Consider the following 120,553-nt stretch of genomic DNA (forward strand, 5'->3'; position numbering starts at 1 on the left):
ACGTATGTGTGGTGGTATATTGTGTACGATATTTGCTATGGCTTTGTACTTACTAAGTGTTCAACTTTCAGGTAAGAATTAACTGATTAACCCATAGAGAAATTTTTTAATTTTTTAATGCGGTGCTCTGTCATAAAGTAAGAAACATTTCCTTCTCATTAAAGATAAGTGAAACACTAAAACCAGTCATAATTCATTAACAAAGGTGCCTATTTGATATCCGGGCTGGAGTTGGGACAGACTGTCCTCAGTATACCCTTGTTATTAAACAAACAATTTAAAAGATGCACGACCTTTCTCACTTCTTTTGCATTTCTTTAGTGTATTTTGTGTAATTTTTCTTTCTGCATGTGTCAGTGCCCTTAATTTTCCTTTGTAGCCCAGAAGTAAAATGAGCAAATGTATATAACACTGTCTGTAAAATACTTTTTAAAAGAAAACATTTATATTTATATTACAGCTTGAACTGACCACCTTGTGTACATAGATCATCTCAAAGTATTATTTCACATTGAAAAGAAGACAAATATATTGATAACTGTAGAAGTTACGGAAGAGCTTCTAGTTTTGTATTAAGAGTTGATTGCATGAATTAAGTCCAAGAATATGACACGGTAGCAGCAGTTTTAGTTTTTACTGTTTATATATTTGAAAGCTGCTGCTTTGGTTGATTATCATTCTTCACACATTTTCAACTAAACTTGGTTGCCTAGAATAGACTGTTAACTTTAATAACAAATTTGATTTTAAAAATAGTGATGTTTTTCTAGTGAACTGAGAGGAAATTAATATTTGTAAGTGCTAGGTTCCTAATTCAAGGTGAAGAGAGTTACGAACAACCTAAGAAAAGAACTTGCTGGCTGTATAAGAAAATGCTACAGAATCACATTGTGTATATACTTCAGAAAGAAGCAAGTTTAAGTTTCCTCTGAGCACTATACAACATAGTGAAACTTCTGGTCCTGTACTGTATTTTATATGAAACATATATGCTTTAATATTTTTATTGAATGTGTGCATTAATATTTTCACCTTGCATTTAACCATTTTGCTGCTAAAATGTTTTCACCTTTTGCTTTCCTCTTTGAAGGCTTGATCCATCTAAAGAGGGTTACTGAACTGATGTACGTTCACTTTTTCTTCTTGTGCTTGAAAGTATCAGCCAGCATGCCCTGTTTGAGAGCAACTAAAAGAGCTGCAAAGATACATGGTTACATAAGGTTGGCTTTAGCAGGATGCACATGTACTTTTTCTTCTGGGGTTAGGGATCTTACCCGCTGTTGCAGTTAGGAGATGTGTAGTGGAATGTTGGACATACAGCAAACCCATTCCAGAACAGGCTGTTACATCCATGCATCTTTTGGGTTTGACAGCACGTAACATTTATTCTATCTCTTTTGAAACATTTTCTTAAGCATTTGGGAAAAGAGCAATTTCTTCCCCGATCCTTACTCCTCCCCTTGAGCTTAACATCAGAACTGTAGTTTGTTAGGCATGTAGTTGCAGAGCTTTGTGTTGCTGGGAGGGGAGACTGGAGCCTTGGGAAACCGTCACTGGATATGAAGTCACTCACCTGTTGAAAGCCTCAGTTACCGTGAAAATTAAGTATTTCCCCTTGAAAGTGGGATAAAAGTGAAATGACAGCAGCACTCCTGCACCATCTACTGGGGGAAAAACATTCAGCTGCGTTCGGGCACAATATTTGATTATGTAATAATTTAACTGTCTGTCGGTGCACTACTTAAGCTGCAAAAAAATATGTTAAGCTTTAGTTATGAATTTACAAAACAGTAATTTGGACTTTTACTATGATTCTTGATCTCATCATGCTTCTTAAGTTTCATTATTAATATTGATTGAAAGTAAAAATGCTTTAACTATATATTTTGTTAGGTTTAAAATAGCCACAATGGCTTATTACACAGAGGCATAAAAACTAGGAATGAAATGAAAATTCTTTTGATTCTGCCAAATTAATTAATTTTATTTTTGCTCTTGAAATTCTTTCCCACAGCAAAGTGATGGAGTTTTGATGTTCATGTGGATGGAATCTGGCCTTTTGGTTTGTGATACTAGTCAAATTTTGAGTATGCACAGGTGGGTCTGTGCGCTTGCACGTGTGAATCAGTAGCAAGGGGTGTACCTACAGCTGTGTGCAAGATTAAAGCAATATTCTGATAGGAATCTACAATTACTATGGTAACTGTTCAGTAGATAGTAAATGATGGTGTAAAACTGGGATGCCTTTCCAGAGTTTAGGAAAGGGATGTTCCAGTCTTGACCAATCCAGTTCCCTGTAGAGAAACAAAGTTATTTTGAAGAATGTCTTAATTTTGCATGGTGGAATATAACATTCCCACTTCAGATGTGTTCTCTTCAGAATGATCTCTTCCCGTGTACCTGGAGGATAATGTTTGAATTCCTGTGTAAATAATGCACAGGTTTAAATTAGACTTTAAATCTTTTCAGAGCTTATGGCACAGTATGCAGCCAGTACAGTGATCCATTCGTGCTACTAAAATGAAGATCAAGGGTGGTGGCTGGCACAAAAGAGTTAACTTTAAGAAGATGGTTTATGGTGCTGTTAGCCCAGCAGCTGGGTGGATAAAACTTCCATTTCCTTTGGTGCAATGATAAATACAAGGAGGGGTTGGAGGGGTTTTGGGGGGGTCGGTTTTGGTGTATTTTGTCCCTGAAAGCTTCTCTTTCATAACTGTGAAAGTTGTGGTTCATTTAAGAAGTCAAAGCATTTGGTGAAGAAGAAGCCTTCATGTTCAAAGCTGCAGTAATAAGCTGTACATAGTTTTCCTTCTTTCACGTGGTGCCGTTTGCTTTCCACCTAATGACCTCAAAGTGCCTCATGTGTATATTGTTTCCATTAAACCCGAACTGCTATTTCTTTCTACTGAATGATGTATGATTTAGTTAACTCATCCGATAGCTGTTTCCTCTGTGTATATGACTATAGCTTGTTACTTTGAGTGTACAATGTAAATATGCCTTTAAGTTTGTAACTGGTTTGTTACATCATATCCTTGTAAGTTGACGTATAACACCATTAAAATTGTTTAAATGTTTTTTCCTGTAATTACCTGATTAAAACTATCTTGAAATGAAACAACTGACATGTTTTTGCATTCTGTGTTGGTATTACTTAGAACTATGTGTGAAATTAAATATTGCAGCTCAAGAACAGAATAAAAAGGTGTAAATACAGGTAATCATTTTGCCAAAGTATTCTGCTTACTAGTTAAACAAAATGTTAATCAGATCATTTTATGGTTTTAGGACTGGTCAAATAAACATTGTATTAGCTTCAGCTCCAGCATCATAAGAACCATTTTTAAGAGTTGCTATGATGTTTTAAACAAACATGTGCCTGTACCAGCTTGCTTTGTATCTACAGCAGTACTTGTCCTTGACATCATTTGACATCATGTGATGGAGGTCAAGATTCCTTCATATAAATCATGTTTGAGTTTCTACTCAACCCCACCACAAAAGTGTCTTATCTGACTATAATTCTAAGCTTTGTGCAAGTTAAAGAACAAGATACACACCAGAAAAGGAAGGAAAATGCATCAGTCCATGAAGAAAAATGGAGATGAACACAAATCTGTGAGTCTATCATTTGAAAGCTCAGTCGTCAGGGTTTAGGATGGATTATTGTAAACTGAGTTGTATTTGCCGCTAGCTTTTGCAATGTTTCTTACTGGTTACAACCAATAGAGTAATTTTGTTCATCTGATCAGTTTCTAATGAATTTTATTGCTGGTGTAATCATTACATGGACTATTAACTGTTGATACTTGAGCTTTTAACTGAGGATTTGAAAATGCAGCTCTACCAGAGAAATTCAGTGGCTAACAAGGTGAGGGGTTAATAAAGCATATTATAGGATTGTGTGAAGACCGCGTATGAGAAAGTGACTTAGCATTTAAACAAGGTTTCATAAAGATTAAAAACCTAGTATTGGATCTTGGACAAATGCACCTTAACATCATGGGTAATGCACGATCTTCTGGTTTTGAACAAGGAAAAAAAAAAAAAAGGATAGGTAGGGGCCTCTTCTTTTTTGGGAGTTGTTTTGGGGTGGGTTTTTTGGGGGTTAAGTCAAACTCAGTTGCTGGGGGTTACAAATTAAAAACTGAATTTAATCCAGAGACTATAGTCTGTAGACCACAGACCTATGGCCAATTTCTAAAGAGAGTTCACAAAAATATCCCAATTATTACCTAGTATTTTGTATCGCTGTTTCTTGAACTTTTTGGCTTCTTGTCACGGATCACTGTGCACTCCTGTACCGGAACAGAAAGACTTTAGTCTGTAGGATTATATCATCACTTCCATCATTTGGGAGCACTGAGCTATGTAATGTAATTGAATAGCTTGGCAACAGACATAGCAAGTAAATGGATGAGAATAAAAGCTAATCCCAGATTTCATACCTTTAACTTCAGGTTGGAAAGTGTGTGCATGCACACACAATGGCATCTGACTAAATTATGCTTCAAGTACTGCGTGATGTGAATGACTAGCAATATTTGTTTCTACCTACAAGGAAAAGAAAGAGGTAAGTTGGTTCTTCAAGAAGCTTGTAGCTCTAGATATCCATGCCTTGACTTGAGAAATTTGGGAATACTTGTAAAGATAATGACTTTGACTGACAGAATGAGCTTCTCAGATGAATTGTGATTTCAGCTAAGTGGTGATTTGGCAGACTCCAGGCACATCTCAGTACCCACCAAATTATATCTGATGTGGTTTTAGCAACGTACAGTTATTTATGTCAGTTTGAAGTAATGCACAGGAACAATTATTTCATATTTGGCATTTACTGCTCTTATTTTTATTTTTTTAAAAAACCAACAACAAAAAACCTCTTCTGCATTCTAATTTTGAGCAATACATATCAGGGTAAGATAAGCTGACCAAAAAGCCCGGTGTTTGGTGGGAGGATGGGTGGAGAGGAAAAAAAAAAACCCAAACATGACCAGTAAAGCTCTCTTTAGGTCTTACCTAGGCCTACATGGTGGGCAATGAAAGAACTCTTAAATGAAAGCTGTTGGAGTATGACCTGCTGTTTAAAAGTGGAGACTTTGTAGAAAGATTTAGCTGCTTTCTGCAATAATGATCAACCTTGCTAAGAGATGGTTCTGATCTCACCACGTGCAGATGTTAATGAGCTTGCGAACAATGGAAAATACTGGGGGTTTTGTGATAGTAGAACCATATTTAGTGGGATCAACAATAAATGTTTCAAAGAGGAGGAATTATCCTTTTAAACATAGATCCAGTATTGATTGACCAACTCTTGTTTCTCCAGTCAATGCTACAATTAGCTCTAAGAAAGCCTGTTGAGATGATTAAACTTCCTGTTGCATGCAAAACTGGCCTTGAATTATGGGGCTAATCTCACCTGTTCCAATACTGCAACCTGCCAAACCACTGCTGTGTGAGCTCTCACCTTCCACTACCACATTTGTAGAAAACAAATCTCTTTACATGTGCTAACGACCACCTAGCCCCCAGTGTAGGTAACTTGCCATTTTGTACCCACATGAACAGCAAGTAGTGTAGTGAACTGTTTCTTTCAAGCTGAGGTTATGAGACCATTTTCATTATTTCTGAAGTAAAGGTGGATGTGAAACCATATTCCTGCTGTTAGCAGCTGTCACTGTCCCTTCGCCAGAGCTGACTGTCCCTGCGTACTTGCCTTTCTGTTGTTGCTGTATATTGCCTACGAGAGAAGTGTTGCAGTGACTTGATCTTGCCTGTCTTTTCCTTAACCAGTTCCTTTTCATGTTGTCTGAAGTCCTCTTCAGCTTTCTGTGCCAGCATATGGAGTTTTTACAGTCTGTGTGTGCATCTGATAAGTATAGCTGCTGATTACTGGATGCCCATTATAAATAGTATTTAGAAGTTGTATTGCAAGGGCCAGAAGAGTATGAAATACTGCCCTTCTGCTCAATATGGTAATGCTGAGAAGGTTTCTGTTGTGTGGGCATCCAGCCACAGGCTGACCGATCCAAAGAATTTGTTTCCAAGTCTGGTATTGTTTTACCTAAATTTTAATTTCTCTCTTGCCTATTTGCATGTAGCTGCCTGTAAGGTAGGTAGTGGGATGAACTCTCCTGTACGTTATTGGACAACTCTAAGGGAAGGGGGGACACGACCAAACCCTGAAGGTGTAAACAACTCTTAGTTTGCTCTCTTGCCCTAACAATCACATTTATAAATACAGTTAAATAATTTTAACAGTTGTTGAAACGAACATGGTAGGACAGATTAGTTTGGGAGGGTTGTCACTATGGGCCTTCAACAGTACTAGAAATGCTGCTGAGTCACCAGCTGTGCAGGATCTACTGTTCTGGTTTTCCGTGATGTTAAAATGCTGCTCCTGGAGGAGAGAGCTCTTTCTCTTTCAGGGCTACTTCTTTCATGAGAATGATGACTGTTCCTTCTTCCTTGGGCTTGGTGGTCTTCAGTGAGTTTTTAGAAGCCTGGAAATCAGTGGAGGCATGAAATGCAAGAATGCTGATCCCTAAGCTGAAGAGGTATAGTGTGGGAGAGAGGTTAAATTTTGTGTGTGTGTGTAATAATGGGAGTGGAGAGGGGAGAGCAAAGGAAGAGCATTATCTGGGCCCTGTTCACCAAATTAACTTCTTCAGGGAGAGTTGACAAGTGATGCAGTATTCGCAAGAGATTTCAAACTTTCTGAATACAGCTGTGCAGCTTCTGACTTCCCCAGAGCCTTTGAGCCTCATTGTGTACCTGAATAAATATGTAAAGTCTGTTAAGTCCAGGTCCTGGCCCTTCCGTAAGAGGCACTGTCCCTGAAATCCACCAAGTCACAGTACAGAACGCTTCTCTTCATAAACACTGTTTGTCGTCTGGGATTTGCACAAAGGAACGGCTAAGTGATTGGTGTTGAAGGCTGACTGATCTCCAGACATTTCAGTTAACACCCTCTTCTAGTGTGGCGGTTTTACTCAGACTAATGAATAATTTTGGCTTGTGGAAGACTTGCATAGACATCTCTGCGTTAGCTATGTTAGTAAACTTTAGAAATATAAGTCCTGGTTGTGAAGGAGTATTCCCAAGGCTTTACTGCATTTGGAGCTGGTTGCCCGGAGAGGTAGACAAGTCTCCATACTTGGAGACATTCAGAACTCACCTAGACATGTCCCTGAGTAACCTGCTCAAACTGACCCTGCTTTGCAGGGTGGGGTTGGGCTAGGTGATCTCCAGAAGTCACTTACGGCATCAGCAATACTGTGGCTTGTTTTTCAAGAAAATGAAGATTCTGGAGAAGCAAGAGAGCAGTCTCAGAAAAGTGATGTGATTTTTTGTGCAGCTAAATCTGGTCTCTAGTTTGGAGGCAAATCCCCCTGTTAATGCTTGGATGTTTCAAGTGCCATAGGACTGTCATTTCAGTTGTGTCATCATTATGCCTCAATATTTTTCACTGACAGAATTATTAAAATACGAATATGTTTCAGAATAAAGTCTTCAATGTAAGTTATAAGTATTAGCATAGTATTGAGGTGAGGGGGAAAGCTATTCCAACTGTTAGTAAGCTTAAAAATATGCGCAGGTGTTTGCATAAGTACTGAACAGCTGCTTCACATGCTCTTTTGGCAAAGAAAATGTTTTCCTAGATTTGCTAACTAAATTTAAGATAGTTTAATAATAAATAAATAAATATGACTCTCCAAACTTTTTCCAGATTACCAATCTAACTTAAAAGCATCTCTCAAACCTGGCTGGAATCTGAGGCAAGTTTCGTGAGCAAAGCCAGGCAAAAGTGCCCGAGCAGTGTGTACTTGGAGGGCACATGCACATGCTCAGACTGAAGCATCAGCGGCAGGGTGAGACTAGACGTGGGTGTCCTAACGCACGCAGAGCTATCAGCTAGTAATAATAACCAGCCCAGGCTGTGGCTGTGGGACTCTGTACCTACTACAAAATTTATACTGTGCTTGGTAGCTAGAGCCAAAGAATGGGTGGGGAGCTGAGAAGATTTGAGTCATACCCCTTCGTGCCTCTCCTAAGAAAAAACATCAAAGTAATGTTACTGCACACAAACATCCATCCCATTTTTAGATAATGTTTGTTTCAAGCAGTTACTAGAATAGATTTTTAACTGTATAATTGCCAGTTCACATTTCTTAGTCTTGTTTCTCTCTTACAAGCTTGAAATAATGAAATATTCTAAAAACTTTGGCCATTTTTGTGCTTCTAGAATATGTGAAAGTACCTGCACTACGCTGTTTGCTTGTCAGGTATCTTATGGTCTATGGATGCCTGCTAGCTTACCTTCAGTTGGTTCTGAAGTGGTAACTCATTCATCAGCTTACTTGGTAACATGCTGATCATGACTCAAGTCCTTTCTGCACTATCCTTGATGACTTCATGCTCTCTGTAGCTTTTCTCTCCATTGATCTACCAGCATTTCCAAAAAATGCTTATTTCCTGAAGTCTCTCTTCCCTTTGGACCTGTCACCTCTTTGCTTTCCTCTCTGTCCTCATTTGTTCAGTCTGACACCTCTGAACTGACTCAAACGGCCATGAGTGTGGTACAGTTCTGACCACGGACAGTATTGTCTTCCTGTATTTATTACTTGCAGGTCTCGTTTCCTGGTAAACACTGCCTTGAGGCCTTACAGTAGTGTAAGTAAAGTAGAAGGTTTTTGCCCCCAAGATAAAAAAAAAAAAAAAAAAACAAAAAAACGAAAAACAAAACCACTGCAAAACATAAAGCAACTCTGTGACTCTCCTTCCAGCAAGGTGGGAAGTAAGCTGAGGGGAGGCGGGAGTGGGTATGTTGGTTGTACTTTTCCATGACATCCCTCCCCGGTCTTGCAGGAACGTACCCTTGGACAGGGGGAAAGGTCACACAGACAGGCACTGTCAGGATTGTCAGCTGCTGGAGCTGCAAGACTCGCTCTGACTTCACAGCCTGAACATGTGGCCCATGTATATCTACTGAAACTCCTTCACTGCAACAGTTATCTCCATTCTCTCTTCAGCTTCTCTGGTTCTACTTTTTGATTTCTTTAATGTATATGTTTACATTTAGAGGGAAAAGCAGGGTGAGAATGCTAGCAGGTTTGTATTGTAACAGTTTGTTAGGACAGTTACTATTATTTAAAAGGCTTTAGAGAACAGGCTCAACCAGTTGAGCTTTATATTTCTAGATCACTTGAGTAGTTTCAGATCTTCGAAACTAACTTTTGTGCTGTGTTTTGTCCAGTGCAGATATTTCTAATCGGCTATATTGAAGCATGACCTAGAAGCTACCTTTAACGTACCCCTAGGGTTTAGGCTTCAGTTACATCTCAAGTGCAAAGCTACCTGCGCTTGGCAACTGCTTTTTTTCAAGTCCCTGATCCCTTGATTTGTATTTTTTCCACTCTCTTCCTAAGCCACCTGCACTTGAAAGTCTACTTTTAATCTCCTGAGGATGATACAGAAGCCTTCCTCTTCATGGAGCAGGGAAATGTTAGGTAGTATAGTGGAGTTTTTTTGTAGACCAGGACAGAACACTGTATGGGCTTGCTCTTCAATTCACAAGTAGCATGTACTGAATCAGTAATGGTTTGCGTTACCATCATTTATCCACAAATGAACTTTTAACAAATGTAGGTGCCCTTATCAGGCTGTTGGTTATCAAGTTATCAAAGTGATACAGATTTGTAAATGGTCAAACTAGATTCTGCTATGTGTGTGGACTTCTGGGATTACATGCCTTCTGAAAACTGCATGTCTCGCTGTGTAATTAATTATTATATTGTAGAAAAGATCTTTAAGCATGCTCAGTTCAAAACAGTGTGTGTGGTAACTGGACGTAAGAACATTTAAATGAAACTGCTCCCATGTGTTGCAATGGTTATTTAGGAAAGGTTGACATCATGAGTGATTCACGTCTGCAAAAACAGAGCGACTGACATACTATCACAACATCACTTGAGATGAAAGTCTTGGCTGTCAGAGCATTTGGTGAACATGCTGCCAGGACTTGGCGGAACTTTGACATCTGTGGTGCAAGCCCAGTTTGCATATTTACGTGGATGATCAGATGGCACCTCATCAGTCGCAGTCTATCTTGAAATGATTTTTTTTTCTATTTCCACTACATGGTGTAGTTAGGGCTTAACCTCTGACTTGAAAGACCAATTCTACTTGCAGTAATCTCACCAGCTGCTGACATGTTTGGATACTCACTTACCTGACTTTAAACAGCTTCTGAAATGTGGCCGGTAAAGACATGCTAATATAATTTTGCAGTGAGTTCTTTGCATCCCTTTTTTGGACAGTAAGTAGCTTATCAATAACACATCTACGGTGACAGTTTAGAGAAGATCATGAAAGATTGCCAGTTCAATCTTATCTTGTTTTGTTACAAAAGAGGAGCACGCTAGTCAAGAGGAGGGTAGGTATCAACAGGTGCTTCTTATGTCACTGCACATAGCTAGAATGCAGAAGCATTCAGAAGCATGCCATGTCATCACGTGTCATCACAATATCTGAAGAAATAGTGTCTTGCCCTTCTCTTCATGATACTGACCGTTAGATGACAGTTGACAGTAATTTGTGATGTCAAATCAGGACTGAAGCAAAGATTCTTCCCAAATGGTGGGGTTTTTTGGTAGCATCTTCAAAGTGAATCATATGGTGGAATATAGAAACTTATAGTGGCCATAGATATTCAGCATTCAGGATGTAAATTGCGAAGAATTGCTGAGTGCACAGTCTTGGTTTCTTCCAAAAATTTAAGCTTGCTGAAGACTTCTACAACCTGTAGGTATGTCAGTGAGCAAGCAGTGGTTTATCAGGCAGCTAGATAATGCTGTAGACAATGTCTTAAAACAGCTTATTGAAAGTCATCTTCAGGTGAAATAGCTCCTGATGAGTAATTGAGGGCTGATAATAAACATCAGCTGTACAAGGTAGCTGCCATTTTTTTTCAAGGCATTACTGGTCTAGAATGGGATTTACCTCGGCAGCTTGGTATTCAACCTTCCTCGGCCCCGAATTAGTTCTGTTCTTGTGTCCAACTCTTCTACCAATGCAAATATCTCATGCAGCACTTTGCAGAGACATGGCATGAAAAGTTTCTTTTCAGTGGGGCAGAGCTTAGTGAACCACGGCATGTCCCCAGGAATGGCAAAAACATCCACTCCCTTGTTGAAATAGAATGTGGTATCTCAAGCAAAATCTCCACAGCGAGGTGATTCTGCTCCTCTCCTGTCACCAAATACATCCTAGAAAAGTGGGGGTTAGGTTTTTTTCTTGTTCTTAGTCATTTGTTTGCTTGCATGGTGTTCCCTGTGCAGCAAATGTATATAGTTAGGCTCTTATGGTATTTACCAACTGTAGCATTAGGAGGACAGCAACTTTGGGGATGCTTGTAGAAGTGTCTCCTCCATATACATGCTGCTTTAGAGTCCTTTTGAAAGGGTCATGGCCAGCTCTTTAGGAGATCTGTTATGAGCTTGCTATGACAGCAAACATCAGACAAGAACATGGTGAATATCACTTGCAGTCTCACAGGTTCCTGTGGTGTGACTTGAAGCCTCCTGATGCTTTTTGTTAGTCTGGCAGTGAGTGTTACATTTCATCAGACACCCCAACAATGACATTGTAATCTTGTGCTAATATGTACAGACCATGACAGAGTTTTCTACTGATCATCCCCTAGGAACAGAGAGAAAAAACTTGCAAAAAAAAAGCATCTCCTAAACAACACTTCCAGAAAGAGAAAGCATGTATCAGAGTTTCTAACGAAATAATTTTGCAATATTATTGTTATTAGGTTAGAAGGCAGTGTACCTTCAGTTTGAGGTCCCAGCAGAGGAACACTCCTTTTGAAATTAGGAGGTCTGATTCGATGGGTTCCCTCATCTCATATTCTTTTTTTTCACACCAGCTTTTCTTCTTGCCTCAGAACTTCAATTGTGACCCCACTCGCCATTTAGTGTTTTCATTAAAGGACATTATTAAGCACTACCTGCACAGCTTCAAATGTTGCAAGGCTAATCTAGCCATCTACAACTGCCCCTACATGTCCTGATAGGCCAGGTGGGAATCCCTCGCTTCCTATGCCACCAAAGCTCCCAGATACCTAGTTTAATTTTTATATATTGAATCACTACATAACCCGGAATGCAGCACTGCCAGTGTGTGACCCTCCTGCATGTCGTGTTCCGATGGCCTTGTTCTGCTTGATTTTTAGCTCACTTTCAGACTGTGATTGTTCCAGTTCCACTCTCCCTCTTTGTTCGGTCCAGTACATCCATTCCAGCTGGTAACAGGCCTCTGAATTTGTCATTGCTCAGTGAATGAACTACATGGATAATGTTTTTGTAAGTTGCATGGAGAAACCCTGTTGTGCTTTTCCCTCTTCACTCCCTCTGCTGTAAGGAGCTTGCACTTAGTCACACATGAATAAGACTCTTTCAGTGTCGTGAAAAAAATTGTCATTGAAAGGCCAGTTATAAAAACAACTGTAAATTCCCTTAAATCCAGTAGAAGCCATATATACTCACTTTATCTCTGGATCAGCCCTTTAGCTAGTAAAACTTCTTGTTTAGGTCTGTTATTATGCTATATGTTTTGAGTGACTACTTTTTTCAAGCAAAACGGCATAACTGCATGGATTTCAATATATGGATTGAGGAATGTCAACAGACAAACACATAGAATACTTCCAAAATTGTTTTAACCCATAAGTGGTTAATGTTAACACTTGTCTAGTGCCAATAAAGTTAAATTTATGTGGCTCATAATTTAGGAAATTGAGTAGGCAGAGAGCTGGTGGATGCCTTCGTAGCTAAAAAAAATGTTCACTTTCCGTTAAACACTCACTCACATTTGTCATAGCAACCTTGAAGGTGGCCATAATGCTAAGCAAAATAAACAGTGCTAGCATAATGTTCACTGTAATAACATGTCTCATGAGCTAGTTCAGTACTCCTTTTTATTACTTTATTTTCATTGCTCATTCACTGTGTTGGAGTTCTGTTTTGTGGTTTAATCATTATTACATCATTTTCCTTTCTTAATTTAAAGCTGCTGCCCTTTTCCTGTCATTCCATGCCACCTCTTTACTGTGTGCACATATCCCTCTTTACTTGCTTTATTTCTTACTGGTGAGTTCTCTACTCTATTTGTTCCCAATAAAGGCTAATAGTTGGATAAATTTTGTGTAAATCTAACTAAATAATGCTTTGTCATTAGGAAGAAAATAGAAAGATTAACAGGAAAAGCCAAAGCCATTAACAAAGTATGACAACACAAAATGCATAGAAAAGTTAATCCAATTCCATCATAGTCACATCTGTGCAAAAAAGAATTTTGAATTTTATAGCTACTGTTCATTGCATTTCGCAAATCATGATCAAAGCACCCAATATTTTGTAATATCCTTAGTGTAAAGTAGAAAAACCGTTCTTAATTCCAGTCTTCTTCTATCCTCCTCTTCCTTTTGTAGATGAAGAAACCTAGATAAAATCAAGCATGTTTACAGAACAACGTATCGGAGATTTCCGGCAGATGGACAATCGCTACTTTATGTGCCTTCCCAGTCATTCCTAATATATATGGCAAAATCCCCGCTGACTCTCCCTGGGAAAGGCCACCTGCCAGGTCAGGACTGAAGAGGGACAAGGATTCAGGGCTGGCGCACTCTATTTTGCTCCTTTAACCCTTTAATAACTGAGCTGCTTATTCTTAAGCAGCATAGATGTACTGTATGAAGAAAAATTGAAAGTACTCTATTACCCTTTGCCTTAGGAAAAACATGCTAGTTCATCGTACTGGTAGCTATTTTTATCTGGTAGTCCTCCTCATCTGAGAGATGAAACTCTGTTCACCTCAGATGGCTCATGCAGAAGAAAAGAAATACTTTTCAAAAACCCTTCTGAGTCCCTTTCACTCAATTCTATGTAAATTTGGGAAAATAGGCAGTTTTAAAAAGGTTTTGTATTGTCCAGCCTCTGATATTCTGTCCAGGTCTCTGTGTATAGATGTATAAAGAAATGACCCTTGTCACATCCAAAGTACCTCTCATAACGTTTATCCACAGTGCCATATTCACGGAAGGGCTATCTACAAGTGACGTAGCGTCCTCCAGGTTTTAAAGAACAGCAGAAGGAACCCACAAGATGACAAGAAATCGAATTTAATGATACATTATGTGTATTTGCTTGTAAAACCCCAAAGAAAACGTCACAACTCCTTCCACCCAATCAAAAATATAATCCACAGAAAACCTACTTGTTTTAAGGAGCGTTTCCCAGGTGCTGATGCTTCAGTGATTGCTGATGCAAATGCTGAAGTGCAGCAAAAGCAGCAAAGTTGCTCTCATTTAACTGTCTGCACTGAATATGATAGGATTATTATTGCAATGGTTGCATGGTTTCTCTCATTTCTCACTAATCCCCCTCTCCCTGCCCAATGCCCATCTACCAGAATAATGAGGAGGAAATGCCATTAGGCAAAACTCATTTCCAAAGGTCTAGCTGCATGGGTAAGCACTTGCTTGCAAGGGTGCAGATTGGAAGTCTGGGTCAAATTTGTCAAAAGTATGATAGCTTTCTTTAAAACCAAACCAACCAAACAAACAAAAAATCCCAACCCCTTTCTTATGCCAAGTGAAAAGGAAATCCATATAAGCAACATCATATAAATGGAAAAAATGGCCTTTACTAATACTTTTTCAGCACTACAATGTGACAATTCAGTTATGGAATTGGGTTTATTTGAGTACATATGCCCTAACCTTTTCACGCGATGGTATTCTGAAGAAAGTAATAGGTTAGCCAAGAGCTGGTGGGCTAAGCTGTTTGTCTTTATTTTATGATGTTAATTAGGTTTACTTGATTGTCTGCCATTTACCTCAGACCACAGGATTAACTGAGTGCCCTTCATATTAACTCTCTCATCAGTTAATTATCATTGCTTTTTCCATGCAGTATTATTACATACAACATTTACTTTCATTTCCTCCAAATAGTGAATAAAAAGTGTATTCATTATATAATGTATTTACTTTTAGAGTCATGAAGCCATGAACTCATTTTAAGGACTGAGGAAAAGAAGCAAATACAAAATTACTATGGGCAAGACATGCTGTCTGCCTCAGCAGTCAGTTTAATGTCTATCATGGAGAAATGTATTTTCCAAGGCCAATTGTGGCACAAGTATTTTTAACTTGCCCTTGCTTATGCTGGTTTAAATCTGGAGTAACTCACTAAAGTTAGAGTAGAAGCCTGGATGAATTCCACAAAGTGAGAAAAGAATTTGGCTGCTAGTATATAAAGCTAAAGCTGTTAATCTTCCTTTTGATTCTAGAGTTGGTCATTTCTTTATAAATGTTTACTACATCGTAGTATCTAGGAAGTAGTATCTAGGAAGAGACCTATTGAACATTTTTGGCTTAAAATGTATTTTCTCCTCCTGAAATCTGTATTGCAAGGAAATGTCTTACTCTATCAAATACATTAATCTCCCTCCCTTTCTGTACAGCTGTACTGCCTCTACACTTCTGAATCTTACCAAGTGGTTTCCTTTACAATATTTCCAGGAAGTAAGAATGTGATAGTGTTCCCATTTCATGGTGAGCCGACGGAGTCTCATAAGGATTGTGGGCTAAATTCAGGAAAAGGATTTTTTCCTTAAGCGTCATTGTAGGCCTTACAGACATATTCAGTTGCCTTATCTACTTCACACGGAAAGGCATCTGAAGTCACTCAATACCTAGTCTGTCATGAGTGAAGCTATACTGTCTGTTGGACAGACATACAGATAAATCAAGTTGCAACCATATCAAACAGCTAGCTGCTGGGCAGCTCCGGAGCTCTGCCAGGATTCACAAAACAGAGGTTCCTCATCCTTTTTTACCCATGATTCTTGATTTACGACCTAAATCTGGAGTAGAAATTCTCCAGTAAAACGGGCATATGAGGTGGTTCCAATAGTTTGGCCTGCCAGAGTAACCCCTTGGGCTGTGGGTCCCAGGCTTGGTCCCCATCAGTGCTGCTAGCCGATTGCTGCATCCACCAGGTACTCTGATAAATTTCTTTAGTGGAGTTTGCTTTCTACAAAACACATATTGGCTGTGCCAAAAAGGTGTGTTTTCAAGGCATGCAGCTGGGCAGAGGAGAACTGGGTTCTAGAAATTTCTCTGTGAAACCAGTTTATTTATAACTGATGATCTCCAGGAATAGGGCTTGCCTGAGAAAGCCTCAGCCTATCAGCTACACAGTAGAGTCTTGAATTTGGATCTCCCAAAATACACAAAATGCTGGAATAGTGAGTTGAAATGTGCCACATCCAACCCTCCTTTCTTAGCTATTAAAAACCCAATTTGACTGTTGCTTAGAGAAGAACAGTGACACTTAAACCCTTGCCCGCCCCTTGATATCTTTTACTGGATAACCAAGCTATCTCCTGCTCAGATCACTCCATTTTATGAACCTCACCCTTTGACATCTAAGTCTTTTCATGCTTTATGGAGTATAGGCTGGGAATTTACATCAGGGCATTCATTACAGCTGGTAGCATGCAGAAGCTGAAGATTTGAGCACCTCCATTAACTTGACTGCAAGAAGACTGACCTGGAAACTCTGCTCCAGCATGTTGCCTTCGTTCCTCTCTTCTGTCTGCCGTATTTTTCTTCCTGAAATACATTTCAGTGGAATCACGAACTAAACCTTTTTTTTTTTTTCATCTAGAAATACTTTCTTACTACCTTTATTTTATCTTTATGTCTAGAAAGAGAGCAAGGAGCACCAACCCTGTGTGAGAAAGGAGTGGTTAAAAGATCCTCCGGTGCCCACATGATATACTCAATTTGTCTTAGATTAAAGGAGCTTTTCTGCTGACACTGTGGGACTAGAGGGGGCCATTGCCAACTTGTATACTTTATACATGCTGTGATCTGTAAACTGCTCCCAAACAAAGAGCTTCCTGTTTTGCAAGATGCTGAACTCTTCATCTTAGTAAAGCCAGTAGGAAGCAGCATGCCTCAAGGTTCAGTCATGTCTCAACACTACTCTTTTTAATTTGTATTTATGATTGGAAATTTTCTAGGTAGTCCGGTGTCTGAATGGATGTCTGTATTGTAAAAAATAAAACAAGGATGAGCAAAAGTTCCTACAAGAGAACTCTTAAATAGTACTAACATATGTATAGATGTCACCTAATGATGGGAACAAATAAGGGGAATGATAATTTGTGAAGATCGGCATCAAGAGCTAACATAAAATGTATTAAAAGTAAGTTTATTGCTAAAATGGGGGGCTTGAAAGACTATTAAGGAATATCGTTCTCGGATAAGCACCTAAATGTATCTACTACATGAGGAGCTACGTGTAGCTGTGTGTATGGGGGTTACGATGAAAAACAGTTAAGTTGTGAAGACAAAAAAGACAAACTTACTTGTCTGTTTTTATTTATTATCTTACATGTTGATGCAGAAGCTAGAAGACCTACTGAAGCAAAAACCTAAGAACACACCTAAAGAGAAAGAGGAGTTAGAAAGAAAATAAGGTCAAAAAGTATATTTTTAAGTTAATATAACTAAAGTTATAAATAACTTCAATTGAATACACTTTTTCTCCCCAGAAGTCCTTTCCATTTCACTAAGGCAAGGCTACATAATAATCATCGTCTATAAAACTACTCTGTGCATAAATGTTGTGTATATAGACAGTATACAGAGCACCATCTACTGACATACGAAGAGCATGAAATATTCTTCCTTCCTAAATCACCTTCACTGCAGCTCATAACTATTAGTGACTTTAGTTTCGTTACATGCCACAATCTGTCCTTCATTTAGCTATGTCTTCCAACTCTAATCCACACTGTATCTATGAGGCAAATAAAAATATGTTGGGAAGTAATCAGGCTAAGGACTTGCTCTTTCTGTGTCTACAGCCAGCATATGTCCTGAATGCAATGATTTCTGTGATCAATCACATCATGTATATAGTAATAAGAATGTGAATTAAAATTAAAACAAGTCATCTTGATATGGCAGAGTAAAGCATACCTTTGCATAATCTCTCATTCATGTGCTCATTCTGCATTATTTACACCAAAACCCAGCTTGGATGAATTAATCTTTCATGACAGTACTCTTAACTTTGCTTGCTTGTGGGAAGAAAGGGTAGAAAGTAATATATTACAGGTATCACCGTATCAGCCTCTCCTGTTAAGCAGAGTTTAAAAATTTTAGTAGATTTGAGAGCTGTTGATTAAGTACAACTGTCCTTACTTCCCTCAAACAAGAGGAAGTGGTGTATGTTGCTCTTCCTACTCCTCTGGCTTCCACCAGACGCACTGAAGTTCAAATTTCAAGACTGCCCATAGCAGTTTTACTGCTGTCACCCTCCAGATATGAGCCTGTGTCCCTGAAGCTCAGGTAACACAGTTTGCTGATACAAGACAGTGCAGCAATGTGAGAGCTGTATAGGGCTCTGCGGGCTAAATGTTTCTAATGTAATTTCCCCCCCCCCCCCCTCAGTTTTATAGAAATGAAATGCAGCTCCACAGAAAGAAGATATGAATGACAAAAGGTGTCTTAGAAATAAAAAGAAAGTTGAGTCTTCCTTACTTCTCTGTTCCATAGCATATTAATTTTTTTTAAAGTATATAAAAAGCCAATAAAGTAAGCAAGAAATCCAGATACTTTTCCCTGTGTAGTTTAGCCACTAGTTACTTGGTGTATGGATTAGCAATGCAAATAGTGAGAGGGAGAAGAGTATTTACAGAGTAGCTGGAGGATTTGTGGAAGCCGTCATGCACGCATGATGACAGTGTCTTGGTTTCACCCACATTACTCCTTCTCAGTTACAGAGCCCCCAGTTCTTTGAGGAGCTACCATATGGTTAGGGAGAGGGGAACTGATGCTGCACAGACATGATCTGGGTTTTTTTACCGTGCTCTCAGACAGAGATCTCCTTAGGGACAAGCTGGGCTTCGCTGGTTGCATAATTTTCCTCTATTTCCTAAGATTTTTTTTGCAAAATCCTTTTCAAAGGCTTGCACAATTCTGCTTTTCGTAGTTTATAATCTTATCTTAGTTTATAATCTTATCTTTTGGTTTCTGTCTTAATAACTCATGTGGCGCTATGCTATTGGCAAAAATCTGTCATTTAACAAAGGCAGTCCTTCACAGCATAGCAAATATTTTAAATAAAGGACTACACTAATATTCAGAGGATGCACAAAAATCCTGCCAGATTCTTTCTGAAAGAATTGAAAAAATTCTCAGCTTCCTGAGTATTCCCCAAAGGTTTTTTTTTTAAAAAGTCATTTGTGGATGACCCTTCTGATTTCATCTTAGCAAGAGTATGTTGAGGTCATCTGAGATTTGTGCAATGCAGACATCTGGGGAAAGGGATACAATTCTTAAAGAGCTTCAAGGGTGCTAACAATTATTGTCGTTATATGTTACCAGTAAGGTCAGAAATGTATTAGAAGCCTTCTAAGAGCATCAGCCATGATGTTATCATTTGAAATTGGACCCCCCAAAAGGAAAGCATAAGCAATAAATATGCTGGAAGGTCAGAGGAAGAATTTGGCACTGCCAGAATGGACTGGGTCTAAGCGTTTTTCCTGATGGGGAAAAATAGCCATTAGAAAAATGATTGTTGCTATTTATGAACATCAGGTTGCTAAGTGACATCATGTGATGTTCACTGCTTCATTTGGCCACCCACAGTTCTCAAGGAATAGAAACAGAGGGGGTGAAAGGGGTGAAAGAAAGCCAAAAGGCTGAGTTACTATTAAAAAAAAAGCCTACAGTTCAAGGCAAAGCTAAATAAGCTTTCTAAAAATGTCTTCTTTCTTTTTCTTGGAGAATGTAATAGAATTAGGTTAAGAACTTTTCACAAAAGCAGTACATAGGTGAATCATTTGAAAGAGAGAGCCTAAGAACCAAAACCTACCCCCGACCTCAAATATAAGTTAGTCACCTGGCTTTATATATACATATGTATATGTATGTATGTGTGCACGTATGCATGTTTGTATTAAATTTTCCATGAAAGACTGTACACATTAAAGGCCACGTCATAGATTTTTTAATTGCTTCTAATGTTGTCAGACTTCAATCATTTGCACTCAAATGCTTCTTGCTCCTTTAATTTACTCAATTTTTTATTACTTTATCCATGTCGGCTCAGCTGCTTCATGTAGATTAGACTATTTGAGCAACCATTTCACTGAAGCTTTAGCACTTCCTGTGCTTTGCAATCTCTTGAAATTAGGAGGAGGAGGAGGAGAACAGGGATAAGGACAAGAGTGAGATGGAGAGGAGAAAAAGCCTGGATCAAATACCCCAGGAAAGAATGCATGAGCAACTGATGAGCTTGGATGTAGAAACAGAGAAGATGGAAAAGAGACAACAGACTGGACAATATTTTTTTCTTTTCCTGTAGTCTTATAAGAAAACCTCTAACGGTATGGGTTGGAGGCCAGCATCCAAATCCTTACCACTTCCTATTTTGGATACTCCGCACACTCAGGACTTGAGAGGCACGAGGCATAAAGCAAGCATGCTCAGCCTTTCTAGCCAGTGTATCTTTTTAGCTGTTAATAATTAGTAACTTTCTTAATCACCTCTCCCATTATGATTTCTTTTTGATGGCTTTTTGAATACTTTACTCTGGACCACAAGCATTCATATTTACTTTATTGATGCTTTGCTTTAACCTTTAATACAAATATATAAAATGATCAAAAATATACACACGCACCCTAGATGTCCCTTCTCCTACCCTCTCACAACCTCTTGTTGCCTCTCTCCAGATTCTTTCAGTCGTGTTATCCACAGACTCTGGCAGTTTTCATTTTTAATGACCATTAAGTACAACAGGTTATTAATTTGATGTCTGTTGTCCAGAGAAAACCGTTTAGAATATTGAATTAATTTTCTCTATTCACACACACAGTGATTAGAAAGGAAAGGCAATTTGGCATTAGTGAGTGCTGGGATAAATGTGTTAGCCAGGTGAGTTAGGAGGAATGCTTGTTGTTTTTTCCCTCACAATGTGATTATCAGTAAGTACCCATTATTGATACATCATTATTAACTCTCTCAGTTAGAACACACAGAGGTGAGTAGCTTGTTTAAAGTTCCAGAATCACAAATTTATGGGATTTACATTCAGGTCACACTTTGATTTGGAGTTTAATTCCCTACCTAGAAGGCAATTTCTGTCAGAGAATGCAAAATGTCGGGTTCTAATCTTGCTTCTTGAAGCCTTTCTATTGCCAGGCTTCCTGAAAACTGCTTGTGTAGCACTACTGAAGACTTCAAATTAGAAGTGTGTCCTCTTTTAGAGAAGGAAAAGCAAGAATTTCATTTTATGCACACTTCTTTGTTGACATTTTCATTTGTGCTTTAAAAAAACCAACCAACCAACCAACAAAAAGACCAATGTGCCCTCAGTTAATTTTCCCATGCTAACAAAGTAGCTCTTTTTCCTGTGGCAAACACACCTTCCAGACAGGGAGTTGCTTTCGGACTTTAGTGGTTCACTCCCTTCCTGTTTGAGACCAATTAAGTCTCATTTGCAAAACCATTAGTCAAGGAAGTGGCTATCCTGAGGTCACTTCTCAGCCCACCCTTCCTAAATGGCACTGGTATGCCTTTCTTCCAAGCCACCAGGCCGTGAGGTTGGGCCCTCTTTGTGGTGTAGGCTTCTCCAAACGTACAAGCAATGTAAACCTTTCAGGACTGGCCACAGCTAGTGCAAGTTGAAATCCTCCAAGCTAATTTGAAAGCTGTGGTTTGAAAAATGATGCTGGCTGTTTATTAAAACAGCAAGCATGATCAGACCAAGCCAACTTGCTGGTTTAACAGATGGAAGCTTGTTAAAAATCTTTATTCCAATATGTTAAGAATCCAGTTTTGCTACAAATTGTGAAGTATGACTTGTGAGTCAAGCCCCAGTGGAATGGATGTCTCATACTTTGAAAGTCTCAGCTTTACATTCAAGACCCAACATTTGCCACTTTATGATGTTTTGATTCAGGGTTGGGTTTTTTTCAGAAGTAAACTATTCCCATCATTTAATAATATTCCATGTTTCCCGTCTTTTATTTTAACTAGGACAGATATTCCGATACTTTACATTTTATTAGTTGAGGAGAGTATGATGATGATTATTATTTATTAAATATATGAAGTTCTGGTCTACCATCTTTACTACCCGGATAACATTGGTTTTTACACCTGAAGCACATAGAGTTCTAAGTAATTTCCCAAGGTCACACTGTGTACATGACTAGCAGAGAAATAATTTTCTTACTCTTTGCAAAAGATCTTCCTTTCTCCAGTTTTGTTCTCCTCCTCAGAAAGAATCTAATGGGGGAAACAAACCACAGAAAATTCACTTAACTGTGGCAAATCCATGGAATAAAGAAACAGGTGGTGATAAAAAAAAAAAAAAAAAAAAAAAAAGAGTTGTAAGCTGAGAGAGCTTTGCAAATCTATATGCCTGGCTTCCCTATGCAGGCAGCACAGCACCTGTGGTGCCCTCGTGCACACACTTTTCTGGAGAACTCCTCTGCAGCCTTTCAGTGTTGCTGACATAGGTTATGGGCACTCAGCAGCAGGTTTCTGACCTCAGGGAATCCCTCTCAGGTAACTTACACACCTGGTCACTTACCTTCTTCACTATTTAAATACTCAGCATATCTTAATTAAATTGGTATTTGCATAAGAACTATCATAAGGCTTTTCTCTGTTGGACTTTCTTAAAATGTAAACAAGTTTCAAACAGGCACCTATGACTACATCATACATGAGTATAAAAGAGTAAAATTAAAGTTTTTGTTCATTTATGAGGACATTAATTTTCAACCAGAAAACCTAAAAGCAGGAACAGTTTCTGCTTGGTTTTTTAGTCCTGTAACTCTAGTTTTGAGCCGAGATGAATAAGGTTACCTTTCAGTGAAAGAAGTGAAAGAAGTGAAAGAAGTGAAAGAAGTGAAAGAAGTGAAAGAGAACAGAGGATGGCTGTAATACATGAAGCTACTCACAGTGAAGCCCCAACACTTAACTTCTAAGAAATAATGTCAGTGTAAATCATGATGTGATGAATGCTTCACTGAAATGATTCATGCCATATGGTCTGAAGAGCAAAACGGGCACAGTTTATTTTTAAAAGAATGAGAAATATGAACTTGGAATATTCATTGCTTTGTCCTGCCAGGCTGAACATTTGCTGTAGCAGGGGCCAGACTTACTGCAGGTCTGTCTTTTTTTGCTCACTTAATATGTTGCACTAGTTTGAGGCTTCAGTCTCATTCATAATGGAATCATGTCTGCAAAATTATGACCAGTACTTAGCAGCCTCTTCTGCAAGCTAAATGTTCACTGGGGACCTACAGACTAAATCGTCTTCTCACTTTCTCTTTTAAAAAATCCATGAAAAATTTCAGAAACAAATAGTCCTCACAGTGCAATGGCTATCTTGGTCATGAGAAGACAATCAAATTGAGTCCCCTTGACAGAGGTGAAAGGTGCTGGCAATTCCATGAGTCACTCAGCTTTTCCTTTTATAAAGCTGCTTGTGGTCAGCACCTTTCTTGCTACATTGCTGTGTATTAATATATTCAACGTGAGACTCCACTTAAGCAGAAAGAAATCTAGGCTCTTTCAATAGTCATAACGTTTCTCTTGTAATGCACTAATAGAAAGAAACAGAAGCAAATAAATGTAGATGCCTGATCTGCAAGGAATTATTTATTTTTATTAGTGATGCTAAAAGGTGTGAGCACATCTCACTGAAATATTTAGGCCCCACACCTACTCCTTCTAAAATAAATGACAAAAATGTTAGTGTCTTCAACTACGTGCAGTTAAGTCTATAACATTACAAAGCCAGACTGTGCCTTACTCATTTTATTCCAACTCAAGGACAATGAAGAGCCACTGTCTCCTTAGACCAGTACTAGAAAAAGAGGACTAGTCAGTATGCTGCAGTCATTGTGCAAGGTGTTGATGACTACCTGGTTCTGACCTCTCCCCCACCATCTGTGCAGAGACATGTGCCCCAAGAAAGCAGTTTGAGAGCAGTCCGTTTTCAAGAAACTGAAATTTTCATTGCCCTGAATTTATCACTGTCCATAATTTCTAGAAAGAATTCTTTTTGGATTGAAAACTTTGATGTCATTACTTCAGGTGGCTTGGTTTAGTCCGGGAGATGTTAGAAGGGTAATTTCTAAAACAAATGTTTATGATGGGAGGTCAGCTTCAGTTTCAGTAAGCTGCTCTTTAAATTGGTGGGCAGGAATCTTGTAGCTAGTGTAAATCCATTCAGGTTCAGTGAAGTTAGTATACCCATCATTCACATTTACTTTATTTGCAAGACTGATGTAATTTATATATAGATCAATTTTAACTTGCAGCTCCGTTCCACAATGTGTAATTAATTTGATACTGCCTGGGGTGTGTACCCAAATCATCCTTAAAGATAAGAAGGAGTTTATCGAAAGATTAAAAGCAATTTAACATTAATTTTTAAACAAGCATGATACACTTGTTTAAATGTCAGCAAGTCTGAAGAACAGTACTTATTATTTTAATAGGTTAAAAGAATAGCTAGTAAGTTTTTTTACAGATGGAAGTTGAACAGGTTTAAGATCTATTAGTTTGATGAAAAAGATATGTGCAAAGAAGTTACCTCATTTTAACAATTAAACCTGTTATTGATCTGTTTTAAACTCAATTGATAAAAATTTCTTACATTGCGTAAGCATGCAAGAAGTGCTGTCTTTTCTCGTTTTTAAACTATGCACATACAGTACAACATCGCATGCAGGCAAGCTTGTGTTAGAAGAAAGCATTTGTTATGCAGTGTATTCCATTCCTTCTCCACTCCTATGATCCCCTCTAGTGGTCAGTAATTGTCTGCTAAATGTTTCTTAGTATTCTAAATTATTTGTACCTCTTCTGCATTAAAACAGAGTGTCTCCTGCTCACTTGAATTCAAGCGATCTGTTGTTTATTCCTGTGCTGCACATGAGAAGCACAAAGCAAACGAATCTTTTGAAATGTGCAGCTAGCTTGTCTGCAGGCGGTTTTACTTTCCCTACTAGAAGCAGACAGATTGTACACAGCACATACAACTAAAACCCTGCTTTGTGGGCAGTGTAGACCAGGAGGGGACCACTCTGTTGCAGCGGTAAGCAGGACCCTTCCATCTCACCCTTGCCAGTAAGCAGTATTAGAATGCCCAGTGCCCATTTGCAAGCCTGGCAGTAGGAACACTTCCTGAGCAGTTTTGAACAGCGTAACATGTAACTTGTTATATTCATAGTAGTTTGGTAAGTGGTTGAGATTTACCTTCGTTTAACATCTATAGAAAACTGAGTTACGTATTTTGGTTTTTTAGTAAGATTACAGGGAACTTGTAATTGTGGATATTTGGTATGAATTGGCAGAAGACCTGTCCCCCAAGTTCCTATCTTCACCTGGCTTTCAACTCAGGGTACTTCCCAATATATTTAAGAGAGATGTAGACAGCTGCAGCTGCATGCTCAGTTAAGATGCCATTTCATATCAATTCAAGTTGACCCAAGTCAGTGATCCAGTGCTATCTTCATTTTCTAACCTTGGCTGTGCATTTCTACTCAGTCCTTGTGCTAACACCAGGACTTATCTGACTGCTGAGGGAGATGACTAACTGGTAGATTAGTGAAAAAGAAATCCTGACAAAACCCAAAAAGCTCTAGGGTGCTGGTGGCCTAGTTGAAGCCACATACACCTTTCATGTGAAAGTAATAGCTGTATGCTGAGACCTCTTCCTTTGGTGGTGGTGTTTGTGTATTACAAATGCCATGAGGCAAAGGCAAAGTCCAGTCCCATGGGAGCAGGCTGCTACAAAATATTTTTTAGCCGCTTTATCATGATATTTTTTCCTCCCTCAGGGAAGAGAAACTCAGGAATGGACATGGAGAAAGTTGTGGACTGAATGAATGACAAAGTTGTGAGAAGGTGTTAGGCAACCTAAGTAGATGATCACAACCAAAAATGTGTTTCACTTGTGGGTCTCAAGACACAATTTGTGAAATTCAAACTTGTATGTCCTCATATACATAAATATCTCTGCTATACAGAAAAGTTGGGATTTTTTTAAAAAATCTTGTGGAATTAAAACACTGATTGATGCATGTGCTTGTCTATCATATATGTGCAACATTATCAAAAGACAGTAGGAGAAATTACTAGTTTATGAATTGTCCTATAACATAAATTAGCAAAATACATTTATGGCATGTAGGAAAATTTACAGGAAGACCCAGGAAATGATGCTGCCACCTATTTATACCACACAGTACCTCTTAAATTACCGGATTACTTTTTAGTTTTGATAGATTATGTTGTGCTTGTTTCACTTCCAGTTGTTCCCAGTTATGGGAACATTCAGTGTTGGGCGGTATGAAAACTACTTGGTTTCTCAGAACGACCATACAGTGGTGATTCATGGCAGGTAGCATAAAGATACAACTTTAGAAAAGAAAGGGAAAGAAAACTGGCTGTTTCTGTCTGCATATCTTGTTCTCTCTCTCTATTAATTGGACATTAATGTTGTTTAAACAGGAGTAAAGAGTTCTTATTTTCAGAATCTCTGCTCTCAGATGTATGCACCTTCATTTAGAGAAATTGTGTTAACCCATTTGAAACAAAAGTCCTTTTAAAGCTCAGTCACATGCAGTGAGACACAGTTGAGAGTTGTGAAAGAGACCGCTGAGCTACTGGCACCAATGTACATCATACAGTCAACATAAGCCTATCAAACTTTAATATGCTCATCTTTCCACTGACTGCCATGACTAATGTTTTTAATTTCTAGATTTCTGTCTGTGTTTGTGGGAGGATGTCATGGCTATCCTCATCCCCATTTTTAAAAAAGCTTAGTACTAAATAAAACCACACCTAAATGGAAATAATTCAAAATAGTTGCTTCAAAAACTGTGGAGATTTCACTCATTAAGAATATCTATGTTGTAATTACTTCAGTCTGATTGCACATCTTTATAGGTCTTCATCACAGATTCAGCCGCTGGATTTTCTGAAGGTCCACATGAGGCAACACTGGTAAAAAAATTAAAAAAGGAAGCAGAATATTCCTGCTAGTTAATAGGAAAGATAGGAGTCTACGATGAGCTAGACGAAATCAAAAACTCTGAGAAGCTAATGTTGCAATATTGTTTTAGAGGGAATTTGGGGGATGCTTCACCAGAAGCGGCTGTGCGTGAGGGATAAAACAGGGATAGTTTGGGACCAAACAGACAAAAAATGCTAATAATAGTTTATGCTTCTCTCTCAAAATTGCTGTCACTGAGGAAAGTTTGGAAATGAGAACCCAGACCTCTTAAAATAGAAGACAAAAGAACATCAAAGAAAGTCACATGTTTTGGGAGACCTGCCTTCTACTTTTCCAAGAAATAGGTCTAATGGTACTGGATCTGGAAATCCCTGCAGGTCACAGGACTGAAGGGTGATGTGCTCAGAGAGACACAGCAGGTCACACAGAGACACCCACACAGACACAGACACACACTACATGCAGTACGCAGTCCCACTCAGGCTACACAGCTTCCACGGCAATGGCCACATCCAGTGGGAAACTGCATTCCTGGGCAGCTGCTGGTCATGCTCATAGCGGGCACCAGTCAGCACAACACAACCCACCTATTCCACATTCCCTTTGTAATTTATTAAAAATACCATGAACAGCCTGGATTTTTGGCTCAACCAGGCTCCGGGAGCAGGTACCCTCCAGGCGCACACCCCTGGGGCAGGGCTGAGGGCGACCACTGTGCAAAATGAGGGCGACGGAGCCCTGCAGTCATGGCCTACGCCACCTCAGGCGGATTTTCACAGTCTGGAATACAGTGAGATCCCAGAAACACTGCAGAGGTCCAGGCCTAAAAACCTGCTTTTTTAAACCGTCTCGCAGAGGAGGCGTGAGGCAGGCCGCAAGGGCGGGCGGTGGGGCTGGCTCCCCAGGCACAAGCTGTGTCTGGAGCCCCAGGGGCGGCCATGGGCTCTCCCGGCCCTGTATTTCTCCAGGCGGCCGGTACCTGACGGCGGGTGAGCCGCCTGCAGCGGACTGTGGTCTGGGGCCAAACGCGGGGCAGGGCAGCAGGGCCAGCCGCAGCGCCGGCACTCGAGCCCCGCCAGGGAGGGGTGAGGCAGCCTGGCCACCCCTGGCAAAGGGAGGAAAGCTGCCGGCCTGTGTGGCAGGTCACGGGTGGCGCAGGGCGGCCCCACAGCCCCTCCGAGCGGCGGAGGCAGCTGCCGGGAGTGGGCGGGGGCAGCCCGGGGCCTCCCGCGGGGCGCGGAGCCGGCGGCGGCGGAACGTAGCGGCGGGCGCAGGTTGCGGCGGGCCGGTTTGAGCAGGGCACAGCGCGGCGCGGCGGGCCGCGGTGCCAGCATGAGGGAGCTGGCGCCCGGCGCGAAGATGGAGTGCGACATCTTGGACGCGCTGGAGGCCTTGGGGTAATCGGGGAGCTGCACTGGCTCCCCCTTGGCGGGGCGAGGGGCCGAGGGAAGCCCGCCGCCGCGCCACCCGGCCGTGCGCCGACAGGGGCCCCTTCGCTGCGGGCGTGAGGCCGGGCCGGAGGCGGCGGGGGGACGGGCCTCGCGTTCCGGCGGGTGCTGGGGGAGGCCCGGCGGCGGCCCTGGCTGGGCCTTCTGCCTCGCCCGGGAGGCCGGGTCGCCCGGGCTGTGATGGAGGGAGGCAAAGGACGCGCGGCTTGGGGTCCGCAGGGTGTGAGAGCGCTGGGGCGAGCGCTGGGGCCGGGGCTGCCACCGGCCGGACTGCCCGCCCCCTCCGTTCGTGCCTGCCTGCCTCCCGTGAGGGCGCTTCAGCTGCAACAGAGCAGAAAAAATGTAAAATTTGGGTTAATTTTCAGTTATCTTATTGCTAGTACTCTAGGGCAGTGAGTTGTTAATGTTGGAAGGAAATCTCTTTGACTAAACACTTGAATTAATACTTTAATTCTTGCTTGTTTGACACCTATTGAGGCGTGAAACTGTTTTCCTGTACATGTGATATGTGAAAATGCCAGCCTCCTATTTGCTGACAAATAATTTTGCTTGTAAATTACCACTTTTTTTTTGTTGTTGCGTTTAAAAAAGATCTGAATTATTTCTCGACAAAAGTAACTTACAAAGATTAATTTCTTTCAGAGTAGTTGCTTACCAGCTTATAGTAAAATTATTTTTAAAATGGGTATGTTTTATGTTAAACTTGCTTCTTATCACGATGTTTTTCTCTGCGCAGGTACACGGGTCCACTGTTGGAGGAGGAAGCCCTGAACAAAGCAGCAGAAAATGGATTATCTTCCCCAGAATTTTTTGAGCTTTGTGTTTGGTTAGGTTCCCAAATAAAGTCACTTTGTAATATGGAAGAAAGCATCACTTCAACAGATGGTATATGAATGTTAATTTATTAAAGCAATTTAGTGTATGTTCAAGTGGATTTAGACCCATACTGTTCAACACTGTAGTCTCACTATTAGCTGAAATTTAGAAGATAGCTGGAAGATAGCCAAACTGAGACTGATAATATTTCTGTGCATGTGGCTCTTAGATTAAAGTCTTGTCCTTAAAGACAAGAAAGAAAAGAGAGAAAAAAAAAGATGCTTTTGAGTTGGTTTTCTATCTACATAAATATAAAAAGTACATTCATACATCCCCTGAGTGGTAGTTATATATAATCATATTTTGATGGCTTAAATTGCAGTGTCTGGTATTTTCAGCTAGTTGATCCAGTGCAGTGTGCCATTCAGCACTGTGTGTAGATACGCAAGTTGCTTGTTAGTGCTACCTGATTTTTTCTGTTGAGTGTTGGAACTTCAGTGAGATGTTATATTGCTTGTGTTTTCACAAAAAAAGTAGTAAAACTAAAAATGACCATTGAAAATAATGGGCTCATGACTCCTGTAACTTGTTCATCAGAAAATTAATTACATTGATATGCTGTTTTGTGACATAAGCTGTTGAGTTCCTAGTGATGTTCGTTTGCATTCATGTCTTCAAAGACTGCTGTAGCATCGCCTTCTTGTTCAAAGTATGGGTGCAGTATTGCTGTAGCTATTAAAAGGCTTGTCTGCTTGTATGTAGGACTTCCTTAAGCATAAGAAAATATTACTAGGGTGGTAAGTGGGAAATCTTTCTCTGGGCTATTGAAACATGCAATTGAATTGTATAAATTAAGAAAATTAGATTCAGATTTTATGTTTCTGTAAAAAGCCATTAGCTTTGCGTTTATTTATTCCCATAGGTGATAAAGATATAGAGAGCTTCCAGCTTGAGATTAGTGGCTTTCTGAGAGAAATGGCTTGTCCATATATGTCACTTACATCTGGAGACATCAAGGACAGATTAAGAGAGAAAGAAGATTGTCTTAAACTCCTTTGTAAGTTATAATTTACATTTTTCCCGTTTATAATACAGGTTTTTTATATACATCCTCCACTGTTACTGTATAATTTACATTGAATAGGTCTTTATGTATATTTGAGTGTATATGTACAACCATTACAACCTAGCTGAGCATGCATCAGCTGCTCAGGGGTGCAGAAATGGAAAATAGAAAACTATTTTAGTAGAAACTAAAACTTCTTTGTGAAGTATGGGTCAGCCTCCTGAGGCCTCCTGATCGCTTTCTTGATCCACTTCCAGCTCAGCTGAAACTGAGACCTTGCTTGCCATGTTTCTGAGAGATTTCTGGGCACCTTAAAAGAAAATGCTACATGTTTTGAAGGTGCTGAAAGCAGGATTGAGAGAAGCAAAATCTACGCTTAAGCTGGACTTGGTCGAAGGTGTAGCAGCAGGAACCAGTGTGATAATATGAAACTAGCCAAAGAACTAGGGGTCTGGTGGCAGAAGTGGGTTAAGCAGTTAAATATGATGTGTAGGCTAAAGGTAGGAAGTCAGGTGAGAATTAGTTCAGAGTGGGAAACTGATACTAACCTGTCCAGGAGAGAACTGAGAAAGAGTCTCCCTTTTATCATTGTTGTCTTATAAATGTGTATATTGTATTTGTATATAAGAAGGGATGCAGAAAGATTTGAGTGTCTCTAAATCTGCCATTATTACACTTTTCTCTCTAGTATTTCTAAGTACAGAACTTCAGGCTTTAAAGATACTGCACAGCAAGAAAATTAAAGGCTCTCATTTGGAAAAGCACAATGAAATTCATCAGGAAGTGCAAGCTATTTGCGATGCACTGGGCCTGCCAAACTCCTCGACTTCTGATATTCCTCCCTTGTTAACCAATGTGGAACAAAAGGTATGGGCTTTTATGTGTTCTCTCTGTTGTTAAACTGTAAGCATAATCTCTTTAAGCATATATCTTAGAGTTAAGGGGCCAACAGCCTGATCTATAAAAGCCCTATCTGACAAGTGCACAGAATTTTTTATTCTGAAAGCCAGCTTAGTGTTTGAATTGTTTCAGTTATGAGGTGAAGTATTTCAAGTACGTCGCATCCGCAGGGAGATGCTGATGAGGCATACTTTGCCATGCAAAAGGTATGAGTTGAAGTAAGTTAGTTTTCCTGTTACCCATTCAGGTGTGCTGCAGCAAGGAGAAGACTTTGGGTAATAACTGATTGAGTGTTTATGTACCTGTAGTCATTTCTGGCATGTATTTAAATTTAATAGCCAGAACCTAAATTTTTGCTTTTCAGTTTATGAATTTCTAAATTGCAAGTATTGATTTGTTAGTGCCATTTCCTTAGTTGTAGAAGAGGATGAAAATGTCTGAATTACCAGTGAATAAGCCAATTTAAACCATACTCAACAGGATAGCTCTTTCAGTTGTGTCCCACCGGTTTCTAACTGATGTGATCTTTAGTCTGGCTTCCTCACTGCAGAATGTAAATAGGCTCTTGGGGTGGAATTTATCTTCTGTCAGGCAGCTAGAAGTTCTGCTCTTTATTTCTCCCTAGTATTTGGAGAAAGAGTGGGCGACCAATCTCTAAGAATTACAGGAGATACGTGGAATGAATCTGTCTGCTGCTGAGTCTTTGAGTTTAGTAATTTTACGTGATTATGCTTCTTTATTTTTCTTCCTCCTCTTCTCATCAACAGCAGGCAGTTGAACATTCAGTGGTTTCGGGGAGAGGGCTTGTTACTTGCATGGTTTTCTTACATTTGTATAACTTCAGCGTGACAAGATGAAACCTTTCAATACATTCATTTATAAAAAGCAGCATCCAGGTGGCTGAAGGCCTATTCCTGCACCATTAACTGTGCTTGATCTATTTAATTCTAATGAAATCTTTATATCCAGTCTTTCCGTTAAATATTTTTGAAAGGATAAAGATACAATCCTAGCACTGTGTTCTCTGGATTAAAAAGTCAGTTTTACAAGTAATAACTAATTGATTGAAACTTGCCTAGTACTGTTGCTCTCCCTCTGGGTGTTAGCTGTGTTTATATTCATGGGGGTTTGTGGGCTGCAGCCATGGGTAGTGGCCTTCCTTGCTCACTTCCTTGCTTCAGTTGAGTACAGCTTAAGTTTCATCCCATGTTAAAGGGGTAGGACTCTAGTTCTGCAACTGCAAGACAGCAAAACCAGATCTGATGGGCCAGTTCCTTCACACACACATAGAGAGTCTAGAAAGTTTTCTTTGAGTTACTAGACTCCTGCCACCTTTTGCAAAGTCCAGGATTTCTTTTCATAAGGGATCAGTGTCTTGAGTTGGTGTGTAGGGTGTTACTGTTACAGTTTATGTAAACTGTTCCAGTTTTGTAAGTACTAAAATGAGCTGAATCTTTAAAGCATGTTATCTTTTTTTTTTCCCCCCAAATAATACTGTCTGCGCTGTTTTGCAATTGTTTTCAGGTCTGTCGGTTCCACAGTAGTTATACGACTTGTACTCACTTCATACTGTAGAAAGGCGGCAAGACTAGTTTGTTCCTCTTCTGCGACTCCAGATTAGTAGTGTAATTTGTTCTCTGCATGTTTCATCCCTTACAAACAAAGGATTTATTTTTTTCCTACTTCTCAGGAGATTTTTGTAGAATTTCTACCATATGTTTCCTTGGCCTTCATCCCTCCCTTTAATATCGGACAGGCTCAGAGTTACTCTGATACAGTACAGAGTTAGACACATTCGTAGCTGTAGCTGTGTTAGATCAGTGATACCACCAATCGGAATTCCTTTGCTTTGTACACTTTTTTCAGTGCTATTTGTTGCTCTTTTTAGATTCTCACAAAAATTCACTTGAAATTATTGATTTCCTTTTCTAAATATTTTGTTGCTTTTGATTTAATTAGGTTCCATTGAAATTGCACTGTGGGTTTTTAGTATTATACTATATCATTTGTAATAGACACTTACATACCTATCTAGTATTTTTGTTGAATTTGCAAATGTATCTGCAGCATTTCAACATGTCTACTCTTTGTCTCTGTCTAGCATCTTCAACATTGTCAGTAGCTGTGGGAATAGTTCTGAGAATAGTTGGGCTGTGCAGCAGCAGTCTACCAAAGGGACAGATCACACATTGTATTTTGGTATGGAACATTAGCACGTTGATTGTTTTTAATAATTTGTCAGTTTATTTAAAAGACTAGTATAAAATCAGGATTTCTTTCTTCATTCAGACTATGAGTTTTATAGTAGCAGTCACGGGAAGTACCTTTGGAATTTGCATCTCCTGTAATAAACTGGGGGGGTGGTTGTCAACATACTTAAGAAAATGTGAGAGATGAAATGACAGTGTTACAGCCTCCTATCGCTAAATATATTTTATTCTATAGCATTGAAAAACTAATAGTAATTTTGTAGTTATTTGGGGTTTTTTTTTTAATGTTGTTCCCTTGTAAAGTATGTTTACAAAGGGTAACTCTGGGAGGCATTCTGGAATTCAGTACCAAAATCCCCGTAAATTCTAAATGACCATTCATCAGAGATTCAGAAAGGTTTATGCCGGTATTGTGCTTTGTAACTCATGCTCACATCTGGCTTTTTTCCTGTCAAGGTAGTGTGCATTTCACACCTAATTACAAAGTGACATTCTAATAGTGTTTATTTGAAAGACTTCTTAATATATTTTTCAAAAGACCAACAAAAGGTGCATATTATTTGTTTTCTAGAACATTTTTAATTTGTAGAGAATGAAAAGAAACTATAAAGGGCTAGCAAAGAAACTAAATCAGAACTAAGCTAAAAGAACATTTAAGTGAAATACTTTAAAAATATTTGGGAATACTTCCTAGAATTTATTCATATTTGGTGTGTGCTTTTAACTGTTGGTGTTTAAAAATTTTGCAGACATAATTAGGCCTGTATGTGAAATATCAATGGAGTTACAGGGAGCAAGATGAAAGAGTTGTTCTGTTCACCAGGCGTAAAGGTCAAACAGAAATGTCTTTGAAGTTAGTTAAATATTGAAATTAAAATGATCTGCAGGTAAATGGAAGACAGGTAGAGGGTGGCTTAAAAATATTTTGTGCTTAAGATTTTAGGTGATCTTTCTGCAGTTGTGCAGTATGCCTCATGACTAATCAAGACAGTGTTCCTTCCTTAAAGCGTTGCTAGTTTAACTTAAATTAATAACATGCCACCTCTCTCCAGGTAAGGTTTTTTCAAAATCTTGGAAACCCTGGAGGTGCGTGCGTGTATGATGTTTATCTGTGCAAATGGTGTTAAGCATAAAATTACTACTCGCTTTTGACAGAGGGTAAAGATAATAAATATATGGAACGCAATAGTGAAACATGAGCTATAATTTTTTTAAGTAGTATAGACTTATAAAACAGATGAGAAATTTCATGTTCAATACATAAAGATATGCTGTATTTGGTAACAACAGAATAACTATATTTTTATACAGCAGATTTTGAAGTCAATGTTTTTGTCTCAAACAAATCCAGTAACTGATTCATTCTCAAACTGTTTTTAGAGGGTGTGTGAACTTCCAAAGCAGTCCTTTAAATATTTAATGTTACCAAGGTCAGTGACACAGTATGTCCAGTAGTGAAGTATATTTATCTCCATCTAGCTTTTAATTAGTTGGTTTGCTTTTTACAGCTGAGGGTGTGAGAACTTTGTGATGATTTGGCTGTTGCAGTTTGTTTTACATTTCTATGAGTATGTTTTCACTGCTCTTTCTATCTGGGCACTGCTTTTAGTGTTGTTCCCACTTACACATACGGACTTCTTTCTGGGTTTTGGTTGTAGTGGTGATTTTTCTTAAAACTCCTGCTTATCCTTTTTAACGTAGGGCAACTGTTACATTTAAGAATGTGGGTTATAGCATAGATTCTTGCATCAGTTATTTTCTTGTCTTCTGGTGGAAGATGCTTATGTCAAAGCTCTTGTGCTCCTAGTTCTGTCATCAGTCAAGGCTGGACAATGTGTTCTGCAGCGGTAAGGCGGCTCAGCTCATGTCACCATTATAGCTGCAGGATATGCACTCGGAGCCCGGCTGATGGCAGTGAGGGAGTAAAGTGGAGATGCAGTCGTTTGGGCATGACTACAGTATGTCACAAACATGAACGTAGACCAGTTCTTCAGTGACAAGATTCTTCCTTAAGTGTTAACTTGATTAATAAACCTGTCACTGGATAAAATTACATAGGTATTCTCTAACCTGGAAATAAAAGGTTGCAGAAATTTGGGAGCAGTTTCCCAGTCAGTAAAGGATTGTTTCATTTAGCTGCTCTTGTTTCATCTAGTTCTGATTTTCACTGATTCTCTTAATTGTTCTCTCTAAACTTCCTTTCATTTTTCAGTTTATGGAAATCAGGAATATGTAGTGCTGGGTTAGGTCTTTTAATTGTGATTGACTTGTGGCAGAATGTGTGGCTTTTGTATGTGAAGCCCAGTGTTGTATTAACCACTTAGCTGCCCTTGCAGCTGCAAACTTGCTGTAATTCTAATCTCTAGATAGTATTTAGCATCACTGGTTTCCAGATTTTCTTCCACTCTGTAGCTATGAATGACATTGAGAATTTGTTTTGGTTTTCTTGTGTTTCAGCAGCCAGTCTCTTTTGATAGATTCTCTTCCTTTCAACTTGTTAGAACCTTTGAGGTTGTATTTCTGACCTTAGTGGTATACAGATAGACACCTCTTACCTAACAGAATTTTTAATTCATCTGCTGTTTATTCTTTCTTCTATACTAATTAGTGATTTCTCCATCTCTTGCTGTCATGCTGATTTTATTATATTTTTCATTGTTACCTTTATTTTTTCATTCTTCAGACATTTGTTTAAATTCAAGCGTACTTTGTGCTTAGGTACATCTGAATTGTGGAGTAGATTATGAGAAGCATTGTGTACATGCTTCACTAAAATCAGCACAAGTTGGCTATGTTTAGAAGACAGACAAATTGGACAGCCCTGGAGGGCTTTTTGGAAAGAAAATAAAGGTTCTAAAGAAGCAAGAACTAGCAAAGAGGAGCATAGAGATCAGTAGGCTACATGGAACTGAACTTCACCTCTTATTGTAAACTTTTTTTTTTTATATGGATGGAGTATAACAGCAGGGAAACTAGATGGCCACTTTTCAGAAACTACTAGGCTGTCTTTTCTGCTGGAGTCAAAATACTGGTTTTGCGTAATTTGCTTACTGCACAGTAATTTTTTTACTTCAGACTTTTCCTGGGGGTATTGCATTTTTAACTTGCCACAGTGCTGTCCAAAGGTGATGTAAAAAGAACAAAATATCCACCCTGGCTTTCACACAAAATTTGAGATCAGATTTTTTTCCTTAGTATATGCAAAAAAGGGAAAAAGAGATAACTATGAAATCCCCGAAACACGAGAGTTGATTTATCAAGTATTCCTTTTCAAGTAGCTTTCTTTAATCAATTAACTAAGTGCTCTAGAATTTTATTTCTGTCTGAGTTGGTTTTTTTCATAGCGATCACAGAAAATGATACTTCTATAATACATGGAACTCAAAACTCTGACAAGATGAACTAAGATAATACTGGAAGAGTGAGCTTTGAACCATATCTTTATGATAAATTTATTGTAAACACCTGTGTGACTAATGAAATCTTATAATCCTTGCAGATGTATCTAATGGCTGTCCTCAGCTACAGGTTGTAATGTAGATTGTGCACTACCTTAATCCTTCTTTGTGATATCTAAAAGAAAATTAACTCTTGGTTTTAGTCGTTTGACTTGGTTCCCCATAATTATTTATAAAAGTTAATGAAGATTTAGGTCAGGGGTCCTCAAACTTTTTAAACAGGGGCCGGTGTGCGGATGAAGTGGCAGGCAGCCATCTGCGGCTGCTTGGTTTCCACCCCCAACCCCCGGTGGGGGTTGGGGGGGGCAGGGGTGTGTGTCTGTAAATACCGGGGGCTGGATTGAGGACCCGGGGGGGGCCGTATCCAGCCTGCAGGCCATAGTTTGAGGACCCCTGATTTAGGTCTTCTGTGCATCAGAGTGTGTGCAAAGCTTGCAGGATCAGTGATACGCATGCATTCTACTCCAGCTGAAAAATCAGTTGGCTGGAAAGTTATGTACAGGTGTTGTGGGTATTCATGAGTTTTAGAAGAACTGTGCCAAAGGAGGTTCCTTCAAGAGGAGGAGGTGGAGGTTTCTTGTAGTGAGAGAAGAGAATGCAGTGGAGTCTGGAAAGCAGAGAGAGACCATAATGATCAGGGATGAAATTAGGACAAAAACTAATGGAAGAAGTATAAGCAAGGCAGCTTTGGAGTGAATGCAAGTGTTAGACATAATGTTAAATGCCAGCAATTACAGGAATAGAAGACAATTAGTGAAAGTGGTTGCATACCCATCATACCTCCTGCCTTTCTTACTAGCACCCATCACCAGATTTTTGTAGCCAAGTCTAGCATTTGGGAACAGAACTCATAGTAGCTTCCAATTTTTACACTTCCTTAGTTGTAGTTACAGCACTTAGTAATAAATAAAATGAGTAATTTAACTAGTCCTACTCCCTCTATGCACTTGATAAATTTGCTACATAGATACTGTTCTGTTATAATTGGGAGGAGAAGTGGTGTACCATAAAATATTTTTGTGTAGAGGTTGGTCACATAGTGAAAGTATTCAGGAAATCTTTGTAATGGATAAGTCAGATGTGTATCTGTGCTATACTTGTAAGATCAAATAGCAAATTGTGATTGCAGAAAATTGTGCTGAAATAAATGTAAATATAATTTGTATTCTGAGAAGTATGTGTTTCGTTTCAGATAAAGGAAATTCTCTCAAAAGTTCAAAATAACCACGTGGGGAAATCACTGCTAACAAAACCTCTGAATTCCGACCAAGTGGTAAAAAAAGTCTCTCCTTTTCTTTTCTGCACTTAACAGGATGGTCAAAATTAATGCATACAGCTTCATCTAACTTTGTCCATTTCACAGTCACTGTTCTATTGCTACATATTAATACTAAAATTTAGTTGCTAAATATTAACAATGCTAATCAGATGCTTCCAGAATTAATGTTATAAAACAGACTTTGGGTTGATTCATCCACTTACTAATTTCCCAAATATTTTGTATATACATACTACTGTAGCATTACACAGATGCACCCCTAATTCTATACAGTTTATAGTGGTGACCTGGGGATAGACATCTTATTTGCTGAATGGGGTTAGCTTTAAATTGACTTCTATAACTCTATAGATGTGAACATTTGGACTTTTTATTGTAACACTGCAGGAAAGATTGGAAAAAATCAATGATGCGCTTCGCAGTGAGTATGAATGCCGCCGACGTATGTTAATGAAGAGGCTAGATGTGACAGTACAGTCTTTTGGCTGGTCTGATAGAGCAAAGGTAAGCTTGATGCTTTTTTTTTTGCTTCCTGTAGCGGGAATCTGCTACAGTTCCATGGGTCTTGCTACCAAACATACATACTATGTAAATACACTTCAGTTTTGTTTATAACTTCTTCAAGAAGGTTTTGGGGATTGAAAATGTTTTGGCATTTATATAATTTAGATGATTTTTTTTTTTTTAAGCCAAGAGGCAAATTGTTGTCTTTTTTTAATTTATTTGTTAGCTTGCCTTTTTTCCCCACTGTTGAATAGGTTTAGATACCTTTCTCTACTTCAGTTGCTGTGGCATTTTTTTGTGTTTTTTTTTAACGTGTTCAGTCCCCAAGACAGGTAAGTGTGCAGACTGAAATGGATCCATAAATGGTGTAGTAACTGCCTAGCAAAACAGTCATGTAAAGAAACAATACCTGTTGTCTGGTCCATCCAAGATCAATTTTTTTTTTTTTTTTCTCTGAATGGCGATCATTCTTGATGTTCCCAGAAAGTGTACTTGTTTTTCTTTTTTGTTAAAAAAATGAAACATCAAGGTGTGTTTGGAAAAAATCTTTTCTCTCCCTTTCACGGCTTGCAGAAGTGTTTTGCTCCATTGATACATTTAAATTTTTTTCCACAAATTTACTGTACTTTGAAGCTGCTCTGTTTTAATTACATTTAGAAGTAATTTGTTAAATACGGCTATGTAAAGTTTCTGAGAGAGCAGGCTGGACTCCTAAATTTAGATCTTTAAATATGCTGGAAAACCTCAAAGAATCTGTTTGATGCCAGTGGATAGGAGAATTTCTTTTGTAATGGTGCTAAGTTTCAACATCCGTTAAAACATAATCAACATTTTTGTATAGTAGCTCCTCAGCATGAAGAGAATTGGTAACAGCTGGCATTGTATTTTGTAAGGTAACTTAAATTTTCAGACAGTGTGTGTTCAAATTGAAACTTACAGAGACCAATGCATGGCTTATGGTAAGTGTGTTTCTGTGTTTTATGCCTAGCAAGTAAGTTGCGTTTGATTTTTATCATTTAGGTAAAAACAGATGACATAGCACGAATCTATCAGCCCAAGCGCTACGCGTTATCTCCAAAGTCAACTATTACATTAGCTCACCTTCTTGCTGCTCGAGAAGATTTATCAAAGATCATAAGAACAAGTAGTGGATCAACACGGGAAAATACAGTCTGTGCAATCAACAAGGTATACTTTTTCTTTCTGGGATGCAATAAAAGGACATGGGGATTTACAGACCTATCAAAAGTAATTCTGGAATTATACTCCTTGCTTAATACTTTCATTTCTTTTTGCAAGATACCTGGTGCTTCAAGAAAGGAAGGTTTGCAGCATTCCAGTAGGCATTGCAGCAGCTTCTTTTTTTATCTTATTACACAGTCATTCTTGCAACAGGATGAAACAGTAGTGGGGGCTGTATGTGTGCACATGCATGTGTGTATATGACCTCTTGAGTTCAGTGGAACTGCACGCCTCAAGTTGAGTCTTTCTGGTATCATTTCCTGGGCTACCTGTTTGCAGGATTATGTTGTTCAGTTTGTAAACGAGTGTCTTTAGTTAATCAGTATATTTGAAATTTATGTTTAAAAATTATAAAAGTTTCTGTGGATTTGTTGTTTTGCTGCAAAGTAGATTTATTTGGTTTGGCTAGAGTAATTAATCAACATTGTACTGCTTTCTTGATGATAAAAGCTGGAGTTACTAGTTTCACCACTGTAATGGTGACTAAGCCCATTTTATTTACAGATTTTTCTAAAGTTTTGTGCTTCATTTAGATACACTTTAATATGTTCTGATCCCAAAGATTCTGAAATTTCTTAATTATTGTAGGATCTCAGAGAAAAGTTTTTTTCTTTCTTGAGAGGACTTTTAATTGGAGTGCCTGGGACTGACCAGAGTATGTTAACATTCATCACACAGTGAGTTTAGGAAATTCAAAAGCAGTAGCAAAAAGACCTACTACATTTTTTTTAAACTCAAAACAACCTATTTTTCCATACAGGTTCTGATGGGGAGAGTACCTGACCGTGGAGGCAGGCCAACAGAGATTGAACCACCTCCTCCCGAAATGCCTCCTTGGCAAAAAAGACAAGAAGGTGGTGGAAGGGGTGGCTGGGGAGGTGGTGGTGGTGGAAGGGGTGGCTGGGGGGGTGGAGGGGGTAGAGGAGGAGGAGGAGGAGGAGGTGGTGGTGGTGGGTTTGGAGGTGGGGGTTTCAGAGGTGGTGGAAGAGGTGGAGGTGGCTTCCAGGGGGGCAGGGGAGGTTATGGGGGCAGGGGAGGTTATGGTGATAGGGGAGGTTATGGTGATCCATATGGTGGAAGAGGAGGGGGAGGATACCGAAGATACTAAAACACTGTAAATATTAAGAGAGTAATTGGCAAAATATAGTGGTGGTGTTTACTGGTATGAGAAATTTAGATATGTTAACTCGGGTTTAGGTTAGAATTAAGTATGACCGTATGAATCATTGCATTAGACCAACTGATGTTGTCATTGAATTCTTTTAGTTAACTGAACAGAACTTTTATACTAAAATGTGATGACTAAAGTCCTTGTTTTTCGTACTGCTCATAGGGTGGTTTTTATGTCATTTTATTTAAAATAAGCCTCAGAAAAATGAATAAAACCCTTTCTAAACAAACAAAAAATACATTATGTAACGTTCAAGCCTCTCCAATTATTGCATGTTGCATGTCCACTCCTCTGCTCCAAAATGCTGTGTAGAAAACAAAATAGGCCTAAGAACCAGATGGAAACACTTGCAGGAGACTCTAAAGTGCTGCTTTCAGGCTTTTTCTCTTCCACCTAGTTTTCATATGGGACGTGTAAACAAATTTTCATGTCAAATGTTAAAATCCTTAAGGTTTTCATCAAAATTATTCAATTGAATTTCTTATTCTTCCAGAATTTCACATAAAAGTAGCATTCTGAACTAATACTCTACAGAAACTAATAAAATTAAGGTTGTTTTGTGTGTTCGTAAATGTATCGTAGACTACTTGAAAGTCAGAGCATATACCGTAAACTCACAATCATGGTGAGTTTTGATAGCGTCTATTTTCATTTTACCTGTTCTCCATTTTATTTGTGTTTCATAGAAATATTTTAAGTAAGATCAGATTGGGCAGGAAACTTATGCAGCCATCGTGTCTCATAAGAGTTCATTTATATATTTCTTCTGAGTCAGGCTTGAGACATAAAGGTTGAATAAGCTGAGCTTCTTGAGAAAGAACATACCAGTTCTTTCCCCCTGCGTGCCACCCTCCCTCCCTTTTTTTTTTTTTGTCCCCGCCTGCTCTGTGTTCAAGAATGGCCAGCTGCCCACATAGTAAGGTGTCTCACACAGCAGTTGTCCTTCCTCCGTGACTTTTCTCTCTCTTACTCTGCTAACCCATTGGTCTGGTAACCTGAAAGCAACCATCTTGTTACGGTGTGGGTGCCTTCTCCTTCATAAACAGTATTACTCTAGATGAAGGAGTTAGCTTTCGTACAATTATGGCTCTAAATACATGTAGACAAGAATTTAATTTTAGAGCTGTCAATTAAAGACGGCAGTTTCTGTTGTCCAGCATCTTTTAGATCTCCCCTGTTGTGAGGCCGCTCGTGAGTACAGAGGTGGAACAGAAAGATGATGCCCCAGTATATACTCATGACAGTATTTATCAGGGTCAGGTTACTGCAGAGAGACTTGGCGGTGTCTGTTGATTGCATAGCACAGAAGCCATGAAGCATTTTAATTGAGCATGTAACTGCAGGCTTAACTGCGTGTTGAACTTTAGGATTTGATTTTGGGTTTCTGTTCCACAGTTAACGAGTTCTTTCTGCACAGATTTTCTATTGGTGTCCATGTTTGGTATGCTTTAAAGGTGTTACTTTACCTTCAGGAACACATGCATCATGTGTTTCATAGGCAGCTTTATGCATGAATGTAAAGCTGTTCGAAATCAGTTATTATCTCTTCCAAAAGCCTATGGCAGATTTTAATAAGCCATCACCAGCCTTCCTTCTCATTTGAAATTTTAATCCAGATAAACTTCAGAAGTTTCTCTTCTGTTGTTTCCTCTCTGATCATAGGGTGCTTGAGAATGCTGCTTGTGATGCGGTAGATACAGCATTATGCAAACTTGAAGGTCCCAGCAGCTGCCTAACAAAAAGGGGCAGAAGTTTTCCTTGCTTGAACGTGTTAGCTTGGATGTGAACTCTTGAAATAACGGCTTAACTTCACCCAGCTGCTAGCAGTACAGTTCCTTTGCCAATTTTTTTTCTACATTCCATGCTGGCCTAAGCTGTTGCCAGCTTCTGCATTCAGTATGGAGAGACCCTCATGGATCCTGTGGGAGCACAGTACTGGGTTTCTTGCTGTTGAGCTTGGGTTTTGCCTAATGCTCTGGAATAGCTTGCAAATTGATGACGTAGCAAGTGAGACTGCTGGCCTTGGAGGTGAAGTGTTGGTCAGCAAAGCAATGGAGAGAGCAGTTTTTGACAACCAAAGCCTTGATATAAAATTCTGCTTGCTCATCCCAGTGTTGTGTTTTGGTAGAAGCAATTTACAAACAGCAGGCAAGGATTTAGCTTTACCAAGGAAATATGCTAGGAAAATCAAATGGCTTATCTATACTTAAAGATTTCATCAGTCTTAAGGTGTGCAGTTGTACTGGTTTAGTTGAACTGTTGTAACTGTGGACGTGCCTTGGTGCGTTTACACTCGTCAATTTATCCTGTGTGTAGCAGGCAGGATGGTTCTGAATGAAGTAAACCCTGACGTGAACTAGCTGTGTTGCCCACATGTAATTCTGACAGTTACATTATTTCAGTACCATACTTAAATTATATTTATGTAGACCATGTAAAAGATGAGACATTCAAATAGGTTGGAGGTTTGTTTTTTTTAATCTGGCCATTTCACTTTTTCTTGAATAATTCCAAAATGTGAAGCCAGTAGTGGAAAACTAAAGTAAGCACCACCACGTTTCAGAGGTATCCTTTTCTGTCCTGTTGTCATAATGTATGCTTTTAATTTATCAAAAGATGCAATAATACCATAGAAATAATTGATTTAAACCTTTTCTCAAAATTTGTATGTTCGTCTTGAAAAAGTATTTTCAAAAATTCTGTTGCAAGTAAAATATTTTCATATACATGTTTGTGAGATTTTTATGTTTATTCACACATAGTGAACATCTACCTGAATATTGTTTTGTTTGATTAAGAATTGGAAAGATAGGTTGGGTTTTTCTTTTTTCAGGATTTGAGAGTCACTTTTGTTAACAGCTGTAAACACTGAGGAATAAAGTACTGTATTTGAAGTTATTTGCATCACTTGTGTAGTGTGATTTGGCTCCACTATCACATGTTCCTCCTATGTTTGTAAGGAATAATTCCTGCTGGTGACTTACAATAGTGATGGAACTTAACTTTTTATGATAAGGAAAAAGAACAGATATATTTATACCAGCATTGAGAAGGCTGGAGATAACAATATAGGAAAAATTCAACAGGCAGGACATGTCACAAATACATCCCTATTACATTGTCTGTGATTACTAAGGAATCTCAGTTAAATTTTTCTTAGTAAAAAAACCCAATGTTATAGATCTGTACAATAATTACTTTTGTCTCTCCATAAAGGAAATATCCTCTAATTACTTCTGAAGTTTCCTTTTCTTAATTTCTGTAATTATGATGTAAAACACAACTTCTTTTGTGTGTGCAAGACTGTAGAGTAGATCTGCCCATATAAATAGGAATTCTGGTTTTGGTGGTTAGTCAGCACTCTACGTCTTCATCCCTTGCCTCCCTCAGATGATTGAAGATAACTGAGTAAATGTTCATTAGTCCATGTAAGAACACATTTGAGGTGAGGTATTCTGAGGTTTACTACACGGACAAGAATAGCAAGTCTTTAGGGTTATATAGTGCTGCCTGTATAATAGCCAGCAGTGGCAGATGCTTACAGAAGCCCTGTTGAAACTTGGCTGGCGGGCTGTGAAATCTTTTCAGAATTAGAATTTTTAACAAAAGTGAGAGATTCTGCTAATGAAGAGTTGTGCTTTCTGCTAATGAAGAACTGTGCTTTGTAATACTTGGAATAGTGAGTAGCAAAACAGTGTACTGTGTCAACCATTAAAATACCAAAAGAATAATGCGCAAATACCTAGCTTCCCGAGTTTTCTCAAAGCAATGTTCCAAGGATTTCAGAAGGTGGAGCTAGACTGGGGACTCGGGTAACTAGGTTAATTCTGCAGCAGTGTCTCATATGACTGAGTCAAGGAAGATGAATACAGGTGGTTTAGATTTCTTTGAGATACAAACTCTGAGGCATGAACTGTGATTTTATTTTTTTTCTATTATAAATAGTTAACAGTAATCTTACAATTTATATAAAATCTTTACAATCTGTACACTTTTTCAATCTTCTCAAAAAGCATCAGACCAAAAATTTTTCAAGTTGCCACAGAGATCAGTTACAACAAAATAACAGATTGCTACTGTAACAAAAATGTATTTCCAAAAACATATAAGCTGTTTAAAGGTAGTTGTGTTTAATCTGAATATGAACAGTAGCCCTGCCTTAATTAATTGTGATTGTTAATTGTGATTATGACTCCATCTATTTTTATCTTAAATTTAGAAATTAAAAAGAATTAAATATCTAATTATCAGAATTCACACTTGAAAATAAACTGTACTTGGTAGGGGGTAGGCACTTGGTTTTTCTTCCTTCCTGTATGTACATGAAACACAGCTGAGCCTGGAGAAGGAATACAGGTGAGTGCTTTTCATTTAAATTAGCCATGACGATAAAATTTCAGTATCAGTGTTTGCTAACATTACTTTTAAACAGCACTTAGTACTTTAATTGTATTTTTTTTCCTAGCATGAAGCAGCTTGGGAGATTAATACAGATATAATTTTTGTTCAGTAGCTCTGTCAGTATCCCTGTAGTCAGTTTCTGCTATTAGTCTCTCATGTAGCAAAAAGGAAGTCCCCAAAGAAAGAAGGGGCTCCCATCATAAACAAGCAAACAAAACCCCAACTGTAAGGAGCTTTGGGCAAACAGAGAACCTGAAGGTACTTTGAGAGCTCAGAGATTCTCCAGGTACCAACTGACTTCGAAGAAGGAAGTTTTCAGCTTATGTCAAGCACCACATACTTATTCTGTAAGGCATTCCTGCAAACAGATCCCTTCTAAGGCATTCAGATTGTAGGAGCAAGAAGAAAACACAGAGAAATGTTAAGTTAGCAGTTAAGGCTGTACAAATCTTTGATTGTAACTCAATTTTGAGTATTAAGTACTCAACCTAGTAACACAGTAGCCTATAGGCCAGCTGTTGATGTTAGGGAATTTTCTTAAGTAACAGCTTTTGTTCATGATCTCCACCCCCCAGCACAAAGTGTATGCATACACACAAATTCTGTCAGAATCCAGAGTTTAGACCACAAGCAAACAGTTATCTTGGCTGCACAAGATTCGTAAGTCTTCGCTGCTCTTTTTGGGGTATTTTCGAAGTACATAAAACATTCAACTTTTATCTTGTTTATTCCAATTGTTGCAGAAACAGACTTACTTGCTAAATGCCTATTAGGAATATGCCTTGCTGTAGTTCCTTGAGTAGAGGACAAAATCGAGAAGCTTGCAGAAAATGGGCAAAGCAGGTTTGCAGTCATGACCTGAAAGCCATTCTGACTGCTTCATTGATCAAAGTGCAATTCCATGTTAATTGTTAGTAATTCAGGTTTAGTGTATGAGGAAAAAAAGCTGCACAATCTTCACAGCTGCTGGTTTTTGTCCTATGCGTTTCAGTTATTTACAGTAAGGTAACAAAATCTATTATTACTACAGTTTCCCTCCATTTGTTTTTACTTATACATGGGGATGCAAGCACAAACAAAATTCAAACCAAGAATTTAGAATCACTTAAAATTAGCTTCAAATGGACTTTTTTTATAAATAAAGCATTCATATACTTGATAATGACTGTAAATTGCAGATGGAACATACACTTATACCACTTTCAACAAAGCACGCATGCTATTGTAATGGGTTGACTAAATTTCAGCCTATAACGGACTTGGAACTTACAAGTTTTGAAAAGCATTGAATGGACTTTGTAGATAAACATATCAAAGTCATAAGGTTCTGATGTTTAAATGTGTGATGATGAATCCCTCTGAGAAATGCAAGCAAGTTTTATGCAGCTGTCAGTGTACAGACTAAAATTGCATTTGCATTCCAAGACAAAGTTGGCTATTCTGATGAGCAGATTTACCAGGAACTTGAAAGATTGTTTTGTCGTCTTTTACAATATGTACACTTTGTAGCTTTAAGAGAATTAAGTTACCTGCCTAGGACCTTTTACTATACAAAATTTACACACATAAGAGCACACTCATCTTGACTCTTTACCTAAAGTGCATGTGAAATATAGAAGACAAACCCATGGAGAAACCCTAGTAGTTAGAATCATAAGTTAGGAGCTCTGGAATACAGTAACTGTGACACTGGGATTACTGTACAGATTCCCTCATCACATGGCCCTTGAGGTTCTACTCAACAACGCCATCCACTCTGACATGACAGAAAAATAATCAGCCTTGTCCTGTATCTACGGTATGTGGACAACAAGTTATCCCTTAAGCCAAATAAGTAGGGCTAAGTGTTCCAAGCTGTGGCGTGGAACACAAAAACAGGAGCAGTATTCAATGTAAACTCTCTCTAGTTTCATCTGTTTTACCTCAACAAAGGTAAGTGTTTGAGCAGCAGGATTTCTAAAGCTCTGAAAGAGGTTTAAAAAAATTGTCAGTTTATCTTAAAGTCTAAGAATCAAGTATCATTAGCTTAACCACTTATTTTAATATTCTTGCTAAACTTTGGAAAGATGACAGTTCCCTTCATAATTTTAATTGGTTTCAGCCACAATAAAGAACCGTTCCTCTTAATGGAATATTTCTACAGTTTTACTTAAATACTCTGATTTTTTGAACATTTGTTTCTACAAACCTGAATTTGGGGAAAATCTGAGACGACAGTGTCTTACGAATACCTACTTTCTAAGAACACTTGTAGAGTAAGGTGTGCTGCTGCCAGACAAGTCACTGGGGAATCCACATGGTCTTCATCATTAACAGAAACTTAAGCAACAATGTCACTCCTTTTAAAAGCAATCCCAGAAGATAGCATTTTCATTGCACAGATAATGCTAAATGACCTTTAAAAGTCAAAGGAATGGATTTATACATTTGGGAGTGTATGTTTAATCTGGAAATGTGTTGAGTAAAGAGTATTTCTGTTTAACATCCTTCAGACTCTCTCTCGTTCACTTGATAAATGTGCCTTACCACAGCTCCGCCTTCAGTCTTACGTTCTTCCATAGGAGATTTCCTCTCTTGTCTGCTAGGAGCAGTCTCTGTATTGTAGGTTATTGACTACATGGTTTCTTCTCTGGATCGTGAGAGACTCAATTGTTTTATGTGCCTGTTCCAGCTGGATCTTTAAACCTTCATTGTCTGCCTTTAGAATATTTCTTTCCTAAACAAAACCAAACCACACATGCAAAAAAAAGAGAATGGTATTATATTTTGAATTTGCTTCAGGACTGTCTGATTGTATGTTTAGGTTGACTGGCATAAACGTTAAGTTGGTGTAGCTCTTATCAGAACAGAACCAGTAACTTGCTTGAATGTTTCCGTAGTCACTGGTCTGTCCTTTGTGTATACTCCCCAGCAGCTGGCGTCTGACACCCTGTCCACAACCTGCCTTTATCCACCCTCCACTGTTCCTCTCGTAACAGCAGCAGTCTAGGGGAAACAAGAACACAGCTCACACTTTACTGCTCTACTAATGCAAAATTTGTTGTCCAATAATCTGAGACATTAACTTACAACATCAGCTGCTGTTCAGTAATTGAGGTCAGGATCTGCTGAGGAAGCAAGGTAAACTGTGGGACTCAGATGAATGGGACATTTTAAAGAACCAGTTCTTACTAGTACATCCATGCTTCACACCCTTGTCTACATCGAATGCATTGTGTTGACTGAAAGTGGTCTACACTGAAGATTCTTGCTAATTGTCTTAATCTCTGTCTTAATAAGCCAACCATCTTTCATTAACTATCAGCAGCAAAGGATACTTTGAAAGTTATACTGATCATTCAAAGATCAGGCTGTGGCCTTGTTGTTGGACTGTTTCCATGTTCTGTCTCAGAATAGTGACAGTAATTAAGTATGAAAGTAAGTTTGCCTTTGCTCCTCATAATCACATCTGGATCTACCCATCAGTTGCATTGTTGATACTATGATTGTCTCTTTAATCTGTCTCAAAAGGTGGTGTTTCTACAAACCCGAATGTGGGCCAAATCTGGGGTGACACTGTCTTATGAATAGCTTATTGTCAAAACATTCACAGAGTAAGGTGAGCCACAGTGGGGCTGATGCAGGTGAAATCTAGCAAGAGGTGTCATGTCTGTTCACAAAACAAAACTTCTTGGTGACTTAAAGTTATCCAGAAAAGAAAAAGGGACTGTCAGTTGAACAAAAGCAGAGCTCCCCACTCTGTGTGTTCTGTCACTTGGGGGAACAGAAGCCACCTGAAGAGTCCTGAATTTCTTCCTATGTTGCTTGTTTTATGGAGTAACATCCTGTCCTAAGATCATAACAAGGGCTTCAAAATTTGTGCCCTACACTAGTATTAAAATTTCTACTTAAAGCAAAGCATTGCTGGAGTTAAAGTGGCTAAGAATTTATGATGTCACTCATGGATTGTTCTGGCAATTAATGATACAGGAGTAAGGTGACACCTTCCCACCCAGCCACTCCTCCATACCCTACAACCACTTCATGGTACTGTTGTGTCAAACAGAAGTTGTGTCACCACGTATATACCTGCTCAAGTTCCTGATATGAGGGTTTACAGCTGTGATGCTCCTCCTTCGTTTTCTGGCCGGAGTCCTTGTTTTCCCATTTAACATACGCCTTTTTGCGGCCTAGAATTGGGCTTGGACGTAGGGGTGGTGCAGCTGCCTGGAGATAAGGATTTTCTGGCATCCTGTGTTCTTTCTTCTCTGTCTGCCTACGAGATGCATCACCAGCCGGCGTGGCAGAATCAGTCTGTGTACCTTTATGAACCACAGCTGGTTTCAGTCTCACTGAGATTTTCTGAGCTGAGGAACCCATGAGCATAATGGTTCGGTCCTTGCTGTCTTCACTGTGTTCCACTAATTCTCCATTAGGAAACGTGAACAGTCCTTCCTCTTGTCCTGGAGAATATATGCAGTAAATTGACTCAAGATCTTATCCCAGGAAAGGAGAAACAGGAGGCAAGTGGAGGCAAGTGCAGGGTCCTGCACCTGGGGAGGAACAACCCCACACATCAGTACGGGCTGGGGGGGACCTGCTGGGGGGCAGCTCTGTGGAGAAGGACCTGGGAGTTCTGGTGGGCAGCAAGTTGCCCACGAGCCGGCAGTCAGTGTGGCCTGGTGGCCAAGGTGGCCAGTGGGACCCTGGGGGGCATTAGGGGCAGCGTGGCCAGCAGGTCGAGGGAGGTGATCCTGCCCCTCTGCTCTGCCCTGGGGAGGCCACATCTGGAGTGCTGGGCCCAGTGCTGGGAGGGTCCCAAGAGGGACAGGGAACTGCTGGGGAGGGTCCAGCAGAGGCTACAAAGATGCTGAGGGGACTGGAGCATCTCCCTGATGAGGGAAGGCTGGGAGAGCTGGGCCTGTACAGCCTGGAGAAGACTGAGAGGGGATCTTATCGATGGCTACAAATATCTTATGGGCAGGCGTCAAGAGGATGGGGCCAGGCTCTTTTCGGTGGTGCCCAGTGACAGGACAAGGGGCAACGGGCACAAACTGTCATACAGGAACTTCTGCCACACAGGGATGTGAGGAAAAACTTCTTTACTTTGAGGGTGACAGAGCGCTGGGACAGGCTGCCCAGAGAGGCTGTGGGGTCTCCTACTCTGGGGACATTCAAAACCCTCCTGGACATGACTCTGTCAACCTGCTGTAGGTGACCCCGCTTTAGCAGGGGCTTGGACTAGATGATGTCCAGAGGTCCCTTCCAATCCTGACCAGCCTGTGAGTCTTTGAGAAAGTTAATGGAACCTGTCAACTGTTCAGTTCATGGCAACTAGTTCTCAAGACAGTCTGGCAGATTTAGACAGGTTTTGAGGAATTTGTACACCGTACATTGTGTACTGTGCCGAGTCCTCCCAGAAAGGGCGTCCTTACTTATTCAAACTAGAACCGGAACAGTGTTACTTGGTACAGGCTCACTTACACCTGGTTCTAGTTTATTTGTGGATAAAACACTGCAGTTAACTAACAAAACCTAAAACAATGCTGTACAACTCGGCTTTAGAAGAAAAAGGAGCAAATGAAAGATTAACAAGATCAAAAGATCTAAATAATGTAATCTTTTCTCACCATGGAATTGCTCTTTGACTCCTACTGGGCAGAGGCTGGAAGCAAGAGCAGATGTTGGGCTGCTGTCTGCAACTGAAGTTTTGGGTCTTCTCTTGCACTCTATCACAACCAGATCTTTGCATTGCTTGTGACAGTTCATTCCGCAGTCTGTAAACAAAACAAAGTTTACATGATTCAGTGGCTCTGTTATAGCATCTCAAATCAGCTCTAACACTGCACCTATAACAACATACATCTGGTAAACAGACCAACAACATCCCTTTGCTATATAGGTCTAAAAATCCTTTTCATTGTGAAAATGCAAAATAGCAACATGGCAACAGTGTTCTGATGGTAGGAGTTACAGAGAAAGACACCTGTACAAGCAAGAAAATTCTGTTAACATACATGTTGTGAATGTGCTGCACAGTTTTCACAGTGTTGGTGTTTGCACCCACTGGACTAGAAGGGTCTGTTCCCAAACACTCTGAATTCAGTGACGTTTTGCAGAGGGTTACAGCTGTCAGTTACGAGTTCCTTCATTGCATTTCTTCTGGACCATCTACCTGTCACACTATTCTGGCATCAGTCTTCTCCTCCCTGACAGGTCAGATTAATTAGGTCCATAGACACAGCAATGGATCTTAGGACGATCAGGGGTTTTTTGTCATTCACCATCAATTACAGAGTAAAATTAACGGTACCTTTGCATCTGTATCCTTGTTTAATGACTCCCCATAGCTGAAATTCAAACAAACAGAAAGACTATATATTAATACATTTCCCTGTACATGTGATGCCTCCAGATATAAAAATCCATTAACAGCTCCACTCATTTCTAAGATCTGAGAACCTGAAGAACATCTTGGTTTTCTACCCTTTTAATTGAAAGGTCAAAATATGAACTATTTACCTCTTTAGCATACGGTAAACAGAACATTTTGTGTGTGACCTTCAATCACAAACAAAATACCTTAGAGCAGTCTCCAATGAATAATACATCACCAGATCTGACAGCCCCCAGAGCAGCTATGGAGCTGGAGTAGACTGAGAACTCCATCTCAGCATCCTTGTTTGATCTCAGGTAAACTGGGGACTGGTAGGACAGTCAGTTTTACTAAATCTTTCGATAACACAGGCAGGGGGCATCTTATGTCTGTACCAGAACATGAGTTCTAACAGCCTCACAGAGTGGAAGGCTCTGGATTTGGAAGTCTTTCCTGTGAGATTGTGTTTGGTGACACAGCCAAACACCACAAGAAAGGAGCCATGTTTAAACAGGTAATAGTACTTCCCAGAGGGGTGTAAAGGCTACCTTAAATAGCTACACAGGCAGAAGCCTGATGTTCTGTATAGCTTCACTGCTGTTGTATATAGATCCATTTCTGTATATGACACATGGTGATTATGAGATAAAACCCAGTGTTATTAAAAACAACATTAACATAATCTACTAAAAAGTAAGCTTACAAATCCAGCACAGTTGTCGCAGAAAGTAGGCCTTAAGTAAGTGGTCTCTTGGAAGTTGTGAGCAAAGCCAAGTCCTAATTTGGAATAGATTGAGCTAGCCCTCATAAAGTAAGCTGTTATTTCATCCCTGCTAATCAGACCTTCCCTGAAAATAAACAAGAAAGTTGTTTGTGAGGCACACATTTTCTTAAAAGCCTAAGAATTAAATATATCTTTCTTCCAGTTTATAACGGCAATAGTTTCATAGGCCAAAAACTACAGCGATCTCAGTAATCTTGTCAACTGCTCCCAAAGTCTACAGAAGCTTATCTAAACATTTAAAATGCAGCCTGTAAGGATAAATGAAGTATCTACCTATGTGATGCAACTTCAAAACTACTTCACATAACACCTCTGAATAACCACTACTGTATTTTTCCATACTTTTAATAGGTTAAGAAAAAATGTTCTTAATTTGACTACAGTACACAATTGCCAATTTTCTATTTTTGAAGGACAAGTTCATCGTAGGGAAGTTCTTTAGTAGTATATACTGAATATAATTTGAAAAAATATTTTTCTTTTATCTGTTCTTCCTCCTACATCAGCCTGGTTACCAATGATATAAGCTCATGAAGACGTCATTCACAACAAATTTAGAAGATGCTTTTGTCTGTTATGTTTTCACTTCTATTTGTGGGTGAAAAAGATGATTTTACCACCCTCATGATAGAAATAAAATCTAAACACAAAAAACCCAGACCCCCTCCCAAACAGATGCTATGAAGTTGATAAGCAGAATTAGGTACTCACCAGTCCTTAGCCATTACACAAAATGAGAATGGAAAACTGGCAGCTATCTTTTCAAATTCTTCCTGGGAAATGTATCCATCCTGATCATGGTCATAATTTTTGAAGACAGACTGTTCAAGGTAATAGTAGAGTAGTTTACAGTGAGGATGGGCTGAATTATCACTTAAAAATTCTCCACAATATTTATGGATTTCCCCTCTCACTTTCTCCCAGTATCTATTACACAACAGTCTAACTGCTTCTTTTGCTTGAGACCAAAGAAGCATTATGATTTCTCGATTTGTGGCAAAGCGCGGATAAGTCAACATAGACTGGACTAAATACTTCACTACACAATGACAGCTCTTTTTTAGTTTCGTTTTAAGACCATCATGTCTGGGCATACATATACAACTTGTACTAATGCTCTCAATTAGTGCTCTCAGTGATTACCTCGGTAGCTAAATCAGTGTAGCTGCCTGGCTTGTTTCATCAGGTCAATGTTATGTGAAAAGTAGTTATGTGACAGAATTGTCATGTAGACACCTGTTTCCAGTTGTGGAATGACATTACTCTTTGTCTCTGGCCCTAAGGCAAGGAGCACATCTAGGCCAAATTTAGAAATATATTCCAAAACAGCATGTATCAAATGATACCTAGCAATAATAGAAGTGTTTAGAAGGAAAAGAGATGAAGCAGAGATGCAAAGACAAACTCTTTATCTCTCTCTCTGTCAGTTCTGGAACCAATCAACTGATTACTTGGCGATTTCAAGTAAAGTGGATGACCCAAAAGAGAGAGAAAAAGCAATGGCTGCTAGTAACAAAGCTGCTGAGAGGTCCACCTTCAGACTCCACCAATACCATGATGTTGGAGGCGCTGGTAGAAACGGGCTGCCTGGCTCCTTGGAAGAATGACTCTGGAAGCATACCGCCCAGCGTTCACACTCCCCACTGCCTCCATAGCCATTTACGGCACTTCCTTCCACACCTCACGGGCTGCTGCTGCTATTTACAGCTAGGCAGAAGTATATTTGTGAGGACAGAAGTGCTTATAAACTCAGCACAGCTTTGAACGTGTTCAGTGTCTTTCCCTTTCTTTTTATCTTCTCACACCTAGAGACTAAGAGACTGATGCACAAAGTAAATGGGCTTAACCATACTTACATCTACCATCCTCTGAACATGTTTGCTAATGGTTTTTGGATCAGGTTTTGGGGCAACTCCTGAGGCCCAGTCTGCAACTACCGGTGGTCTGGAAGGTGTCAAAGGCTAGAATAAATTGAATGGAACTTTATTTTAATAAATTAGTACCACACGGAGATTTTCAGTATTACATTTCTTTCATTTGTGACAATGGGCTACGTGATACAGGACTGCAGAAACGGGCCGGTTGGACCCAACATCATACTTCTGATAATTACATGATACTTCAGGGAAGTTCTTCCCTGAACTGTCCAAAACAGTGGTTGTTCCTTAAATTGCCACCGTTCACTGACAGCCCTGTAAATTCACTGTCTTTTCCATATTTGTAAAACAGGAGCAAAAACTATAATGTAATACTCATGGGTTTCATCATTTGAATCACATAAGAATTATTCTTTTAAAAGAATCAGTATCAATTGTCAAGATTGAGCCTGATGTCCTGTCTCTACACAAATAACTTTGCTTGTGTTCATATTATAAAACCTGATATGGTGTCGACTCTCCTATATATTCCAGCTTAGGCTTCATCATCAACCAATGTATGCTTCAACAGATTTTGCTCAGTGTATAAAGGTAAATGTTTTCAATTAAGCATAAAATAAAATACAATGAATGCAAGGGATAAAAGTTACGTTACTAAAAAAATCCTTTTGTTAAGAATCTGTAAAGGCCCTTACAGCAGCTCGGTGACTTCGTGGCTCTCGTGCATATGAAAGCTCATAAATTTCATCTTCAGTGTAGTAAAGATCAAGGGAGAGCTGAAAACAAACACAACTTTAGTTTAATCTTGAAACAGCCTGTTTGATAAACTTGCTTCTGGTGTGCATTAGTATTTTTTCATGGATTAATTTTCAATTTAGGTTGCAGCTATAAAAATGCACTGGAGCTGCATAGGGATTCAGTGATTTGAAAGAGGTACATTTCTAAATTCCAGACTGTTATTGCCATTATCTGAAAATCTGTAACATTACACAGCTACAGTCATTAGCACAGCAAGTGACTGTAGGGATAATTAGCAGTCAATTAATAAGTAACCTGAAAAAAACTGTTACTCCCATAATATTAAAAAAAGTCTATCGTGCAACTAAGCATAAAACCACTCCAATGAAACTGTCCAACAACTCAAATTCTCAGAAAATTCTTGTTTAAACATGTCATATTTATCCTATCCAGCTGTGACCATGATGAACTAAGAACTATATGATGAGGATAGAAGATGGACTTGCAGGTATTTATTGAGAACATTTAGCTGCCAACAGCAGTTATGTAAAGCAAGAAACTTTACGCCTGGGTAAATAAAGGAATTTGAAAAAACAATCAGATTTATACCTTTGCTTTTGCATGTGTCCATGAAAATAGTACAGCAAATATTTTAATCACTGGAAAGAAATTTCAAGCTAAGATTGAAGACTGATAACATGAAACTTCTTGAATATTTATATGAAAATATTCACACTAGACATGCAAATGAATAGAAAAGCCAGGCTTAAATGTGTTATAAGCCTCAATCTATTGCAAGTCCAAAGAAAATATAAACTTGTTAGAGAGTCAAGATTGCTGCAGTCATATGCATATAAACTAGAAAACCAAAATACGCTATTTTATTCAATGAAAAATTTACTCAAATTGCAGATACGCATCAATTTTCTTGTGAACAACTGCAAGAATTACTGTTGTAGTCTTAATAGTGAATAATGTTAGATTCTTGGCAAAATTTTAAAGGAGCTTCTGACACTCAAAAAAAAGTGCAAATGTTATGATACTTCCATGAATTATTGAGTTATGTATGTAATTACAAATACCTCTTCAAACTGATTTGCCTGCTACTGGAAAAGTAAATGACTAAAGGAAACAGAAGGAGAAAGACTGTTGGAAAAATTGGGGAATAAACAGGAAAATTTATGTGCCCTGGAATATTAACAGATTAGAAGCTGCTGCTTTGAAATGAAGTACTTCTTTTAATTTATGTCTTGTCATATATAACGGCATGAAATTGTAGCCAAAGTTATATATATTTGTGATAGCCATTTTTATAAAACATTATTATTTGAAAAACAGGGAAAAAAGGAACTTACAATAATTTGAGACAAAACATTTAAAACGTTTAGCAGAAAGAAATTCACCACCTCATGTATCTCTATTCCAGGCCCTGGAATATGTGCTTAATTTCACACATGAGTGCTCCCAGACAGAATAAATAACCTCAAGCACATAAGCACTTTTATCTATTAGCTTTTTGCTGAAACAGGGCTTGTAACCAGAAACTGGAAGCAGGCTATCTATTTTTTCCAAGATGAGGTACTTGTTAAGGCTAAACAAAACTGAGAAAAGGTAGTTTTACAGTTTTAAGAAAAGGTAGTATTTTAACTTACTAGAAGCTAAAATCATTGTCGTGACATATGTCCTAGGTAGTATTAATCTAGTTAGTAACATGGCACTAACTAGATATGACTGGAAGAGTAATACTACAACTATATTTGATTAATGTTTGTGTCAAGACAGTTTTTTCAGTACCAGAAGAAACTTGGCTAGAAACATGGTATGTTTAACCCTACACATCTTGAGGGACTAACTTCTACGTGAAAGTTTGTGTGTTCAACACAAAGAAGTTTTTTAAGCAATCTGCCTCCAAGGTGCATCTAAGGAAGCTTTGTACCTTTCTGCCTATTTAAGCAGAAGATTCAGAGTGCTTCCTTAGTGAAAGTACAGAAAGAATGCATACTACTATAGTGAAGCAGAAATAAACATTTCCTTCCCTTGTAGAAATAACTGGAAGCATACTGCTGAACTGGCACCTCTACCCTTGCTGCCAGATAAATCAGTATCACTAACTTTTTGTCTTCTTCTGTTATTGTATGTTTCCTTAAGGAAAAAAAATCTTACGATATTATGTATTTATAATTAATGGAATCCTCTACTTAATTTCATATACCTTTTGAACAACTATTTTTTAAATGGAGGTATTTATCTCATCTAACGGACTTACTGTAAGCAAATGAACAAGGTCCATATTAGCCTCCAGGGGAAGTGGCATTTCCTGGAGTTGTACCAGCTCATTTATGTGGTTATACAGAGAGTACAGTTTGTATATGTTAATTTTTTTGTCCTCTAAGTAGTCCGGCATGCCCTCATAAAGTGATATCAAGTCTTTCAAGTGGACCCCAAGGATTGGGATCTTAAAGTTACTGCACTCGTTATAGGCACGTCGGTAACTATCATAATTTCTGTAAGATGAAAGCAGTTCTGTCATTTCATTAAACACCTAAAAATAAAAAGAGAACAAAAATCAAAATTGGTTACTGCTTTTGTTCTGGTCATCCAGCACATCAACTTCCCACATTATTGTTAAGGAGTTTACTCACAATGACTCTTGAAAAGGATTTCAAAACTTTAGGCTTCAAATGAAATCTAGGTATTCACTTCACCTAATTTAACTATCTATAATACATAATTCTAGACAGTTAACCTATAGTCTAAACTACAATGCTGGTATTCCTACATTCCTATTTAGTCAATGACAAGAAATAGCATCCTCTCAAATCAAGGAGTTGTGCATGCAATTAATGCATAAGCACAGCACAAGCTGTCTGGCCTTCATAAAACCAACCACCTCCACCTTAAAATGTGTAAGGCACTTATCTGGCTTCCAGGTCACCAGCTGGAATTGCTGGAACTGGAAAGTCCTGGCAGAGAAACCCTAGACTGTGCTACAGTCCCGTCACAGTGTGACCAGAACTCCTACTATAGTTGAAGGTGGCACATCTGTGTCTTTAAGAAAACTTCTGTTCCACAGAAATGAAGAAGAAACAATATATTGGACTTGTAAAGGCCACATGAATCTCAAGTCTAGCAGTATAAGTATTTCCCTTGTTTAAAACAACACAGGTACAAAGTTGACTCAGTGTTACAAGATCAATGGACCAATGTTTTCATGTGGAAGTTCCTGTCTAACTCCTTGATTTTTAACCCTCACAAACTTGATGCAAAAAGTTATTCATATGATTGACACATATGCAGTTCACTTTTCATAATGACAAAATTTTTCAAAACTCCATGCTTATTCTAAAATAAGCTTGCTAACTGGTTTTGCAGATCATGAAAGCTGCAGCCATTGTCAGTGGGAGGTCATACTCCAGGTACGTACAGTTCATTCAAGCTGATCACACTGTGATCAAAACAGGTCCATTAGATACCTACATGAAATATTTATGGTCCCAAATAAGATAAAACAACAAAGCATATTAGTCTCTTAAGAAGCCATTTCACTGCTGAAAAGTATGCAGCTACTAAATCTGTGAAGAAACGCAATCTCAGCAATATGAGCATCTGTATTTCACAAGAATTTAATCGGAAATTTTAACTGATTCCTAAACGTTCCACTGTATTCTAATGTGTGTGTATTATGGCTCAGTTTGTTCAAGACTGAACGAGACAAAATCTGTCATAAGGAAAGATCAGATGAACAAAACCAGTCCTTTCAGTTTTAAACTCAAAGTACAGAGCTCTGTGCTAGCATTTCATAAATTCAGGTTGGTCAGTGTTGCTATGGATGACAACAGCTTTGCTTTCAAATGTTCTAGGATCCCATTCTCTGCCACCATGTTTGAATGCTATTCTGTACTACTGCATGTAAATGAAAATGCAGCTTGTCACATCTGAATATTAAAGAGAAACTTTAGAGAAGCTATACAAATCTTGAAGAAAGGTGGGGTTGGAAGTGTAGGAGTTACTGGTGACGTAGAGATGAAATGACAAAGAAAACCCCTCCAAAACAAACGGAAGTCTTAGTTTTTCTCCCCCACCCCCACATCCCGTCTTTCTCTCCATCTTATCCAATGAAGTAAGCTTCTTTTTTGTGGGGGCAATTACAAAAAAGTTAAAGGTTATCTTACTTGTAAAACTTAGGGGAGAAATACCAACCTTAATTACATCATGAGGAACACATGAGCTTGTTTCCTTGAGTCTGGAAATGGAACTGTGACAGAGACCTCCTATCACTGCCATTAATGTATTGAAATTCTGCAGCTGGTGGAGCTTCTGTGTTGGCATACAAAAAAAAAAAAATCAGTATTTATTATTTAAAGGTTCAAATTCTGTATTTCCTCTAAAGTCTTAGAGGTTTTGTGCCACTATCCACTGGACTTCATTAATTTTGGTAATGAATTGTGATTTTACTGGGTGTAACACGTACTTATTCTGCTGTTATTATATCAGATAACAATTCTGCAGATTCAGTAAATCTTCAAAGGACTTCCTCAGTCCTTCTCCCCCTTCCTACAGTCTGCCACAACTAGGAAATGCTGCCTATTATGTTGGTTACGACTGCAGTTGAATTAGCATGCAAAGAATACCAACAGGACCATAGCTCTGCTTCTATCCAGTAAGGTCTATCTGGTAGAAATGCTTTTAATTAGAGCCAAAGGCAGGACAGTGGTTCAAGCTTTGGAAAGGTATGAGGTCACAGCTTGGAATCTCACCAGCTGCTTCAAAAGCAAGTCTAGTTTTTCAGTGAAAACAGTTTCTTCAGAACGGATAGGAGAAAGTCATGGTGCCATGACACAGTAGTATCTAAATACTTGGTATGAAGCCAGAGCATACACAAATATGCATGCTGTATGTACGAACCAGGAGGCCAGTGCCACCACTCCCAGCTGACCCTACAGTAGTAGCGTGGGAATAGCAATTAAGGGGCTCTATCAGAGAAAGACAAAATAAACAGAACACATGTCAAAATTTAACTGACCTGTGCAACATGAATAAACTTGATGAACACTTCAGCCCGAAGCTGTGGCGTTGGTCTGCTGAGAACCATTAGCTGCACCCACTGAGAGATACCATTGCAAAGAGCAATTGATCGTTCCATTGTTGGATTCTCCTTCACACAACTATTCACAATGTAGTTCTGATAATCTGAGAACTTTAAAAAAAGTTAATTGTAAATGAAAACTCATCTACAGTTTTATATACCTCGTGATCTGTGTGCAGATACAGCTCTGCTGTTTAAATGAAATATACAAGATATATTTTACACCTTAAATATCTGTAAGACTGAAATCTCTCCTTTGTCAAAGCAGAAGGCTTTAACTAATTGGATCAACTGAAAGTATCTTTTTACTTTAATTTGTATCACATCATTTGCATCATGTGTATCTCAGTAGCCTTGGCTCTTATAAACCCTAGGACAAGTAGAACTGGGGCTTTCCTCCCAGCCTCAGTGGCTCCATCGATTCATTGAATGTAGGCTTCTACAGGGAAGGTTAAATGGAATTTAAAGTAACTAAGTAATCTACTAACTAAGTGATAGTTTAAGGAAGTATAAGGAATTTCAGTGTTCGGATTACATAGTTAGGGCACACTTCTGAATTATACTATGCTAATACAGAAAGCAAGTTCAATAAAATTAATATACCTGAGGCAAGACCTTCAAGAACGAGGGCTACAGATTCCTTAATATTTTTAATACAGCTTGTGAGATTCTCTTATTTAACCAAAGCAATCTAAAATTGTTCAGTTGACACCTGTACATGATAATGGGAAGAATGGCTTAAAAAAATCTGTTTAAGATCAAAAAGAAGTAATCATTTGTTTTTGTTGATGCAATGTTTATCCATTCTTCTGATTTATCCATTAACAAGAACACACAATAATTTGAATCATCAGAAAATGTGACATGGGATTTATACACCCATTTTTACTATGACCATCTATGAGCATCTTACCAAAAACATTCACTGCTCTATTAGACACCTAATCCTTTCTTAAGGCCACAGGAATATGCTGAATGGCATTGAAACTTAAGAAAAAGTTATAAATTGTGAGCTGCTGTTTGTTTCTTGCTCTCCCTCTCTAATTTTCTCTCCACTTTTCAACCTTTTCCAATCCACGTAGTAACTACTGAAACTTTAAAAACAAGACATGACAGCAGACATCTCTGGATTTGTCCTCTTATTAAATAAAAAATGGAAGAAACATAAACATTAATAAGTAAAGCTGCCTCTGAGTTTACATAGTACTCACAATTACTCTTTGAATTTTGAACCCCAGCCAGATTTGGCAGGATCTTGACATTTAAGCAACTAGTCTAATACAAAGAGATAAGTTTTCAATTCTATATTTTGTTCTCAGCAGCTCTCTTCTTCAGATTTTTTTTTTAAATGCTGAACAAATTTATATCTAACATACTACTGAAATTTTCAAAATAATTTTGGTAGAAGAATTTATTAACGAGGTTAGCTGTAACAGGATTGTTAGTTGCAGATAAGGTAAAGAAATCCAGGTACTTCAATAATGCAACAGTCTGATATTGCAATGACTAACATGAGCCTCAACAGAAAAGCAGAATCCAGATTCTTACAAAACAGTGTAGCCTCCATGTTTTTTATAACCATAAATTAAAATGGTTTCCAAACACCAGCATACCTGCAGTCATTACCCTGTGAACACCACTCTGCACTTCTCTTTGCTGTAAGATACATGGTATCTTGTGGAAGATTTTGCTAGTGCTCTATGTGTTCAGGGGATCAACTGTTCCTTTCTGACTTTCAAATGACTGAACCTATGAATAGTTATTCTAGTGACTAATAACACTGCAGGTCATTTGCAGCCTTCTCCCAGTATATTTTAACATGTTAGAATAACAAAAGGAATCTGTGGCTTAGCATATCATGAACGCATTCTGCAAAGAGTTAACGAATATAGCTATTTATTAACATTATTTTCTGGCCTGAGTTCTCAGTAAACTCAATTTATCCCAAAACATATGCAGGGGACCCTGCATAAAAAAATGTATACAAGTATGTAACTGTTGGAATTCTATGACACATCTGATACTGTGACTGCAATCATCCTTGTTATGTTCATTAGTCATTAATTACTTTATGTCTGCACAGAGCTTGAAAATGTTAACTTATATAAGCTTTGCATGTTATTACTGCCTACAGACAGCAATCTGTGCATGACTTTGGTTCTATGGCTTTTTGAATTTAACCCAAAACACGAAGAGTCATGTATCGTCAGCTCAAGATAAACTACACTAACACATGACTCTGAAACCTTCCACAATCTATTGAGAGCCTCTTTCCTTACAAGACTTCATCTGCAAATTGTAGTGTTTCAAAAAAACCCACTAAAATACCAAAACAAACAAAAAACCCTAAAAAAACCCACTTTGCTTTCACTGTTATCATCACACTGACTTCGCAACCATCTTAGATTTTAGCCTCTAATATTCGCTTTTCTTTTCCGTGTGTGAACTGCATCAGGTTTGAATAAAAGTAATGTTGTAGCACATAAGGATGCAAGTGAAGCCAAGGTGCACAGGGAAGTTAGCATCTTATTGGTTACCAACATAGCTAAGAAAACAAATCAAATGAAAGAAAACATAAATGAGAGAAATCCTTAAGAGCTGTTTGTGTACTTGAAAGCTTGCCTGTTAACATATTTTAAACCCTTTTTACATTAAAAAAGGCATTTTCTCAAGTGCTTTCCCACCCCTAGTCTTTGTTATGCACACTCAAAAATGGCAAGCGGAGTCCAGTGGACATCTTCTACACAGACAGTCCATTAGTCACTGCATAAGAATGTTGCAGTTTCCTACAATCACAGGAGGTTAGCACTCTAAGAGAATATTCCAAGTATCCTTCATCCCATTTCAGCCTGATTACTGATTTCAAAGACAGCTGTTTGTTCCTGTGCCCAATGACACCATTTGTTCTAACAAAAAGATTACTTGGAAGAAGATCAAATGGTTTACTCCTCTTCCTTCCAACTGACCTTTCCCCAACTCTGTTCTACAGTTGCTTAAAAGGTTCACTCTCCCTCAAATGACTGCAGGAAAAGGGTAATGTATTCAGAATTTTTAAGTACCACTGGCCACCTTCAACACTAATAAAACAAAGTGTCTGGACACAGACTCAGCTTGGCCAATGGCTTCCATTGCAAGGTTGATCTTTTAATAATATCCTTCTCCCATCTTTTCTACATCCTTTCCATCTTTGTTTAAGATAAATAAATAAATAAATGTCACTTACTGATATTCTTCTGAAAGACTTAAATTCAAGGTATGTAAGGTGGTCTGACAGCTCCTCTGGCTCAAGATGATCAAAAAGAAGCGAGACTTTCCGTTTCTTACTGGTGTTGACCTTCACACGCTGTGTCAGCTTTCTAGACCAATCCCTAGAATTTCTTTTTGACAAATTTTAGAAGAGAGTTACCTTGAGTTATCTTCCAAAAAGCAAACTTTTCCTCTGTCCCTAATACAAAAGTAACAGTTTTCATGCCTTACTGCAATAGAAAGTGAATTATTCTAATTTCTAAACAAGCTCCTTTCATGCATTAGGGATTATAAAACAAAAACATTACTTTTAATCTTTATTATATTGATGTAGCACATAAGTACAATACAGCTATATTACTAAACAGCATGAGATTATATATCACACTTCCAGAATCACTGTTAACTTTGTCTTCATTGAACACACCCAGTGCTCCTCCATTTAATAATTCTTACAGATTTCCTTGACCAGCCTCTGAGTATGAACAGTCCCCCTATGCTATTTGCCCATGGAGTAATGAAATTTAATTCTGGATGTGAAAAACTAAATACCCTCTTTCATAATCAGATATAAAATGTACGCAAAATTCTGCTCTGCTTTTACCTGTACATTTCCAACCAAAGTACGATTTGACACTATTACAGAGTTCCACAGAACTATCATACTCTCATAGAACAAGGAAGGTTCTCTTCCCAAAAAAGAACTATGTGATGTACAGCTGTAGGATTTATTCTTGACAGGACAAGTAATTTTATAACTAAAATCACATAAAATAGTATCAAGAGTTTGACAACGTAATAAACTGTATCTTCTCACTTAACTTAGGTGTTAAAAATACAAACACACTTTTTGTACCTCATCTGTTACCCAGTCAAAATGTATTCTCCTTTCTCATTGACTTCAAGTGATCTTTCAAAATCATTAGACCTTTACAGATTTTCCAAGTTCCCTGGATGGAGTAAGTTATCTAGCATAGAAAATCAGCACAAAGCCTACACAGCAGTTAATTTCAACCTAAGCCATTCTTGAAAGGCATTCTGTTCCTCTACATAATTTTAATCTATAACGATGTATAAACTCTTCTAAGGATAGGTAACATGACTTATTAAAGCTAACACACTATAGGACCATTATCCTGCTACACTGGAGAGACATTATATTTGAATAAAGGAAATTCAGAGCACAGGTTTGTTTTCCGAGACTTTGGCACTCACATTTGAGTTGTGTCGATCAGACGACAGTGTAACTCCTCACCATTAGCTTTAACCAGTTCCTGAAATTCCTCCATAGTTGTGGACAGTTTAGAGTCCATTTTGAACATAACCCAGAACTCTGTAATCCAATACCTATTGCACATTGAAAATACAGAAACACAAAAAATAAAGGTTTTGCTCTAACATCAGCAAGGTTGAAATTTATGCTCCTTTTTATGAGTTGTATTTCCTCTTGACCAGCTTCAGGGAATAAATCTTGCTTTTAGATGCTTTTGCTAGGCTACCTTGATTTTATCAGCAATCAGAATTTCAAGATTAAAAACAAATTAGGAACTACCTGGCTTAATGCCATATAGAACTATACTACATATATGTCTGCAATAAATTCAATATTAAAATATTTAGTTTCACATTAAGTCTGGAAAAAAATGCATGCTGGTTTTCTCTTCATGAGCTTCCAGATAATTTTATATATTCCTTTAAAACTTGAACTTATTTGGTCTGGACATAAAAAAGAAACCAACAAAAAACCCCACAAACAATGCACTGTGCTAGTCAGAATTTTATCTATAAACTGAAAAAAGATTACTAATTAAATATATTTAATAGTTTACAGTGATTCAGTCTCACATGCACAAAATATTTTCAGAAGAGTGTATTTCGCCACACATTTTGTATTTTAATTCCTCTACGTGACTTGTCACCCACTGTGGTGGGTTGACCCTGGCCAACAACTGAGTACCCACCCAGGTGCTTGCTCACTCCTCCCCCCTGCAGTGGGATGGGGGAGCAAATAGGAACGGCAAAAGTGGTAAAAATACATGGGCCAAGATAAAGACAGTTTAATAACTGAATGAAAGAAAAAAGCCAATCAAACAAGTGATACAAAGGCAATCACCATCTCTCGCAAGATGCTCAGCCAGTATCCAAGCAACAGCTGCTTTGGAATGACGAGCCCCCAAGTTTTTATTGCTAAGCATGATGCTGTATGGCATGGAACACCCCTTGGGTCAATTCAGGTCAGCTGTCCTGCCTGTGTCCCTTCCCAACCGCAAGCTCACCCCCAGCCTACAAGCTGGGGGTGGGGGGGGGTGGGGCAGTGTAATCACTTTTCATCAACAGCTAAAACATTAATGTGTTTTACTCACAGATGCAAAGCGCAGCATCACAGGGGCTGCCCTGAAGAAAGTTAACTCCTCCTCAGCCAGACCCAGTACACCCATGCATGTAAAAGTCTGTGCTTGTTGGAAAAACGGAAATGCACATTCTCTTGGATGCATGTATATATGAATTTGCCAAGAAGCAAAATGTTCCCAGACCACATATAATACCAAAGCATTCTGACCTAACCAATAATTTGCTTCGAGATAATAAAATCATCATTTAAAATAAATTTTACTTTCCTAACTGTTACTACTTACATCCCACTTTGTGTAAAAAAGAGATATTATATGCTAATCTATTACCAGAGTTGCATCTTTATTCCCCCTCTTCTGTTTTCTCTAAAGTGAGATATCAAACTTTACTAACCTTAATTAAAAAAAAAAAAAAAAAAAGCGCGCAATCCAGGATCATTGCAAGTGACTAAGTAGAATTACTAAGAATTACCTACCAAATACAACAGTTTTGCTTAATATTAGCTGCACCATCCCACTTCATTTTCTTAACAGACCAATATAATAAGAGACACAATGCTATCAATTCCTGAGCACTGTCAATTTTCACTGATGTTTAAGATACAGATTCATACAGACTGCTGTCCAAAATTGTGACGTGCGCTGACTTCAACGGATCTGTACAAAGCCGTTGGGCCTTTTTTTGTGTAAAGCTGCTAAAGTGAACTTAGAAAAGCTGAAACAGTATAGCTGTTTCTCTTTTTAATGTCAGCTTAAGATGTAAAAGTGTTCTTATGTATGATACATGGATAGCTGCAGACTAATAGCTACCAAGAATATTCTTACCTCACAAAATAGCATATCTTTACACACAGCATTGAAGACTTATTTTCTAAAGCATTAAGATAGGTAGAAAACTGTTAAGGAAAACCACATCCATTCACATGATATGTAACATAACATGCTTGACACTTCCGTACCTGTAAGCAACAGGAATCATTCTAGTGATGGCATATAAGACAAGACCAGGGTTTTACACAAGTGTATACAAAGTATATCCCAAGATCGTTAGCAAAAGTTTATTGTAAATATGACTACTATGAGTAATACTGATGTGGCCGCCTAAGTGCTGAGTAGTGTTGAGTAGCAAAATGATTCTGCTTTCTGCATGTGTTTCTTTGCAACATACCTCACAGTTTCTAATAAAACTCATGCACTTGCACATCTCACTAAAATTTGAAACAGTAATAGCAAATTTATCAACTACTACTTCTATGAAAAACTCCCATTCAGTTAATTATGATTCACTGGAGTTTTTTTAAAAAAGATGCTATTTTCTTTTAAACATAACTAGTGGCATACAAGGGTAGAAAAAAAATGTGAAATGCCTCTCCTTGCTAACCTCACCTTTCTAACTACACAACAGTTTTCACTTGACTTGCTGTGACAACTGAAAAGAAACACACATATTTTTAGTCTCTTAGCTCTATAAAACATGTTTTGATATTGTAGCCATTGTCTTTTAAAGACATGTAAAATCAATTTGGGAAACGTATTATGCATATCTTGATTCTTCTGCTGTAGATTACGTACGTATTATCAGTACTAAAAAATATAACTTAATGAAAAACCTTGTGGATCCTCCTACAATCTGACTGAAATTAACTGCAGCCTAAATCTACTGCAACTGACAGGACACACCATCCACAATTTAAGCACTCACATTACAGTCAGCCTAATTTAAGCACTTAGAACTAACGAGGTCTGAGTTAAGTTCCCAAATCCTTTGAAGGGTCCTGAACTGAATGTCTGAAGTTAGATGGCTTACAAATCATCCATAACCATCTAAAATCATTCACATAATTTAGGGCATGGAAACTAGTGAAACTGGGACATTTGCAAGGATTTTGAAAATACAAGAGCCCAGACTACCTGAAACATTCAAAACTATCTTCACCTTTCAGTGTCTTTACAGGGAGCTATACACAGACTCAAAAACCAACCTTGCAAAATATGCAAATTTGATAAAAGTTTGAATCACTTCTCTGACTGTAGAAAACACTACTTCTCAGAAACACGCAATTACTTTCTTCCATTTTCGAACAGCATATAAGCCAAAGTTAAACGCAACGCTACAGCATAGTTGTAGCTTAGCACGCTTGGCTAACACTTGTGGTTAGATAAGGAGCAGGACAGTCAAAATACAACACTAGAGTAAAGCTCTGTTGTAAATGATGCTGCTTTTAAAAGCCAGTAAGATACAGAGTTTGGGAGAAGAAAGGAAAGGATTATCTAAATTAAATTTCACCAAAATTGGCTGGACATTCTTAGCATGTCAGGTCTGCTTCCTGTACTGCTCTCATCTAATTAGGAGTAAACATTCCATAAAGCTAAGAACTCAGGTAACATATTCCACAATCGAAAATTCCTAAGAAAGGCTGATATTGCCAATATGACCTAGTAGCTTTGTAGTGAAAAATCTAATGAGCCGGAAACACACATGTATGAGTCCAGGCAGTCACCTCGAAACAGGAACAAATAGGAAGGAAAAGCTTATGATTTATTTCAGTGCATTGGAATGTTGAGTATGTGAGTTAGAAATCATATCTGCTGAAAATTTCCTTTCTAGATGATACAATCAGAATATTTTCAAAAATTGCACTTTTGTTCTTTGCTCTGCTGCTTGTACGGAGGACAGAAAGAAAGAAATCTGAAATGTAGGCCCAGGTTCCCAGTACCTAACTGAGGAAATACATTTATCTAACACCTGCTAGATATTCCCTCCACAGCCAATGGAGGGTCATTTAATCTTACGTTAAATTGGAGTTTCATCACTTTCTCTGTGGATGATAAGCTAAACCAAAAAAACAAAAAACCTCAACCCTAAACCAAACAAAACCGCACGATACAACCAAAAACTGTATAGAACAAGTATATTGTTTAATCAGTGGAACAGTAATACACCCATAGATTAAATATTCTCTACTTACCCATTTCAAAGTTGTAAAGCTATCTAATATTACCTTAACAGCAGCTGAATATTACAAAGGATATAGATCAATGAGTTTCTGGAGCATGTCTGCAGAAGAGATGATAAGTTGATGCATGGCCAGAATTATCTTTAGCAGCTGGTTGTTCTGACATGCATTTCCTTCTAAATCTGAAAAAAAGGAGTACTCGTATTGAAATCTTGGTATACCTTGGTAAACAACTTGCAAGAGGCTTTTTCAGAATACTAATCAGGCCTGCTCACTTACGCTATTTCAAAGACAGCAGTAACTTACTAACTTAGGAGCGCATCATTTTTCTTATGAGAGCTATATAAGAACTGTATTTTACTACCAGGATTTTGAAGACTCTTACCCACCCCACCTCCCAAAACAAAACCCACAAAAAGGCAAGCAAAACAGTAGCTGTCTCAAAAGTATTCAAAATATGCAGGCAATTATACATGATACAGCAATGCACTTAAATGCTTAGCTTTAGGCAGATAAGCATAACCTTTGAAACAAATTAACGAATTGCAGAGAAAAAGAATTCAGTTACTGACCCATAGAGTCAGTCAGTGGCATGACTGAACTTATCAAACAGAATGGCAATATTCTTAAGTGTTCGAGAGGCTTTTTGTACTGCTGACACGCATAACACCAAAGTACATGCACAGATTAGGATCTACACCTAGATGTGCATGGAAGGAGCTACAATGTCTGCAGAAGTCCTGAGATTAATCTGTGCAGACTCCCAGTGGCGGACCTAAATGTCCTAACACATTTTCTTGAACTACGCATTACAAGGATTTCACTTGAAGACTGTTCTTAGACTACATCTATCTTCTGGGTCTTGTGAGGTTTTTTTCCATATTCAGAAAAGATCAAGGACATCAAATGTAGCAGAACGTTTCAAAGTTTCCATTTCTGTAACACAGTAGTGAAAGTGTGTCTAAGTATTAACAGATTATGTTTTTCTACAGCATGCTGCGAGAACCTAAGTAGCTTGAATTGGAATTAGACACCCTTTCAAACACAAAAGAAAATTCACCTTTTTGAATAATTTTAAATACACTGTCCTCTCTGAGGATAAATATAGTTATCACTTAAAATAGTAGTAACTAGAACAATATACAGAAGCAATGTGCAATAAGGAAAAAATGGAAGAGGTAGGTGAAACAGCAGGTTTGCAGCGTATGAAATGGCATCTATTACTAGAGGGAAAAAAAAACCCCATTTTTAAATTGCACAAAGCCAAAAACGTACATTAAACTTAGATGACTTACAAAACAAGATAATTGATGTTAGCCATTGAGCAAAAGTTTCCATGCTTTTCTACAGCAAGGTACCAAATGTGAAGAAAGAAACCCAGAGCCTAGGTGGTTCCTTTTGAACAATACATTGGATCTTTGGTAGAATGAGTAAAACTTGATTTCCTCTAGATCTATCTTCTGTATTCTTCACCCCCATGATAGTCCTATTCATGCCCTTAATTACTATACTCTCCCCTGAAAGTCTTTTCTTTCTCTTCCCAACAACAATGCCACAACTCCTTACTGACGCTTAAAGCGATCAGCTACGCAAAGCAATACATGCTGTGGCTGAATGCAGGCTGACTGGCCAGACAGCAGATCAAACCAAACCAATGCTGGGCTCACACAGCTGCCCCTACACCAATGTGAGCACTGATCTGGACGTCACTCTTCTACACAAGCAATTCTTTGAGATTCCTATCTTTCCATCGAATTTAGTTTAAGCTGACAGCCTGCAGAGTAGATGTCATTTAGTAGGAAGGTGACTCAGAATGGCCTAGATCTGTAGTTTACAAGTGAAGCTATTGTTTCAGCTGACTGTTTGAAGCCCTGAAAGCAGAGTATGTGCAGGGTATCATATATCTGGTGTGGGTAACTTCATTCTTCTAGCAAAAGCACAGTCAGTTTGGAGGAAACTCAATACAATAAATAGTATTGAAATATCCTACTACAGCCAGCCTCTCAGGCAAGGCAAGCAGAGAAGTCCTGATCAGTAAATTCTGCCAGACCTATCTGAACATGCAGCAAGCCACTCAGCACTGTCAAACCCAGAATAAGAACTTTCTGCATCTGGCAATCTTCAACACGGAACATGAGGGACCATTTTCCGTACCTACAATTTAAGTTTAACTACAGAAGGTAAGTAGTAATTCTACCTACAGCAATATGGGCAGGGGGAAAGTCTGCCCATTCTACAGCCCCATAAATGGGAGCAGTATAGACCCCATGTAACTAAAAGTTCTTGATCTGCCTTTTGACTTACTACAGGTTCTCAGTTTTATAGCATGAATCAAAGTTTATGCATTCCTTGTTCATGTTCTCACATAATTTCATTCGTTACCTAAATAATCTTTCTGGGATGTAAACTGCCTAGGTATCACAGCAGGTGCACTGAGGGCAAAACAGCAAAGCATCCAGCCAGAGAAGTGGGAAATTTGCAGAGAAAAGCTGGGCCAACAGGGATCAATACTTATTCGTGCCTTTAGTATTTGGCATTTTGTACTCTTCCGTGTCTTCAGGAAGAGTAAAACTGTTTTAGGCCTTGCATACAGACACCTGTATCAATTCTCATCCATTTTACAACACTTGGCTTTCTGCCAGAGCCTCCATCCAACAGCTCTTGTTTAACCAGAAAAGTTCAACATATGCTTAACTTGGAAGCCAAATGGTTACATGCACACATACTATTAAGTATATATAGCTGTAATTAAATCACCAGCTTTTCAGAAGTGCTCAGTATAGATATCTCCAGCTGTCAAAGACAGCAAATAACTCTCCTAGCAGTTTCTCCTCTGTACATTCCAAACTCCTCTGCGATGACACACCACAGGTACCATTTGGCACCAGGTTCCAGATTGAATACCTGTCCTCTAGAAAGTCTCTTTTCCATTTTACAAAGTTGTAGAGAAAAACAGTATGCTCTCCTTACTATTAGTGATTAGGTCAACACATTTATGGTATTTTTTTGCATAATAAAAGTGCATTTATGCTTCACAACATCCAGACCTCATTATCCCACAACAGAGACAGATAGACTTCATTACGATGACATGCAATTATTTTGCACGCATCAAAGTAGTACTCAGTTTTGTGCTATCCATTATCTTGCCCAACTAAAAGGCTCATATCCACAAAAAAAGCATTGTATTTGTGATAGCTTAAAGACCAAAATAAACCCTCTGCAGCAAAAACACCTTAAGGTCCCCAGTACACTTCAGCACTGCGCAGCAAGCCTGCATGGAATTGCAGCAGCACACAATTTTACAAACACATGCAGTATCAAACATTTAATGTCGTCTTCCTGCCCAGTTTTAAAATGAAGTACTTTTCAAGTGCATACACCATGATACAGCAAACGTTACTAAAAAGAAAAATACTGATTCTGACCCCTCGTCTATTTGTATTTCACAAATTTGCAATTCATAAAAAATCCATGGCGTTAAACAGGTAAAAAGGGGCCTTAGGTGAGAAGAGACTCCAGCTCAGGTTTGGTTTCAGAACTGTCATTGGGTCTTTCACATCTCTGACCACCAGGTCACATCTTTTCAGAAAGCTGACCTGCCAAACGTAGTCATGTATAAGGAAGTAACAAAAGTTATGGTAAACTATCTTTGTGCAAACGGCGGAGCCAGTAAGAGGGCTTTCCTGACAGTGTTGCAAGAGTGTCTCTGAATGCCTCTGCAGCATTCTCTTGAACCTCCAGCAGCTTGTTTTAAAACTTTGAGACTCATTTTCATTTCCGTTCATATACCTGTTTCTAACCACACACTCTGCTGAGCAAAAACCACTAAGTGAATACTAAATAAAGTGGAAAGGGTGTGTTTCAGTTAGTCAATTTAAAGCAAGCTGCAAAAAAATGCATAAGCCTTTGCTTTGTTTCACTGCAGCAAAATACAAATAACCCACAGGTTATGGTTACAAGCTTATCCTCCTGTATATGCTCTTATTGTACTAAGATGTTTTAATATATATTCTCTGAAACAAACAAGGAAGCAGGAGTTGAATATACTTTTCCAGTATTTAGAAATGCAGACATTTAGGGATAAATATTTTATTATCTAGATAGTTACACTAAAAACTACAATTACAAAAGTTCCATTGCATATGTGACCCTCAACACACAGGGGAAAGAACATCCTAACCTAGGCCCATCAGTCACTCTATTGCTCAATCCAATTTGTGGCACCCTGTAATTCGTAATGTAGAAACAACTGAAGTATCACTTGTTCCTAGAATAGTTGAAAGAATCAAACTACTCAAAAGCCAATAAGCAAGGCTTCAAGAGCAAACTGCCTGCTTTTCACCAGGTACTGATGGCCATGAAGCCTGTGGTAAATATACTTAGCAGAAAGAGTACATTCAATAGACAAGATTGTTGTACTGAGACTTTCCTACTCGGGTGCATTGGTAAGGCAACTGGAAGAATACCAAAGATGTCTTAACTGATCTGAATTTTGCAAGAATGAAAAGTTAGCTTTTCTAGGTCTAAAAGGCCTTTATTTTATAAGCATTGTTTTTATTTCATAAGCAGGTTCCAACTCTATCACCTAGTGCACAACTTGAAATGAATCAGAAGTGAATCACAGAGCACGGACATCACGTGATCAGTGACTAAGCTACTAAGAACATCTTGTAAACTCCCTGAAGTGTTCCAGTGGTTATCAAAAAGAAGCACAAAAAAACAATGCAATGCAAGGAAGCATCAGAAATTGGCAGGTGGTCTTACTAAGTACAAAGCTGAAACTTGTGGGTTGCTATACTGATAAGCTACATAGAATTCTTCAAGATTTCTACAAAGTTTCTTTCTGGTGGCTTAAAGAGGATGGTGTGGGGATGGTGTTATAAATCTCGGCAAAGATCACTAAAGCAGCATGGGATTTGAAAATCAGGGTAACTGATATTCTTGAGATCTCAAAGACTTTCATAAAACACAGATACATGTATGAAATATGGAGGTACATGTGGGAGTACACGGTAGGGTTTAGTGACTGAACAGAAACAGCCATAAGTCAATGTCTCTGCCCCACGTGCGAAGTGCAGTACTAACAATAACTGTAGAATGGCCAGAAGCAATCAAAATTGAATGAAATATTTCATGAGTATTTCACAGATACTTCCTGGAACATACTTTCACAAACAGGAAACACTCTGTTCCCCTTCAGCTTAAAACTTATGCAACACATAGTAGTCTTCCTACTATAGGCTTATTATTGCCGCATTGGAATTTGGTACCCTGTAACAGAGAGGTAGTCATTTAACTCTCTTCATTAAATTGATCACACTTGGTCAGAATCAGATTCATAAATTATGACACCTGCTCATCAGTTATGACACCATCATTGAGGGTCAGCAATCAAATTCAACTTAAACTAGGGCGTTCACTTACTGAGTTGGAAATAGCCTTTATTTTTTAATGACACCTGAAAGCTCAGTTGATGGCAGAAATCAGGGCTAGGAGCTAGTGGACTCTATTGCCTTGCCCCAGAGCAGAATCAGCTTTCTCAAAGCAGGTATGCTTCAGAGCCAGTATGCTTCACAGCCAGTTTAATTTGTTGTTAAAATTCTACAGTGATGAGGATTTCACAGCCTCTGTAGGTGACTTGTTCTAGTACTTGAGCATCTCTGTCATTACAGCGTTCTCCTTACTGTCTAATCAAAGACTTCAGGCAACTTGGACAGCTTAAGCCTGTTTTGCCTGGCCCCCAGCAGACAGAAAAAACATTCTCTTATCAATATGTTTCTAGATCTCTGGTCAACACTGAATCCTTTTCTGAACCCTTTGCAGCTTCCACATTTATGAAGCAAACCTGAATGTAGTACTCCAGAGGAGGTCTTAGCATCAGAGTTAGATTATTTTTAATACCCTGTACATAATACCTTTATATACATATGCATTTTTATACATGCAAGTGTACTTAAATAATATGTATATATACTTAAAAAAAGACACACACACACATGCATGCATATACTCATCTCCTTGAAGTTTCTGCAGTGCTACATCAAACCATTTGCCATTTTAAAATCCATCTTCACATTAAGATTCTTCTCTGTGGAAATGCTGTGTATCAAGGACTTTACCATACTGGTTTTACAACCTGTTACCCTAAGCGTAGAACTTTGTACGTTTCCTTAATGAGCATTTCTGTTTCAGATCATTACTTTAAGTGCTTAATATCTTTCAGAAGTAACACCATTCAACATCCTTACAAAGATGATGTACTAATTAGGTAAAAGAATGATTGTTTTAATTTAGCTGCAGCAGAAAGCAGGTGGAGTCTTGAGCTCTCCCCCTTACCTTTAATTCTAGACAGGATGGTGGTGTTCCCCCTCATGCAACAAGAATGTTTAGCAGACAGCACCAAAACACTTAGGGAATTGAGCTAAAGCTTTTCTTTCTGTCTTTTTTTTTTTTTTTTTTTAATTGGCTTATTGTCCATACATGCTTGCTTGCAACCATTGAGTCATACAGAAATTCATTTATACAAGTAATTGGTCTTAGGAGGAAAATCTCCAAAATTAAAATGAGAACAAATCAGTATTTTTCCAGAGAGGAAAGCATCATGCTATGTGATCAATCCTGCACCAACACAACTCTAAAGAAGCCAAGTAAATACAGAAGTTGGAAGAAACCCTATAAACTTGACGTTTCTTCAAGTCTACTTCTCCCTTCAAACTCTCTACAGGAGTAGGGGCAGGGGGGCACTGCTGCTTCTCCAAATACTCATTAACAATACAAATATATCCAAGACACAAGTGAGTCAAATATGCTTCCAAAAAGGATAATAAGACTGTTCTTTGTGAGGGTAAGGAACATTAGGGGTAAAAAACCTCAAGGGAAAGCCATTACCCTTTCTCAGAAACAGCTTTTGGAAAGCTACATCTTGCAAAAAGAGCTCTGGGTGGGTAATTCTTTGAAATGAAAACAAGATAAAAGCTCTTGTCAAGGGGAAATGGGATGATTTTGAGAAATTAAAATGTACTTTGAGAGAAACCAAATGAAATGTGGGTGGAAAGCATTCCATTAGCCTTGGAAATTCAGATCAAGTACACAGAACAAGTTAACATATACCCCATACATTATTCTACAGCATATTTAAAATACTGATTTTAGCAAATTTAGATGAGAACTTTTTAACCAAATAGTCTTTTTCTCTAAAGCCTGCAAAACATAATTTGTGCGTTCAAGACTTCTTTCAAAGGTCTAAACCATGATACCAGAGCCACATGCAGCTTCTGAGCTGCAGGCAGCTCTTGAATAATTCAGGTGTAATGCCTGACAACACAACTGTCCTGGCATAAGCACTGATGGTCAGGACAACGGAGACTCCCAGAACAAAATCAAGAACTTCTGAAGCCAGTATCATTATTTGACCACTGAACCCAGATGCATGCTTAGCACTTACCCATCCCACAACTGCAGTGTGCTATAATAAGCTTCTAACTGCATGATTGATCCTGGGGCAGCCAGTCGCCAGTCCATGGAAGCACAAAGGTTCAAATTTTAACAGACTAGCACAGACCAAGCTGCTTTCCTCCCAGGGACTTGAAGATGTTGCAGATCACTTAGATCCCAGTTCTGAGCCTTGATTTTCATTACTGATGCACACTCCAGCTCTACTCCTGCTCTAGTATATCTGACTGTTTCAGGTTTCCCTCCCTTATATACCTAAGCTTCCTAGTCTTTTCTCTAACTTGCAGGTATGTTTCTGGAACCAGTGTTTACAGACTCTCCGGAAAACTAGTTTCTAACCCAGCAGCTGGGGCATGCCTTCTCACACAGCCCCACCAGTGAGTAGGCTACAGGTGGACAAGAAGCTAGGAGGCGATACAGGCAGGGCAGCTGACTCCAACTGACCAAAGGGATATTCCATACCGCTCCATACTGGGCTCAGCAACTGGGTGGAAGTTTGCCAGGGCTGCCTTTGCTCAGGGACTGGATGGCCATCAGTTGACTTGTGATGGGTGATTAGAGTTTTTCACATCACATGTTTTTCTTGGTTTTGTTTGGGTTTTTTTGGTTGTTGGGTTTGTGGGTTTTTTTAAACTTATTAAACTGTCTTCAACTCAACTCACATATTTTCTCACTTTTACCCTTCCAGTTCTCTCCCCCATTCCACTGAGGGGGCGGGTGGAGGGGTGTGTGTAAACAAGCAGCTGTGTGATGGCTGATGGCTGGGGGTTAAACCACAACAGATCACCCTTAAACTGAAACATCTCTTGTTCACCATGGACCAAAAGAACCAGTTAAAAAAAAAAAAACAACCCGCAGCTTCACTCTAAATTTAAAACATACCTAATCCCAGGTAGCACTATCAAATACCTGCATACAGAAGAAACTGCCCAATTGCTGATTCAAGCTAGGGGCAGTATGGCAAATTTTCATCTGAGAAACATTTTTACATGTGTTTAAATGTAAGCTTTGTTGGCCCCACTGTATCACTTGGTCTAGCACTGAACAAGAGTATTATGCCTCCTAAGTATTGCTGCAGGGCATTTCTTAACATCACTAACAAAGGTATCTGATCATTTTCTATGATATTCAACCTAAACAAGTACTCTTTTTTTTTTTTAAAGTATACTTTTAAAAGAGTAACACTACATAGTGGAGATTGTCTTCTTTCCTCCAGGAGAACCAGTTATGTTTAACGTCAATCTCACTCATACCCAATGTGAGTATTCTTTTAAAAAAATGTAAAGGTTAAAAAAGAAGCTTTTGACATCTCACACTGGTTCTCTGTCAGAGAGGTTCCATATTTTGTATTTTGAAAGAAGAATATTATGGCATACCTCTAAATGATCTTTCATCACAACATAGGTGGCACAAGGCACTGAATTTTGTTTAACATGACCTCTATATACATTTGAGTATTAAAACTGCAGTGTCCCTAAAGTCATCTCCAATGCAAGTGTAATCTTAATATGTCCCAACTGTAGCTCTCTCTTATCTTTGCCTTTTGCCAGTTGCATTTGCACCTTCTTACCTCGGTAATATGGGGAAAAAAAGTGGTATCATGTTTAAAAAGATATTTGAGCTTTTAATCTCCAGACTGTCCTGCATAAAAGAAAGATGTACTGAACTATGTAACAGCCTAAGGGAAGCCCTTTCTTTTTCAGACTTTTAAAAAAGCAATGCAAAAGTACGTCTTCACACTTGGTGATAATGCAGCAAAACACTGAAAGACTTCACACTAAAGCACACACAAACCAAACCAAATAACAAAGTAAAATGCGGAAGCCTGAAGAACAAGTGACTGACTGCTTGCTTTAACTTCATACACAGATTGAGGAGAAGAAAGAATTAAAGTCATACTACATTCTCAGAAGAATGAATTATTTTCTATTGCTGTGTAAGTTTTTTTGCATTGCTAAACAATAGTTTGGGGTTTTTTTTTTCTGAAGTCATATTTAGAGGCATGAAGGTAGAATTTTCTGTCATATCCCTTTAGTAACTATAAGTAAATGGGAGATTGCTTTATAAAGCAAGAAGCCTGAGTTCTGTTCTTTTTAAAAAAAAAAAACAAAAACAAAACTTGTTTCTTGACTTTGGAAAATTATATTGAAAAGACTGGAGTCAAATTAGCTAAATAGAACTTTTAGTGTATATATATATAAAGATATCTAAAGTTTCTTTTCTTTGGGAAAACTTTTTCCACAGACATCAAGTTACAAAAGAAATCTATTTTCGTTTTGGCACAATCACAATTAACTTTAATAGTTAGCTGAACAGCACTTAGTATTCTCCAGAGCAGTAACTACTCTTCTGTTCCCACAATGTCATGCATTCTACAGAGCGGTAATGACTCTTCTGTTCCCACAATGTCATTAATTAATCATTAACATAGTTTCTGTTGCCAAGCAATACTAAAGTTTCTGCACTGTATTTGACCAAGTTGTACCCAGATTACTTAACACACAATGATCAACAACATTTTAACACAGAACAATACCATGAACAAATTTTTAACTACTTTGGGGGGACTGGAGACCTCAACATTCAGCCTAGGCTTCAGTGGTGCGGGGTGGAACCCTGCAAGTTTGTGGAGCATGAGATTAAAACAAATGACTGCTCAGGCAAACCTAACAGAAAAACGTAAATGACCAAAGCTGCCTTCTGTGCGTATGCATACGCCTTGAAAACTGTAACTGCTTTTGAGTCAGTATTCTATGTTAGAATTTGGTATATGGTAAATGGTAAAAGGACAGAGATAAACTCGAAACTTGAACTGTGGTTCTTTTACTAGTTATTGTATGCTTTAACTAGACTGGAAGAATGTACTTTTGTTAAGAGTAGAGTGGGTTTTTCTTGATAACTGAAAAGTGAAAAACTGGATAAAACTTCCAAATTTTCTGTACTTTGGAGAAGATGGCTATGGTTCTCCTAATGACTGAACTCTAATTTGCCTGTTTCATTGCTTGTAAACTGGATGCAATACTTCCCCAGCTCTCAAAGAATTCCTAAGACTCAATATATTTTTGCATGATGTTTATACAAAAGCAAAATATACAAGTATTATCAATTCACAGAACTGTACAGTTCTGCTAATGCAGTTATTCTTTGTTCTACAAAATGTTAACTACAATTAACTTGTACAGTTTTAGGCAGCTAGCACCTAAGAGGCAACCAGCACCTTTGCCAGATTTCTGATTTCTATCAAAACAATTCCACGGCATCTTTCATTCAGATCAGTCTGGAAGTGGTTTCCAGAATTTCTAGTGTTTGTTTGATCTGAGGTTTGTTTGATCCCACTTGATCATACATTGGTGCAACAAGCTAGTTTACCACTGATCAGACACTGCAGAGCAATTTACATCAGAACCTACTCTTAGGCCTAGCTGTCTATGAGTATTATGACCATTAGAAGCTGCAAATTACACTAGGTTCACATAATTCTATTAAGAATATTGCTAATCCTTAAGATTATGATTTTAAACTTCTTTGGAAAATAGTAGCCATGGTTTAAATCTTTTTAATTTTTCATACTGAAGATCGACATAGCAGTAAAAACAACTAACTCCACTGCAAACAATTTACCAAAGCTGAGCTTCCACGTAAAATTATGCTACATGCTCTAGGAAATACTTCAGTTGCTTTCCTGAAGACCACTACTTACATTTCCCAAGAAACCAGACACAGGGACATTGCATGGTGACACGCATTCAAAGATGATGTTTTGTGATTTCTTTTTTCCATTGACACACTCATTGTGTCTAGCAGTAAATGGAGTGCCTGAATTGCAGGATAAGCCTATCTTTTGTGTGATACATTTTTAAGTACTAGAAGCAGGTTTAGTGTAAGAGACAAATGAGTTTGATCTCACACTCAAAGGTTAAGGAGACAAATACCTTCATAATACTAAAATTTTGAGATCTTAGGGATTTCTCATCTCTTAAATGACCCTCAGATGCTTCTAGGAAGACACGAGTGTTTGTCTAAGTTATGACTTTCAAGCACTCCTGGAATTGTTTCTTAGCTAGTACTGCAGACAAAGCAGGGGGATAGGAAATTGACACTATGCTGAAGATACATTTTGTCCCAGCTGCAACACAGTTTTTGAACACTTGCAAAAACAATGTAAACAAAAGTTTTGTGAAGGCAAGGAAAAGGCCTTCTGACCCTACATGGTCTATAAGCTTGAATGCGTGTTAAAATATTTCATTGACTCTTTGAAAGGTGTATTTGTTTTAGAAAATAAGGACATTTAAACCTTACTCAAAATTTTTTTTTAAAAAAAAGTAAATTTATAAAGATAGATGCTTACAGTCAAAGGAAAGAAACAGGGACCTCTTACCATGCACAAACATATAGTGAAGATACAAATAGGAAAAAAAAAATAATCTTCCAGAACAGAAGCTGACTTGATAACACATAGTCAGAACATTGAACTCACAGTAGCATGAAGATAGCCTAGAGTGAAAATTATTATGAACAATTATTATTTCATTTCTATAGTTAGCAGATATACAGTTAACAAATTAATCCAGTGAAGTGAACACTGCTGATATATTTCCTCTCTGACCTGTAACACTTTCTGGACTAAAAATATGTTAACGTGCATTTACACAGTCTCACAGAATTACTATAAGAACTAGCAAAAAGTAGGGCTGTGCTACTAAACATATGCTTCCTGTGTTCTACTGAACTGTCAGCACGAAATAGTCAATATGGCCGTGGACCAGCAAACTAGACCCTACTCTGTCAGTTTCAACAACAAAGCTGATAGCGTAAGTGTCTTTACAACTAGCAATGAAGTAGGAGACAAAGCCATACTGGGTTTCAGAGAACTGTCTGCCAGTCAGAAGTACATTCTTTTCCAGGAGTTTTATATACTACGTAATGGAAAAACATGGATGCAGGGGGTTAAAGTCACTGTTCTACTTACAATTCCACTCCAGAATCACAGTCACTAATGAAGATTTCCTCCAGAATAAATTATCTCCCTCCTGAAGCTGTCATATCCAAGCCAAGATCTATTAATTCTTTCTTTGCTTCCCTGAACTCACAGCCTCAGCCATCTTATTGCCAGCTGAACATCTACCTTTAATTTTCTCTTTATGACCTTTCTATCCAGAATTAACCTCTCTGATGGAGAGCTTTCACTGAGTCTAACCTTTCTACAGCCTCTGTGTTTTCTCGCCTTTTCAATAATCTTACCCTACCTCCTGCTCCTCCTCTTCATGCACTCTCCTCCCTTCTTCGACTTCTCTTTTCCTCCACTTCCCTATTATGACTTTTCTTTCTTTCCACACAATCACTTTTTAATCTCTAAAAGATACTGTGAGTTCCAGTTATACACCACACCGCCTTCTTTTCTAAGGCAATCACGTGTGATGCATTCACCTGAGCTCTACAGCTTTTCTTGTCAATCCAGATCGTAGCAGTAACAGCACCTTGTAGCTACTTATAATGTTGAGAGACCTTCCAAGTCATATAGAACATGTTTTAAATCACTGTCTTGTACAACCACATCTCTTATTTTTAAACTGATGACAGCCAGTTTCAAGTCTCTACAAACCTCCTAATCTCAGGATCAATATTCCTTTCTAAGTCACTTCCTGCCTTCAATCTCTTATCATGCTATTTTTCCTGAACTCTTGCCCTAACTTACAACCTGGCTTTTCTGCCTTTACTTTTCACAATTCATTTGCAGGATGATTCATCTTACTTATTCTGATGCAACCTTTGATGAGACTTGAAGAAACCTCTACTTTCAGCATCTCCTACTCATCATGTTATTGAATAAACACTGATGTAATGCTGATCTCTCAAATGTAGTGATCACCTACATGACTTCACCCTACCTCATATGGTCCTCACTGTTTCTGTCTCTAAAGCATATGTCTATCATTCATCAGTTCAAGCTAAAGATGACAAAATTTGAGAGGTGAAAGAGCACACACTAATTATCCCAAAGAAGGTATTGAAGTTAATTACACTGAATATGCTTTTGGTCTTTCCTGAAAGATGAAAAGCCTCCCACCTCTTTACTTTTTGAAATTAGCAAGTACACCACCACCATTGTAATTTACCCTATTCTGCCCACATTCTAGCATCACCTTCTGCCCAGCACTGTTGTAGACCCAGAGATAATATCACTAATGCCAAGATCCAATCTTTGCTCCTCGCCTCCTTTGCGTAAGTTTTGGATTAAGTTGGCTCTCTGGACAAAACCTGTCTTTCTACAAAACATCCTGGAATCAGTTTACAACACGGTGGCAAAGCTTCGCCTTTTCACCCCAACTTTAACTTTGCATACCCACCTTTCTCATTTTTTCCCCCTTATCCATAATTACGATAAGTAACTTACACTAGTGTTCTTCACAGCTGTGTGTATTAATTCTTAATACCTTCTTGTGATATTCAACTGCATATATGGCAAAAGGCTGCTAACTTCCCCTTATGCACCATTGTTGACAGCAGCCTCTCTTACACATTATTTGCTTTTTCCAAACTTACATATTGAGTCCAGGAACATAAGTTCAGCTGCATACTTTATATAGGAATTGTATTTGTAATTGTATACATAATATTAAACTGCTATTTGCTAATACTAACATGATACAGTATCTATTCTGAAATGTGACACACCATCATCTCTGTCTACTACCTATTGTTCTCCTTAACTCTAGACAGCAAATTAATCAAGAGGGTTTTTTTCCAGAAAGCAAACTTAGAATATACAAAGGAAATCTGTGCTTATGTCTTGAGGGTTTCTGTATTTTTAGTATTGAAATAAAACTTGCTCAGATCACATTAATGAATTCCTAGAATAATATACAAAATATTATAGGTCAGCATATCTGAGACTGAAGAGATAACCTCCGTCTGAATAGAACTATTAGAGTACAGGGTGATAGCTTTACTTTAGTACTGCGCACAGGAACAAACACATTCAGTCACTCAATTTACTTGTAATCATTCAGCAACTACACTCTTTTTCCACCATTTTTCTCTCTACCTCCACCCCTTCTCAAACTCCCTGATAAACACTTTGCTAGACCTACGCACCACTTGTCAAAGTTCAAGAAAACCCTATTTAGCAGACTATGGTGTATTTTCTAACTGAAGTATGAAACCTTTTGCAAAGATTCACATGCATGTACAGCTGAACTGGACAGGTACACTTGCTTTTATTGTCACCTTAGTCCTTACAACATATGGATGCCCAGGAATCTGAGAACATGTGTATGCTGTTATATGCATGAAGTATTAAAATAATCAAGCCAACAATAATCCCCCATTCAGGGCTTCACCTATACTACTTGAAATTAATCACCATAATTTTTTCATGAAAATGTGGACACATTAATATTGGTCAAGCAGTCACAATATTAAAACTGTATGAAGGTCTTACACATGCTTTAGATGTCTTATTTCATTCACAATGAACCAAAACTTATAAAAATATGAATCACCATTTGTTTAGGAATTAGGGCTTTATAGCTGTTCAGTGGATATGTTCTTCACAACAATTAAATGAAGGAGAAAAGAAACCAAAAAGAAACAAAGCATTACTGACACGTTTCATCAACTTTACTCAGACATGCATTTCACTGCATGTTCTGATTATAAAGCATTTCCAGTGAATGTGAAAGATTCCACTGTTTATACAGTATCTCCTGCGTTAACTAGATCAGCACTATGTGTTACTATTTAACTATACAGATTAATTATTAGTGGGTGTTCAAGTACATTTATTTTCTAAGGACTACTCTGCAACTAAGACTTTACCACATAAGCTTTGGGAATATCTCATAACACTGGAAGACACAGCATTAACAAACAGATGCACTACTTACAAGCAAAGTATTCAGAATCATTTTGAGTGCCTTCAGTACCAATGTATTTTAAAAATATAAAAAATAAACATGTTTACTAAAGAAAAAGTTGGAAAAGGAAACTACGGATGTAGGGCTTGGGCAACGGTCATGCTTGTCTGTATATTACAGTTCTTATTGTAAAAAGACAAATGGATAACTGACAGGCTCAAAAAGGTATACGGTTGTGATTTTTATTTGGATTCTTTCTCTTTTGTAGAGAAGCAACTTTAAGTCTATACTGATGATGCAAGAAGCAATCTAATGTTATTTCACTTAATTTAAAAATAGCCCTACTCGTTTCAAAATGTTTAATATAAACACAATGTTTACACACATTATATGAATATTCTGCAATATGCAAAATATAATGATTATTTGCTAAAGTTTACCAAACCAGTACTTGAAGGAATGACAAAAACCACACATAGTATAAATGATTGGCATTTGTCTTACTCTCAAGAAAAAGCAGCAGTCACACTAATATCTTGGAATGTATTACATACATACGCATAAACAGATCCACAAACCTATAAATATGCAGTCCCCTACAGCACAGAAAATTCTCAGTTACATCTTTCTACTCCACTGATAATTCAATGTCATTCACTAGTAAGTGACCTAAACAAAGCCAGGATAGAAATAAATTAGTATGATTATAAAAACCTCCAGACACTCACCAAAAGACTGAATGCAGGTTTCAAGAAGATCTTCCAAAGTGGCCCCTTTGGCTAAATGCCCCAATGGCACCATCGTGACCTGGGTAAGATTTGAGAGGCTGGGACAATGACTGATCTGCTTCAGCTCAAGTGCTGATTGAGGGGCAGTGCTGCATGCTTGGGCAGGTTGCCTAAAAGAAAGCACAATAGTGAAGTAAATACAAGAAGATCGAGTGGCAAATTCTACGCTGCATGGAAAAGGAGGAGAGATTTAAAAGGCAATTAATTCCTTGTAGCTACGGTGCCGAAAGACATAACCCTCCCACTTAATACGTACACCAGAGACTGCTCAGAAGTGACTTCTCTTTTTTCTGCTAAATGTGGATTGTAGAGCACACTGTTATAAAGCTCCTTGAACGATCTGTCAAAATTACCAGAAGCCTCGTTTCTTTTTTGGGGAGTTACGCTTACATCACTATTTCAGCACAAGCATTAAACCCCCTCGAACTACATAACAGTAACCAGCAGTAATCTACCACCACACATTTGTGTGCTCATCAAAAGTAAAGGAGAAAAAAAAAATATAACTATAATCAAATATTATGCACACTGAAAAATGCAAGACTAGCTTTATTAACTTAATTTGGAAAAACACTATTAAGTAAACAAAATATCAGTGCAAGCTTACAGCGGAGTATTTCACAATTTAAAAAACAGGCTAATATGCATCTGTTCTATACTATTATTTCCTACTAAGTTGTTTTAAAATTGCATACATGACTAAATTAATGTCTTTGATAATAAAGGTAAAAGAGCCCCAAATAAAGCACGTATCTAGTTTTAGGCTTGTGTTTTGATCATATAATATCTCAGATTTCAAGAACATGTTTGTTTACAAATAACATTAAAGGCAGCTCATTGTTTTCATACAAATTCATAATTCTGTATAAAATTGTAAACAGGCACATTATTATATCCATGAGAAGTGCTGAAACATTACTCCCTACAAATAACAAGGATCTCTTCAGACTCTGACTTGAGAGTATAACCACACAGTTCACAAAAGGGCAACAACCACTCCTGTATCCATAAAACTTGGGTTTATTTCAGGGACAATTTACACTCCACAGTCTTCCTAAAGAAGTGACTCCAGCATCTTTAAGGTACTATCTTAAGCTTTCGTGCAACTTTTCTTGGAACACCATGCAAGACTTTATCAATAAACTGACAGTCCTGGGAAGAAAAGGCATAGAAATGTATCCAGTGTGTATATTACATACAGGTGGGAAAGTAAAGACACAAACATCCTCGTATGGGCACTCCTGGATGAAGCTGGAGGTATGCACACCTTATGAGGACAGACTAGACCCTACATAATCCCAATGAATGTCAAGCCTTACATTAAATCTGCCTCATTTGAAGGCTGGGATAGCCACAAAACTGCACATGATGTCACTCACAGCCCAACGCTGACCCCAGGCCTCCCCGGTTCCCACGCTGACCCCAGGCCTCCCCGGTTCCCAGGTCAGGAGAGTGCAGGGCTGACCCCGCCGGGGCGGCCACCGCTCAGCCCCCCGCTCAGCCCCCGGCCGCTGTGCTGACAGTGGCTAGGCCAAGAATGTTTTCTTCCCTTCCCCCTTTCTCTAAATTTCCCTCTCAGCTTTGTGATCTGACTTCCTGTTCCCATACAAAAAGAGCAAGGGCCTGATCAGCTTTCAGGGGTTTCTTTCCACAAGCTTAAACCCCTCTCCTAACTTCATGCCAGAGCCCCTCCAGCACAAGGCTGAGGAGCCGCAACAATGCAGTAGCAACTAAGTAGAAGTTACGGCAGAAGACGTTTTTGGTCTTCATAACCGAGCATAGAGAACCTTCAGTGTCCGTACCCCAAAAAAAGTCTACAGTAACGCTGTGGCCGACTAGGCAACGCTGGAGAGGCAACGCGCCGCCGCCGCCACGTCTGAAACTGTTCTTCGAACCAAGCCCGCTGCAGCAGCTACTTGAGGCGAAAATCGGACTGAAGCTGTGCCGGGGCGGCGGCGAGGGGGACGCGCACCCCACGCTGCCAGGCACGCTGCGGGCCCGCGGGGAAGCAACCGCGAACCAACGCGAGCCGACAACCCCAGCGGGGGGGCCAGGCTGGCGCCCCGGCCCGGCGCCCCCCCGGCACCCCGCTGCCGCGGGTAACCGGAGCCCGGCAGGGGCCGGGCCGCTCCCCCCCGGGCCGTAACGCGGGGCTCTTCCCAGCCCGTGCGGGCCGGCCCGGCGCCCACCTCCGCTCCCCAGGGTGACACGAAATCCTACCCCCTGCGCCCCCCGCCCCGCGCTCCTGGGCCCAGTTCTTTCCCACCGGGAGGGCCTCGGCCGGCCCCCGCGGAGCCCGTCCGCCCGCACTGCCGCCCCCGCGCCCCCCGGGAGCCCTCGCCAGCCCCAGCGCCCCGGGGGCGCGCCTCACGCTCTCGGGCGCGGCGCCGTGCGACCCACCGCAGCCTGTCCCGCGGCTGAGCCCCGGCCCGCCGCGGCGGGAGAACACGACGGCAACGGCGGACTCACCGGTCCTCTCTCCGTTTCCCTAGAGTTCCCATGTCGGCGCCCGCAGCGGCTCCGCCGCCCGGCCGGCTCCGCCAGCAGCGCAGGGAGCGGGGCTGCGCGGGGCGGGGGAGGCAGGGGGAGCGGCGCGGCCCCGCGCATCGCCTCCTCCCGCCTGGCCGCGCTCCCGCTCCCCGTCTCGCCTCGGGAGGAGCCTGAAACCTGCTCAAGTGGGGCAGCGGCAGCCGCCACCCGTGACGAGCGCAGGCGAAGATCTTATCGGCAGAAGGAAGTTCTGAGCAGCTGGGCTGCTCTTCTCTGAAGCCACCGGATTTACCAGGTACCGACACGCGCTCTCCCGCGCGCGCCGCCGGGCTCCAAAGCCGCCGAAACTTTTTTTTTTCACGGCACAACTGCAGCGCCACAGGGCCGGCCCTCCCCTCCGGGCAGGCCCCCCGCGGCGGGCTGCGCTGCGGGGCTCGGCACGCCGCCGGGGCTCGCTACGCCGCCGGGGCTCGGCCCCGCTGGCCAGGGACGGCCGCTGCGAGGGCACCTGGGAAGGCTGTGCCGGGGCGGGGCGGGGGTACGTGCGCAGCAGAGCCGCGGCCGCGCTGGCCTGTAACGGCACCGGCCGCTGCCGGACACCTGTGTGTCCCCCTCCGGGGTGACGATGTGACTGCCGGTGGGGTGGCCCCACGCGCGCGCTGACTGGCCGGCTGGCCAACGGCCGGCGCGGGGGGGGCGGGCGCGGCCCCTCCCACCGTACCTGCCGGCGGCTGCGGCGCGGGGCACGAGGGGCGGCGCGGGGCCCGAGGGGCGGCGCGGGGCCCGGGCACCGCAGCGTCCGCGCCGGGCTGGGCCGGGGCACAGAGTCGGGGCGGTCGCACCGACGGGTGTTGTTTGAAAGCCTCTGGCCTTGTTGGGCACCTTACGTTGTCCCTCCGGGTTGATCGCGGGGCAAGGCATGCGGACCGCGCCGTTTCATGGTCCCGGTATCATAATTAGGAGTCTCAGAGAGCTGGCAGCTCCTCCGCTCCGGAGAAGTGACCAGGCAGAAAATCTGAAAGGGCAAACTCACCCCACATCCTGCAACTTTCAGTTTAACCAAACGGCCCTTTGCGGAGAGGTACGCTCAAGGGGCCAGGAGAAGAGCGGTGCGTCACGGGGCGCCGCTGCTGCGGTGTCAACAGCTTGTTTTGAGAGCTCAGTTTATGTTCTTAAAAATGACTTCGGCATCATAAAGCCATTGTGCCCCACACCAAGATCCAGGCAGTTTTGATAAACTGCTTTTTTGATATTAAGACTAGCTGGTAACGTTCAGGTACTCTGAGTAATTCTCTGCCAAGCGCCAGGGCACGTTTCTCTTCAGGTCTCCAAAATGATCCAAGGACAGACACGGCTCACTGGCAGTTTCTCCAAGGCAGTGGAAACTACCATTATCACAACAGGAGCTGTTCAGACCTGGCTTTTGCTTTGCCAAAGACCTCCAGGTAAAAGGAAAAACCCCACATACTTCTGGAAATCACATTGGTGATTCAGCAGGTCACATTCTTATGAGTAAGTTTAAAGCTTATTCCTAGCATAGAGCTTGAAGGTCACAGATACACAAATACATTAATATGTATCCAAGACCACAGGTCACACGGTCTGTGATATTGATCTGTAGCTATTATGTTAAGCCAGTCTCCTGGCTGAATTCTACTTCAGAGAAGTTCATCCCAGCTATCTTTGCTTTTTCTTTAACACATTTTCCTTGAGAAGTTCATGTGCATACATATAAACACAAATAACTCAAGGGTTGCCAGGAAGAATACTCTCTTAACTTTGTGGTCAGAAGGTAATCCGTATGTAAATCTTACAGTACGCAGTCTCATAAAAAAACTTACATGCCTACACAGCAATCTGACATACTGATCCTTGAATGTGATATTCTTCAGATGAAATGGTCTCCTACTGCAAAGTAGATTCATGCCTGTTTTGTGTCCACAGAGGATCAGAGATTTGCTCTGTGGAAAGGCAAGATATTTCTACTGTTCTCAGAGCTTCAGTCAGTAGATGATTACTTTAAAATATAACTTATGATTCAAAGGAGCCACGCTATCAAAGTTGCAAGATGATGAAGGCGAGGATGGGCCATATTGCTCTTGAGGGAACATGACCAGCCAGATGTTTTTATACTGCTGTGCTCAGATTCCTGGAAGATCTTGCAACAATAGTAACTTATAAAATAGATTTTACTATAGGAACCAAGTGAAGACACCAGCTGCCTCAGTGCAAGCCGGATCTGTGAAGTTCTGTTGTACTTCAGGATATGCCTTTCTCCCTACAAATTAGTGCAAGTCCACAAATGTAGCTTGGCCTTGAAGAGAGTGAAAATAATTTCTGTGCTTTTGTATCTACTTTAAGTTCATGTAATTTGCCATCTTTCCTGGGTCCATATTCGTGCCCCTTACAATGGGCCAACTAGAGGAGCTTGTACAACCACAGAGTGAATTGCATACAAAGATTAATCAAGGCAAAAGACTCCACCCAACTAAAAATTATACATGTTCTGCCATACAGTTTTAATTATTTATTTCACCACCCAATCATATAATCTCAACTGCTGCCACAATCAAACAATGGCAAGAGTGTAAGACCACACATTATTCCAGTAGCTTTCACTTAGATCTATTTTACATAGATTATGTAAAATCACAGCCTGATTCTGAAAACTTTTTGGTGTCCTTGTGGAATCATGAATGAGAAGTTTCTTTGGCACTTACATGGTGGGGTCAGCAGACAACATTAGAAAGGCAAGCAAGACAATCTAGTGTAGGAAGCGATTCAGAAAAGGAGAAAAGCTTGCTAACAGAATTGGAAAGAAGAAAGCAAATTAAAAGCTATGAAGAGTCACGTATGAAAAGTGAACTTACGTTATAGCAAACTAGGTAGTAATCCAAATCATTTGGTTTAACAAGTGGACATCAGTGAGGGCCTGCTAGCCACTGCATATGAAAAAACTTCTTTCATCTGAGCTGTGACATTCCAAAGGTTATCCTGTCGGATCAGCTAGTAGGAACAGCAGCCCTATTTAAGACATCATCTAGATGTACTTCCCTGTTCTATTTAAAGTCTGTAACTATTAGAACAGTTTTTGTTGGTGTGAGTGTTAATTTCTATTACAGCTAGTAGAGCATTTCTGTTGTCTTGTTCCAAGCCTGGGTCATAAATTTTTGATCATAGGCTTTGGGTGCTTTCACTAATCTATGAAATATTTCTATCTTTAGGAAGTTGTAGTGATAATGAAGGTTTTGGTCTGATAACCCCATCAAACTTATCAGATCACAGTAATGCTCTTGCAGTTTTTCTCTTGACATACCTTTGCCATAGTGCCCAGCAATGGAATGTTCTACTTTCTGAAGCAATGTGACCTATAACTGTATTAGTTTTTGTGACTTTATCACAAGTATCTTCCTTCAGTGTGCATGTTGTAAGGTGATTTTTTGGACAACTACAGCTTTCATTTGTAGGTGGGAAGCAATAAAACTCATACTCATGATTACAGAATGAGATGTGAAAGTGTAAGACTGTAAGATTGAGAGAGTGGATAGTAAATTAGGTAAATCTCTTTTTAAACATGATCTTCAAGTCAGGTTGAAGAAGACTCGACTAATCTTGAGTGCTTTGGGTTGTCAGTAAGGTACCTCTGAGACTCCAGCTTTTCTGCAAGAACAGAAAGAATTGAGAGCACCCAGCACCAACTGCCTCCTTAACATTTAAGGATCATAGGTTATGTACGTTATGTGCAAGACATCTTACGTAGTAGCTATGCTGCTAACAGGTCTACCTATCCAATCTACCTCTATACTAACATTTCTTCTATAAAGGCTGTTTCTGTTAAACCTTTTAATGTCTGTCAGCCTTGAGCTTATAAAGGTAGAAAAGAAACAAGACTAGAATTCATGAAAGAGGAAAAGGAAAAGCTCAGGAAAATTGTCAAAACCTAGAGTAGAGCATGGAGTACCCCAGTCTCACTGGTTTTAGATTTTGCCAGAGCATTTCTTAGGTTATTTGCCAGCCATGGGTTCCCCACCGCTCTCAGTGAACACTCAGGCAGAGCATTACAGCTACTGAGTCATTTTGTCAGTTCAAATGCCAAAGGTCTGTGGGATGGGTTGAATGAGTCCAGTCCTAGTAACGAACCATGTAGGTGTAAATGTGCTGCCACTTGATGGAACATCTGTGGTTTTTAGTCTTGGAAATTATAGGCAAAACATAGTTTGTAGGTAAAGGCAGTATCTTTTATCAGACCAACTGGCAGTTAGAAAAAGACAAGGTTTTGAGTAGACTTGAAGAAGGTTTCTGCAGAGAATCACAGAATCAAAAAATGATCGAGTTTGGAAGGGACCTCTGGTCCAGGCTCCTGCTTAAAGCATGGCCAGCTGTGGGACTAGACCTGGTTGCTCAGGTCTTTATCCAGTCGGATCTTGAAAGCCTTCAAGTCTGAAGACTGCACAGCTTCTCTGAGCAACCTGTTGCAATGTTTGACTGCTGTCGTGGATAAAAAAATGTATTTCCTTATATCCAATCAGTATCTTCTCTTGTTTCAGTTTATTGTCTCTCGTACTCCTGTCATACGCTGCTGTGAAGAACCTGGCTCCTTCTCAATGACCTTCTCAGAAGTACAGTCAGCCTGCTATTACACCCCTGCTGAGACCATCTCTTCTCCAGGGTGAAAAGGCCCAGTTCCCTCAGTATCTCCTCACAGGGGAGGTGCTCCAGCCTGCAACAATCTCAGTGGCCCTCTGGTGAACTCACTCCAGTTTGTCAATGTTGTTCTTGTACTGGGAAGCACAGAACTGGACTCAGTCTGAAGTGCTGACTCAAGGTGGTAAAATAATTTCGCTCGATCTGCTGGATCTGTGCCTGTAAATACAACCCAGGGTGCTGGTGGCCTTCTCTGCTGCCAGGGCGTGCTGCTGGCTCATGGCTGCTTGCTGCCTTGCAAGACGTCCACATCCTTCTCCGCAGCGCTGCTCCCCAGTTGGTCAGTCCCCAGACTACATTGGTACAAGGGTCTCTTCCTTCCCCGGTGCAGGACTGTGTATTTGTCCTTGATGAATTTCATGGAAGTTCCTGTCAGCCCATTACTGCAGCCTGTCTAGGTCCCTCTGGATGGCAGGCCTGCTCTCAAGTGTACTGAATTGTTGTCCCAGTTTGAGGCTGGGTGCAGCTTGAGGAGAGCACACTGCATCGCCTCCCCCAGACTGTTGGGAACTGTTAAAATGGGCAGGTCCCATGACAGACCCCTGCGCTACTGAGCCTAAGCATTCAAGCAGCTTTTTACTAGATGGGTATCTAGTTGTCCACCTATCCAGATCTCAATGTCCCAAACTGAATGCAAGAATTTTGTAGGAAATTATGTTGAAATCTTTAGTGAACTTAAAAAATAGCAACATCAGGAAATCTGTGTACTTTTACCTATATTATAGTAGTTGGTCTAATAAAAGGCATTATCTCTACCTACAGATCTTGTCTTGACAGTGTCTTTAAGCCATTGCAGTTATGACAGTGTTACCGTGTAGAGATGCCCCTTGAAGAATTGTTAGTCCAAAATTAGGGCATTCATGTCTCATTGTGTGTATGGATTGCCTTCAAGTATAAAACAAGATACAATTTCTTTCATAGCACCTCTGCTTCCATTCAGATCATAGTATGGATATGTAGTAGGGGCAAATAAGGAGGCATACTGATGGGAGTCGTCATTTCCAACTGCTTTGGTTACAGATGGTAGATGGCTTGTAGTCATTAAAGTAAGTGCACTGTAGAAGTAAGATTGTGGTCTGATGGCTGAGATAACTGCAGACTGCTTGTACATCTTCTATAGACTCTCCTAGAGTTCCTTGCCCTTCAAGTAATGATGCTGAAAAGAGCTTTCTACTATTGACTGTATTCCTTGGGTTTTAGTGCTTAGTGGGCATTCTTTTACCTGAAGAAATTGCAGAAATCAGAGCATCCACTAATGAAAACTAAATAAAAATATGTGCTTTGGTCATGCAAAGTAGTAAGTAATGCTGATCAGTATTTTGGAAAAAAGGTCTTCATTGTCTCATTTTGAATACTACAACTTCTGTGGCCTTTGCCTTGTATGTCTGCTCTCCCTTTCTAAATTGGAAAAACAATCTCACTGTATTTCACAAAGTTGATTGATAAAGTCTTTTCTTGACTTACAGCTGTGTTGGTGAGAATTTATCCAATTGCTTAGTAATGCTCTGAAATAATTGCATTTATGCTTGTGAAAGTGCTCATATATTCCAATGATGCACAGTATACATGAGTGCATGATTTTACAACCCAAATTAGAAGTTTCACATTTGGTCCAGGAAATCTGACACTGATAGATGGATATAAGCATCAGGCAGTGCATACAGTGCACCAGTGCCTGAGTTTCACGATTGGGATTCTGAGCAGAGACAAATCCCCCGAAAATGGTCAAATTCCTCTTTTCTTTTCAGACAAATCTTACAAGATGAAGTGAGCCAGTCTGGGAAAAATTAGGTATTTCATAGTTACTAATAACATAATTTCTCCTTCTATTTTCACCCTGGAGTCCCTAAGGGACTCCCTAAAGTCATCAGAGAGTCCAAAATTTACTTTAAGTACTATGTCTAAGTTTATCATTAGTTGTTTGTACAGATAATTTGCAAGCTGCTGCTTGGCAACAGTCTTGCACTGTCAGCTATGGGTAACAGAAACTGTTAGATTTTTGTTGGGTTTAATCTGGAAGACTTTAAATAACAGTAGAATAAAATTAATTGTTCTGGTAAGAAAAGCAATGAACATATATCTTGATAGTATATGAAAATATCAAGTCTGGTAAGTCAGAAAATATTACTAGCTGGTGGCATTCTTCTAAGTATAGTACACTGATTTGTGTGGCTTCAAGGCTCAGTCCTACAATACCTCAGCCTTTCTATTGATTAAAGATTTTGATGTTTTCCTTTTTAGGTGAATGCTGAAATACAGTAAGCACTGGTCATCTGCCTATAAGCATCATCTGCCTACCTTGCACTAATGTCCAGCAGTTTCAGAAGTACCACACAGTGGGTCTATTATGATATTGCAATATGCAGTGAAAGGTAATGGTATTGCTAACTGAAATCTGTGTTCTGTATCTGTAAAACAAAAGCCACATTTAATTCTGGAATCATGGAAAGATAAAAACTTTTACTTACCATAACTGAGTTCAAGGGCATTGTCACCATAACTTCTATTTACCCCCAGTAGTCCATAGTGAAATAGGTTTTTTTCCTTTATGGTCCAAGAAGAACAAGCACAAACAGAGCCACGCCGAGGATCCCATACCCCCAGAAACCCGCTCAGAATCCAACCACAAGAAGAAAAAGAAGAAAAAAGAGGAGGATCCAGAACAGAAGAGGAAGAAGAAAGAAAAGAGTTGACATACTTGATCAGTTTTGATGCAGGTCATCAGGATGTTTATGTGTACATACAAATTACCAATGGATTTTTTAAAAAAATGCACAAAAATTAATCTCCTTCCCTTCCTCCTCCCACTCTCCCCAAAACCCCAACCATGCTGCAACACCTTGTTTCTTAAAATGCATGTGTGTAAAGTATGGATAGATAAGGTGAAAAACAGCTGGTACCCTTGAAATAGCATAGCTACTGTCCAGAAACAGTGAGACTCAAGATACAGAAAGGAAAAGTGTAACAATGCTACTAAGAATGCTTCTTTTCAGTTCACCATCTCATTTAAAACAACAAAACAGCTACTTAAACAGGATGTAGATAACATCATCCCAAACGTCCCTTTGTAAACATTTTCCAAGGAGGCAGTGATTAGCTACTTCCTCCACAGGATATCTGTTTGTCAGCAGCAAGAGGCAAGACACCACTCACTAGAAAATTAAGTGTATTGTTTTAACCTTTTAAAAGTAGTTTTGCAGATAATTTTTTGTAGATATAACAGTCCCTTTGAAGTATTGCAGGATGAAAGTTAGGCTCACAGAAGTGGTTTACTTTTTCTGTTTAATGTAATATTTACTTAGATTTTTTCTGTTTAGCACATAGCAGCTAAATATTACAGCGCTCCTTCAAGCTGGTAGGAAATGTAGATGTGATTTGGATGTGGTTTGTTTCTGACAGAGCTGCTTCAAAATTTCCAAACTGAGAGGACAAAATTTTAATTTTACTGCTGCAGTGTTCAAGGCCAGTATTAATGATTTTGCCCTTGTTATTTGCAGTGACTGTCAGTGGTAGGGATTGTGTGAAGAAGCAGGAGTGGCAGGTGAGGTGAGATGAGGAGTAATCACAGGGGTTTCACAGGAGGTGGGTGTGTAGGAAGTAGAGTTTCTCTGCCCTTTCTGATCTCATCTGCAGGAGAGGAAACTTTTCCAAGGGGATTTCACGCTGAATTGCAGGTTTGTGCTGATTTGAACTGAACACTGGATTGAGTGCTGAAAATGTAGGTGGACATGATGTGCCACAGAGAAAAGGCCTGTGCTCCTCCTCTGCTGAGGAACTGTCCTTTTGCATTGTTTTAAGGGAAATGCTCTTTTCCCTTCTCAACAGGTTTTGCTTCCCCTCTCTCTGTTTCTTTCAGTATGCTCAGTATGTGAGTCAGCTGGGGAAGAGAGGAAGTGGGAGAAGAGGGGAGGAAGAGCATCTTCTCTCAAACCCATTCCAGCAACTCACTGGAGCCCTTGGTGCTGGGGGGTCAGAAAGAAATAGAACAGGGCTGAGAATAAAGGCAGTGTAGCTACAGATAACAGCAGTGCCTTCCAAGGGCTTTCTGCCTTCTGTTGTTATTGATACAACAATTAACAGTAAGTCGATCAGTATTTAAAAGGAAAAAAAACAGTCTTAGTTGTGAGCTGAAAATGGTAAGTTTACCAGCCACACATACGTATGAAGGGAAATATTAATCTTTCTGGGATTCTGTTTGTCTCTCGTGTGCTCTCTCGTTCTCAATTAGTCTGTAGACTTATGGCTTGACCTGGAGGCTATTTGCTCCACATGTACTGCAGAAGAAAGAGTGGTTGACTGAAGAATTTATCTGATGCCTTTTCAGTTGAACTGAACTGGTATTTCTTAACATATTTGGAGCTAGTTAGAAAAAATCACATTTTTTACCAAGCTGCTTACAAAAATTGTTACACACAACAGTCCTTTGTTGAATTTCTACTTTGTCCCTGAAAAATATCAGGATAGGTCAATGCACTGGTCAGTCTTCATAGTTCTTAGAGTTATTAAGAATGAATGCAGAAAATACCTTCAAAAGATGGGTGACCAAAGCACCAGCAAAACTACGCTCAGACTCTATAGGAGAATACGTAATACTCCTGTGTTGATACCATCGGGCTTCTACTTAGATGAAGGGAATGTAAAACCCGCTCCTCAGTCTGGTGGATTTGATAGACACTATGCAATAAATTGTGTTGGGAACAGGATCAGGCAGATGAATGCAATCAAGAAAATTTTAAGTGAGACAATGGGCCATCTTCATCTGTGGTTCATTGTGACTAGGTGTCAGATGAATACAGGGAAGTGTCAATTACTCAGACCTAAAATGACGCAAGTTTTCCTGAACTTCTAAGATCTTTTCCTTCTCCTAGTTTTATACCTCCTTGTCTTCCCAGCTTTAAAACAATGTCTATTGTTTCCTGTTTTAAACGACCACCCAGAATAGCAATATTGTCAAGCATTACCATCCCTTTTCTGGATTAGAAGCATTATCTAATGCCAGCTTCAGTTTTAATCAGGGACAGTAGCTATAGCAGTACTGAACAGAATGTAATTGCTAATATATACATACCAAAACCAATATTCAGTACCATATCAGCCATGACATCATTTGAAGGTATTTACGCACCAATTCAGCATCATTTAAACCCACTCTTATTTTAAAATGCCAAACAGGGACAGGCTGAAGATTGATGTGCTGAAAATTAATATGGTTTAAATTAGGAGCTCCTCAAGGGGCAATGTTAAAGGGTTCTTGCAAAGCCCTAGCCCAAGTTCATTCAGTTAGGTTCAGTTACTTATTATAGGTGTCTCTGTGAACATCTAATTTAGAAAACAATGCACAGTTGTCAAGATATGCCGAGAGCCTTTAGTGCTAAGATTTCTTGTAGTCAGGCTACAAGAGGGTTAGGTAAAGTATCCAGACTTTTTGTAGCCTCAATGGGAAGGTTCTTTTTCAATATTTTTAGTTTGCAGCTTTTTATTTTGCCCCTTCAATCATCTGTAAAAAAAAAAAAGAGTTACAGTACTTTTCTTTAACACTTCTAAAAGCCTCTAAAATCCTGTGGTATAAACATGAACAGTGAAGTCTTATGGCAAACTGAAAATAATGCAGTAGTGAAAGTCAGAAATTCTATTTCTGTCTGAAAAGTGGTTGTTTAGGTGTGTTTTCTCTCTCCTATCTACCTGTCCTATTTTATCACACCCATGGAATTTTGAAAGGAAGGGTAGTCAATGTTTGTTCAGGGTGACTCACAGGTTAAAAAACCCCAAACTGTTGAGTGCTATTTTTTTGTCAAATACAAACACATTTTAAAATTTGGGTTTAATCTTAGTGGATCTATCTTGAAAAGGTCAGAAAGCGAAGAGGAGGAGGGAAAAATATTGTCAATGAATTGTGTGATTAATGAGTCAGAGTAACGTAACTAGTATTCTTAATGCAGATTGTTTTACATCACTTTTAATAACATGCCAAATGCTATTATTCTCACCATCAGTTACAGAATATTATTTAATATCTGTTTTATTATTGTTTTATTATGTATTAATCTGTTGTATTATGACAAAAAAGTTTAATGCTTGTTTCCATAGTAGAGAGAAATGACAATAAAGAAGGAAAACTGTGCTTAAATGGACATGTCAGATTCCACCAATATTCAATCACTATTTTAACAAGGTGCGAACTGTTTGTGTTCAAACAGACAAGTTGTTAAAAGTGCTTTTGTCCAGTCTGTAGTTGCAGCAATGAAAAAATAATTCAAACTCTTACACAAAATAGGTTTGTAGATCCCTCAGCTTTTTGGCAGGATAGATGGCAAAAAACAGACAGTAGCACCCTGTAGAAGTAATTGCTGGTTGAGATTCAGAACCTTAAACCTCTTTTACTTAGCTTTTATGATTTCTCCAACAGCCAGTGTATTTATGCACTAGTTACTGAAGATTCAGTTTAACCCACCAGTGGGAAGCATTCCTGTGCTATGCTGACTACAACATTGTTCATTATCATTAGAAGCTGGGCAAGCATGTAGATGTGCTACGCTAATAGTTGTGGTGACAATGCTGTGATAAACAGATACAATTTTAATGTTTAACATGCCTCTGTAGGAAGTTGTTCCCTTGGAGCTGTGTATATTACAAAACATGCTTAGGTATACTGCACAGGACTGAAAGAGTTATTTCATTTATTTTTAATTCTGTTTTTCTCTGTTATTTTCACTGCCTGTATTTACATAGATACAGTTCAAGTTAATAGGTAACCACCTTTTCAAGCATTGTTTGCCTCCCTCATCACTACTTCCATCATTTACCTCATTCTCCTGTTCCTTGAACTGTAATCTCAGTGGTTTTGGAAACATCAGGCGTAAGAGGAAATTCAGTAGGTCACCCCAGCTATTTAACAAGCCTCTCTCAATCACATGCCTTCTCTGTTTCTTTTTTCTGCCATTTATGTATAGACCAAAACATGCCGGTTTTGTAAAAAACTTCATTCTATCTGTTGTGTAGGTATCTACTTTTCCTTCTTTATTTCTTTGTATCTCATCTGTCTCTTTACTCCCACAAGACAAATTATTTAACAAGACAATTATTTAAAGTGTTCTGCAATTAGTTTATGGAAAATGTTTTGAAAAGCAACAAAACTTTCCCACTATAAGAAGTCTTTGTGCTCTCTTTTAAAGGCTTAAATACTATGCTTTTGAAAGCTTAATTCTTTTAATCTTTTTGATACTTTGAAAAATTGCTTAAAGGAATCTTTTAATTTGAAGCTGTTTAACTTTGTTAAATATTTGTCTGTTGTATTTTTTTCTTCTATAACCATATGGTGGTTATTTCTGATTTTCTCACAGTTTTGATGTAGTTAATCACACAGAACCTGGGGCACGTAGGGAACTACCAACATTGACGTTTCACTAATGGACAGCTGTTCAGCAAGACTGATATCTCAGTCCATAGAGTATTTCGTATTCCAAATTCTTTAGATACAAGTTAAAATTCTTAATACCTCAACACAGCTGCTTCCTCAATCTGGTGGCATCTAAAGCTCTTTTTCAGGACAGGCTAGTAAGCCCCCAGCAATCAAAATCCGTAGGCTGTTTGCTCCTCTGTCTGTGTTGCTTGAAAAGCTTGATCCAAGGACTACTTAGTATTAAATATAACAGAAACTGAACCTGATTTCTTCCCTTCCCAAGAAAGTGTTCTGGTAGTTGGCTGTGTTATTGTTTCTTGTGTGCATTCCCTGTATACATAAGGTTCTTTCATTATTGAACGGGAGAGAGTGAGAGCACCCTTCCCTTTTAAATGTCCTACAGCCTGGCATTTAAGACATTTTTCCACTGAGATGTGGGGGGTAAGATGTTAATTTCCAGACAGTGGAAGGAATTGAACCGAGGTGTCTCATATAATGATATAACGAGTGAGAGCATGTCTATGAGGGCTCCTAGCATCTGAGCCATTGAATTTAAATACAATACAAAACCAGAGTGTTGACTTCCTTGCCCTTTGAAGGGAATATATCTTGAGGAGAGATTCCAGAACCTCAAGTAGAATAAGTGCCTCCTCTCAGCAAAGACCACTTATGCACCTCAGATGATGTAATATAAGATATGATCTCTCAGAAGCAATTACTGTTAACTGTGTTCAGCTACTCACAGTTCAGAATGCAGCCTGTTGTCAGTCCGAGTAACTTAAGGTTCTGGATTCTGCTCCATGGCCAAGAACCTAAAATTGCTTGTTACTGCTCGTAACTTTTAGTTAACACTGTGTTTCACTGGATCTGAACTGCATGACATGGTCAAGGTCACAAAAGCAAGCTGTGGAAGAGCAAAATACTGAATTGAAATGTCAAAGATCTGATGCTAGCATCTTAACCAAGAGTCAACCTTCCTCTCTCAAATAGGTCATCATAATCCAATAAACATGTCATAAGCATGCTGTTGACTTATGCTTCCTTCTTTCCTTGATAGCATCACTTTCTCGCATTGCAGTTGTATAGCTACCATTTGAAAGTACCAACCTCTTTATATGTGTGATTGCAGCGATTGCGCAATCAGCTGTATTCATTACTATAGCAACCAGAATAAAAACATTCTGTAGCACATCCCATGTAAAAAGATCTTAGAGTTTCAGCTGCTTTCCTTCCATTTTATGCTTACGCTGAGTAAGGTGTATGACGCAGTGGAAATTGTGTGCTTTGGTTTGGTTGAAGGCTGCTCACACTAGTGAGGGTGGAAAATTGAATGATACTGGAACCCTTGTTTTAAAAAGGGAAATAAAATTTCTGACCTGCTCAGCAGTACTCAAATGAAACATATATACCCTTTCTCCAGCTTCCTTTGCACACTCTTGGCAGGGCGTCTCACCAGCTAGGAAGAAGAAGAACAGTTCTTGTAAAGGAGTAAATAACTTCCAACATGAGGCAGATACTCAAACTGCATATCCTAATGTTCGAAGTTGAATTATTGCCTTCTCTGAGCCTCGATGAGGCCTTGCCAACACTGATATTTTTTAATAGACCTTGCCTAATTATAATGTCTGAAATCAATAACATAAATAGTCTCAATCTTGAACATAACTTCACCCCACTTTTCATCTCTGTTTCCTACTTCTTCCTTTAAATCCAGCAGCAGGGCTTTCTGCTACTACCAGTTTTACCCTCTGAAGCACAGAGGAAATCTGGATGTGGCTCAAAAAGACATGATACCCGCAGGCTGAAATGAGAGATCCACGCGCCATCCATGCTTGAGCAGTTGTTCTAGTTCATTATTTTATTATGAATAGTACAGTATTTGGCTTTCACCCTTTAAGCTCCAGTTCCTAATATTGCATTGTTTCAGGAAATTGCATTTGTTGTTGGGTTTTTAATTAATAAATTTCCTAATATGGAGGGAAACTCTGAAACCTAAGTAAAGAGGTCAGTGAGTGGTTCTGTTAACACCAAAACTAAAGTAGTATGATTTCTATCACATTAGTTTTCTTGCCGCCAGGCTACAGTCTGGTATCTACAGTTGTCCCCCTATTTTCACAACATCTGTGTTACGTTACCTTTGGGACCAATACCTTTGAATTACATTGCCAGTACTTTGTGTCCAAGTTTGCTACAATTTGCCAGGAGGTTCAAAAGTGGCATGTGAACGCGCGGGCCAGGCGCCCCTACACACCCACCATGATTGCACAAGTTTCATTTCCTTAGGAAACCAGGCTGAAAATGAGAGGCAAACCCAGGGAACTCAAAACTTTGTCTCCTAATCCAATACGGTATCCACATTCTAGCAAGAGAAAAAGTGCAGTGTTTAGTTTTCCCTGTAAGTTTTACAGGGCAAAAAGCAGCCTGATCCACTGCTTACTGGGCTTAAATGCAGGAAATCTTGTTTCTTTTGTTTGCTATTAGTCAGTTGCATAATTTTGGTCAAATTCTCTCTCATTTCCCTTTTTGCCTGTTTAGACACAGTTCAGTCAGGCAGGAGCAAGCACTTTGTCCCTGTCTTTACAGTGCTTAGCATGCTGATGCCCATGAAAGACTCTAAAAATCAATTAATACATAATGCAGCATTCCTCTTGTTGATTACGGTATAATTAATCAGAATAGGAACAACATCTGAGGACTTCAGTCACCAATACACCAGAAATAGAGCTGTTCACAGATAACTTTTTGAAAACTTCCTGCAGATTAGAGGGGATTTGTTTATTGACTCTAAACAATTTTAATCTGGTACATCTTTTTTCTGAATCCTTTAAAAGCATAAAAAAAATAAAATCAATTACTCATTATGAAGAATTAATCCAACTTACTAGTTTCTTTTCTCTTAAGCAATCTTCTGAAGGATTCTTCTCTAAAGTACTTGTTTCTTTGGCTATTCAGAAAATGCAAGGATCCCGAGAGTGAATAATGGTCTTTCTTACTGTCTCCTTTTTCTAAATTGACAATGAAAGCTACATTGAGAAATTCTGTCTAGTTTTGATGTTGCTGGTGGTGCAAGTGCTGATAACTGTAGCAGATTTTTTTAAGTGAGTTCAAAAGGCTATGAAAGCCTGGCTTGCTCAGTACCTTACTGTAAACAGACCAAGGGATGGGTTCTATGATAAGATAGTAAGTGTGCACCACACCCTAGATTCAGTTACATCAGAAAAAGTGCCAGATTTTCATTCACATCACCTCTCTTGCTGTTAACTTCTGCTTTTCCTTCAGCACAGACTAAAATAATGGATTTGTGCCTCAAGTTTAATATTATAAATAAGGGTTCTGAACTATAAAAAAGCTATCCTTGGCTTAATTGTAACTGACATAAGTCTCATTTTGAATGAACAAATGAGTGCTGTGCTTTGGGCTAATGCAAGTGATCCCACAAAGCCTGTGCAAATCATATGAAACACTGAGTGAAACTTGAGTTTAGTTTGGATTAGATGTCCATCATTATCAGTTTATGTTAAATCAGTAACAAGTTTTATATTGACAAAGCCACCTCCTTCCTCCAATTACTTTCAGGTTTCCTTCTTATGTACAGTGTGTTTACAAAGGCCTATTTCTCTCTCATGAACTTACAATGTTTAGAAACTTTGGATTAATTTTCCTACCTGACTGATAACTAGCCAGAATGTGTTCCTGATTCATCAAAGGAATTTGAACATAAAAAACTTTGACAAGATATGACTAGTATACACATCATCAATTAACGGCCGATTACTAAAAAAAACCTCTAAGCTGCCATTAACTGATGCTCTATGCAAATTAGCATGAAACAGTAGCAATGAGTACAGTTAAGCTGATGAGTAGAGGTCAGAATAGTAAGGAGAAGCAAATATATTGTCTGTGGTAGGAATGTAAGAATTATCATTCTAAAATACATCAATGCTCTTTCCTTTCAGCCTCAAACCTTGCATTTATATAATACATCGGGTACTTCAAGCAAGACTTAAAAAAAAAAAAAGTGTGGTTTTACTTTTTACTTAAGCAAACATTTCCATCATGTGTTGCTGAAGACTATAATAGATTATTTTGTACTTAGACTGCTGCTTAGGAAAGAATCCCAAGTAGCTGGGATTCAACCTTGTAATGAATGCAACAGTACTGTCATGAAATAGGACCTTTTCTGATCCCCCTAGGTGGAAAGAAATTTTACTTTTGGGCTTAATTCTATTTCCAGGGGGGGTGTCCCCAAATGCCTTGTGATGATCTTTGAAGCAGCACGTTGTGCAAACTGTGCTACAGAACACATCTTTTAAAAAAACGGTAATGCCTCTGTATATGGAAGGCCAGAGCTGAAGCATCAGGAAACTAGTGTCAGGGAAGGTGTATAAAATATACTGCCTGGATCTTTTCTGTGACTTAGACGTGACACTTGAACCCACACAGCTGTATGTGGAGCAGAGAAGACTCTTTTTGTTTTGGGCAGGGTGAGAGAGATAGAATGTATGCTTTTAGAACAAATCCTTACAACTGAGGTAAGTGAATTTCCCGTGTAAAAAGCTTCAGATTATAAATATGGGAAATAACTTGAGAACAAAGAAAATGTTAATGTTGTTTAAAAAAAAATTGCACCGATATTCATCCTTTCAGCATCTTTATGAACAAAATTAACTTACCAATCTTTGCACATCTATAAAACGTAGCTCATAGCTTACTGATTCTACCATTCATTAAACATCCATTATTAGACTTACTACATCTCTTAAAATGACTCATGCACTTGTATGTAGAATTTCAATAACATCCTGGTTGCTAGGGTACATGGGATCACTCTGACATATAAAGTATCTGTTAGAAACAGATTTTTTTTAAGTATATAATGAACAAATCTGTATGGTTTTTTGTTCAATAGATGTTTCTGCCAGCAGTTAATCATGCAAAACAACATGACATCTTATGCCTTCAAATAAATATTGATCTATATTGTACACAATCCGTAACTGATACATACAACATTTATTTTTCCATTTCATTGAACAACTTTTTATTCCTGACATATGTATGTGTTAGAATAGTTTCTGGGGTAATTTTCCTTGACTTATTTTTTTCCCCACTGGCCCACTCTGTCAGCATTGTTCCTTGCCTATAATTGGGTTTTATCTTTGTTTCAAGCTTCTCCCAGCTTTCTCTGGGGGTCAGTACAAAAGCATTAGCCATGGTATGGCTTTTGACATATGCTTCTGTGTCCTCATCTTAGAACTACAGGCTTGTTTATGCACATGGGACTGTGTTTGTTTCTACATCAAATGCATTCTTGCAGAGACTGGGGACATTTTAGGCATTATCACTCCTCCATTAGTCCAAGCTTTTCCAGAATTTATGCTTGTGCATAGTGTGACACAATCTGAACTTTAAGACCAGAGTTTTCTCTGCCACACCGGTATTTAATTTTAAATTGTGTCCCGAAAAAACTGTGTTAAGAGAACAATAAACCTGCAAAGTGATGGGGCTGGCATATGAGGAGACCAGAATTCATGCTGCCTAAAAACTAGAGGTGGATTAAATAAATTATTTTTTTCAGTTCCATTGCAAAATCAAAACAATCAGAAAGTACATTAATTTTATGTCAATCCAAAAGACCTTTTCTTTTTTTTTTTTTTTTTTTTTACTCAAGATATGTTTTTCTTGGTTTGGATTCACCAAAAATCATTCATTGTGAGTCACTAAGAATTTTATTCATTATTCTAGGTAACATTTGGGTCTTTTCAATTGTTTTTAATTTAGCTCAGTAACGAAACAGGGTATGATTTTTCAAAATGAAACATCAAAAATATTCCACCATGTATGAAACAAAACCTTTTGCCTTAATAATAGCAAAAATCTTGATTTTAATACTCCATACCTCTTAGTATTATGTATCAGATTCAACTAGTGTTTGCAAATAGTGTCAGTACAGCAGAAAAGGACATTTTTGATTATTAAAAAAAATCCCTAGATTTATATAAATCCTCACTTTAGTCTGTAGGTAAATATGCATCATTAGACAGTCCTTACCTAAATATGAACATATTATTTCTGCAGGACTCCTGCCTAATGACTGTGCATTCAGTGCACATGATAATCAATGCTTACTAATTACTGAAAGCACTATTTTGCAAGAGAGGAAGATAACAAGTGTCATTGAAAGGGAAAGTGCTGTTGTAAGAGTATGAATAGTGGAGCTTATCAAGGGTCAGTCTTTAAACAGTTCTTACTTAATAACTTCATTAATAAGCTTATATGGAGATACGAGAGTGTGATGATTGAGTTTGCCAACATCAAAAAATACATCTACCATTAACGCAGAAGGCGGCTGCAATATCCAGGAAGACCCAGATGACTGTAAGGACTAGAATAATATACAAGGGATGAAATTTAATAGTATGAAGTACAAGACCTCTTTGGGACTAATACTGAGAGTTTCTGTTAATTTGTGAGCTCACTGACTGGAAACGGCTGTGGTGGGGACAACTGCAGTGAGTGGCTGATCACAGAATGATTTATGAGTCACCAGTGTGATATGGCTGTGAAAGAGGCAAGCGCACTAGATGACATCGGTTACAATAGTGTTGGAAAGCTGTTGTGTTAATCTGATGTGCAGGAGCTATTTCATCTATGAAAGTTCTTGGCATCCAAGCTCAAGAAAGATTAATTCAGCATGAAACAAATGTTACGGAAGGAGATGCTCCATTTCTCTGCTGTGTTTCAATCCGTCATAAAATCTCTGTTCATTTAGCTGAATATATGAAACTTCATTCTAAAGGAAAACATAAGCACAAGTACAGATAGAAACTTTGATGAATAAATTCAGATTGAGCATTAGAAGTTTCTGGCAAAATGGTCAGTAAAATCCAGAGGTGGCTGGGTTATGGCTTCTCCTATTATGGGCAAGTAATTCAATAATCCTTGAAACCAGTTTGGAACATTCAGGAAAAGGATTAGATTATGTGGTTGCCTGCAATTGCAGGAAATTAGATTTAGTGATCCGTAGCATATAGTTGTATAGTCCTATGAAAAGTTTGCTATTTTCTGCAGTATACCTCTCCATGAATAAGTTTATTGCAGTCTGCACTGAATACAGAATATTTAGCTTCCATTTTACAATTTCTGTTGCTATTACTTCATTAATTTTTCTAGATTGAAAGAAAAACTGTTCATGTTGTATATATGGAATACCAAAGTACTAAGAGTAAAATCCAAACAATTACATCAAGTAATGTTTGGTGTCCCATCTAAGATACCTATAATCTGGTTTTCCAAGTATTTAGAAATTCGTATTGAAATCATACTTAGCACTCTAACTTCTGCTGAGGAGACTCAGCTCTGCTGCGAGTCAGACCACCAGACCACAGGTGCCTTTTTTTTTTTTAGTCCTGAGTGATACTTAGATTGAGGAACTGTATGGAAAAGACAATTCAATATAAAATCCTCCATCATGTTCTATAACACTAAGTTAAGATGTAGCAAAAGACTATTTCTTTTCACCTGATCTGTCCCTAACAAGTAGAGATGTTCATCCAAGCAATGTTTTATCTGAAGGTGACTTAACGTTTCAAACTGAAATGGTGCCAATACGCAACTTTGGCAAAGGACTTAACTAGACAACTTGGTTGAATTAGTATCATTTGTTAGCTGGTCCACCAGTCACTGTTATTAACCCCCTGAGTTTTGGTTTAGAGGATAGCCCCCACAGGCTCTAATTCCACTATACAGTGGTAATGCCAGCCTAAGGCATTGCCATCTTTCCCATGCCTGGACGTTCGTTACCCCAGCGCTGCAGTTCATGTCCCCTGCCTACCTTGTACCTGTGCAGCTGACTGTGGGACTATGTTGTGAACTGTCAGCCAACTGATCTGCCTTATGTGTGCGTGTTTTCTTTCTCACTTAAATCAGTTAAGCCCTCCAGTTCACAGGATGACTCACAAGCTGTTGCTCTGGCTTAACCTAGAAGGAGGACATGTACTACCACATGAGCCCAGGAACAATCAGCCTGAACAGCTCCTCAAGCCACAGTATCATAGAACAATGACTCTGGGTATGTCTGTGCTGGACACTAGGTGTGTGACCATTGCTTGGATAGACAAAAGAGTTCACCTGTGAATTGCTGTTTGCTAGAAGTGGCTGTAGTCATTACACAATTATCGGACGCAACAATTTTTAATCAGGGCAGGCAAATCCACATCATCATCTTGGTGAATTTAACAAAGCATGAAAAGATTTATTATATCCAGTGGTACTGTGCATAGGTTGATCCTATTACTTGATCTCTTGTCTACTGAAATCTAGAAGGTAATTTAACACAGACAATACAATGTTTTTTCTCTTGATTTTACTCTCAGAGCTGGTTCCATTGTGGTAGCTGAAACTTACAGAAATACCCAGCTAGTGGCAGTGGCATGAAGAATTTCAGCCCACATAGTTACAGTTTGCTAGTTAGAAACAAGAAAAACTAAGTTCTTATTATGGAAAATTATAGGCCTTATAACACTTAAAAAATGCTAATCCTGTAAGCCTTGCACTTTATTGCCCTACTTAAAAATGAAAGGCAGGAACATTGTTTTTAAGCTGTGGTTTTACTCCGTCCTTACGTGCTCTGCTTTGATTTTGACACTGCCTGTATAAGCACTTCTAAAAACTGTGATATGATAGGTGTTTAATTTAAAGTGTGCTTCTGGGAAATCTTTGTGCCTGTCAGGCAGTGATTTTTAAAAATCTGACAAAAAAAGAGAGCATTAATCTCATGACCAGATACCAGTTTCTTCTTTAACTTTCTTTCTCAGTCTTAATGCGAGTACTTTCTCTTTAGTCAGAATTCCTGAACAGTCAGACCTAAACTTTTCTCACACTATAAGGTGCTGCAGGTTGCACAGGTGCATTTGAGAAGTGTTTTCTCTCAGATGGTTATTGAAGTCTCAGATTTAAGATAGAATCTGTATGTTCATGAACTTCCTATTACAGTGTTCTATCAAGCTCACCTGCCATAATGCTTTAACCAAGGGGGTCATTCTGCTTTTGGTACCATTTATTTCAAAGAGAAGCTAAACCCTGGAAATTTTAACAGATGAGTTAATTATAGTAAAGCAGTTATCTTCTTTTTTGCATATGCTTCTCATAGGTATCATGTAAGGCAAGTGTCCATGTTTTCATTTTACCTAGTGTTGAGCTGTGAGTGGTAAGTTGAAGGATAGCCCTTCAAGTTACTTTAATTATGGAAACTAGGAAAGACAGCTTAACAATGAAACTGTGTTGCAAAATTTTTGTATTTTGTCTATTCAAATTTTGCTTACCGACTAACTTGCTACCTCAGCTGTGGTGTTACACTGAGTCTGAGAAAGGCACATGACAGATTTCAAATGAGTTAATTAACTAAACTAACATAATTTGAATTTTGATCTCCTAACTTTGAACTTTGATCTACTTTCAGCCTCACAAGAAAAATGTAATGTATACATATGTCACAGAAAAAAATCATTTTAGTGAGAGCCTAAGTTGCCTTGCATTCCATATGTAATTACATATTCAAGAGATAATCTCCATTACATACCTTTCAGCAGCAGTGCAAAGGAGCAATGACTTGGAAGAAACAGTTTTCAGAGATTACTGTAGATACGTATGTCAAGTTTCAGAGGTTATCAGCAGTTTTTCTGAGTTTTGTAATTGTTGATTAAAGAAGCTGCTATGTCAGTCAGCACTGACCCAAAGAAGAATACATATCCTAATACATACCCTTAGGCTCTGAAGAGATCTTATATACATGTTCCCTTTACAGCCTGAGTATGTGTTGGAACTAGAATGGAAAAAGAGGAAAAGAACAAAAGCTCTGTAAGGAAATATCAAAGGCCATTAGAGAAAGAGCTTTTAAAAGGAGACAACGTAGCAAAATTATCAGGCACTGCTATATAGAGAAGAAGAATATTCAGCTGTTAAATGGAACTGACTGGCTATATTGTGAAAGCAAATACAACATTCAAAATATGTAAAACTTGCCTGTGAGGGGTTCTTTCCCTAGTTAAAAGTTGGTTTTAATTTTTTTAAAAGGTTTACCAACGGTTAAACATTTATTACTTCTCTGAATTAATTTATTATTTTTAATGGAAATTAATATTTATTGTTTATATATTTCATATAGGTAATGTCTGGTTGTCCTAGGCTGAAAAAATATATAGATAAAAAGAGTTTAGCAGGTCTACCATTTTAATGCATTTGAATAAAGCCACCAGAAACTCTACATGGCTTAGAACATTTTAATTAAATGAAAACACTGGTCGACAAAAGAATGACCACTTCTAGTCATATCACTTTAATATGGTCATTTTACATTTCATAACTCAGACCATTTGACACTGAGATTGATAATTTTTTTTGTAAAGTTATTGCTAAACAATATTCTTCTCCATTGAACCTACTTAAATCTTTCAATACATATTATTGTAGCTCTATGCTAAAAATGGCCTCTCTGCGAACATACTGACTATGTGGCAAATTTTTAAGTATTGAAAACTTAAAACTGGCCTAAAATGCAAAGTGTGATTCTGAACCTAGATTCAAACTCTTTAAAATTGTAACGTTATTTGAAATCTGGACTCACTTTGAGATGCACATCCATTTTAGAAATGCTTTCTCTAGTAAGCAGGCAAGAGCACAATGTTATCCCGTCATCCAGTATTGCAATACAGTAAGAGAGAATTTGGCGTGCCAGTTCCTCTTAACTGAAATAATCTTAGCACTGCAAAAGGTAAACAGTGGGGCACATTTCAAAAGGAAGTAAAGGGCCCATTAGGCTGTTCATTCCTGTAGGGTGTTCAGAAAATTTAGTAACAAAGAATATCTAATTAGGCATATGATGTTTTATATATAACATACCATAATTTGTTGGGTTTTGATCTAGTTCTTAATTTCCTATATCATGAGCCTGATGTGTTAAAATTAGGCTAACGTATAGCTACAATTAATTGCATTAGTAATTAAGGAATAAACTCAAATGTTGGACTTGGGAAGTGTGTAATCCAGAGTAGGCCTGGTTGTAAATCAGGAGATTAATAACTCAAATGTTGGTAGATACATTATCAATTAACTGCTAGGAAAACAAAAACAAAAAACCACCCACAACCCAGCCTAAATGTCTAAGGAATACATTTGGGGAAATGAAAGGAAAATCAATTGAGGAAAAAAATCAAGAAAAGAGATCTTTCCTAGCCTAGCTCAAAAGCCCAAGTACAGCTACATGAGTTAGGAAATAATGGTAATGCCAACACTGAAGCTTTGTAGAAGCAACCCACCCTTTATCCTTAGTGCAATGCACGAGGGGTGAAGAAATGCTTAAAAACTTTCCAAGCTTTTGCCTGTGAGGAGTGACACACCCACAGCAGAATGATCCCTTGGCTAGAACAGAGGTTGCACTGTGCCGACACAGAATGATTAACTTTCAACTCAAAAAACAGGTAAGCTTTCTGGGTTAAGAGTTTGCAGAACAAGAACTCTCATACTGTAAATTTCTCAGATGTGACCTGAAATGAACATATTTCTGAGAGTAGGCTGGTTTACTTTGACAATGCTGGGTGGCATTGTGCAATATGTAACAATATAAAGTAATAGAATATGTATGCAGAGTTTTTTTAAAGTTTATCATCTTCTACCCTTCCAGCCCTCAGACTGTAAAAATACTAGCAGGAACTCACAGCTACCTTGGATACACATACTTGTGCTGCAGTTTTAGCTCCTGAACACACAGAGGGACATGATGTCTTTATTGCTGCCTCTCCAAGGAAGTATTCATGCCTTTGTATAATAGTTACACTGTGAAGTCCTGAGAAGAAAGAGGCTTGGTTATCTTGTTAGACATGTGGTCTAACTAGACAGTGGGAGGGGGTGGGGGAGGCGGTGAGGTAGAGGAGAGGGTTTCACGCTTAGTCATGAGCGGTGCTGGAGGCAACTCAAATCATTAGTATAGACTGGCTGTGTGTGGGATTCCATTACCAGCACAGAAAGAGAGATTCACAACCCGAGAGTGGTTTCAGAAAAATGCTGCAGAGTGGAAATTCCATTCCCTCCTGAGCTCCAGACCTAGGGGCTCATTTCCCATTAGGGAACAGGAAAGAAGAAGAAAAATAAAATTCCTGCTCAGAGAAAAACCACCCATGCATCAGGCGACACAACTAGACACAGATGTGAATGACATTTCTGGTGATGAGTGAAATTTGTTTTCATTTCAGTTATTTGGTATTTTGTAGTACCTAGCATGTAAACTTTGGCATGAAATGCTACTGAAGAGGCACATAAGCAAATTCAGCATAAACACTTACCTATATTTAAAGAAATAGTTGAGTTAGTATCTAGATAGATTGAAAAACAAATTAGAAACAAAATTAGATTACTTACCTATCTTTTACTGTTATCTCTGTGGGTTTACCTCATGTATTTTTAAAGTTTGTTTCTCCTTTGTTGTCATGTAAAGTACAACATAATTTGTAAGACCCATGTGACTAAATTGAATCCAATCAGACTAGATACATCTGAATTTTCAGCAAGTAATAAACAGCAAAACAAAGAAAACCTTTTCACCTTACTGTTTCAGTGGTAGCTGGCTAAAAATAAAGACAAGCAGCTATTTTTAATAGCATGCTATTTCTTAGGAAATGGAGCTTAAAAATCTTTTTTGAGTAAAGAATATTAATAAACTAGAGTTCTGGCCCTGTAACAGTAATGTGCATTAGTTGCTTTATTTGCATTATTTGACTACACACAGAATCGGCAATTGTAAGAGCACATAAAACTACATCTCCACCTCAAAAATAGATGAGACTACATCTTCACTCCATCACAAGTATGCATGTAATGATGATACAAAGATACTTGCACAAAAGTATTTTAATACTGTACAGGTTTAATTGATTTGAAAAGGTGTAATGTGAGCCATGCTGGAAATGGCTAACTTCCCATAAAGTAGCAAAATGTTTGAAATGCTCTGCCTTGTCATAAGATCCTCAGGGCAGGGGCTTTCCTTATTCTTTCTTGTTTGTACTTATTTTATTTAGGAAAATGAAGCAGAATTATTTCCACTCTCAATTTTAAGCCCCCAGTTTGAAGACTAAACTAGTGTCCTACAGCCAATGACAGAAGGAAGGCACTTCTATGACCATCTGTGTCAGAAGTCAAACTGCAGCCCCATTTTCTGTGGTCTGAATCACCTTACAGAAAATTACTATCTTTGCCCATTAATACACAAAATTTAGGAAGCCTGCTCACCGGTACAGAAACTTAATGTGGCTGTATATATATTGGACAGTACTATCAAAATTTCTTTTTACAAGACCAGTATAGGTATTGCTGTGGTTTAACCCCAGCCGGCAACTAAGCCCCATGCAGCCACTCGCTCACTCCCACTGGGGGATGGGGGGAGAATAGGCAGCTTAAAAGTGAGAAAACTTGTGGGTTGAGATAAAGACAGTTCAATAGGTAAAGAAAAAGCCGCATATGTGAGCAAAGCAAAACAAGGAATTCACTCCCCACTTCCCATCAGCAGGCTCAGCCATCTCCAGGAAGGCCGGGCTCCAGCACATGTAACGGTTACTTGGCCAGACAAACACCATCACTCCGAATGTCACCCACTTCTTCCCCCAGTTTATATACTCAGCATGATGTTCTGTGGTATGGAGCATCCCTTTGGCTAGTTTGAGTCAGCTGTCCTGGCTGTGTCCCATCCCAATTTCTTGTGCCCCTCCAGCCTTCTTGCTGGCAGGGCCCAAGAAACTGAGAAGTCCTTGACTTGGTATAAACATCACTCAGCAACAACTAACATCATCAGTGTGTTATCAACATGATTCTCACACGAAATCCAAAACAGAGCACTGCACCAGCTACTAAGAAGAAAATTAACTCCACCTCAGCTGAAACCAGGACAAGTATGCACTTCACAGGCATGAAATAATAAAGGCCACTGTATCATTTTTACTCTACTATATTTATTTGCAATTTAAACTAGTCTTGTACATTCTCTTACTGTTCTCCTCTGTATTTATGTTTAGATGGATGAGAATATAGACACATCACCTTATTTCTCCTTTTAACAACTGACATGACATTAATGATGCACTTTTTCACATAAACCCTTCTCTGTCCCAACCCCCACCCAAACAAAGAAGTGGAATTTGGAACCATAGGATTAGAAGTTACTTTTTGAGTCACTCAGCCTAGTTCCCTTTTATAGGAAACCATGAAATCTCTTTTGTAAAGTAACAAGGTACCATCCTAAAGCCAGTGAGTTACTTACCCCATTACTCCTATTGTAGGGCTATTTTGGAACCTTACATTCATGATGGGTGGAAATTTTTGTATAATTTACAATCTAAATGTGTTCATACTACATATACCTACTTGTGTCTTTACTATCATTAGCCTTTATCTAAATAATATCTTACTTTACCTCTGAAGGGTTTCTCTAGCTAATGACTTTCCAGACAATTGAATTTGTTGGTTTTTTCCACACAAGCCTCTGTGCATCTTTCAGCCTCCCCTTGCATACATGCTCTTTATTCCTTTCATCATCCTAGGAGCTCTTTGGATTGTCCTGTCAGCAAAGTATAAATAATTGCCAATGGTAGCAAGATTCAAAGGGTAAGAAGGGAAGCCAGGCTTTTTTAATGTCTAAAAAAAACCCAACAAAATATTTACAGCAGTCAGGCTGCCAACCCTTAGTTTTGTAGAAGGATGGATTTTCACGAGAGTGGCACATGTCATCTGTGTGTTATTTTAAACTTTTAGAAGAAAAGCTGCTATGCAAACAGTATATTAAGGGATTTACTTATTATAGTGAAACGTCCATGATGAGAAAACATTTGCAATAGAACGGATTGAAGAACCTAATTTATCTCTGCTTATTTACAATGTCCAGATTGTACATCACTTGACAGAGAACTTCATCCAAAAGCTCTATTTTTCCAGGCCAATAAGGACTATAGTGAAGTTTTGCTCCTAGCTGGTTAATATAAACCAACTTCCTTGATTTTACTGATAACAGGTGTCTGTTGCAGATGCATGTGAACAAGCACATTAGTTCCATAGCAGAAGCTGTATAGGTATCAATAGTTATGTTAAAACTTCTATAAAATTATGGTTGTACAATATTAATGTCTACAGTTATTTCATGAAGATTTTATGAGTTCTGTTCAGCTTAAATTGAAATGCTTATATGTGTGTATGCATATAAATATATATTTATATAAAATTAAAGAAATACATTTATACAGTATTTTGTTTTATCTTAGACCACTTAGAATGCTACAAAGCCAGAAGGATTTTAATGGAGTTGCTGTTGATTTAAAATTAGGCTCATAATCAATAAGAACCAGGAAAAACGAGAGTGCTGATAATAAGGGAGGAGAAGCGGTTTCATATCCATACCCACCAGTCCCGAAAATCTTTAAATGGATGAAATCAGAGCATTTAAAACCTTAACTCTACATCTGGAATTTGTTTTCAAAAGTGCAGTCACTCTGGATATTTCAGTTTTCTCTGCACTTGATTGGCAAATCCAGGTCTTTGGGGTGACTACCCCAGTTATTCTTAGTGCTGACTATTGCTGTGCATCAGGTCCTAGATATTTTAAGATAATCAGTCAAAATTGCATTTAAATTCAAACAGCTCCTAAAACTCTATGGCCCTTTAATTATTATTTACTATTCCAGCCAACTTTATGAAATCCATTTAACTCAGGGGCCCAGATCTTGGTGGTAGAGGTTAAACTGTAACATGCTGACGACGCTAACTGTTGGTGAGATGATTTTCAGCCCCTGAAGCCCCTGTAAACCCTTTTCTTCTCTCCTGCGTGCACCTTGTCTTTCTACCCTGCCCCTCGCCTGGCCGTGTAATACTGATACAGCTGCCCCATGAAGCAGTCATGTCCCTCCATCACGGAACTGTATTTCAGAGGTGCAGCCAGCGAAGCACAGATGGATGGGAAGCCAGGACAGCAAGCCACGGAGTTGCTTCTACTTGGCTTCCTGTGCTCAAGCCCTTCACAGAGACAGGATTCAAACACCTCATGGGGAGGAGAGAGGGGCAGCTTGGCAGAGCCACATGACTGCCTTCAGGCCCTGGAATGAAGCAAAATTCCTGGGGATTAGATTAAGAGATCTTTAATGTGGATGGTTAGAAGGTCTGGGTTTAAGTGCATCCTATCGTATTTCAGAAATTAAACTCATCAATGTCACACAGGCCTAGCAGCACTCATTGTAGTATTGCCTGAATAGTTTTAGAAGCTGAATACCTGAGACAATGAAACTGTTTTCTGAAAATGTAGTTTTTAAGATGTTAAAATCTAGAGCTATTTTCATTAATTAATCATAATAGTTTTAATTATGGTAAAACTTGAGTTTAAATTGGACATTAAATGCACCAAACATTTGGCTTTGAAAAATGAGTAGAAAAGTAGGTGCCATCATCACCAGGCAATAAATAAATAATAAATATTGATGAATATATTTTAATTAAAAAACCCACCACCTCACACAAAACCAGTCTTCTAAGTACCACAGGTGACCTGTTGCTCTCTTCCTGATGTTCTTTTTATTGTCAGTCATGTAACAGACGTTATCCTGGCACCATGGGTTTGAATCTTGGTAACTGACTTGAAGAGAGTGGGAAGGATTTTAATTTTTCAAAAAAGCAGCAGGTGGAAAGTGACTTGGTAAAGATGACAGTTGACTGAAAAAAACACAGCTGCCTACTCTTTACCCAAATACATGCTCTTTGGAGCAGCTGAAACTGAAAATTTTGAGACTAAAGGATGCAGCTTGCTTGGCTTCATGCTATAGCATCACATCCAGCAGTATTAACAGTGTACATCAACAAGAATGTCTTCTTCATAGAACATGGAAAACATCTACAAGCTATTCCACATCAGACACACTTTAACACAGTAACTGCTGAAAGTGGAGAAGCTCTCAAAATGTACCTTTTGTTCTGCAATTAGCTTATGGTTTCTTAAGCAGGAAATCAGCTTCAGCAGTGGTGGTTTTTCTGCAGCTAACATAACCAGCATAGGAATTGTTTGATCTTTGCAGGTTTTTAAATAGATAGTTTTGTGCAGAGTCAATAGAGAGAATTAAGTATCTCTGTAGCTACCTGAAAATATCTCATAAAGCTATAAATAAATGGATGCAGAAATTACTGAAATGAGAATTTCTTCACATTAAGATTTTTTTTAGTTCTACATTTAGCTGTCTTGAGAGCTTGTATATTTATGAAAAATTGAAACCAAATGGAAGAAATAATAATGCTTATGCAGTAGTATACTAATTACTTTGTTTCCTCTAAAACATGAACAAAGGAAGTTTTGCTTGTTTGAGGATTACATGATGCAGATCTGACTGGTGAAAGGAAAACTAACTGATTTGGAAAGGGGAAGAGCAGTCCTGCAGCTCTGACACTGGAACCGGTGGATACCACCAGTCTTCCACTCCTAGCAAAATTTCCTCCAAGAGCATGTGCAATTCATAGTCTGTTTCTGTTGGAAATGTCTCATTTTCACTTTTCCTTCTGCCAAAACCAGTTACAAATACCACAATCTGAAAAGTGCAGTATTTCTTTATTTTGCTGTATTTCTGTATTTTTTTTAGTTTTGAAAGAAACATGGATTATAAACATTCACTTGTTAGAATACAGTACTCACAAGACACTGTGGCAATTTAAGAGTAAATTAAAATTGGATGTAGCGTGGGAAGCTAGGATGACATGTAGCGTTTTCACCTTGACAGCCTTTCACTGGAAGTGGCACAGCAAAAGATCTTGACAGATCTTGATGCCAGTGTAAATGCCTTCAGCTGGAAGGCAGGTAATTTTTTTCAGATGCAATAAGAATCTAAACTTAAAGGTAGTCACAAGACAAAAAAAAAAAAAGACGAACTTCTGCATTTCCTAGATGAGTGCTGATCTTACATCTATTTTTGGGAGCAAAAGTAACTAAAAACAAAATAAATTTTTAAATAACATACAAATAACATACATGTAAAAAACAGCTATATATGCATAGTTAGAACTAGTTTGCCTAGTAGAGTAAAGCTATAGGAAAAGTCCAATATGGCAATTTAGAAAGTGGAGATGTTTGGAAATGTCATGTTAAAAACAATGCAAAATTCCAGAGATCACAAAGAACGGAGGAAATTTAAGTATACAGCGGTAGGTTCTTATTTGCCTCTTTTGTTTGCTGTCTCAAGAAACCTTCCTGTTTTTTCTTCCTAGTTGCTGCCTTCTTTAAGTTCTCATTCTTGATGTATTTAGTGTCTTTCTATCATCTTTTTTCTTCTAAAATAATTGAAAATAATAGATGAGCAGACATTTAATTCTAATCCTGTAAAATAAACAGTTGTACTACATGAAATTGAAGTTTGTTTTAATAGGATTGCTGATTATGTTAGCATTAAATAAGGTCAGTTTTTGTTTATCTAAGGTGATGAGGAATGAGATAACACAGTAAAACCACACATAATACAACACTTAGGTAATAAGGCTAGAAAAATATACAATGAGATGTAATAAAGACATTAACCATTGAACAACGGTTCAAAAGCTGCAAAAAAAACTGGTTCGAAAGCTTGCAAGCTCACACAATGAGGCAAGCCACACACATGTGTATCAGTGAGGGAAGCTGCGGCGCTCTGATCATGTGGTGCCACTCCCAAGTGACAAACCCCATCCCTCGAGGCTGGGTCACTGCACCAGATATACCTACACTGCAGAGATCCAGTTCCCAGTCATACACAGAAAGCTGACCTGAGCTTCTCTGCACTCACAACATGCCGAGTCTCTGAAATGGGTTAAGATCCACCCACAAATAATAGAAAGGTATCTATATGTGTAAGAGGTTTCAGGATTGTGGCTTTGTAGGTAACAAGGCTGTTTCTAACTACATTCACATATAAACCTTATAGCAGTGAGATGTCAGTGCTGTTTGTATAAGTAACTGTAATGAAAATAGTAATAAATTTGACCTTACTACTGCCACCTACAATAACGCTGCATGTTTGCATGTTTGTGTCTGGATTTCTCTATAATTTGTCAGTAGACTATTCAGATCTGAAAAAGGGTAATAAAGAAGTTATACTGTGGGCTCTTGAAACAGTCATCATTGTCTAAATCAAGGTCTGTTTGATTTTCCTCCATCATATTTACTAACCAGTCCCAACTTGTGAAAATGTAGTCAGTGCATTGGCTGAACTGTTTGCATAAGCCTATTTGAAGGCATGTTCCGTTCACTGAGTTGCTCTTCAATATGAGCTGGACTCAATAGCCATTAGAAGTATTTATATTTAATACAAACAGCAGCAGGCTGTATAGGAGAAGTGTATAAGTCACACAGTACCACTGTTTCTACCCAGTTAGAATTATGCTTTATGAAAGAAGTTGAGTAGGTCAGTTGGTGGTTACTTGGACTGAACTTCAAGAGACCTGGACTCTGTATTTGGCTTAGCCATTGACCTTCCTAGACTAGCTGTATCATCGATCTGTTCCTCTCCTACCTAATAATACGTGCTGCCATGTTTATTTTTATTCCAAGCTTTTCCTAATAGGTCCTGTCTCTTACTGGACTTACGCAGCATCTAGCATAGGGAGACTAAAATGCTAGCTAAGTCCAGCAAGCACATCTGTAATATAAATGTGTAAAAAGAAAGGGAAGGGGGGGAAAAGAAGTAATAAAAGTAACAGTGAATATTCTTGTTCATATACAATTATCTTTTCTACCGGAGGAAAAAAAAAGTGAATTTGTATAAAGAAATTAGATTAAAGCAACTTCAAAGATTAAAAGAATGGAAGAAGAATTGAGGGAATATATTAAACAAACCCACAAAATAATTATCTACTCTCCTTTAAACGTTCAGTAGACAGAGAGCCTTTTACAGATGGAGGTTCAAGAGGAGTCTGGGACTGCACAGCAGGAGAAAGACGGAGTTAGAAACAGGGGCGAGATTTCCCATCCCACGCACTGGGGTATCATAACAACTTCTCAACCTACAACTGTGTAACTGATGAGTATAGAGTGACTAGTGGGAAAACTGAGGAAAGAAAGCCTGTGTGTGCTCTTCAAAATAAGTTTGCTTAAAACCACACATCAGGTTGTTGTTCCTAGGCCAAAGTGTGCTTTGATTACAGATATGCACAGCAGAGCCCTCCAGTGACGTGTACGTCCCTATGTAGTCTATGAAACTAAACAACACCACCATCATGAATATTATCTACAGATTATATTTCTTCAAACACTCTCACTGTTCATGTGTTAAAACATCTTTTTTTTTTTTTTTTTTTTTTTTTTTTTGCCTCACTACACACAGGAAAAGCCCATTCTATAAAAGAAACAGAGAATGGAGTTAAAAAGGGGAATCTGTGGCTTCTGTTCTCTACTGAATTCCAGTAAAGTTCTCCTTTGAATTGGCAGATGAAATTGAGTTACTGCTTGTTTTTGTCCAGCCCCAACTCTAGCCCTAGAGCTAGACAACTCTCTACAGCAGCACAACTCTCAAGCCTGCACTGAGCTCCTAAAAGTACATACATTCCATTGCAAAATGATCTAGTGATCATCGTATCTAACAATACATCACATTCATAAATTGTTTAAATTATAAGGCTATTGTGAAAGTAGTTTGAGACAGCTTATCTGTAGAAACGAAAATTACTTCTATAACATTCAAATCCTTTAGCACGCTTCAAACATTCCAAAAACCAAAGGACACTAATTGTGTTGGCATAGCTTTAAGCCTAAAAGCCTTTTTATGCAAGAAATTAAGTCTTCATCAAGAAAATAACTCTTGA

The 120,553-nt window shown here is 38.8% G+C and overlaps 2 protein-coding genes and 1 long non-coding RNA gene across 6 annotated transcripts; 2 read left to right on the forward strand and 1 right to left on the reverse strand.

Annotated features, from left to right (window-relative positions):
• The first annotated feature begins 28,270 nt into the window (after positions 1–28,270).
• On the forward strand, positions 28,271–44,126 carry FAM98B (family with sequence similarity 98 member B). Of its 2 annotated transcripts, none has more exons than XM_056344963.1 (8): positions 28,271–28,531; positions 29,319–29,467; positions 30,321–30,455; positions 31,153–31,331; positions 38,225–38,305; positions 38,699–38,815; positions 39,836–40,003; positions 40,818–44,126. In XM_056344963.1, the coding sequence occupies exons 1-8, from the start codon at positions 28,467–28,469 to the stop codon at positions 41,163–41,165; spliced, it is 1,242 nt and encodes a 413-aa protein (XP_056200938.1). In that variant the 5' UTR covers positions 28,271–28,466; the 3' UTR covers positions 41,166–44,126. The 2 variants fall into 2 exon arrangements, with proteins under 2 accessions (XP_056200938.1, XP_056200939.1); XM_056344964.1 differs by lacking the exon at positions 28,271–28,531 and adding an exon at positions 28,623–28,924.
• A 1,004-nt stretch (positions 44,127–45,130) lies between these two features.
• RASGRP1 (RAS guanyl releasing protein 1) lies at positions 45,131–87,725 on the reverse strand. Of its 2 annotated transcripts, none has more exons than XM_056344961.1 (17): positions 87,592–87,725; positions 85,063–85,232; positions 69,100–69,205; positions 66,892–66,954; positions 64,931–65,062; positions 63,693–63,846; positions 60,407–60,580; positions 59,584–59,700; positions 57,650–57,925; positions 55,341–55,421; positions 54,625–54,729; positions 53,480–53,589; positions 52,688–52,832; positions 51,922–51,958; positions 51,239–51,385; positions 49,698–50,071; positions 45,131–48,345 (listed from the first exon to the last, which is right to left on the reverse strand). In XM_056344961.1, the coding sequence occupies exons 1-17, from the start codon at positions 87,621–87,623 to the stop codon at positions 48,211–48,213; spliced, it is 2,358 nt and encodes a 785-aa protein (XP_056200936.1). In that variant the 5' UTR covers positions 87,624–87,725; the 3' UTR covers positions 45,131–48,210. The 2 variants fall into 2 exon arrangements, with proteins under 2 accessions (XP_056200936.1, XP_056200937.1); XM_056344962.1 differs by lacking the exon at positions 87,592–87,725 and adding an exon at positions 86,925–87,280.
• Positions 87,726–87,767: 42 nt separating this feature from the next.
• Positions 87,768–99,083, forward strand: LOC130152067 (uncharacterized). 2 transcript variants are annotated; one of them, XR_008822868.1, is made up of 3 exons: positions 87,768–87,907; positions 92,160–92,596; positions 94,558–99,083. It is a non-coding gene; the product is annotated as an uncharacterized LOC130152067 (long non-coding RNA). The 2 variants fall into 2 exon arrangements; XR_008822867.1 differs by lacking the exon at positions 94,558–99,083 and having other exon boundaries at positions 92,160–93,779.
• The last annotated feature ends 21,470 nt before the right edge of the window (positions 99,084–120,553 follow it).

This window comes from Falco biarmicus, chromosome 7 (genome assembly GCF_023638135.1).
Source record: "Falco biarmicus isolate bFalBia1 chromosome 7, bFalBia1.pri, whole genome shotgun sequence".
In the NCBI taxonomy this organism is placed as follows: domain Eukaryota; kingdom Metazoa; phylum Chordata; class Aves; order Falconiformes; family Falconidae; genus Falco; species Falco biarmicus.

Excerpts from the sequence above, each read along its gene's own strand:
- RASGRP1 (XM_056344961.1), bottom strand. The coding sequence starts at position 87,623 with ATGGGAACTCTAGGGAAACGGAGAGAGGACCG. Across the intron at positions 57,926-59,583 it reads TTCCTCATGATGTAATTAAG|GTGTTTAATGAAATGACAGA; the intron begins GTTGGTATTTCT and ends TTTTATTTTTAG. Across the intron at positions 48,346-49,697 it reads CATATCAGGAACTTGAGCAG|GAAAGAAATATTCTAAAGGC; the intron begins GTATATACGTGG and ends GGTTTTGTTTAG.
- FAM98B (XM_056344963.1), top strand. The coding sequence starts at position 28,467 with ATGAGGGAGCTGGCGCCCGGCGCGAAGATGGAGTGCGACATCTTGGAC. Across the intron at positions 29,468-30,320 it reads AAGCATCACTTCAACAGATG|GTGATAAAGATATAGAGAGC; the intron begins GTATATGAATGT and ends TTATTCCCATAG. Across the intron at positions 38,306-38,698 it reads CTCTGAATTCCGACCAAGTG|GAAAGATTGGAAAAAATCAA; the intron begins GTAAAAAAAGTC and ends GTAACACTGCAG.